The sequence below is a fragment of the Aotus nancymaae genome, unplaced genomic scaffold, assembly GCF_030222135.1.
Source record: "Aotus nancymaae isolate 86718 unplaced genomic scaffold, 86718_ANA_hifiasm-v0.15.2.pri h1tg000029l, whole genome shotgun sequence".
In the NCBI taxonomy this organism is placed as follows: Eukaryota; Metazoa; Chordata; class Mammalia; order Primates; family Aotidae; genus Aotus; species Aotus nancymaae.
Genome location: NW_026988442.1, coordinates 25,714,433 through 25,857,730, shown reverse-complemented (window position 1 = coordinate 25,857,730; position 143,298 = coordinate 25,714,433). Strand labels below are relative to the sequence as shown.

General features: G+C 44.2%; 3 protein-coding genes and 1 pseudogene across 7 annotated transcripts; all 4 read left to right on the top strand.

Annotated features, from left to right (window-relative positions):
• The first annotated feature begins 19,420 nt into the window (after positions 1-19,420).
• LOC105727370 (E3 ubiquitin-protein ligase makorin-1-like) lies at positions 19,421-21,213 on the top strand (annotated as a pseudogene).
• Positions 21,214-26,257: 5,044 nt separating this feature from the next.
• On the top strand, positions 26,258-37,844 carry LOC105727482 (zinc finger protein 248-like). The gene is made up of 5 exons (XM_012467348.3): positions 26,258-26,486; positions 28,015-28,073; positions 30,691-30,817; positions 31,103-31,198; positions 35,527-37,844. The coding sequence occupies exons 2-5, from the start codon at positions 28,059-28,061 to the stop codon at positions 37,317-37,319; spliced, it is 2,031 nt and encodes a 676-aa protein (XP_012322771.2). The 5' UTR covers positions 26,258-26,486; positions 28,015-28,058; the 3' UTR covers positions 37,320-37,844.
• A 46,448-nt stretch (positions 37,845-84,292) lies between these two features.
• Positions 84,293-125,075, top strand: ELMO2 (engulfment and cell motility 2). Of its 3 annotated transcripts, XM_012467347.2 has the most exons (22): positions 84,293-84,373; positions 96,796-96,923; positions 97,237-97,277; positions 97,740-97,812; positions 98,197-98,247; positions 101,918-102,099; positions 103,677-103,776; positions 104,836-104,987; positions 107,982-108,060; positions 109,227-109,262; positions 111,140-111,190; positions 115,344-115,466; positions 115,760-115,894; positions 116,465-116,569; positions 116,665-116,773; positions 117,540-117,676; positions 119,433-119,596; positions 119,710-119,822; positions 119,944-120,051; positions 120,881-120,963; positions 122,371-122,448; positions 123,563-123,857. In XM_012467347.2, the coding sequence occupies exons 2-22, from the start codon at positions 96,846-96,848 to the stop codon at positions 123,761-123,763; spliced, it is 2,199 nt and encodes a 732-aa protein (XP_012322770.1). In that variant the 5' UTR covers positions 84,293-84,373; positions 96,796-96,845; the 3' UTR covers positions 123,764-123,857. The 3 variants fall into 3 exon arrangements, with proteins under 3 accessions (XP_012322770.1, XP_012322769.1, XP_021524763.1); XM_012467346.2 differs by lacking the exon at positions 109,227-109,262 and having other exon boundaries at positions 123,563-125,075; XM_021669088.2 differs by lacking the exon at positions 109,227-109,262 and having other exon boundaries at positions 103,683-103,776.
• A 1,576-nt stretch (positions 125,076-126,651) lies between these two features.
• SLC35C2 (solute carrier family 35 member C2) lies at positions 126,652-141,130 on the top strand. 3 transcript variants are annotated; one of them, XM_012467340.3, is made up of 10 exons: positions 126,652-126,735; positions 132,281-132,651; positions 133,239-133,389; positions 134,366-134,429; positions 135,175-135,247; positions 135,762-135,930; positions 136,038-136,121; positions 138,871-139,046; positions 140,186-140,315; positions 140,554-141,130. In XM_012467340.3, exons 2-10 carry the CDS (start codon positions 132,532-132,534, stop codon positions 140,679-140,681), a joined length of 1,095 nt encoding a protein of 364 aa, XP_012322763.1. In that variant the 5' UTR covers positions 126,652-126,735; positions 132,281-132,531; the 3' UTR covers positions 140,682-141,130. The 3 variants fall into 3 exon arrangements, with proteins under 3 accessions (XP_012322763.1, XP_012322764.1, XP_012322766.1); XM_012467341.2 differs by lacking the exon at positions 126,652-126,735 and adding an exon at positions 127,125-130,420; XM_012467343.2 differs by lacking the exon at positions 126,652-126,735 and having other exon boundaries at positions 132,570-132,651; positions 133,310-133,389; positions 134,366-134,607.
• The last annotated feature ends 2,168 nt before the right edge of the window (positions 141,131-143,298 follow it).

The following is a 143,298-nucleotide window of genomic DNA, read 5'->3' as shown; positions in this document are numbered from 1 at the left end:
AAATATGTGTGAGTATATTATTATTACTTAAATCTCTTTAAAAGATTGACTGATTAAACACAAATAATAATGTATTATGGGGTTATAACATGTAAAAATGTATGACAGCAACACCATGAAGGCAGGTGAAGATGAATTACAGTATAATATATATGGTATATATAGTATAAGAATTATAATGAGAACGACAGTATAGGCTGGGCACGGTGGCTCAGGCCTGTAAACCCAGCACTTTGGGAGGCCGAGGCGGGCGGATCACCTGAGGTCAGAAGTTTGAGACCAGCCTGACCAACACAGAAAAACCCTGTCTCTACTAAAAATACAAAATTAGCCGGGCATGGTGGTGCATGCCTGTAATCCAAGCTAGTCGGGAGGGTGAGGCAGAAGAATCGCTTGAACCTGGGAGACAGAGGTTGTGGTAAGCCAAGATTGTGCCATTGTACTCCAGCCTGGGCAACAAGAGCAAAACTCTATCTCAAAAAGAAGAACTACAGTATAATTCTTATCCTCTACATGAAAGAGTCACTTGCAGGAGATTGTGATAAGTTAAAGACAGATACTATAAACTCAAATCCTAACACAACCACTAAAATAGAGTTACAGCTAATAGCCAATAAAGGTGATAAAATTGAATCCTAAGAAAGTAATTAATCCAAAATAAGGTAAGGAAAATAAAGCGGAATAAAAGAGAAACTGGAGAAGAACAGATATGACAAATAGAAATCTATTTGATTTATGTTCAAGCCTAACTATATCAATAATCACAGTAAACTTAAAATATAAACACAAGGTTTCACAACCTGAGCACTATTTACTTTTGTATCAGAGAATTCTTTGTTGTGGGGGCTATCGTGTGCATGTAGGATCTTGGGATCCCTGACTGTTTCACCCTAGATGCCAGTAGCATGCCTACACACCCAGTTATTACCACCAGAAAGGTCACAGACATTGCCAGATGCCCTTAGGGGGTAAGGTCTTCCCTTCTCCCCATTGAGACCCAGTGGTGTAAGCACCCCAATGAAAAGAGAGATTATCAAGCTTGTATGAGAAAGTAAAACCAATTTACTTGCTAACTACAATAAACTCACTTTAGAGACACGAATAAGTTAAAAAGCAGATGGATGGAAAATATATACCATGCTAACAGTTGAAAGAAAGCTAGAGTAGCTATATTAATATCAGACAAAATACATTTTAGAATAATAAGTATTTCTAGGGATAAAGAAGATTATTTCATAATAAGGAATTAACTGAGAGCATAATTCTAAGTGTTTATGCACCTACAGAGCTTCAAAATACTTGAAGCAAGAAAATTACCAGTGAAAGAATATGCTCCAATATAAAGAACTGATTTTAAATAAAAGAACCCACTATGATGGCTAACTAGAAAACCACACTACTATAATAAAGAATATTATACGGAACAGACAAATACACAAATGGAATAAAGAAATTTCAGAAGATGATTTCTGTAACTATAGTATCGATGCCTTATATGTAAGGATGGCATCACAAGTCAGTGAGGACAGGATGGATGCTTTGGTGGGTGGTATTGTAAAAACTAGCTCATTGTTCAGAAAAAATGGGGCTGGTTGTTTCATTATGCCATATACAAATATAGACAGATTAAAATGTGAATTTTAAACCCATAACGCTGATAGGAGAATGTCTTTATGACCTAAGATGCAGTGGGCTTCTTAAATGAAAATGACATCAAAAAGACAATAAGCAAAACCTGTAAGTCAAAAAATGAAGGATTTCTGATCAAGAAGCACCAGAGTCAACAGGCAAATGACAGATTGACAAAAGTAATCAAACATTTTAAACCAAAAAATACTTTATATATAACATAAAATTTTTCAATTCCACAAAGAAAAAGAGAAAAACATTAGAAAATGAGCAGACATGAAGAAGCAATCCATAAAGGCTAAATAGTGAGTGGATGACAAGAGTATCATGTGAGCTTCCTCTTACTATTAGAGAAATGAGAATTAAAGAGACAAAGCTTAACTATTAAAATGGAGCCAACTAAAATGCAAATGTTAGCAAGCAATGGTAAGATGCAAAAAAGAGAAGTTAAGTGGGCTAGAGTGTAAAATTCACAGATGTCCAGAAAGTAATCTGGGTATGTTTTGTCAAACTATTTATAATATGCCCTGTGAACCAGAGAAATTGTTATAGATTCTAAAGGAAAAAGATGAGATTTGGGTCAGAACGAATTGTAGAGACTTAAGATTTTTTTCCCCCTAAAACTGGTATGTGGTGGATGCATATTAAAGAATACTATATTGCACTAAAAAGTCAGATGTGTAGATATAGCATGTAAAGATTTTAGAAACAGCTAAATAGAAAGGTAAGTGAGATTTTTGCAGCATGCTGTTTAAATAAGAGTGCAGCCATATGTAAAATCATGCATATTTTACAACTAGTATAAGCAATTTTTTTTTGAGACAGTCTCACTCTGTTGCCCAAGCTGAAGTGCAGTTGACATGATCTAGGCTCACTGCAACCTCTGCCTCCTGGGTTCAAGTGACTCTCCTGCCTCAGCCTCCTGAATAGCTGGGACTACAGGCATGAGCCACCACACCTGGCTATTTAACAACATAGAAAAGATATTAGATCCACTTTCTAGCGCATGGAGAATGACATAATGAATTAGAAATGAAAGTTATACAAAATGACAATGGAGTCTTGACTAGAGCAACAGTGACAACTGATCGACTCAACTTTTGTATCCAGTTTCCAAACCTCCCACTACCACACGCCAGCCCTAAACAGGATACATGGTTTTATTGAAATATGTCACAAAACAAAACAAAGCAAACAGATTTGTGTTCTAAAACCACAAGGTGGCAGTGGAAAGATCAGAAAAACATTTTGTAGTAAATATGAAAGTGATTATAGCTTGGTAGAAAAATGTTCAGGGGTGCACTTAAAAATGAAAGTATAAGGGAGAGAAAAGAACTAGTTTGGGGGTAGGAGAGGAGTTTGGGCCAAGTTATTAAGTATGAATACTTAATTAATGAATAAACAGGGTTATTTGGAATTCTTGCAAACAAGTCTTATAAAATCTTTAATAAGTGGATTCCAGTCCACTTTCCAAAATGCTCATAGCTTAAATGCATTTGGTATTTTACACTTCAGATCTATGATACTCCAGACCAAAATTCATCATCATCATCTAACCAGCTTTTCATCCTTTGGCTTTCAGGAGCCTATTAATGAGCTACCTTACCTGATGTCAGGACTGAAACTTGAGAAACAAATTTCTCTGAAATCTCTGGATCATCTTATGTTCTGGCAGTTTCTACCTTCTGTTAATGAAGGACAAGTCATCTCTTTCCAACTAGATGGTAAATTTGTTTTTCTAATTTGTCATTCTCTAACCTAATAATCTAAAGAGAAAATAAGTGTCTCTCCAGAATTTAAAAAACAAACAAACTTTCTGGGCCACTTTTCTCAGCTAACCCATTCATCATTGTAATCACAGACACATTTTTTGACCAATTCAGCTATTCATCCTTTTATCCATTCAGGTGGTAGCCTACATTACAAATTTTTATCAGCACACCAATTATTGTCCCAAGCTATAGTTAGAACAAAAAGTACAGGGAGAGTGATAAATGTGGAGTAAAGATTCCTTTGGAAACTCATGGACAGAAGTCACCTCCACGTGGGGGTTGGAGGGGGAGTGTCCAGGTTACTCTGAGTTGAGATGTGAGTTATGATGACTTCCAATTGCTTCTTACCTGGGCAGGGAACACCTGTCACTTCTCTCTCTATCATCCAGGGCTCCTTCCCTTGCTTCAAAGAGGACATCACTTTTGCCCTATAAGTCCAGTTCCCTAAGAAAAATAAATGATCTTGATCATGTTGTGGCTATTACAGGATTTAGACCCACATTTTTGGTGATGAGGAATCTCATTAACACCCCAGTCTTTCCAGATCTTCTAAAGCAGTGTTTTTGTATAAAAGACCATCTACATTTTAAACCATTCCCCAGCTGTTTCTTAGGCATATGATAGCCTCAGACAATAGTTTCAGAGGATGGTGTGATGATTTTGAGGACGGTGTGGAATAGGAAGCTTGTATCATCCCAAGAGGAAAATGTCTTCCCTTAACACAGAGCTATAATGCTTTACTGCAGAATATGAAGTTATAAATTCAACCAAGCATTTTTAGGGAGTTTTGTACAGATATTTGTACAGAAGGAAAAAATCCTCCCATGGGCAGTTGTGAACTAACAAGACCTCCTTACCCAGAGACACAAGGTAATTACAGTTATCCAGCATCACATCTTTATATAGGTTTTTCTGTTCAGGGTTCAGATAATCCCACTCATCTGGCGAGAAGACCACAGCCACATCTCTAAATTTCACCGACTCCTGAAATAACAATTTATACTTTATATGTATACATGCCTCCATATGGCCCTTGATAGATATCTTTCAAATTGGGCCTGCTAAGGAGGCAGACAGGATATAAGGATACATTAGAATATGTGGCCAAACGCTGTAATAGAAAGAAAACAATAAAAGTGTGATTTACTCTTGCAGAGTTTAGGAAGTCAAAATTACTTGTCCTCATGATATAGTAACAGCTAAGGAAACATACATTTGGTGTACATGCTTGGCTGAGTCGATGGGGTAAAGCTACCATTTGTAAAGTAGCAAATGCCTCAAGTATGTGAACGTCTAAAGTGTATAATCTGTGGGATTATGACCAAAACCTCTGAGTCAGAATCCCACCTAGGAAGAATGATAAGGGAATTCATCCTGCCTGGCTGCCTAAGCTGGGACTTCGGTCTCTTTCTGCTTCAGATGGAAACCAGAGCTTCAGCGCTTCTTGAGTTTTGAACCTACTGGGTTTTGAACCAGTATTATAAATCAGTCAAAACTAAAGATACGACAGTCTCTCAATATGAGCAGTCAAAAGTTCTTTGCAAGTAATACTAGAACCATGTCAGTTCTCCCAAGTATATACATAAATTCAATAGTATCTCTGTTTTTAAAAAAATCCATTAAGATTATTTTTGTAAAATGTCATAAATGAATACATGATTTTCACACAAGGGAGAAATGTGACAGACTAGTTTTTTACATGAAAAGTTAATGAAGGTCTTGTTCTTGCCACAGTTCAGAGTAAAATTGTAGTAATTCAAGTGGAATTTAGGAATGTCATCAGCACAGATGAAGAGATCAAACAAAGAGAGCCCAGAAACATGCAAATATAGAAATGTTTACTACCTAAAAAAGATGACCAACAAGTCTGTTGGGAAACCATTCAATGAACCCTCAGACAATAACTGAATATCCCTTAGTAGGGGGAGAGCAGGATCCCTTCCTATGAGAATATGTTTCAGATAAAATAAAAAATAATTAGAACTATTAAAATGTGAGAAAATGAAGATTTTTAGACTTGCAACATAAAAATTTCTTAAAGACTAAAGTGCCAGATAAAAGGAAATAACAAAAATGACCTTATAAAGGAGAGAGAAATCTCTCGGAAAAAATTGAAATTAGTATATTGTATAACCAACAAGGAACGAATTCAGAATTTATACAGATCAATAAGGAAAACAGAAGCTGCAGACTAGACAAATGCTGAAAGTATGTGAATGAACAGTTCACTGAAGAAAGCATGCCAGTGATCAACAAGTGGACAAACTGTCCTCAATTCAGTGCACGTTATATTAGCAACGAAAGTCTTGTTTGTTTTCAACAAACAGTCACAACATTTAAAACATGACACTATCCAGTGTTTTTAAGGGATGGAAGCAAGCCATCAATCCCACCGATTAGTGGATTTCAAAGTCAGCGTGGTACTTCTGGAGCATGACTTGACAATATCTAACATGGTTAAAGGTGCATGTCCTTGACTCAGAAATTCTAAGTCCAGATGGCTTTCTTAAAGTTCAAGAACATGCAGAGACTTCACTGCAGCATTACTTCGGCCGTGGAAATACTGCACACATGGAGATCTATGAATAGGAGAAAGGTCCAAAAACAGGACAATTCACATTGCAGAACACGTTGCACGTGTTGAGAATAAGGGCCAGCTAGGTGTACTGCTATAGAAACATCTCCAAAATAAATTACAAAACTTAAAAAGTTACAGAATATAGACTTACATCAATAAAAAAAGAAGATCTATTGTACATAAAACTGAAGACTGTGGTGAGTAGGGTTAGCGATAAAAAAGGTCTATTTTTATTTATTTATTTGTTTTTGAGACGGATTCTTGCTCTGTTGCCAGGCTGGAGTGCAGTGGTGCTATCTCAGCTCACTGCAACCTCTGCCTCCTGGGTTCAAGCGATTCTTCCACCTCAGCCTCCCGAGTAGCTGGGACCACAGGCACGTGCCACCACGCCCGGCTAATTTTTGTATTTTTAGTAGAGACGGGGTTTCACCATGTTGGCCAGGATGGTCTCAATCTGTTGACCTCGTGATCCACCCACCTCAGCCTCCCAAAGTGCTGGGATTACAGGCATGAGCCACCATGCCAGGCCAAAAAAGGTCTTTTAAAAAATACTTCAGCCCAGGTGCTGTGGCTCACGCCTGTAGTCCCAGCACTTTGGGAGGCTGAAGCGGGTGGATCACGAGATCAAGAGATCGAGACCCTCCAGGCCAATGTGGTGAAACCCCATCTCTACTAAAAATACAAAAAAAATTAGCTGGGCATGGTGGCCTACGCCTATAGTCCCAGCTACTCGGGAGGCTGAAGCAGGAGAATCTCATGAATTCTCCTGTGAGGCGGCTGCAGTGAGCCAAGATGGTACCACTACACTTCAGCCTGGTGACAGAGCGAGACTCAGTCTCAAAAAAAAAAAATTCATCTGTCTTGTTTAAAATAACATAATACATTGATAGAGTTCTTATATAATTTGAAAAATTACAGAAGTAAAATTTAACTCAGGTCTGCCTGACTGAGGGATGAAAATGTCTTCACAGACTATTTTAAAAGATATTTTGGTAAATTAGTTTATGATTCAATGGAATTCTAGCTACTATATTCGGACATTGTTATTTAATGCCACGATTAAATCAGCCTGTCCTCTAATGTAAACATGATCTCCATCACTTACTCAGTTCTTCTAAATATGTGGCCCTAAATATGTGGATTAGTGGGAAACTAATATTTCTCACTGCTGCTAGAACAAATTACCACCGACTTCATGCCTTAAAACAACACAAATTTATAATCTTACGGTTCCGGAGTTCAGAAGTACAATATGGGTTAGCAGTGCTGTGTCCCTGCTGCAGGCTCTAGGAAGAATCTGATTCCTCAACTTTTCTAGCTTTCTAGAAACCACCTGCATTCCTTGGCGTGTGGCCAGCCCTTTCCTGTCTTCAAAGCCAGCAACATAGCATCCCCCTGCCTGTTTCTATAAAGACCCAGTGATTACATTTCAGGCCCACCCAGACAACCCAGGAGAAATCCCCCATCTGAAGATCCTCATCTTCATCACACCTGCAGAGTACCTTTTACCACAGCTTCCAGGAACTAGGATGGAGATATCTTGCAAAGGGTGGGGAGATTGTTCATCCTACCACAATGTGTATCTGGCCTTCTATTTTATTCTATTTACCCACCAACGTATTATTGTTTCTATGTTGCTTTAATTAGCATAGTTTATGTATTGGACTTTAAGTCTGTCAGGACCAGCGACCTCTTGCTACCCAGAAATATGGCGACATCCCTCCACCTGACCGCCTTCATCCCCTCCACCTGACCACCTGTGTGCTGCTCCAGCTCTCCTGTAGACTTGAGAGCAAGTTAATCCACTGCTCCCTGTGCCCACAACACATGCAAGCTGTCCAAGTTCAAACTAAACTCACTATCCCCAGGGACTCCTATTCTTCGGCCTTAAAGTTTTCAAACAAATCCATGCCTAGAAGACCTGCTCTGATGACTCCCCTTGGTCAGTCAGTCCTGAATAGTTTGTTGAATGAATCCTAAAACTTGGGTCAGAACTTGAGCAGTTTGTTGAATGAATACTAAATCTTGGGTCAGAACTTGAGCGGTTTGTTGAATGAATACTAAATCTTGGGTCAGACCTTGAGCGGTTTGTTGAATGAATACTAAATCTTGGGTCACTAAAGAAAGCTGCTGGGTTATTCAGGTCACCTCATCACCAGAATGGGAAACTGCACCCATGTGGAACAAATGCAAAATGTCTTTAGCCCTGTAAATTGGTACTTTAGGAAGGAAATCAGAAGTAAGCAATTCACCTGTGATATCACCGCTAGAAATGACAGAGCTGTTTTTCTTTTCATCCTTCACCTCCTGTTCTCAGGGGAACACAGACTCCGAGAAGTCACACCTTAAAACTGAGAACAGAAGTATGTGAGACCAGGTACCGCAACCCCCCACCTCCAACCACACACACAGAGGAAACCAGGAATGCACAGCAGCCTGCCAACCTTGGCCTTCAGGTTCTCTGTCCTCCTGGGCCTTAAGGAGAGCTCACGGGTGATGCTGCAGCAGCTGGAATTTTGGATATTGGGGCCTCTCCCTATGTGTCAAAGTGTGAGACTCTACTTCCCAGATATGCCCTGAACACAGCTTTCCCTGCCACCCAGTGAAACAGAGCTTGAACTCACCTTCTCAGAAAGACCAACTCCGATACAGCTAGCAGGCCCAGCACACATCGGAGCCTGCCTATATAGAACCTAGATCATCACACCCAGAACCTTCTCATTCTCCAATCAAGCTTAGCTCACTACCTGCAGGATTTAGCTCTTTGGGTCCTGATTATAGTGGGAAAAGGGAGGACTGGGGAATGCAGGATTGTCACATCAAGGCTTAGGCTGAAAATTCCTCGGTGCTCCTTATTCATGCCTACTATGTACCCCAGGCATGATGTCATATAACACACACCCCAGATAGGCTTGTGCCACTCTTTCCACTTGAATATCTGAGATAAGGGGCCTCACCTCGTGCCTGTCACCCCCATGATGCAGCTGCACGGAGGAGGAAGAGCAGTTTGGTGCTTTCATCAGTGGGACTGAGTATAGTAGCACCTCCTCTTTCCCGTGACCCGTCAGTGACATGGGGGAATCCAGTGTGTGCTGCTTGTCCCAGAAAGGGGCTGGGAATGATAGGAGGGTGTGAAAGGCAGAACAATCGCCCCCACCAAAGATATACACGTCCTAACCCCCAGAACCTGTGAATGTTACCTTACTTGGCAAACGTGTGATTAATAATTGTGAACAAAAAACCCAAAGTCTGTAAAATATTTAAAGGAGTTTGTTCTAAGCCAATATGAGTGACCATGGCTCCAGGAAGAGTCTCAGGGGTCCTGAGAAAGTGTGCCCAAGGAGGTCAGGTTACAGTTTGGTTTTATATATTTTAGGGAGACAGAAGTTTCACACAAAGACATAGATCAATACATGTAAGGAATATATTGATTCGGCTTGGAAAGGTGAGACATCTCAAAGAGTGGAGGAGCTTACAGGTCACAGGTGGGTTCAAAAATTGTCTGACTGGCAATTGGTTGAAAGAGTTAAACTAAAGACTTGAAGTCAGTAGGAAGAAATGCTTTAGTTGATAAGTGGGTGGGGGGAGTTGTGAAAGCCAAGGTTCTTATGTAGATGAAGCCTCCAGGTAGCAGGCTTCAGAGAGAATACATGGTGAATGTCACTTTTCAGACCTTAAAGTTGTCAGACTCTTAATCTCTCCTAGATCCTGGAAAGACCTGGCTGCCTTAATGGAGGTTCTCTACAGATGCAGAATTTTCCCCCACAAAAGACAGCTTTGCAGCACCATTTCAAAATGTCTAGGAAATGTATCTTGGGGTAAAATATTTTGATTTTCTTCAGGGTCTGATATCTGCCATGTGATGCTACACAAGAGTCAGTTTGGAATTTGATCTCTTATTGCCACAGAGCATTTTGTCAGTCTTGTGATCTCTATTTCCATGTTAATGCTGGTCAGTCGTGCTGAACTCCGAAAGGGCGAAGGTATAAGGAGGTGTGTCCAACCTCCCTTCCCATCATGATTCGGAATTCCATTTTTCAGGTTTCTCTTGGCTCTGTTCACTCTGCTGGGGGGCCTGGGCTTTTTGTTCTGGTTTACAAAATCCTGAGATGCAGAAATTATCCTGGATTATCCAGGTGGGTCTGATATAATCAAAAGGGTCCTTAAAAGAGGGAGACAGGAAAATCAGATGATGAAGGAGAGAGGTAGGAGCCTCCAGAAGCAGGAAAAGGCAAGGAGACAGGTTCCCCTAGAGCCTTCAGAAAGAGCACAGTCTTGCCAGCACCTTGATTTTAGCCCCATGAGACTTGCTTTGGACTTCTGACCTCCAGACCTCTAAGAAAAGTTTTTGTTATTTTGAGCCACTAAGTTTGTAGGCATTTGTTCCAGCAGCGATAGATAACTAATACAGAGGGTCAGAGACTGAGGGTGGCCAGGGATGGAGTGAGGTGGGCACAGGGTGAGGACATCTGGACCAGAGGCCATGAAGAAGGACAGTGGGTCCAGATGCTTGTGTCCTAAGGCCAGAGTGACCAAATGACCCCAGCAGGGGGTGCAGCAGGACTAAAGCCTAAACCAAAGACCCAAGGGGGTGAAATGCCCCTACAGAGGCCAGCAGGGCCCGCCACCAGCACCCAGACCTGACGCATATTCCTTTGCTCCTTCACTTTTTGTTAAGTGTTCCCCTGCACAAAGACTATGTAAACCGGCCGGGCTCGGCGGCTCACACCTGTAGTCCCAGCGCTTTGGGAGGCCGAGGCGGGCGAATCACGAGGTCAAGAAATCGAGACCATCCTGGTCAACATGGCAAAACCCTGTCTCTACTAAAAATACAAAACTTAGCTGGGCGTGGTGGCAGGCGCCTGTAGTCCCAGTAATCGGGAGGCTGAGGCAGGAGAATCGCTTAAACCTGGGGGGCGGAGGTTGCAGTGAGCCGAGATAGCGCCACTGCACTCCAGCCTGGAGACAGAGTGAGACTCCATCTCAAACAAACAAACAAAAAGACTATGTAAACCAAAAATAAAATTCTAAGCCCTCCAACCACTAGAATGGACTCCTCCTCTCAGCAAAGTGAATTCCAAAGTTAACCTGAAAAACTAGTTCAGGCTGTGACAGGAAGTGGGGTCAGACATGCCTCATTATACCCTTCTCCCTTTTGAAATGACTGAGAGAAGGACCCTTTAAGTCTGATAAGAAGCATTTCTAATGTATTCTCTCTGAAGCCAGCTACCTGGAGGCTTTGTCTGCATGATAAAATCTTGGTCTCCACAACCCCTTATCTTAGCCTAGACATTCCTTTCCATTGATTCTAAGTCTTTAGACAATAACTGAACTCTTTTAACAAATTGCCAATTAGAAAGTATTTGAATCTGCTTATGACCTGGAAGCCCCTGGCTTCCCGTTGTCCCACCTTTCCAGACTCAACCAACGTACATCTTATTTGTATTGATTAATGTCTTTTGTGTCCCTAAAATGTATAAAACCAAGTTGTAGCCTGACCACCTTGGGCACATGTTCTTGGGATCTCCGGAAGCCTGTGTTATGGGCCATTGGTCACTCATATTTGGCTCAGAATAAATCTCTTCAAATATTTTGCAGAGTTTGACTCATTTCATCGACAACTATTATTCTGAGGCAAAATCGGAGGAAAGGGAGAGGGAGTCCTTGAGAGGAGAGAATGTGCCAGGGAGCACAGGTGAGGGTTGAAATCAGAGAACTTAATTTCTCAATCAAGTGACTGTTTCAGAATAGTCTGTTTAAACATGAAGGTGTGAAATGACCTTGGAGTGGTATGATTATGTTTTCTACCATTGTTTTTGGCCCAGTTATACAGAAAGATATTTACATTTTTTTATACGCTGTGGCTATTTTAGCAAGCCGCAGGAAGATACTGAGTGCTAAGTTCATATTCGTGTCCGTACTCATGATCTCATTAACTGACACAGGCACCCTAGAGGGAATTATTCTATTGCAACCTTCTTATTTAGGAGATAAGAAAAGGAAGGATTAGAAAAATAAGCAATTTTGCCACAGTAACACAGCTGGTGAAGGATAGCACTGAGCTCCATCCTCAAAGCCATCTGACTCTGAAAGACCAGGCTCTAGGCCAGCCATAGTGGCTCACACCTATAATCCTAGCACTTTACAAGGCTGAGGCAGGAGGATTGCTTGAGGCCAGAAGTTTGAGACCAGCCTGAGCAACATAGCCCATTGTCTACAAGCAATTTTAAAATTCCAGGTATGGTGGCGTGTGCCTATAGTCCAAGCTACTTGTGAGGCTGAGGTGAGAAGATCGCTTGAGCCCAGGCATTCGAGGTAGCAGTGAGCTATGATTACATCAGTGCACTCCGGCCTGGGCAACAGAGCAACAGAGCGAGAGCCTGTCACTAAACAAATGAACAAACAAACAAAAAACCGGGCTGTTAGGCTCTTTTGCACTACCCTTGACAACATAAACCTACGCAAAGTACAGATTCCTAAAAAGGTGCCTTCCCCACCTGCCGAATTTACCTATCTAGCCTCATCAACCACCAATTCCCTGTGCCCTCCTATTTTTCACATTTTATTCTGTACAGTTATCTTTATATTATTTTATTCTCTCTCCTCGACTCTGTTTATTGAAGCAGAAACTGTACCTTTTATATCTTTGTATTCAAAGCCTTTAGCTCTAGTGTCCAGCACTTAATATGCCAGGAAACAGGCATTATTTTGAGTCTCCTATCACCCATCCACTGTACCAGCATGAATCATTTTATTTCAGCATCTTGAACTCCTGCCAGTGTTTGGGATTATTTTATTATCTCATGTTAATGAGTAGAAAATACAAGGAGATTGTTTTTCTGAGATCACATGGTGAGACCATTTGAGTACTGATAAGATGTATCCCAAAGTTGTCTGAATCTAGGACTGGACATCTTAACAGTTGCCATAAAATTCCCCATCGTTATAACTACAGAGAGGCATAAACTGATAACTGCTTAATACAAACAAACTGTATCAGCTTGAGTAGTCACCTAACCTTTTTGTGACTCATCTTTAAAACGAAGGCATTGGGTTCTTTTACATTTTTTTGTCAGCAGCATGACATAATACAAGTATATCTGAGGTTCTGCAGGTGTAATCTGAGACTGCACATATAAAAAAGAAAGACATTAAATCTAACTTTTATTTTGTATAATTGACATTTGTATTGAGATAATGTAGATTCACATACAGTTGCAAGAAAAAATAGAGACCTCATGTACCGTTTACCCAGCTTTTCCTAACGGTAACATCTTACAAAAGTGTAGTACAATATCAAAACCAAGATATTGAGGTTGATTATTCTCCAGTCTTATTCAGATTTCCCCAGCTTTACTTCATTTGTATGTGCATGTTAATTCTATACAAGTTTATCACATGTGTAGGTTCTAGTATTCACCACCATCGTCATGTTACAAAGCACTTTCATTACCTCCAGGATCTCTGGTGTTACCCACATTTACTTCTTCAATAACCACACCCTCTTCCCTCCCACCCTCTCCTGTCTCAAATAACTACTAATTCATCTCCATTTCTAAAATGTTATCATTTCAAGAATGTTATATAAGTATTATCATACTGTACATAACTTTTGGGATTGGCTTTTATCACTCAACATAATTCCCTGGAGATTTGTCTAAGTCACTATGTGTATTGATAATTTGCTTCTTTTTATTGCTGAGAAGTATTCTGTGGTATGGATGAATGCCATTTGTTTAATTATTTACCCTTAAAAGACATCTGAGCTGCTTCCTGTTTGGGGCTATTACAAATAAAGCTACTATGAAAATTAGTGTATAGGTTCTTGTGCTAACATATGTTTTTATTTTCTGGGATAAATGCCCAATAGTAAAATTGCCAGATTGTAGAGTAATTGCACGTAAGAAACTGCCAAACTGTTTTCCACGGTGGTTGTACCATTTTACATTCCCACCAGCAATGTGTGAGTGATCCAGTCTCATGGCATCCTTGCCAGCACTTAGTGGTGTTACTATTTTTTATTTTAGCCATTTTGATAGGCATGTAGTGATATCACACTGTGATTTTAATTTGCATTTCCTTACTGGCTAATGATGTTGAACATTTTCCATGTGCTTATTTTCCATCTGTATATTTTTGTCAGCGAAATGTCCTTTCATGTCTTTTTCCCACTTTCTAATTGGATTTTTTTTTTTTTTTTTTTTTTTTGCTGTTGCGTTTGGAGAGGACTTCATATGTGTTAGATACCAACCCTTCATCAAGTGTGTGGTTTGCAAATATGTTCTCCCTCTTTGTAGTGTGTCATTTCATTCTTTTCACTTGTCTTTCACAGAGCAAAAGTTTTTAATTTTGATGAGTTCTAATGGTGGCCATAAATCCTGGACAGAGGTGAGTATATACATATATATAATTGTTTACTGATGTTACAAGACATTATATTCAATGGCTTATATGTTCAAATTCTTTTCCCTGGTTAGCAATGTGTGGTTCAATGTGCTTTGACTCTTATTTTCACAAGATTCACCAGTACATTTACCATCCCTCAGAAGAAGTAATTGATGAGTTTAAAATCTGGAGAATGCACAGCCAATTCCAAGTGGCCATATCACCCAATCCATCTCTGAAAATCAAGCAATGAACCAGTCGCTCTGCATTCTGGCATAATGGGGTAACACAAAATCCCAATAGACTCACTTTAGGTGATCTTCCCCTACCCTGTTGAGTACAGATGTTAATTGATTATAAAACATGGTCACATAAAGTAAAATATTTACTCATGTTTCCCAACTTTATAGCCACCCTATACATTTGTAATTGGTTTGTCATCCTCACTAGAATGTACACTTCATGAGGGAGCAGAATGTGTCTATCTCGTTCATTGATTAATGTATCCTTAGCAGCTAGGAGCCTGTATTTTGATAATATGCTCTTCATCTTTAAATCCATGATTAAAATCTGGGAAAGTGAGGAAGGAAGGGGATGAAGAATAAATGATTTTGAATGGGATTGTTATCAAACTAAAGGAAATAAAAGGATAGTTTGAACTGAATCATAAGAAAGAAATGTCTATCAAGGTATAGTTAGAACAGTTCTTAGGGAGAAGTTTATCATCTTACATACATACAATTGAAAAGAATATAATAAAAAATTGATAATGGAGCACATATTTCAAGATGTTGGAACAGCAGAACAAAGTATAAACAAAGAAATACCAAATAACAATTTGAAATAGAAAACATACAACGCAAGGAAGCAACAAAGTCAAAACTGTTATTAAGAAGACTAATAAAATTAACACTAGTGAGACTTACTTAGAACAGAAAAGGTACAAATAATGAATATTGGAATACAAGGGCAGCCTAAGAAAAAGCAGAAATGAATATTTTTAAATAAAAATAAGTTTTATTTAGAAATGTTACATACATTTAAAATAAAAGAGAGGAATGAACAATTTATGCCAATAAAAGTGGACCAAATAGATAAACTTTTAGAAAATAAAAGTTACTAAAACTGACTAAGTGATCCAGAAAGAAACAGAAAATATGAATAGTTCTATAACTACTAGAAGGATTAAATCAGTTGCTTAGGCTGAGGTGTCAACCCCGACTTCTCTCTTACTGATATATCCACTCTAGTAATCAACAAATCCTGTCACATTTTGACCTCTTCCCATGATTTCGCTGACACGATTCTGGTCCAAGCTGCCATCGTCTCTCATCTGGATTACCGCTTCTACCCTTGCTCCCATGTAGTCAGGGTAATCCCTTTAAAACAGAATTCAGACAGAGTCACTCACTGCTCTAAGCCTTCCAGCGGCCCCCATGTGGCCCAGATTAAAAGCCTAAGTCTTCACTCTTCCTTATGAGGCCCTACTTGACCTAGTCTCCTGTTAACCCTTTAGCCCTCTTCTTTTTCGGCTTCAGTAGCTTTCTTACCAATCTTTGAACATAAGGAGCCATTTAGGCTGTCCTATAATCTGTACACTTTCTGATTTCTCTGCCTGGGAGACTCTTTCTCCTGGAATCCACATGACTATTTCTCTCGCTTTCTTAAAATATCAACTTAAAAGCCATCTTCTCAGGCCTTCCTTGGCCACTCAGTCCAAAATGTTAACCTCCTGCCATTTCATATTTCTTCGCTTTACTGTATATGTTTTTCTCTACTACACATCACCATTTAACTTACTATATAGGCAAAAAAAAGTATTGGCCAGGTGCAGTGGCTCACGCCCATAATCCCACCACTTTAGGAGGCTGAAGGCTCCCAAACACCACTTTGGGAGTCTGAGGCTCCCACCACTTTGGGAGGCTTGATCATGTGAGGTCAGGAGTTCAAGACCAGCCTGGACAACATGGTGAAACCCCGTCTCTACAAAAACACACACACAAAATTAGCTGGCATAATGGGTAATCTCAGCTACTCAGGAGGCTGAGGCAGGAGAATCGCTTGAACCCGGGAGGCGGAAGTTGCAGTGAGCTGAGATTGCGCCATTGCACTCCAGTCTGGGTGACAGGGTAAGACTCCATCTCAAAAAAAAAAAAAAAAAAAAGTGGGTTTAAACATGACTCCAGAAGTGCCCCTGAGCTACTACTCTGGGCACGCCACCTATAGAGGAGCCCTGCTCCACAAGTAGTATTTCTGCTGCTGTGGTGCAACTCCGCCTCAGTAAAAGTTGCTGTCCAACACCACCAGCTCACCAAAAACCGTCCAGGGCTAAGCCCTAATCTGAGGGCTTGCCTGCCCTACATCAACATTAGGTACAAATTTCAATATCATACAGATCTCCCAAAGTTTCCAAAATTTGTAAGGAGTCACATAACTTAGCAGTAAAGAACACTAATTGTGAACTTTGGTTATGTCAACGAGACTTGGCCATATCGCTTTAGCATATAAACTAAAACAGACCCATTTAACAATCAGATCCATGATTGCTAGTCTCCTGTGATGAACACATTGTTACTAATGCTTTCGAATATCCTAAATGATTTTGTATCATGGATAGTTATTTTAACATTTACTTTTATTAAAATGTTAAGTATTTTAATGACTACACCAGTCTCATCCAAATATTCATTAAATAGTAGAGCTTTTAGAAGATTTTTAAAAAGTTCATGAAGATCAATTACTTTGAAGTGGAAATTAGATGTTATACTACAAAGATGCTTAAACAAACACCACAATGCACTGTGCAGTTAATTTAGTGGAGAACACTCAATACAGCATCAGAGCAGAAGCTGAGAAAATTAAAAAGGCAGCATTAGCATAGATATATTCCACAAAGGATGTAAATTTATGCCCTGAGAATGCCTCCTCTCTATTCTCTGACTATTCCTAGGGGGATATTAGTGTTGAATGATGCAGGGTTTGAATTTTCCTAGGTCTTTGTAAACAAAATCCTTGTATAGACTGCACTATTGCTATGTGTGTGGGTGAAGCAAATTTTTAATTTTTCTTTTGGTTCATTTTATTCCCCCGTTATCTTTGAAACCCTTAAGAAATATGCATTATTTTTACCAAAGAAAAAAAAGTGCCTTATTTTTGTGTGTAAAGTACCTTTTATTTAAAAATGTTGTAAACTCTACCCATGCCACTTAGAATATCCCTGCATTATATATTTTTTCGTTTTTATCCTTGCCAGCAGGAGTCACTTGCATCATAATTTTTAGTGGGTATCTAACATCTCTCCTTATAGATTCCTACAAGTTATTTTATCTTTTTTTCACATTTAGATTTTTTACAATGTATTGCTATTAACATGAACTGTGAGAAATGTACCTACAGACATATCTTTGGGTAACTATTTCCTTAGGTCACATTAATAGAAATAGAACTGCTATATTAAAGCGCATGCTCCTTCTAAATCTTGGTGTGGCATGGTCTCCAACAAATATAATTTTAGAAATTATATTCCAAAATATTATGAAAATTAACATTTCCCCAAACTGATACCCATCCTGGATATCATTTTTCTTCATAATCTTTGCCAACTATAAAGGCCAAAATGTGTATTTAAACATTTGCATTTTTGGCCAGGTGTGGTGGCTCAGGCATCTAATCCCAACACTTTGTGAGGCTGGGGCAGACAGATCACCTGAGGTCAGGAGTTCAAGACCAGCCTGACCAAAATGGTGAAACTCCGTTTCTACTAAAAGTATAAAAATTAGCCAGGCATGGTGGCATGTGCCTGTAATCTCAGCTACTCAGGAGGCTAAGGCAGGAGAATCGCATGAACTCAGGAGGCGGAGTTTGCAATGAGCTTAGATCTTGCCACTGCACTCAAGCCTGGGCAACAGAGCGAGACTTTGTCTCGAAAAAATAAATAAGTGATAAACATTCGCATTTTTAATTTGTAGTTTATGGACTGTTTTCACATATTTATTCTTCATTTGCAATTCCCTTTTATTACTTGCCCTTCATTTTCATAGATCATTTTTATGGTAGTATAATCTTCTTATAAATGTGTAAGAGATAATTAAATGAAGTCAACAAACCGCTTCTTTCATATACTTAGCAAATGTATTTTCTAAGTGTGTTTTTACTTTTTTTTTCTAAAAGTAAGATTTTAAATTTGTCTAGAGTAAAATTCGGCAGTCATTTCTTTTGTGGCCACTGCCTTTGATGGCTTGCTATGCTTACCTAGAAATTAGATAAGAAAATTCTTTTATATTTTCCTCTAGGTTCCTTCTGATTTACTGTTAAAAATGTTAAGCCAAAGTCTACATAAAATTTATGTGTTGTAGGGTGCATGTGCTAGACAGATAATCTGGTTCTCCCCCACCGCCACCTCTAGTTTCCTAACATGATTTTCTCCTCTTCCCCAGAAATTCCGCCTTTATCAGATTTTATTCTTTTTTTTTTTTTGAGATGGGGTCTCACTGTCTTGTCCAGGCTGGAGTGAAGTGGCACGATCATAGCTTACTACAGCCTGGACCGCTCAGACTCAAGTGATTCTCCTACCTCAGCTTCCTGAGTAGCTGGGACTACAGGTGAGCACCACCATGCCCAGCTAAATTTTTTTATTTTTTGAGATGGGGTCATTCTGTGTTGCCCAGGATGATCTCAAACTCCTGGGCTTTCGTTATCCTCCTGCCTTGGCTTCCCAAAGCACTGGGATTATAAGCCTGAGGCACTATGCTTAACTGGAGCTTACCATTTTAAAGTTATTATTATCATATAATCATCGGCAGAAAAAACCAATTGATAAAAAAGTATATCGTCCTACACATCCTCTTAACTGTGGGATCAAAGTTAATTTTTACCGAAAATGGGTGTGTTAGATAAACAGTAACAGTGGAGGCTGCAGCCCCCAGAACAACAGTCACAATATCAGGAGCAGGACCTGCGGCATCAGCTATCCCACCCCTATCCCACAGTCACCACCCCATCCCCGTCCCTGGGGGTGGGAAGAAGGAGTGGCAGCAGTTGCAGCAAAGGCTGAACCAAACAGGTCACCTGCAGGTATTTTGTGCATGGGATTTGTAAGGAGGGAGACAACTGTTGCTACTTGCATTCCCTCTCTGGGCAAGTATTTTCAGCGAGGGTGCTGTGTTTATGGAGATCGCTGTCGATGTGAACACAGCAAGCCACTGAAACGGGAAGAAGCAACTGCTACAGATCTAACTACAAAACCATCCCTTGCTGCTTCCTCAAGTCTCTTCCATAGTTGGGCCATTTGTTGAAATGAATACAGGTGAAGCTGAGTCAAATTCAAACTTTGCAACTGTAGGAGCAGGTTCAGAGGACTGGGTGGATGCTGTTGAGTTTGTTCTTGGCCAACTCTACCGCAGCTGCACTGCCCCTTTCTGCAGTGACCAAAGGAAAATCAGAGAAAGAACAAACAGCTGTGATAAAGAAGCCGCTTTGCCCCTAGGTGCAATGGGAGAGGTAGAAATGGGTAGAGCTGCGTGTGTCTCCACAGTCATGTGACCATGTGAACTGCAGATCCGACATCCAATGGATGCTGCGCAGAGACCACAACATATAAAAATCTTCCCCTGAGGCCCATGAGAAGGAAACGGAGCTCTCACTTGCTGTGCAGTGCAGCAAGGATACGATGTGTGGGGTCTTCATCAAGGTGGTCTGTGAGAAAGGCAGGCCCAGCGAGCGTGGTTTTGGGATCCTCTCCAGCTGCAGCCACGCCTCTATCTCAAGTGTATTTACAAGTGGAAGGGCATTAAGCTATTTGAGAGCAAGATTATAGTGTCCTACCCAAAATGCTGGATCACACTTAACTTTGTCATTCCCAGTGAGTACCGGGTGGGAAAAAGAAGAGAAGCAGAAACACATCCAGAAAGACAAGGAGGCAGTGAGCAGCCAGGTGTGCAGGGATTTTGATGAAGGATGGGGGAGCTGCCCATCTAGAGGAAAGTGTTTTTACTACGCTGATGGCCATAGAAAGGATACACAAAAACAGGCAAGCAGATAACTGGGCCCAGTGAAAGAAACACTTCTGGAAGAAAGAGAGAACAATGACCCCTCTGACAACAATAAAGAAGAGGTTGTCACCTCTGAGCTGGGTGAGATGTTGCTTATGCTTCTGGCTGCAGATGAGGACGATGAACTGACAGACTTGGAAAATGAGTGGGACTTGTTCTATGATGATCTGGAGGATTTTTATGACTTGGCTCAATAACAACCTTGCCTGGCGTGTGAATTGGCCTGCTGACCTCAGACAGCAGCTGTCCCCTGTGGCGGTGTGACAGCGCCCGTGTTTCTCTCCTAGGCAGGTCTATCAGCTCCAGTGCTGTCTTAATAATTTTTACCCACGGCTTGTCTTCTCGATTTGTGACCTTTCCCCGAGGAGTGTGTTATTTTCTCTGTTGAAAAAAGTTTCAAAAAATAAATCCTAAAGTTAGTGTCTGTAACATGAATTTAGCAGTCAGACAGTTGGTGTAGGTGTGTGGTGTCATCTGTTTTCAACCAGATTGTGTTTATGGACTCTTCACACAGTCATTTTGAGGACCATAGTTTCGAAGGTAAAAGCTGTTGCCCTGCTTTGGGGTCCAAGGATAGGAGTGATGGGTGAAGGGACTTACGCTTGCCAAGAGCCTTCTGCCCCAATGCAGGATGTGGATCTCTGAGGTTTCTGCTGAAATCTGCACATCTGTGTTTTCATATCTGTCCCCTACCTTGTAACCCCCACCCTGTCCACTTGCTCTGTGTTTTTTGTCTCTTGCTTAATTGTACACGAGTGATACTACTGGGTAACCAGAATCAGGTGGGAATGTGTTGAGATTTCTGCTGTGTTTTTTTTTGTTGTTGTTGTTTGTTTGTTTGTTTTTGCTTTTATTTTTGTTTTGAGGTTGAATCTCACTCTGCCACCCAGGCTCCCAGGCTGGAGTGCAATGGCACGATCTCGGCTCACTGCAACCTCCACCTCCGGGTTCAAGCAATTCTCCTGCCTCAGCCTCCCGAGTAGCTGGGACTACAGGCATGCACCACAACACCTGGTTAATTTTTGTATTTTTAGTAGAGACGAGGTTTCACCACATTGGCCAGGCTGGTCTCGAACTCCTGACCTCAGGTGATCCGCCCACCTTGGCCTCCCAAATTGCTGGGATTTGGGCATGAGCCACCGCGCCCAGCCCTATCGTGTTTTGTGTGATAGGAAAATTGAGAAAGAATGCAAATAAAAGATAGAGGGGCATAAAATCAATGCAGAGTTGGAAGTTGACTCCCAAGAGCTTGGTGTGTGTGAATGTGAGTAAGTGATAAGCTTCTCATCCCTGCATAGATGCAGTATTCTTAGCCTTAGCAGAGAAACTTGGCTTAGTGGTTTAAGTCCTGTGTGGCAGATAGATCTTAAAGGACAAAGCAGTTGTTAATACATCAGTACTAGCTCTGTCTGTCTACATAAATAAAGAAATGGGGTTAGCCATAGAGTTAAAACTATCTGGTTATCCTACATATTAACACAAACTGGGGCTTGGATACAGAATTCTATTCACGGTTTTACAATCTAGGTTTTTTAGTCCAGGCACTTTTTGAAAAAACCTTTGTCCTCATTCGAGGTGTTTTGTTGTTGAGTTTTTTGTGTTTGTTTTTGTGGGTATTTGCCTGATTTTACCTCTGAGCTTTCAGGTAAACAGATGTGATTCAAAACTACATTCTAAGATGTTTACTGTAGTGGAGTAATTGGTCTACGGTAATAAGTCACACTTTTCTATGAAAGGGGGAGATGGTAATCCCTGAGACAAGCGAAGTTATTAAAAGAATTTCTGTTGGAAATTTTGCCTTTGTGCTTTGTTGCTCTGTTTCCTGAAAGTAACTTGGACACGCTCCTGGTCTACCACTTGATTCCTTGGATCCCACTCATTCTTTAACTTGAAGCAAAAACCAAGTAATTGTTGTTAGGTTTTGAAGGGAAAGTGAGGATTAAAGAAAGACACACAAGAGAGGGGGCGCTCAACAGCAACACAGATATATTGCAAAAACCTGCAGGGATGAGGGATCAGCTTGAAGCCAGAGCCCACCACCGCTTACAGGCTGGGGTACTTATGGGTATGGGCAGGAGGGGTCTGGGCCATCTGGCTTGCTGCCTGGCAGGATATTGATAAGATGTACCTATAGTCAAGCAGTTTGGCTCTTTTTCCATTGGGATGTGATAAGATGTTCCTTGGACCTTTGCCCAGCAGGATATGATGGGGATGTCTCTTCAGTTGAGCCTTTGCCTTGCAAGGTATGATAAGAATGTTTCTGAGGACCTGAACCCCTATAGAGTGTTTCACTTTGACCAAGTTCTGTGAAATGGCAGGGGGCTTACAAAACGGTGCAGTTTATACTAACAGTTGCCAACGTCTCTGTATTTTGCAGCCGCCCTTTTGTACGAAACACATTTCCCAAGTAAAACCAAAACAAATTTTTTACAGATGATAGTTTTCAGTATCTATTATGGAATATGACCACAAGTATCAATTATAATGTTGGAAAATACCTATTCTTCATGGGTATAGATAATTTCATAGCAGGTATTCAGAAGAGTATTTTGTTATTCTTCTAACAGTGTTTTATTAAATTCTTTATTTTTCTATTACCATTTTAGTTTTGCACTTCTTACTTTCAATTTATTTATCTTATTCATTAAGCTTTTAATTATTTACCATTACTTTGTATGTTGTCATGCTTTAGCAGTTATTCACATGAAGTAAAATTATGCAGTAAATATGCATTTGTATATTATCCATTTCTTAGTAAGAAGACATGCATCTGCCTACTGCCAATTGGTGCATGTTTTGGTTTGCTGGTGGAAAAATACTGTTTCAGAGTTCTTCCAAGGTTACATAATGCAGAGTGGCTTGTTCCTAGGGTGTTTGAAAGTATGCTTCCCCTTAAATAATTTGAAATGTAATAATCCTTTATTTAAAAGTTTTATTCATTTTGCATTTCTGTACGTGTATAAACTTTGAGAACTTTTTATCTCTTCAGTATGTGTTAATTTTAGTATAAAAGTTATCTTCCAACTTGAATCAATACAAAGTTTATGGTACTTTATATCTTTCTGCTATCTGTGCTAGATTTGTGATCAATAAATTGTTACCAAAAGGGTAGATTAATAAAGGAGAGTTGTGCCAAAAATTTGTTTTATCAAAAGTGGGATAAACTGACATTACCACATTGACCTAGCATGATATGGCAAGAAGAATATAACATTCCTTACATAGGATTCCTGCCAAGAAATGTATAACCTGAATCAAATTGTGAGGCAACAATCAGACAAACCCAAATGAAGGAACATTCTTCAAAACAACTGATGCGTCCTCTTCAAAATTAACAATGTCTTGAAAGACAGAGAGAGGCCAAGGAATTAGATTAAAGGAGTCTAAATAATATGACAACTCTATGTAAAAATGATCCTCAATTGAATCCTGAATCAGGAGAAAAAATTATGAAGGATATTATTATAACAATGGGTAAAATTTGAATATGGTCTAGATTTTAGATAATACTATTATATCTGTTTAAGTTCTTGGATTTGATCATTGTGTAGTGGTTATGTTTAAAACATGCCCTTGTTCTAGGAGATATATGCTAAAGTTTTAGGAGTGACAGTTCATATTTGTAACTTGCACAAATCCCTCTCAAATGGTGATGAGGATGAAGAGGCAAAAGGCAAGGAGGCAGATATTTGCTGCTGGTGAATCTGAGTAAATGGTTTACAGATGATCATTCAGAATGAATCATCCCTGAAAGTTTTCTGTAAGTTTAAAATATTTCAAAATAAAAAGTTTAAAAGAGCAAGAATATTATTAACAACATGTTCAATGAAAAGACCCAAATAACTCATTGAGATTGTGGAGTCCCATTTCAATAAAAATATCACCTAACAGTGACCATGGTCATCCCTGGAAGGGAGATTATGAGTGTGCTTCTTAGATTAAGTTTTCCTTTGCTTTATGTGTATTTGCCATTATGTGGGGTTTTTACTTTTGAGATTCAGTTTCAGTGGAGGAGGTATTTGCATTCTGGGGAAAAAACTTGCTGGTCGTGATCATCGATCTTTTACTTGCTGCTTGGCTTTATTTTCTATAAATATTCTATGTTGCTTGGCTTTCATTAATTTTGTTTTCAGATGTGCAGTTGAAGAACACCTTTCCTTCTTCTCACTGTAGCTTTGCGTCTGAAGTGACACTGATTGTAGGTGAAGAGCGTTCAAATCCCCTACCTGGTGGGTTATGAGGAATTAGGGCTCCAAACAAAAGTAGAGATGACTTTGGACCACAAATCCCCCAAATAAGCCAGAAACTCTTCAGACCTTCCCTAAGGAAGGGGGCGCGGAGACTTGTGGGAAACGGAGTCTGGAATTTGATGGATCGTCCCGGGAGCGCCCCGGGGACCGGTCCTTGGAGCCCCGTCTGCGCATGTGCAGTTCTTCCTCATTGTTCCTTACTCCAGTCTCCTATCAGCGTGGAGCCTCCGGTTCTACGCGTAACTCAGCGATCAGGTCCTTCACGAAAGATGTGCTCTGCAGGTGAGAGCCTAGCTTGGAGGGTTGCTTTGCGGGGCTTGGGGTAGGTTTGTGTTCACAGCCTGTGGAAGCAAAAACTTGCGCAAATCCCACGCGGGTTAAGACCCTATGGCGCTTGTTCCCGAGTCTGCCCTGCATCTGTCCGTCAAGAAAGCCAGAGACAGAGGAGGAGGTCCGCAGAGGATCTGCACGTTCCACAAAGAAGATAAGGGAGGGGGGCACAGGTTTCCCGTCAGAAAAGGGGGCTCCAGGAAAAGGCATTCACATGTTAAAAGAGCTGTTTCCAGAAGCTCCTCAAATTCGCAGGTGCCCTGGGCAACCATTCATCAGCTGGTCAGACCCACGACTCCAGAGGAGATGAGAACAATTCTTAAACCTTTACTTGATGCTATACTATCATTCCTACCTTGCAAGCTGATTGCAGAGCCTGAGTTTGAAAGTAAGACGAGTTCGCATCCTGGCTCTGTCACTGGATCTCTGTGAACACAGTGATGAACCTAACCTCTAAGACTCAGTTTCCCCATCTGTAAAATGAAATTATTTCTAAAACCTGCTACAGGGTCGTTCTGAGTGTTGAATAAGAGAGCATTGGAAAGCACTGCGCACAGGTCCTGGCGTTTTCTAAGCACTCTGGAAACGTGGCCTGCCTTTCCTGCTGTTCTTTTCACTCAGTGTATCATTTGATTATCAAAGACCCCCTGTAAAGTGGGTGTTACCCATTCCATTTTAAATGAGAAGAAAATCGAGACTCTGGAGGTGAAGGCACATGGCTTGCAAGTGAAGGATCTGAGATACAAGCCTCAGACGGTTTTTTTTCCCAAATCGAATGCTTCACAGCACTTAGCAGAGTGGCATGTCTTTACGTGCCAACCGGAGTGTGCAGGGACTGAGTCTTCCCTTAAGGCTCTTGGAGATTTCTTGGTTTCTCTGCAGAACCCTCGGGATACTGTATAACTGAGGCCTCTGGGGGCCTCAAAGTCCATCTCTCTGTGCCCTCCGCAGTTCTCAGGCTCCCAAGGGAGATTTGCAGGCAGTGGTTCTCAAACTCGTATAAGCGTCAGCATCACCTGGAGGCCCTGTTAACCCCACCCCACGACTGAGTCCCACCCCCAGGGCTTCTGATTCAGTGAGTCTGAGGAGAGGCCTAAGAATCTGCCTTTCTATTTAGTTCCCAGGTGATGCTGATGCTGCTGGTCTGGGGTCCACACTGAAAGCCGCTGTTGTAGGAGATGGTGAACTCCAAGAGAGAGCTGAAACCTGGCTGAAGGTCCAGTTATCTGAATTTATTCCCCTTTCCCCCCAGCCAGGGTCACCCTGCTTCTGTGAGGAGGGGACATCAGAAACAGGAATCCCACCTGGGAGGTCCCCACCCTCTCTGAAAAATGCACACAGCTGCACCAAGTATATCCAGGAAACAGGCAGGTCTCTAAGCGCTTACTCTTGAAGCAATTCCCGATTCTTCCGCCCTGAATAACTCAGCATCTCGGAGGTCGCCAAGAACCGTCGGTCAGCGAAGGTGTGGGCCAGCTGTCAAAGGACAGAGGTGAGCTGGGCCGAGGATGGTGAGCTGGGCTGAGGATGGTGAGCTGGATTGAGGATGGTGAGCTGGGCTGAGGATGGTGGGCAGGAGGCCGGCTGCGGAGGAGGAGGAACACCCAGGTGAGGATGGATGGGGAAAATATTATCACCACTCCTCTCGGAAACTCCTCCCATGCCCCTAAAGCTCCAGCCCTCTTCCTAGATTCTGCAGAGCCCTGAAACCCCGCCCATCTGCACATCTGGAGTTTAGGGACAGGCTACCCATTACCTACTCTTGACTTTATAGGAGTACCGGGAAGCTTTTCAGGGGTTATGTAAATGTGCCTCGTTTTAAACGTGAGAAGTATTAACAGTGCTTAAGTGCATAGCTTCTGGGGCCGGACTGCACAGGTTCAAAGCCTAGCTCCACCACATTGCTCAGTCTTCCCCTCGGTTTCCTTTTCTATGAAATGGAAGTCATAATAGTAGCTATGCTTGGCTTTATTTTAAAGATTAAATGAAAGAAGACCTACAACGTACTTAGAACAAGTCCTGTTATGTAGTAACTACAAGTATTGCCAGTATCTTAATATTATTATAACTAGATTATTGTAATCTAGGCTTGCATTATATGTTAGTGGCAGAACCAGAAAAAGAACCCAAGCCCCCTGACTCCTAGGCCATTGTCCACCTGTCTCAGTTAAGTCAAAACAAGTTTCTTAGTAAAAAATATATATATATATATTTGGAGACACTGAAACCAGAGGAGAACAAACCTTTTCCTTTTTTAAATAGACTCCCTTAAAGCACAAGTACTTTTGTTGTCACAGGTTCCTGTTAATTCTTTAACCTCAAGGAATTTAAAATATAAGTTGAAAAGTAAATGAGCACACCTTTGTAAGGTTTTTGCTCTATCATTTCTTATGCTTTTTATTATGGAAATATTCACAACATACAAAAGTCAAATGATGTAATGACTCCCAGGTACTTGTTACAGCTCCAGCATTGGACAATTTTATTTCACCTATATACCACCCCCAACACACACACACACACACACGCACACACACACAAACACACACGTGTGCACATGTGTACGCTTTCCCCATTACTACCTGCCTCTGCTGGATTATCGCAAAGTAAAATATCAATCAATCAGACATCAAAAAATTCAGTCCGTAATATGTGTGGTAATAGGACAGATGGCATGACATCCCATCCTTTGTTGTAACATGATTGTTTAACCAGGTCTCTTTAGTTGGATTTTGTGTGGTTGATATTTTTCTGCTACTATATCCAAGGAGGTTTGTAAGAAACAAATATTTGCTTTCCCCAGTGAAAACCCTGATTCTCTTAGCTTCCAGTGGTTATATCAGGGTTATGAGAGTCCCTTCTGGAAACTTCTACCTGCCACTTCTGAAGGGTCAAAAGAAATTTTCCCATGGTTCAGCAATTCGCCAGCAGATATATGTGAATTTCTAGGCACGTGCTAAGAAGACCTTCAAAGTAGAGCAGATTTCTCATGGTTTCTTTGCTCCTTCTCCCTCCTACAGCTCTGCCTTCACAGTTCTCTAAACTTTTCCAGGATCAGAAGAAAATGAACACATCCCAGGTGAATTATTTACTTATTATTCAATTTTTCCAGTGAAACTGAAGAGGTACTTTGCATTTTTAGTAATTATGCTTTTTTGGCCATTTTTTTCCTTCATTTTTTCACTTCCTGACTTTTTTCCTGCATTATTATTTTACCTTCTTTTTCTCTATTCCAGTGGTTTTGAAAGTCCACATTTTATCTCTATTCTGTTATTGATTATCATTGATTACTGTTGATATGTTTAACATGTTTTTCTGTCAACATCAGAATTTTTTTCATCAATAATATACCTAAACAAGATACACTCTTCTGTCATTTCAGGTTTTGTAGAAATCATCTAAATACCTTTCTTTTTCACTTTCTTTTTTTTATGTGATAAGTATTTTTTGAATCCTTTGCTAACTATTACACCATGCCTTCCAGCTACTGGAACAATAATAATTTGTATTAGAATATATATTTTTTTCGTCATTTTTATTGTTACAAGTTTGAAGATAAAGTGACAAAACTATCATAGTTGATCAGCTTTACTAGTATGTACAGTTTAGGTCTGCATATTATGTTCCAGTCACTGTTAAATTCCTTACTTGGATTAGCTCATTTAATTCTGACACCCACATTATGAATTAGGTAATTTTTACTGAGGGAAAAACAGATTTCAGTGACTTCTTTGGGTTTTTTCTTTCTTCTTTCTTTCTCTTTCTCTCTTTCTTTTTTTCTCTCTCTCTTTCTTCTTTCTCTCTTTCTTTCTTTCTTTTCTTCTTTTGAGATGGACTCTCACTCTGTCACCCAGGCAGGAGTGCAGTGGAGTGATCTCAGCTCACTGCAACCTCTGCCTCCCAGATTCAAGCAATTCTCCTGCCTCAGCCTCCCAAGTAGCTGGGATTACAGGCACCTGTCACCACACCTGGCTAATTTTTATATTTTTAGTAGAGAGAGGGTTTCACCATCTTGGCAGGCTGGTCTCAAACTCCTGGCCTCAAGTGATCCACCGGCCTCTGCCTCCCGAAGTGCTGGAATTACAGGCATGAGTCCCTGCACCTGGCCCAAAGATTTATCATTACACTGGCTCTCTCTCCTGAGCTCCAAGACCTTATATGCAACTGTTACCTGGCCATGTTCACCTGCATGTTTCACAGGTACCTTAAGTATAACATGACCCAGGTTTCTCTCTCTCTCTCTCTCTCTCTCTCTGTCTGTCTCTCTCTCCGCCCAATTCTTTCTTCTGTTTTGGCAATCCTAGTGCATGGCACCAGCATCAGCCCAGCTGCTCTCATGATAACCTGAGAACAATGCTCCATTTGCCCTTCACTGTATAACCAACATCTAGTTAATTCCGTGTAGAATCAGTTCAGGCTTCTCAATCCCCACTGCTGCTACGTGAAGACAGGTGGTCTCTCTCACACTAGTCTACTATCTTCCTCTCTAACTTCCCTTTAAAACTGAGTTTCCTGACCTTGACCATTGACACTTTGGGCCAGGTAATTTGTTGTCATAGGGGCTGCCCTGTACATTGTAGGATGTTTAGTGGTATCTCTGGCCTCTACTCACTAGATCCCAACCCCACCCCTCTCAATCATGGCAACAAAACATGCTTCCAGATAAAACTGCCACTAGTTGAGAACCACTGCCTCAAAGTATTGTCCACTCTGCCCCCGGAGCATTAATTTCAAAATATAAATTTGTTTACATTACTTATTTGTATGTCCCCAATGTCCACGGGAGTGATCTCCTAAGTAGAGGTGTGTACTCTGGAGAACTGCACAAGACAATCAGATGGTGCATGGAAAGAAAGTATTGGAATATCCATTTAACTTTGTTTTGCATCTAAAACAAAACTAAGAAAGTTGTTAAGCTTTACTTTTGGTGAGTGGCTGAGAGTGGTGTATATAAATAATTTATAAATACACCAAGGGATGCTCAGGGATTTTTACCGAGTGACTGAATATTTTGGAGGCCACTGGTCTATAGGAGAAAGTCTAAAATCCCTCTCTCTGACCACAGAGCACCTCTATTGTTCTTTATCTCCCAAGTCCCCAACCTGATTCTTCTATCCCCTGTACTACCTTGTTAATTCCTTTCATCTGAGGTGTGTGTTCATGATCCACACCTTGGCTTATGCCGTTGCCCCGTGTTCACACAAAACTCGCTGCTTGTGTGCAATTAAATCTTACCCTCCTTGGTGAAGAATAACCTGAGGATTAATTTTTCCCTCTTTGTGACCTCCTTCTGCCTTGACCACACATTGTTTTCACGGCTTCCATAATTTATTGTTGCATGTGTATGTTTGTATAGAAAGTCTCTTCAACAGTCTGAAGAGCCTTAAAAACAGGACCAGTGTCTTCTTTGCCTTAGTCTCCTCTGCAACTAGAACAGTTCCAGGCATGTAGAGGAAACTCCAGTTGTTTTATGAATTAATAAGTGGTTTTGTAAATAAGCATAAAGGCCTAATATTTCTATTATGATTTCTGTTTCCCCATAAAATGTACCTGAAGGAAGGTGCATGTCAGACAGCCTTTATAACATTTTCTGGTAAACTTTTAACAGAGAACATGGTAGGGATTAGTTCCCATATATATTTCTCATGCCATTGAGTCTTGAGCACTTCAGATGGAGCAGAATTGGACTGTTACAGGGCTCAGTGCTGTTCGAGGATGTATCTGTGTACTTCACCCAGAAGGAATGGCAGCTGCTGGACCCTGCCCAGAGGCTCCTGTACAGGGACGTGATGCTGGAGAACTACAGGCACCTGGTATCACTGGGTAAGCCCAGCTTCCCTTGCAACTCCCAACAGCATGCATTTCCTGTCTTAGGAACCAAATCATTGTAGAGAGTGATGAATGTCATGTTTGAGATTTGGAAGTCAAGACTCTTTGAGGGTACTTTGAAGATTATTGTATTCTTACTTCCCTGGTGAAACAACCTACTTTGATGAAGCACATTTGGACACCACTATTGTGTAGCTTTTAGAGCTTCTCCCTTCTTGTCCTTCAGAGAGCCCGAACCCTAAGCAACTTCTCCAAGTCTCATGTCATTTCCCATAACAGGGCACTGTGTTACCAAACCTGAGCTGATAGTCAAGTTGAAGCAAGGAGACGAACCATGGATATTAAAGAGACAACCACCAAGTCAGAGCCACTCAGGTGAGTTGAACTCAGGTATAAAGAAGCTGGGGAAAATTAGATCCCAAGTGGCCAGTCCAGGTGTTAGAATCTTTGAAATATATTTTAGAAATCTCTTTTAGAGGCTCCAGGCTTTTAGAAGTAATGGAAAAAGATGACCACCATACCTTCAATATCAAACCTACAAATATTCTCATATGTAAAGGTTTTTTGTTTTTCTATCTGACTTTTAGGAAGACTTTCTTGGTTCTTGTAGAATCCAGTTGCTATCTTCCTCATACTAGACCTTTATGTCTGTTTTTCTCCCTGTCCAACAATGACCATCATTCACTTTCTCTCTGGTATCTAACATGAATTTGTTCATGCATTCCTTTAATTGACAAATATTTATTCTGGACCTGCTATGTACCAGTCACATTCTAAGTACAGGGAATAGAGAAGCAACATCTCTACTCCTATCAGTAGAGTCAGTCAGCAAATAAATACATCATAAGCCATGTAGTAATCAACATGACGAAAAAAAACAGATGAAAGAGACAGGCACTCCTAGAGAGTATTGTTTTAGCAAGGGAAGTCAGAGGAGGCCTCTTTGTGGAGGTGAACATTTTAACAGGAGCAGTGGAACAGAGTTTTCAGTGAAGGGATGGAGTGAGCCATGGATTATCGGAGCGATTTCCAGACCAGGGGAATAGCGGGTGTAAAGATTCTGAGAGAAGAGTGTGTTTGGTGTAATTAGAGAGCAGCAAGGAAGTCAGTGGACCAGAAGACATCCAGTGAGGAGAAAGAAGCAGATAAGATTAGAGAGTTAGCTGGGGGAAAAGCTTTATAAGCCTGGTAAGACTTTCAGTTTCACTGAGTGAGATAATAAGTAAGAGAATATGGCAAAGCCTATACCTTTAAGCACTACATTTGGAAGTCAAGAAAACACAAATCTCTAGCAAGGGAGACCGAGAAGGACCATCCAGCATGGTAGAGGAAGAACCAGGAGAGCATGAACAAGGTGTTTCAAGAAGAAAGGAGTGAGATACAACATGCAGATGGAAGTGTAGAGTTCAGCATTGCCTCATCTTTTTCTGAAAAGTAACCAAAAACCACAAGGAAAATACAAAACAAAATGTCAATTCAATTTTCACTGGAAGTTGGAGACAGCTGAAATCCTTTAAATATATATATTATATATATATATTTTATATGTATTATATATTTTATATATATTATATATATTTATATATATAAAGGATTTATATATATATATATATATATATATATGTATATATTAAGGTGGAAAATCTGCCTAAAGCAATGAAAGTCAGGCTTGCTTATAGATGTTATTTATAGAGAAAATAACATCATGCAAACCAGTGCTGTCGAAACAGTGTTAGATATAGTGTACAGACAATATTTACTTGGAAAATTTTCCTTGAATAAAACTTTAAAGTGGTGAGGAGATTACTTTTTATACAATGGAACAGTAGTAGCATTGTTTTGAAGGATATCTAGGTTCTGAGGAGGGCTAAGGACAGAATGTGTACTAAATGAAAAACAGGAAAGGAGGTTTATAGTTGAAAATGAAGAATTTTAGAATTACATATCCTGATCTGATAGGAGCTAACAATACTGTAGATTTACGAGATGGTCACTTGAACATGTATTGTGAATTTAGGTGTAAGAATCTAGCATAATAGCTAAGCATTGAAATCTAATATAAAATGTTTTATTAGTATATTGACTTCTATTTATTTTATCTACTATAGAAAAATCCTAAGCTCTTAAGCATACAATTGATATTATTGCATACAATGTGAAAGCAGAGGATAATAGCACCGATAGTCAAAATTATTAAGAAAAAGTTCAACGAAGGTCCTTGGACTACGTTAGGTAGCCAGGTGTTTGTGTTCTCACAGAAAAGAAAAACCAAAGAAAAATAAAACATATGAAAGCTGAATTAAAAATTAAGTGTTGGCCAGGCACAGTGGCTTAACACTTTGGGAGGCCAAGGCTAGAGAATCATCTGAGGCCAAGAATTCGAGAGCAGCCTGGGCAATATAGTGAAACCCTGTCTCTGCAAAAAATAATAAAAATAAAAAAATAATTAGCTGGGTATCCTGGTGCAAACCTGTAGTCTTAGCTACTTGGGTACTTGGGAGGCTGAGTGGGAAGGTCACTGGAGCCCAGGAGATGGAGGCTGCAATGAGCTGTGATTGCGCCATTGCACTCTAGCCTGAGCAAGTGAGACCCTATCTCCAAATAAAATTAAGACTAGGCACAGTGACTCACTCCTGTAATCCTAGCATTTGGGATGCTACGGTGGGAGGATCACTTGAGGCCAAGAGTTTAAGACTAGCCTGGGCAACATAACAAGATCCTGTACCAAAACAAACAAACAAAAAAAATCAGCTGGATCTGGTGGCACACATCTGTACTCCCAGGTATTCAGGAGGCTGAAGTGGGAAGATTGCTTGAGCCCAGGAGTTCAAGGCTGCAGTGAGCTAACTTTAGTGCTGCATTATAGCCTGAGGGACAGAGCCATACCCTGTCTCAAATAAAAAATAAAATAAAAAGTTGAAAATTTACGTCCATATAAAAACCTGCAGATGGAGATATATAGCAGCTTTATTCATAATTGCCAAAACTGGAAGCAACTAAGATTTCTTTCAGTAGATAAATGGGTAAATAAACTATGTATTACATCTAGACAATGGAATTTCATTCAGCACTAAGTAGAAATGAATTATCAAGCCATGAAAAAAATGAAGCTAATCTGAAATGACATTTGGAAAAAGGCAAAACTATGGAGACTAAGTTAAGATTAGTGGTGCCAAGAGTTAAAGGGGAGGGAGGGATGACTAGGCAGAGTATAGATTTTTAGGGCAGTGAAACTATGCTTCCTGACATTATAATGGTAGATATATATATATATATATATATCTCCATTTGTCTCCATAAAATGTGCAACACCAAGAGTGAGTTCTAATGTAAACTATGAACTTTGAGTGACTATGATCTGTCAATGTAGGTTTGATCATTTTTAAAAAATACCACTCTTGTGGGGGATGTTGATAGTTGGGAACTTTGTACATATATGGGGGCAAGGGGCATATGGGAAGTCTATACTTTCCACTCAATTTTGTCATGTATGTAAAACTGATCTAAAAACAGTCTTTTGGCCGGGCATGGTGGCTCACGCCTGTAATCCCAGCACTTTGGGAGGCCAAGGCAGGCAGATCACAAGGTCAGGAGATCAGGACCATCCTGGCCAACATGGTGAAACCCCATCTCTACTAAAAATACAAAAATTAGCTGGGCGTGGTGGCACATGCCTGTAATCCCAGCTACTTGGGAGGCTGAAACAGGAGAATTGCTTGAACCAGGGAGTTGGAGGTTGCAGTGAGCCAAGATCACGCCACTGCACTCCAGCCTGGTGACAGAGTAAGACTCTGTATCAAAAAAAAAAAATAGTCTATTGACAAAACAGTATTATAACAGGGCACAAACCATTGGTAAAACAAATCAGCAGATTGAAAGAGGTAAAAGTAGGTTGGGCCAATAAGACAGATTACTATTGATTAACTCTAATAGAATCAGGTGGTAGCACCAACAATCAGAATATGGAGATGAAATGGATCCTGTTGCAAGGATGGCTTATCCTCTCATATATTTTAACATTCTCTTTGGACATTGTTTTCCCATATCAAAGCTGCATGGAGAGATGGGGCCTGAACTATAGGACTGACCTTTAGGCTTGAGGAAATGAATGATTTTGTAACTTTAATTTAGGGTTGATGTGCATAATGAAAAAGAAAAGATTAGAGGCATGTAGAGTAAAGTAAGGATTCTCCTGCAGCAATTAAGGTATAGGGGGGAGAGAGAGAGAGAAGGATCTAATCTTTCATTTGCCTCCAAACATAATCTGTGCTCTGACACTTCCTTTGATAACCCTTCAGTCTTTATTGTCTCCCTACTGTGTTCCCTATCTTTACCCCATGCTTTGATTATCCTCAATTGGATTAATCATTTTCCTGACATCCTTTGTTCTCAGTTCACTATTTATTGTTTTATTCCAAGATTTACCCATTTTAAGGGCATATTTGTAACATGCCAAAGCTACGTGTATTAATTTTTGACTTTGTCTCCTTTTTTTTTTTTTTTTGCTATAGTGCATGTTCTATCTTTGCTTTCATATCACCCATCCAAAGATTAGAATAAATATTTGTTTAGGACTTCTACTATCCCAGGATATTGTGCCTGAAACCCAAGGATCAACTCAGCATAGATCACTTGCATACAACCTCCTTCTTTAAGAAATGTGTTAAGATTTATAATGTATGGTTAATTTTTCATATTTCTAGAAGACCAGAAAGCCAATAACATAAAAGAGACAAGTCAAGAAAATAAAGACAAATATTTGAGGCAGGCTTTATTCATCAACAACAAAATACTAACAAAGGAGAGAAGTAAAACCTTAAGGGAAGCATTTAGCATGGCCACAAACACAGTGCCCTCAAGAAAAATATCCCATAAATGTGACTCATTTGGAACAAGCTTCAAAAGTGTTTCAGAACTCATTATCAATAATATAAACCATGTAAGAAAAAAGTGTTCAGTTGATTTTAGTAGGTGTGACTTCCTTGATATTAAGCATAATAAAACTCATTCAGAGAATAAACCCTGTGAAAATGATCAAAAGAAGAAATCCCACAGTCATAATGAGGATTTTGTTCAACATCAGAAGGATTCGTCTTTGGAGCAACTTCTTGAATATAATAATTGTGGGAAAGCCTTTCACAGAAAGACAGCCTTTGTTACACATAAGAGAGCTCACACAGTAGAGAAACCTTCAGAAAGAAATGAATATCGACAAGACTTTTTCCCAAAGTTAAAGCTCAATTCTTGTCCAAGAACTCTTAGGGAAAGAAAGCCACATGAGCCCTATAAAAATGGGAAATCTTCATGCATGAAGTCAAAACATGCACATCAAGAAATTCACACAGGGGAGAAACACTCTGAATGTAATAAATTTGGAAAATTTAGCAAGAAATCAAACTTTACCCAACATCAAAGAATGTACACAGGAGAAAAACCTGATGAGTGTAATGAAAATGAGAAAGACTTGAAGAATTTAGACCATACTCAAAATGAGAGAATTCATGCAGGAGAGAAAATCTATGATTCTAAGAAATGTGGGAAATTCTTTCATGAAAAATCATGCCTTACTCAACATCAGAGAACCCACACAACAGGAAAACCCAGCAAGTGTAATGACAGTGAAAGAGTCTTAAAGAAGGAATCTTGCCTCACACTCAATCAGAGAATTAAAATAAGAGAGAGAAACTGTAAAGATAATAAATGTGAGAAACCTTTCTTTGAGAAGTTGAAACACACTCAAAATCAGAGAAGGCACTCAGGGAAAAAAACCAATGGATGTAATGAAAGTAGGGGTGCCTCAAGTAGGAAGTCACAACTCACACAAAGCCAGAGAGCTAACAAAAAAGAGAAAACCTATGACTGTAATAAATGTGGAGAAAGCTTCCATAAGAAAACAGATCTCACACAGCATCAGAGCACACACACAGTGAAAAAACCCTATGAATGTAAAGAATGTGAAAAATCCTTCTTTGTGAAGTCCAACTACACTGAACATCAGAGAACTCACACAGGAGAAAAACCATATGAATGTAATGAATGTGGAAAGTCCTTCTGCCAGAAATCAGCCCTCACAGTACATCAGAGAACTCACACGGGAGAGAAACCATATAAATGTAATGAATGTGGGAAAACCTTCTGTGTGAAATCAAACCTTACTCAACATCAAAGGACTCACACAGGTGAGAAACCCTATAAATGTAATGAATGCTGGAGATCTTTCTGTGTGAAATCCAACCTTGTCGTGCATCAGAGAACTCATACAGGAGAAAAACCCTACAGATGTCCTGAGTGTGGGAAAACTTTCTATGAAAAGTCAGCCCTCACAAAACATGAGCGAATTCACACAGGGGAAAAACCCTATGAATGTAATGAATGTAGAAAAAAGTTCAGCCAGAGGTCAGCCCTCACCAAACATCAAAGGAAAACACACAAGAAGAAAATTTCCATCAACACCCTCCATGTGCAGAAACCTGCATCTTCAAGCCAAATTTGTTGAACATCAGCAAAATCATAAGGCAGAAACCCTAAGGTGTTAACACATGTAGGAAAGTATTTGTTCATAGGTTATAATGAATAGGAATTCGAAAATTAACATAGGAGTGAAACCACATGAATGCTTTGAACATGTAAAAGCTTTCAGCAAGGATTCAGAGCTGTTGAGGAAAAATTAATTTGAGATACATGAATAAAAAAAGTTCTTATGCATAAATTGTTTAAGTAGAAGTCATATTTCAGATGTAATATCAGACTAATTTTAAAAAGAACAGAAAATGTCCTGTTCTTAATAGAATGTGAAACATGATCTTTTTGTAAAACTATGAATTATTTAAGTCATTGACAATAGTGTTAAATATATGTGAAGATTTCCTGAAGTATATTGGGCTATACATATAGTTACATAGGATATGAGTGTGCTGTATAATATAAATTATGTGTATGTTGGATTTGTACATGGGAACCCATCATTGTCTCTGAATCACAACAATCCAATATATTTGTTTTTTTTGAAACGGAGTTTCGCTCTTGTTACCCAGGCTGGAGTGCAATGGAGTGATCTCGGCTCACCGCGACCTCTGCCTCCTGGGTTCAGGCAATTCTCCTGCCTCAGCCTCCTGAGTAACTGGGATACAGGCACGCGCCACCATGCCCAGCTAATTTTTTTTGTATTAGTAGAGACGGGGTTTCACCGTGTTGACCAGGATGGTCTCAATCTCTTGACCTCGTGATCCACCCGCCTCGGCCTCCCAAAGTGCTGGGATTACAGGCTTGAGCCACCGCGCCTGGCCCAATCCAATATATTTTATAAGTAAAAATTGAACAGTCACATAATCTGTGGCCCAACAATTCTAATTCTAGATGCATACCATAAAACAGTAGTTTTCAACTGGGCTTCTTAAAGTGTGTTTGGAAATAAGTTGTTTTGATTGCCAACATGACTGACATGCTATAGGCTCTTGGTAGCTGGGAGGCCAGAGGTGCCAAATTCCCTTCAATGTGTCAGTGGAAGGACAGGAAATAGTCTTATCCAGAATACCAGTAGCTCTACCACACACAAAAAAATTGCTCTAGAAACTCTTGCACATCTGCACCCACAAATTTGTACAAGATTAACTGCAACATTGCAATAGTTTTTGTTAAAAAAAATTTTTAAAGAAAATATCCAAATGTTGATTAACAATAAACTAAATTAATAAATGTGGGAATAGTCATACAGTAGCAATAATATACATCGGTGAAAATGAATGAAACTCTATAAAATACATTAACATGGTTACATCTTAAAGTGATGTTGAATGAAAAAAGGGAAACTATAGATATGATGGTATTTTATTTATATAAAGTTCAAAAACAAACCAAGAGTACACTGTTCAAGAATACATATGTAATCAGCAAAATTAGGAAGGAGAGCAAGTGGGTAATTAACACAAAATCTACAATATCAATTACTTTGTGGTGGAAGAATGTGGGCTTATATTTAGGGAGAGAAAATAGAGATGCATGTTTCTTAAATGGGTTATGGATACACAGATATTTCTTTTATTTTTATCTATATTATGTATATGCATACTTATATTTACATGTATATCTGTTAATAGAATATCTTATTTTCAAGAAAAGGCTTAAAATGATTGCATTAGGACATTAACAAAGGTGATGTTTTATAGTAAGAATTATAGTTAAGTTTTTTTTACATTCATCTATTTTTCTGTAGTTCAAATCTCTTTAATGACTTTTTTCAAATATCCATACCACTAGTCATTTAGGTCTGCCCTTGATTTTATTGATTGTCTTTTTCCGTTTGTATCCTAGTAGAATTTCTCCTAAATTTTTTTAAATGATAAAGTGAACACTGACCAAGATAGAAAAAGTAAGGAAAGTGGAAAAGAAAATCAAAGCACAGTAGACTATAAACAAGTAAAAATGAAAAAGAATCAATAAAAAAACCTATCACAACTAATATGAACAAATTGAATTCCTACATCAAAGACAGAGGTAGTTTAACAGTGACTTAGAAAACTAAATCCAACTATGTATGGCTTGTAAAAAAAAAAAATGTACCTAAAACCAGGGGACAAAGGGAGTTTGAAGTTTAAGGGATGACAAAAATAGATTCAGGGTTTTTTAACATTTATCCACTAAAGCATGACAACATAAGGGTAAGTCCTGTGATTACCTTGTTTAACCAAACGTTCATGGAGTTGTAGTCTAGGGGATAGGATGGATGTTAAAAGTTGTGGCAGGGTCTGCCAGTCACCCTGCAGTAGCCATGGTCCCCTTCTTCCTTTAATAGTAGAACTCTCTAGTGAATGTTGGCAGGGCATATGGCCACCCAACTATACATTTCCTATCCTACTTTGCTACCAGAAAAAAAAAAAGAAAAAAATGGCACCTACCTGCCCATTGTAACTCATACTTGGATTGTTGGGAGAGTGTAGACATTTATTGAGAATTCATCCTCCTTTGAATAACAACAAAAACCTGAAGGCCACCAAATAAACAATAATAAGGGATTGGCTAAAGAAATTATCACACATCCAAAGGACAGAATATCTTGCTATTCATTAATAATAGAAAACTCTGCTATAGCAGAGTAGTCTCAGATGGGGAGACCAAAGCACGGAGGTTAATTCGCTCAAGATCATACACCTAGTAAGACATAGAGCCAGGATTTGAGTCTAGGTAGTCTGACCCCAGAGTCCATGCTCCTAACCATTAGCTTCTTCACTGCTCATCAAAAATTATTGTGTAGGGGAAAATCCACCGACAGGAAAATATGTTCATGTTATGTTTCGTTTGTACTTCAGCTAACATTTCTAACCCTTCAAGGTCTGAGAATCCACAGGAAACTGGAAACAGCAGGGCAGGGAAGGGGCTTTCAGGCATGTCTGTCTTTTTTATTGATGGTGCTCTCTTCATTGTTATTTCTAGGGAGAAAGTTTTAAAGATACTTTGTCTTGGTTTTATTTGTAATGATGAACAGCTCACTGAGAATGGGGCAACTTCTAATCTTGACATTGCCTCTAACCAACTGGTGACCTAGTCTAGCCTAATTTTATTAATCTTTAAATTGAGGCATATTTAGATAATACTATAATGCTTTTCCATTTTTATTGTTCTGAACTTTGTATGTCAATCCATAGGGCAATCAGCACATCCTTAGAGGCCAAAGGTGATGATGGATACAGTGTGAGTATAAGGCCAGCTCAGATCTGGAAAGAATGAGTGGAGAGTAAAGAAAGCATGTGTGTTTAGAGGAGATTGAGATTGAATTTTCTCAGCTGGGCCTGCTGATTCCCTCCTGTCTTGAGTGTGCCCTCACAGAGATCCAATAAGCGTTTTCTTGTGGAGTCTGCCCCCTGCCAAGCCCCTCAGCTTAGCTCCCTGTTTCAAGAATTGCCCTGAAACTTTCATTGGCAAACAACCCAAGTGGTCTCTGCATGGGGTAACACCATGCTTTGCACACTCTGAACAGAAGGATCAAAAATTGCTTATAGCTCAGCTCCTTGCCTGGGGCTCTTCCACCCCTGCCTAGAGCTCTGGAAAGGGCAGGGCAGGGAAGGGGCTTTCAGGTATGTCTGTCTTTTCTGAATTTCTATAACTGAATTTCTATTCCTGGAGTCTTGTCCTCCTAACACACAAGACCCATTGCATTCACATGGAGTCAGTATCTGGGTCCAAAGCACAGCTTCGCTTTAGACAGGACCTCCCACCTGATGACCAGTATCTGTCTCTGATGGTACCCACTGGTCCCTGAATCTCACACTGGCTTCTGGTAAACTCAAACCAGGGGTGTAAGAACAAATACAGGCCAGAGAGTACATAAGCCATCCTGAAGCTGCAGAAATATAGTGTGCTCCCAAACACCAAAGAAACATCAAGAAATCCTGGGCCCAGGAGGCTGAAATTCATTTTAATTCAACATTTATTTATTGGAGTCACTAAGGTCATTTCATAGCGTTGAGTGCTGTGAAGAATTCAAAGACCATTAACATCCAAGTCTAGGTTTTAGGCAAAATGGCGTATTGGGGAAGCACAACATGGGATGGAAAGCAGTTCTGGGATGTAACCCCAGCACTTCCGCCACCTACCTGTTGATGTTGGATGACTGACTTCACTTCTCTGAGCATCCATTTTCTTATTAAAATAAAGATGACATAAAATAATAAGATATCAATACTAACTTCACAATAAATATGTTCATTGGTACACTTAATTAAAATAATCTAGCAAAGTATCTTGTATAATAGAAGTAATGGCTTTTATAGGGATCTTGTTATGCAGCAAGCAAGGTTATACATGCCATATCACATTTAATCTCCAGAACAGGCCTACAAGGTAAGTTCTCTTTCCATGCTCATCTTAAAGATGAGGAAAACAAGGCTGATAGATATTCCTTAAAAATTACTGGAGTTAGACCAGGCACAGTGTCTCATGCCTGTAATCCCAGCATTTTGGGACACCAAGGTAGATGGATCACCTAAGTCGGGAATTTGAGACCAGCCTGACCAACATGGTGAAACCCATCTCTACTAAAAATACAAAAATTATCCAGGCGTGATAATGTGTGCCTGTAATCCCACCTACTCTGGAGGCTGAGACAGGAGAATCGTTTGAACTCAGGAGGTGGAGGTCACAGTGAGCCAAGATCATACCACCGCACTCCAGCCTGGGCAACAGAGTGAGGCTTCATCTCAAGAAAAAAACAAAAATTACTGGAGTTACAGAGAATCCCAAATCCCATGGAGACCCTGATTGCACTCTCTGGCATCTACAGTACTGACCTTTGGTACATGAATTTGCATGCTCCTTACGTCTTCCAAATCAGCACAAAATATTCATGCTCTTCTTAGTTGCTCTCAAGGAACTTACCTCTTAGAGTACCAGGCTGCATGCTGGCCAGGCTACACTTGTCAAGAGCAGAGTTTCTAGAATCATCTCTTGTGCCCTTCGATGCACATTCCTAGCCTCCCATTCAGCACCCTGTTCCAGAGATAGAAGGAAATGCCCGCTCTCCAGCCCTGAAACCAGCAGATACGGAGCCAAGGCCTTCTCTTGCCCACCATTCCCTTGAGACCAAGTCCAGGACAGAGTGGGAACACTTCATAAGATTCCTCAATGTTTTGTTTCTACCTTACAAGAGCACAAGTCAATTCCACCTGACATTCTCCCCCTTCCACCCCAATCTCTCTGCAAAGGTCCTTTTCGAGGCACTTTCAGTTTGGTTCCTAGGACCAATACTTTGGATGAACAAAGATGTGGAGTCTCCCTCATAAGGCTGTAGACAGAGCAAGAGCAATCTGTTTCCCTAAAATGGAACTGCACATGTGCAGAAGAAGCTACTCAACATCTGTCCCTGGTGACTTCCTCTGGGTAATACAAGACCCCATTTCCCATAAATTTCTGTGGCACCTTTATTTGTGATTATGCAAGAGTTTCTGCTTCATTGAGTACACTAAATGCTTGCTCTCAAAGGTAATTTTTTTCTGCCCCATAAATGCATGATTCTTTCAGTACCCACAGAGATTATAATTAGAAATGGTTTAAACACAATCTCTGTGTGTGTGTGTGTGTGTGTGTGTCTGTGTGTGTGTATGTGTAAAATCAGGAAGTCATCACAAGATATAAATCAATTTCATCTATTAATATACATGAGACACTTAAATAAAACTCTAGGAAATAGAATCCAACAAGGTACTGAAAGAATAATAACCATAATCAGTAGCATTTCTTTTGGGAATGCAAAAAAACAACAAAAACAATCATTCAAAAGGAAAGCACTGGTCACCTTTGGAGGATGCTTTGAAAACTGGAAAATAAAGTGAAAGAACAATGAATTCTGCCTTTCCTTTGTGAACTGTTCCTCAGGGCAACCAAATAATTGTGAAGGGAATGTTTCTCTTGCCAGAAGTATTACAACTAGCAAATGAAGAAATCATGTTAAAATAAGTATATTACCATTTTGTAATCCCTAATGCATTAGTGGAGCTGGGCAATGATATCAACAGCTGCTAACATTAAAAAAAAAAAAAAAAAGTGAGAGGCCAGGCACAATGGCTTATAACTGTAATCCTAGCACTCTGGGAGGCCAAGACAGGTGAATCACTTGAGGCCAGGAGTTCGAGACAAGCCTGGGCAACATGGCAAAATACTGTCTCTACTAAAAATACAAAAAAAAAAAAAATAATAACTGGGTGTGGTGGTGCACGCCTGTGGTCTCAGCTGCTTGGGACGCTGAGATGGGAAAACCAGCTGAGCCCAGGAAGTCAAGTCTGCAGTGAGCCAAGGCCACTGTACTCCAGCCTTGGCTACAGATGTCTCATAAAAAGATGTTTCGACAAAAGTGGGGGAAGCAACAATAATTATGTACCTTCTGATGAAAGAATGCGCCACTTGCATCTAAATCTGATCGAGGCTGGGTGCGGTGGTTCTCACCTGTAATCTGAGCACTTTGGGAGGCTAAAGTGGGTGGATCGCCTGAGGTCAGGAGTTTTAGACCAGCCTGGCAGACACGGTGAAACCCTGTCTCTACCAAAAATACAAAAATTAGCTGGGTGTGGTGGTGAGTACCTGTAGTTCCAGCTACTCGGGAGGCTGAGGCTGAAGAACCCTTGAATCTGGGAGGCAGAGGTTGCAGTGAGCCAAGATCATACCACTGCAACTCCAGCCTGGATGACAGAGCAAGGCTCATTACAAATAAATAAATAAATAAATAAATAAACAAATAAATCTGATCAAGCGTCTGGTACCAATTTACATGAAATTGCAGGAACAAAGGAACATGTTACGTTGCATGACTTCTCAGAGATGCAATCAGCAAGCATAGGTTGTGGGAAAGTAGGACAAAGGATCTGGTTTCTTAACAAATAAAAAGGGGAATAGGAGAAGCAACTGAATAATATATAGATTTTAAAGCTGAAGAGATCTTGACACATTCTGATGCAAGGAGGAGCTTCACTCCATCCCCTTGAGTGAGGGCTGGACTTGGTGACTTACTTTTGGTGAATAGAGTATGGAAAGAGGAAAACGGTACCTTCATAGTGAAGAGACCTGGCAGACATTCCGTAACCAAGTGATAAGGTTAACAAATGCATCCATTCAAAAGAAGCAGCGACACTGCACTCCAGCCTGCGACAGACTAAGACTCCATCAGAAAAAGAAAAGAAAAGAAATGTCAGATAATCTCACCTCCCAGAAATAATAATGTTTAATGTGGTTGTTTTTTAAATCTGGAATTATTAAAGAACTATGTCTTATGATTATCTCTTCACTCGGCAATATACTTTTACAATGTAACTGTCTCACATGTCTGTAACACTCAGATAGGGAAATAAGCTTCCATTCAAAAGCATAACAAACATAAATATACCTAGGTGAAGCACCAGAGGATATAAACAGGTGATTTGCAGAATGAGAACTCTCAAAAGCTAGCAGTCATATGAGCGGTGCTCACAAATGTTAATAATCCAGGAAATGCAAATTGATGCAGCAAGGAGGTATAATTTTACACCTGTTAGATTGGCAAATATTAGGAAGCTCAGTAAAGCTGCATGTTGGGGGTGTGTGGGGGTACAGCAACCTCATGCACTGACCTCCTAATTGGACAAATTGAAGAATCCCCCAGTGTGTATGGCTTGATGGAAGGCAGGCTCCAGCTTCCACCAGGGATGCTGCAGGATGTGGTACATTTCCTTTCCACACCTGCTGACAGGCAGGGCCTGGGCACACTCTCTGCAACTGGCCACTCAGGTGAGCCTTTCCAAGACTTTGAATCAGGGTCTAAAGGTACAAAGACACCAGAAAAGTTAGCGATTCTTCCCAGAAGCAGCAGTGGACTCCAGAGCCCAGAAGAATGGCTTTGGTTGTCCAGTGGTGTTCATGCCTGTGGCAGAGTCCTCCCAGGACTGCTTCTGTGCCTGCCTTATCAGTGTTCTTCCCAGCTTGGGAGACCCTGGGTCCCCTTCCAGGACTGCTCGGTTCTTTAGCTTTCAGGAAGATGGAGCAGACACATTTCTCCCTCTTCCTCCCAGTAAGAACAACTAAAACTCTGGACATTTGGGAAACTTTCAGCCATTATTTCTTCAAATACCTTTTCAGCCTTGTCTTCTTTCTCTTCTCCTTCTGCAACTCCGATGACACAAACATTGGACTTTGTGATAGTCTCACAGGTCCCTGAAGCTCCGTTCATGTTTTTCAATTTATTTTCTCTCCGTTTTTCAGTCTGGGTAGTTTCTCTAGTTATAGCTCCCAGTTCAGTGATTTTTTTCCTCTGTCTCCTCCATTTGGCTATTGAGCCCATCCATTTATTTCGGTTATTGTATTTTTTCAGTAAATTTAGTTTGTATATAAGAATATTCTGAAAAGTGGAGAAAAGAAGTCAGACCAGCTAGAAACATTGGGACCGAGTAGGGTGTTCTTGGCTTTCATTTTGCTTCATATATCCCAGACTTAGAACTGAAGAAGCTGGCGACCTGGAAACTGTAGTGTTTGAGATGGGAGGAAAGTCCCCAACAAAAGTCTACTCCCTCTAGACAAAGCAAAAACAAAACAGAAAACAGAAAAGGGGCAGCCTTGCAAGATAGAAAACTTTAAGATAGCCTCTCTACTCCAGCCAAACACCACAGAAAAAGACTGTGGCCCTGCCCACACTCACACAAGCAAAGGCAGAGTGGAGACCCTAGAATTCCACCCACACCAGGCTGTAAAGAGGCACCCCAACTCTCCCCCATGGGCTCCCTGAAATATCAGTGAAGAAAATGGGGGAGCCTGGACTTCCACTCCCATCCAGCAATAATGAGGTGCCCCTCTCCACTCTGTTGGGGCAGTGTCCCAGAAAACCCACAGGAGGGTCAGTACCTTCACCACCAACTAGTGGTAATGAGGCCACCACCTCCTGTAGTGTCAGTGAAGGCCCCTTGGGGTGCAGTCACGAGGCACCCCACCCAACTGCCCCCCACATCAGGGAGGTCTTAGTAGAGGCCTAGGGAGAAGCTGGAATTCCCATTCCCACCACCAGTAACAAGGAGAGAAAAGAAAGAGGGTGAAATGAAATGAAATGTCAAGAATGAAATGGGATATCACTGCAGACTCTGTACACATCAGAAGGATAGTAGGGGAATACTACAAACAACTCTACCCACATAAATTTGACAGCTTAGGTTAAACAGGCCGATTCCCCAAAAACTACAACTCACCCAATATGAAATGGAATTTTAAAAACTGAATTTGTAATTTTAAAACTCAAATAAAAAAAAAATCTCCTAGACTAGGTAGGTTCACTGGAGAATTCTACCAAAGTTTAAAAAAGAAGCAACACTTATTCTACAAAATCCCTTCCAGAAAAATTGAAGATGAGGGTAGACTTTCCCATTTATTTTATGAAACTAGTACTAAATCTGATACTCAAACCAAAAACAAGATACTACAAAAAACAAAAGACTAATATCATGAATATAGAGGCAACTTTTTCAAGAAAATTAGCAAGTAGAATTCAATGATGTAAAGAAAAGTATACACAATTACCAAGTTGAAGGCGACTTGTGCTGGCCTGCAGGTGCCCCTTCCTGTGAGCAGCCTGGGTGCCGTGGATGGTGGCAGGAGGCAGACAGGCTCCTGGCAGAAGGGGATAGGTCCCCAGTGAGGCCCCACTTTCAGGCCAGGGAGGGCCTGAAGGCTGGGGGCCAGGCTGCCAGTCCTACAAACCAGAGTGGGAGCTTGCGGTGCCTTTTCTGGACCCGCCATTACTGCCCATGGACCATCTGGCATACACTTCCTCCCTTTTGAGGTCCATAATACCATTGGGCTCAGCCAGCTGAGCAGACATCGGGATGACCAGCAGTAGAAAGGAGCTACCCACTCTAGGGCCTCCTCTCTGCTGAGAGCTGCAGAGACAATGGGACCACCTGCATGCAAAGAGGAGCTTCCCACTCCTGCGTCTCCTATCTGCTAGGAGCAGAACCCTGGCTGTGGAAAGGAGCTACCCACTGCATGTTTCCTCTGAGCTGTTCTATCACTCAATAAAGCTCCTTTTCATCTTGCTCACCCTCCCCTTGTCTATGTCCCTCATTCTTCATGTTGGCAGGACAAGAACTTGGGACCCATTTAATGGCAAGGCTAAAAGAGCTGTAACACAAACAGGGTTGAAACATGCCTCTTGCTCACCACATTGAGGGTGAAGAGAAAGAAAGAACAGCAGCCCTTCAGGGACCCCAGACCTGGGAGCTCCCCAAGCCAGGGCTATGGCTTCTTTTTGGAAGCCCTGTGGTTCCTGGCATCTCCAAGCTTCCAGGCACCACCGTGTTTCCAGGTATCAGCTGTGGAAGCTGCGTGCAGTGCACCTGGCCCAGCCACAGCCTCACAGAGAGCTAGTGCCCATGCCAGCACCTGGAGCTGCCCACCCCACTGCAGCAGCTGGTACATCTGACTGCACAGTGGCTAGACCCCATGCACACTCACACACCCCTTGCCACTCCATGCCTGACTTGCCTTTGGCAGACATGGGATCCAGGCTAGTAGCATGAGCTGAGCACAGCCTGCCAGGCTGAGTGGGCAGAACGAGCCCAGCAGGCCCAAACAAAACTTGGGCAAAGGCGCCACTGGCCACAGAGGTGTCTGGTCAGAAAAGCGACACCCCAAAGATCCCATAACAAAGTGAGGCTTACTGCAGGAATGCAGGGCTATTTTACTATTCACAAATCAATGAGCATAATCCACCATATTAACAAGATACAAAAGAAAATTGATCTTACCAATCAATACAGGAAAAGCATTTGACAAAATACCCATTCATGGTTTTAAAAACTCTCAGGAAAATAGAAATAGAGGGAATTTATCATAACTTGGTAAAGAACATCTAAAACAACTCTACAGCCAGCTTCATACTTAACAGTGAAAGACTGAATAGTTGCACCCTGAGAACAGGAACAGGGCAAAGATGACTGCTCTTAACATTATTGTTAAACAGTGTTGGAAGTTCTAACCAATGCAATAAGGTAAGAAAAGGAAATAAAAGGCATAGAGATCAGAAAGGTAGTAACGAAACTGTCCCTATTTGCAGGTAACATGCTTACCTAAGTAGGAAATCTCAAAGATCTACCAAAAATAAAACAAAGAACAAAAACTCCTAGAACTGATAAGCAAGTTCAGCTAGACTGCAGGAATATGTTGTATTTCTTTACACTAGCAATGAACACATGGGCACTAAAATTTAAAATACAGTAGCATTTACAATTTATCAAAAAACAAAATACTTAAAGTTAAATCCAACAAGCATGCACAGGGCTTGTATGCTGAGAACTACAAAATGCTGATGAAAGAAATTTTAAAAATCTAAAAAACTGAAGGAATGTACCTATTTATGGCTTGGAAGACTTAACATGGTAAAGCTGTCAATTCTTCCCAAGTTGATATAAGGGTTTAATGCAATTCTTATTGTTACAGGGTAACTGAATTCTACTCTAACACCTAATTGGGAAAAAAGGCAAGCAGGTTTTATTCCTGGCCAGGAATGGAGGAAGGAGCTCTTTCTCTAAAGACTCCTTCTCTCTGAGATATGGGAAGCTGGGGGATTTTAAAGAGTCACATGTGGAGCAGGGAGGTATGTAAATGTGTGGGGAGGAACTCCAGATGTGCAGGTGCAGATCATGAACATGCTTCTTCATATAATGTATATTCAGAAAACAGCAGCAATTCTCTTCTGTGGATGAGGTTTTAGCATTATAATGATATGTTACTGATCTGAAGGTAACACAGGGTCACTGGTTCAGGTTTGCCCTGGTTTCACACAGGCCTTATCTTCCTCTGATCATTGGCAAAGGGTCCTGCAGCTCCTGGACCATCTGGAGTTCTTTTAAGCAAGATTAACTGTAGAGAAAAAAACTAGAGAAATCTGTTTAAGAAAAAAATAATGCGTTTTTTCAGTTATCTACTGTTTAAGAAAATAATGAGCTTTCTTGGCTGTATCTCCAGGGCTGCCCTGGTAACACTATCAAAATCCCAGCAGGGCTTTTTGTAGATATAGGCAACATTGTTTGAAACTTTGTATGGAAAAGCAAAGGCACTGGAATAGCTAACACAATTTTGAAAAAGAATAATAAAATGGGAGGAATCGGTTTGCAGTAATCAAGACTGTGTGGTATTGGAGGATGGATAGACACGTAGATCAATGGAATATAACAAAGAATCCAGAAATAGACCCACAAAAATATGTCCAACTGACATTTTACAAAAGTACAAAAGCAAATCACTGGACAAAGGATAGTCTTTCAACACAACAAAAAAAAATGATGCTGGAACAGTAAGACATCTATAAGCAAAAAAAAAAAAAGAAGAAGAAGAAAAGGAAAGAGAGAAAGAATATAACCTCACCCTAGGTCTCACATCTTGCATTAAAATTAACTTAAAATCAATCTCAGATTTAAATTGTAATAGATAATACTTTCAGAAAAAAAAATAGGAGAAAATATTTGGGATCTAGATAGTGAGGGAAAGAATTGACAACAAAAGCACAATCCATTAAAGGAAAAACTGGACTTCATCAAAATGAAACATTTTTGTTCTGCAGAAGACCTTGCTGCAAAGATGAAAAGACAAGCTACACACCAGGAGAAAATATTTGCAAACCATTCATACAACAAAGAGCTAGCACCTAAAATGTACCAGTACTTTGTTGTAAAAACAGTTTGCAAATATTATTATATATCCTCTTATATAAGGAATTCTCAAACCTTAACAGGAAAAAAAAAATCAAATTAGAAAATGGGCAAAAGACATTTCACCAAAAAATATATACAGACAGTAAGTAAGCACATGAAAACATGTTTAACATCCACTAGGGAAGTACAAATTAAAAACACAATGAGGTATCATTACATCCCCATCAGAATGATGAAAATAAAAAATAGTGATAACACCAAATGCTGGTGAGGATGTGGAGAAACAGGGCCACTTGTACATTGCTAGTGAAAATGTAAAATGGTACCACCACTCTGGAAAACAGTTTAACAGTTTCTTAAAAAACTAAATATGCAACTACCATAAGATCCAGCAATGACAATCATAGGCATTTATCCCAGAGAAATGAAAATTTGTCTTCACTCCAAAAAATAGACATGGATGTACATGGCAGCTTCATTTGTAATAACTAAAAACTGAAAACAGTCTAGACGTCCTTCACTGGTCAAATGGTTACATAAACTGTGGTGCATGCACACCATAGAATACCACTCAGTGATCAAAAGGAATGAGCTATTAATACATGCAACAGCCTGGATGAATCTCCAGAGAATCGTGCTGAGTCAAAAAAAGTTACATACTGTATTGGTGCTTGAGGGCTCAGGAGGGTCTCTACATGCCAGTAAACCCCCAGCTACAACTCGTGTCCAGATTCTTGGCACCATCACAAGAAAGAATTCAGGGATGAGTCAGAATAAAGCCAAAGGCAAGAGAAGCTTTTATTGCAAATTGAAAGTACACACTTAAGAGAGAAGTCTGAACCTGCTTGAGAGAACAGGTCACACATAGTGGAGTTTGGGTGTCTAATTTTGTGAGTGTTTCTTTAATTGGGGGTAGAGGGTAGAATATTCTGAAAAATGAAGGAATTTCAGGGACATCACCCCCTCCTGTTATTACCCCCTTTCTGCCTAATTTGGATTTGCTTGAAGAGTCATGGACATTATTACCCTGACCTGAGTTTTAACCATTTTCTTTCCCTTATTTTGGGTTTTCTGCTATGCCATGGTTTCTTTGCCTAGTTCTCATTTCTTTGGCTAATTCTTTTTTTTTTTTTTTTTTTGAAACAGAGTCTCACTCTGTTGCCCAGGCTGGAGTGCAGTGACATAATCTCAGCTCACTGCAACCTCCGCCTCCCAGGTTCAAGTGATTCTCCTGCCTCAGCCTCCCGAGTAGCTGGGACTATAGGTGCCCACCACCACACCCGGATGATTTTTGTATTTTTAGTAGATGTGGGGGTTTCACCGTGTTGGCCAGGCTGGTCTCAAACTCCTGACCTCAAGTGATCTGCCTGCTTCGGCCTCCCAAAGTGCTTGGATTACAGGCATGAGCCACTATGCCCAGCCTTTAGCTAGTTCTTATTTGAGTTTTTCCATCCTCCTGTGACCACCCAGTATCGTTCCCATCTCAGTATCATTGTTTGTATAGCATTCTTGTGACAAAATTTTACAAATAGAGAACAGATAAGCTGTCGCAGGAGTTAAAGAGGGAATGTGATCGGGAGGAAGGGAGGGTGGCTACAACAGGGCACCATGAGGGATGCTGGTGCTGATTGACGTGTTCTGCTCCTGACTGTATGATTGTCAATATCTTGGCGTGATATTGTTTTCCAGGGTGTTACCACTGGAGCATATTGAATTAAGTGTACCGATTCATACAAATGCACATGAATCTACAATTATCTAAACATGAAAGTTTAATTTATAAAGAAGGATCTTGGGAATGATCCACACACAATGTGGGCTAGCTGTTACTTCTGGGATGGGAAAGGGAAGAGGAAAAGAAACTAGATCACCTACAGCACTGAAGCGTCTACCTTACATTTGTAGTGAGTACAGATTTTCAAAATCATGCGAGTAACCCCCAAAAATGACTTTCACATCATGACTTTCCTTTGTCTTGCTGATGGTATTCCACGGTATGTGTGCACCACTGTTTAACCAGCCATTTGCCCAGCGAAGGACGGCTGGGTTGTTTTGGTTTGGGTTGTTATAAATAAAGCTGCTATGTACATTCATGTCCATCTTTTGGAGTGAACATAAATCTTCATTTCCCTGGATTACATGTCCAGGAGTGTGATTGCTGGGTCATATAGTATTTTCCATTATCCCTTTAAATCTGTACAACAGGGCTAGCCTTTGCCCTGCACCTGGATGGGACCTCAGGCAGGCAGTCCTCAGAACCTCTCTGATTGCTCTTAGGTAATAAACAACTAGTAGCTAGTTATACCAGGAGCTACATGTCTGACTCTGAGTCCCCATTCTGCTTGATGAAGATCTAATCTAGTCACATTCTGATAAACTAAATCAAACTGAGAGACTTCTGAGTCCTTTCAGACGGAGAACTCGGACACAGCCAGAATTTTTTTTTCCTTCTTTCACCTCCTCTTCTTTAGGATGAATGCTAAACTTGGGGGATGGAAGGGTGCACAGATGCACTGCTGAGGCAGAGGTGGGGAGAGGATGCTGTTTCTCCACCCCATCTTGGTAGAGATTGTCTCCATCTTTATCTGGCCTCCTGCTCCTGGGAGAAGCTGGTCCTTGGCCCTGGTGTTGCATGGAGTTCCATGGACAGTGCTTGCATGGACCCCAGGCACTGAGTCAGTGCATCTTAGCTCAGTAGGGTGCTCATCCATGGCGTGGGACCATATCATCCACTGCTTCCCAGCAGGGCTGCCCTGGCCATGTCCTGACCAAACATGACTCATGGTACAAAATTATCAAGCAGCTTTATTTTTATGTTCCACTATCCCTTTAAATCTGTGAAATAGGGCTAGTTCTTCTCTTGCCCCTGATGAGACCTCAGGCAGTCTTCATAACTTCTCTGGTTGCTTACAGGTAATAAACAACTAGCAGCTAGTGTGACCCTGAGTGAGGAGACCACGGTGTGATTCCTGTGTCACCGCTTGCTCCCTAGGGGAGAGGCTGGCTTATTTGCTACTTGCCACAGTGTTTGCTGCTTGCTCAAGGTATGCTGAGCCTTTGGCCTTGAGTTCCACAGCTTCACAGCAGCCCATGGAGTGGGTAGCATCCATCCGAGCCCATGGAGTCCCCCGTGGGACCTGAGGGCAGGGAAACCGGCACAGCTCTGCAGATGCACATGCTGCTTGCTGTGCTTGGAGTGAGAAACTGTCTTGCTCTCATCTGTTTCCTGCTTTGGGCACCTCCAGAGCCGTGGCAGGTTTACTCCTGGCCATCTTCAGTGAGGCTGGGGCTCTTTCCTAACACCCTGTCTACACTGCACCAAGGGTAAGGAGCAGCTCCCTAGGGGAACCGACCCTCTGGAGCCATGCGCGTTAGACTCACAAGACCCCAGTTCCAATTCCTTATATGTGGTTTAGCCTTACCTGAGTATCTCTTTCTTTCTTTTTTTTCTCTTTCTTTTCTTTCCAACTTTTAAGTTCTGGGGTACACGTGCAGGATGTGCAGGTTTGTTACACAGGAAACATGTGCTATGGTGGTTTGCTGCACAGATCATCCCATCACCAGGTATTAAGCCCAGCATCCTTTAGCTATTCTTCCTGACGCTCTCCTTCCTGCCACCCCACCCTCTGGCCCCCACCCCGTCTGTGTGTTGTTCCCCTCCATGCGTCCAGGTGTTCTCATCACTTAACTCCCACTTATAAGTGAGAACATGCAGTATCTGGTTTTCTGTTACTACATTAGGTTGCTAAGGATAATGGCCTCCAGCTCCATCCATGTTCCTGCAAAGGGCAGGATCTAGTTCCTTTTTATGGCTACATAATATTCCCTGGTGTATAGGTACCACATTTTGTTTAACGTCTATCATTGATGGGTATTTACAGGATTTTCTTCTGCCACTTCTGTCTCTTTTCTACAGAGGCTGAAGCCCTTTGCAGAAAGCCACCAACACAAGACTTAATCCAAGTCATCTTCACTCTTCTTCTGCTCCAATTTCTAGGAGAAAAAGGAAATCATCCAGTGATAATGCCCTAAATATCCCAAACTCCTTTGATAACGCTACCCCTACCTGCCTCTCATCTTCCTTTCCATCTCAGAGGCCAGGAAGGGGACTCCCCTCTAAAGCCAGAAAGAACCTGGCTTGGGAACTCCAGAGGAGGGGACTATGGGCTTTGGAGTCAGAAAAAAAAACCTGACTCTGAATGCCAGTGTGTCTCCTCACCACTGTGTGATTCTGACTCAGTTGTTAGCTCTCAGTGCATGATGGATGCTGGGCAAACAGCTGCTAAATGAACGGGCTGTGTTGAATTTGTTGGAGGATGTTCCTGAAATGCCCAGCAGAGGGCTCTGGTTGCACAGAAAAGGCTCCGCCACTTCTCCGCCTGGGTTGAACGCTCTCTGCCTGCCAAACCCCTTTGCCTCATTTCGGCCCCCATCTTGATGAACCTACATCAATGCGTAGCTCTGGGGAAACACTTTTTTACAGTTACGTGCGTCACTACGCTTCCATCAAAGAACCAAATCAGATAGTTTTACATTTTAATTACAATACTGCTTTTTCCCTGCCTAGTTGAATTTTTTTCTAATGGGAGTAAGTCATGATTTCTCAACTGGGCAATAGAGCCCCCAAAGGAGTGAATAATGGTTCTTAGGATGCCCCCCAAATCTTAGCTGTTACATCTATTTGTGGCCCTCCAGAAGACCACAGTACATGAACAGACACACAATATATCTGCAGTATTATGTTTTCATGGGGCGGTGGACAATTAGAAAAAAAAAGTAAAATGGTTCCTTGGAGAAGCTATACGTTTAAAAATAAGAGTTGAGCAACACAGGAATGAGGGAAGATGAATCAAAAGAAGATACCATCATCGTCACACACTTGGAGTGAGAGACACGTAAGAGTGTGTCCTGGAACGTGGGGTACGCATGAAACTTTCCAACTCAGCGGTTGTAACTGGAGATCTTGTCACTGTTTAGAACACCCCAAGCACTCCACCCCCACCCCCTGGAAAACTTAAGTTCCAGTGTTCTGCTCAGATCAACCCCAACGTTTCCTCTCGCTCCTTCCTACTCCCTCCCTCCCATCCCTCCATCCCCAAGCAACCACTGATCTGTTTTGTGTCATCTAGATTAGTGAGCATTTTCTAGAGAGTGTTAGATAAGTGGAATCATAGCCCAATTTGTTGTTTCATTCACTTGCTGGTGAATGGGTTGTGTCCAGTTTGGGGCTGTCGTGAATAAAGCTGCTATGACTATAAATGTACAAGTTTTTGTATGGACATATATGCTCTCTTCTCGTTTTTTATTATTGTTTTTTTAGAGACAGGATTTCACTCTGTTGCCCAGGCAGGAGCACAGTGATGGGGTCACAGCTCACTGTAGCCTCAACTTCCTGAGATCAAACGATTGTCCCACCTCAGCCTCCCAAGTAGCTGGAACTACAGGTGTACATCAACACACCTGATTAATATTTTTAAATTATTTCTCTTGAGTAAGTACCTAGAAGTAGGTACTTACTGGGTTCTATAGCAAGTATATGTTTGACTTTTTCACAAAGGGGCTGATTAAAGTCTCTTTCCCCAGGCAGCGGGGCCCCTTGGGGGAGGGAGCCACCTTCTGTAATTCAAAAGGATTCTTTCCTAGGAAGACTTCTTAAGAGATGCCAAATACCCACCTCCACCCTTCAGAGAGCAGGGAGTTGACAACCACATCCAGTTATGCCAAGATGATTTTCTGGAACCTCTCTCCAGAGGACAGAAAACACATATCACACATGTAATCTCTGGCATGACAGAATACATTTTCTATAATATAAAAATGTGAAAATACATTAAAGTATTTTAGGAGAGGCAAAATTTTACCTTACCCTTTTAGAGCTTTTTTTCCAACTAAGCCTGAGAATGAAATTGACATGAGGCAGATCAACAAGAGAAAAGCACACACAGTTATTTAACACTAGTTTTACCTCCACAGGAGCCTTCCTAAGGAAACAAAGGTTCAAAGACGCTGTTATAGATGAATGCTTATAAGCTGAAATGGGCAAAGTATCATCAGTCATGAAAATGGGACCAGGCAAAGGGGCTGGAGCTAGGGCCGTTGGTCAGTTGAAGTGACTAGGAAGATAGGAATTAGTTGAACCGGGTCTGTGTGTAAAGGTTTCCCCCAGCCTCACCTTCCTGTCCTTGATCATAAGAATGTTTCTTTCTGGTACAGGGAGGGCATCTTTCACATGGGAATTTTATCTCCTGCTTTTAAGAAACAGAAGGAAGATCAAGGCAGTCTTCTTGTACCTGCTGTTTTTCAAGTGCCTTTAACTCAAAATAGTCACTATGCCAGAGTGGCTTATTTTTAACTCCTTCAATATAAAGAATATAGTTAGGCTGGGTGTGGTGGCTCATGCCTGTAATCCCAGCACTTTGGGAGGCTGAGACTGGTAGATCCCTAAGGTCAGGAGTTTGAGACCAGCCTGGGCAACATGGCTAAATCCTGCTTCTACTAAGAATACAAAAATTAGCCAGGCATGGTGGTGTGTGCCTGTAGTCCAAGATACTTGGGAGGCTGAGGCAGGAGAATCGCTTGAACCCAGGAAGCAGAGGTTGCAGTGAGCCAAGATCGTGCCACTGCACTCCAGCCTGGGCAACAGAGTGAGACTCTGTCTGAAAAAAACAAGCAAATAAAAGGGATAAAGTTAAATGGCCCATAATACGGCCACAGAGAGGCAGGTATGGCTGACAGTCTGCTATATGCCTAGCCAGTCTTTTTCTTGTGCACATTGTACATAGAAATGTCTGACCATTACAATTTAACATTCCTGGTCAGGTAGTTGAGGGTGATCACTCCTCAAAAAAAAAGTCACAATCCTTCACTCAGTTTCCAGACCTGAACCAGTTTTAGGGTTTAAAACACATCAGCTGAAGGAGAGACTGGCTTCCTAGGAGGACCCTGCAATACCATGACAGATGGCCACACGCTGGGGAAAGAGGAACACTCAAACATCGAGAACTATTGGCACAGGGTCCACTTGACATTTACCCAGGAACCCAAAGCATCATCATATCCTCCCTATTAAATTGGGGGCATATGAGGGGCAGGAAAAAAATGGGATCCTGGCCCAAGTCTAGGTTACAGTGGATTCACTAGACCCATGGGCCAACCCTATGGCCATCTCCCTAGTCCTCAATTGGAATAGACATGTTGGCAACTGGCACAGCTCCCACACTGGTCCCTTGGCTCATGGGGTAAGAGCTATCAGAGTAAAGACCAGTGGAAGCCTCTGAAATAGCCCCCCAACACCAACCCAATCAGGAAAATAAAGTTTTTAAAATGTCACATCCATCCAAAGAGGAATATTAGAAACTGGAGCCATCCTTAAAAACCCAAATGATCCTAAGGTGAGAGTCCCCTCATTCACCAGTCTGGCCTCTGCAAAACCCAGATGTATTCTGGAGGACGACAGTGGACTGCTGCAAACTCTGCCAAACAGCAGCCCCAATGCAGCTGCTGTGCCAAGCGTGGTACCTTTGCTAGAACAGATGAGCACAGCCTTGGACACCTGCCATGCAGTTGTCAATGCGGCTAATGTGTTATTTTCCATCCCTGTCAAAAAACAGGATCAGAAGCAGTTCACATTTGGAGTGGACAACAGCATCCATGTACAGTCTTTCCCTGGGGTTATCTCAATTTTTTGGTGCTGTCATGACATAATATGAAGAGACCAGAACTGGCTGGACATCCACAGAACATCACACTGGTCCCCTATATCAATGACATATGCTAATTGGACTGGGGCCTTGGTAAGACACAAGCCCTTCAGAGGGTGCAAGACTAAACTCTTCAAAAGTGCAAGGACTTCCAGATAGATTTTAAAAAATGGGTCCCAGTGTTCTGAAGCATGCTGGAACATTCCCTCAAAAGTAAGGGCAAAGCTTTCTTATCTTTCATCTCCCACCACCACTGAGAAGAAAGCGCCGTGCCTATAGACTTCTTTGGGTTCTAGAGGCAGCATATTCCAAACGTAAGAATACTGCTCTGATCCAAGTACCAGATAAAAGGAAAGGCTGCTGCTTTTGAGAGGGACCAAGAGCAGAAAAGAGCTCTTCAGCAGGTCCAGGCTGCAAAGCAAGTATTCTTGAAGCTTTGGCCACACGACCTAGCAGGCCCTTTGATATTAGAGATATTGGCGGTCAGAAAAGACATTGAGTAAAGTATATGGCAAGTCTCACTGGGAAAATCACAACTCAGGTCCCCAGGGTTCTGAAGCAAGCCATGTCATCTGCATCAGAAAATTACACACTTTTTAATAAATAGTTCTGTATTAGAGTTCTCCAAAGAGACATAATCAATAGGATCAATAGGATTAATCTTTCTAGATCAATAAATCAATCTAGAAAGAGATAGATGTATTGGGGGAATTGGCTCACATGCTCATAGAGGCTGAGAAGTCCCACAACAGGCCTTCTGCTGGAAACGCTGGGATGCTGGTAGCACGGCTGCCCCAAAGCTTCAGAACCAAGAAGTTGCTGGTATAATTCTCAGTCTAAGGCCAAAGGCTTGAGAGTCCAGGAGGCTGCTGTTGTAAGTCCAGAGACTGACATAAGTCCAGAGGCTGGAGAGCCTGGAGTTCTGGAGTTCTCATATATAAAGGCAGGAGAAAAAGAGTATTCCAACTCCAGGAGAAAGAGGGAGAGAGAGAAGGGGAGAGAGAGAGAGAATTGGTTTCTTTTTTCTGCCTTTTTTTGATCTATCCGGGGGTACCAGCTGATTGAGTGGTGCCTGCCCACAATGAGGGCAGATGTCCTCCTCTTAGTTCACCAACTCCCAGGCCAATGTCCTCCGGAAACACCCTCACAGACATACCCAGAAGTGATGCTTTACAAGTTCTCTAGATATACCTTAATCCAGTCCAGCTGACACCTAAAATTAACCATCACAAGCTCCTGAGGGCTACTTGGCTCTGGAAGGGAAGGAACATCTGACCATGGGAGAGCCAACAGTCGTGCAGCCAGAACTATCCACAGTGAGTCAGATATTTGTCAGATCCACCAAGTTGTAAGATCAGGTGAGCCCAGCAGTCTGCCAGGATAGAAGTGGGACATGGAGGATTGAACAGAAGGAGGACCAGATGGCATAAGCGAGCTGCGTGAGCAGGTAACCAGACCCCCGTCTCATCCACCTGTTGCCTTGCTCTCAGTTCATACCGATGGCTGCATGGGGTGGAAGGAACGATCCTTTATGACCAGCCCACAGAGGAGGAAGAAGCCTGAGCTTGGTATATGGGTCAGGTGCCCAGTTTTGATGGTAAATGGACGTGCACATCCATCATGGCCTCACACATGAGAGGCATGGTGACCAAGAAGGGCTCAGATCACTTAGGAATGAAGGTTGGGGTCAGACGTCCAGGTAAGCTAGCAAGCCCAGCAGAGGTGCTGAGGATGAGGGAACCTGGAAGAGCTAGAGGTTTTCTGAGCAGCTGCCTATATCAGCAGCTCTTTGCTGCAAGGAAAATTAAATGTTTTACATATTTAAACCACTGTAAGTTGGGCTTCTGTTACATCAGTTCTGACTGATACAGTATTTCTAACAATAGCATATGGCTGGGTTTTGTTCTTCAATCCTCTTTAATGATCTTTGAGTTTTAATAGGAGAATTCGACCCATTTGAGGTTTGTGTAAACCTGGATATAACTTATTTTATTTCTTCCAGTTTAACTCAGGTTCACTATTTATTTTACTTTGTCCTTTCTCTCGTTCTTTTTCTTGTTTTTGATGGCTTGGTAACATGGCCACTTATTAGATTTTCATTTTCTTGTAGATTTGTTTCTTGTAGATTTTCTTATAGATTCTTACAGATTTCTTAGAAAAGCACTCTACATTTCCATGCCACACGTGGTTATCTTTTCTTTTTTCACATTCAGAATAAAATACATAATTGCAATTATATAATCCTCCATTATGTGAGGAAAGCATCTATTTCCCCACATTAAAGTGACCTATTTATTTATTTATTTATTTATTTATTTATTTATTTTGAGATGGAGTTTCACTTGTCACCCAGACTAGAGTGCAGTGGTGCGATCTCAGCTCACTGCAACCTCTGCCTCCCAGGTTCAAGTGATTCTCCCACCTTAGCCTCCCAAGTAGCTGGGATTACAGGGGCCCACGACCACGCCCGGCTACTTTTTGAATTTTTAGTAGAGACAAGGTTTCACCGTGTTAGTCAGACTGGTCTCAGACTCCTGACCTCATGATCCATCTGCTGTGGACTCCCAAAGTGCTGAGATTACAGATGTGAGCCACCGCGCCCAGCCAAAGTGACCCATTCATAATACTTTTATTGGCTCACGCCTGTAATCCCAGCACTTTGGGAGGCCAAGGCGGGTGGATCACGAGGTCAAGAGATCGAGACCATCCTGGTCAACATGGTGAAACCCCGTCTCTACTAAAAATACAAAAAAATTAGCTGGGCACGGTGGCGCGTGCCTGTAATCCCAGCTACTCAGGAGGCTGAGGCAGGAGAATTTCCTGAACCCAGGAGGCGGAGGTTGCTGTGAGCCGAGATCGCGCCATTGCACTCCAGCCTGGGTAACAAGAGCGAAACTCCGTCTCAAAATAATAATAATAATAATAATACTTTCATATCTCATCAATCCCCAAAGATATTGAAACACTTTTATTCTCCATCTTCTTCTGCCCCCTCCCAAAATACTAGGTCGAGATCCTTCAGGACTTACAGTCTGACATCACCACTAGTCTTTCTCTTAGGATTCCTCTTCTCTCAGAAGCCTGTAGATATACTTACAGCATAGTTTGCTTCCAGGGATGCAGATGAGCAGTCCAATGCCATCTCATTGTTTCTTTGTAAGTTATTTACTTTCCCTCTCTAGAAACTAGTACGCTTTTATATGAACACTTGAATTTCAGTCATTGTTTTTAGGACATGGCTAAAGATGAGTATTATTTTGTGTAAGTTCTGTTTGGAATTCAGTGGGTCCTTCAAATCAGCAGATCGAGTCTTTATTGGAAAATTTTCAGGGACTATTTCCTCTATTATTTGTTTAATTACTGCCTGTCTTCCATCTGCTTCATTTTACAAATTTCCATTATTCTAATAATAATAATTCCAACACAGAATAATCCAAATATGCAAGTATTCGGTTGCCTGCATCATTTCCTCAAAGTCTGTTTATTTCACATCGTAATTTTCCTCTCTTTGCTTTTTTGATTTGTGTTTTGTTTCATTTCTCCATTTGGTAATCTAGGTCAAGTTTCAACAGTGGCTCTGCAATACTTTGATTCATCTCCTGAAATTTTTAGTCTGAAAATGAGATTTTCTTTAGATCCAGAACATGTGTGTGTGTAGGGAGGTGTGTGCACGCACGAGTGCGTGTGTGTTTCTGCACCCTGCATTTGTGGTTCCTTACGTGTTGTTGTCATCGTTGTTTTTGGTTCAGACTATCCTCTCTCCCCTCCAGTAGGTCTGTAGCTGTTGTTCTCTGCAATATGCCAGTTCTTTCACTTTCTCCCTTCTGGGTCCCCTAGGATGCGTTGGTATTTTCCTTTGCTGACCCACCGGGGCCCATGTTCAGCTGCTGGAGATCTAGAGCAAAGCCAGTCTCTTGAGTAATAGATGGCCCAACAGTCTTTGACTTGCTGGGTCTACTGGCAAGTGTTGGTCTCAAAAGGTCTCCCTCTGCCGTCTAGTCTCTTCAGCTGCAAAGACTGGCATTTTCCCAGTGAGGAGAGGATTTAGCATTTTTGTTTTCCCCCACAGCTTTGTGTGAGCTGGAGCAATGAGCCCAAAGAATGCCCATGTGGTCAGCTTCGGCCTCTCCCTTGGGAGGTCCTTAGATTTCTGTAGGTCAAGTGTTCGCAGATTTCACTTTTCTTCTGACCATTACTCTGGGCTCTGCACCTCTGGTCCCTGGGCTGTCATGGAGCTCAGAAGCAGAAAGTTGCTTTGCCAGCTCTCTTCTTCTGGACCCCAGAGATGCACTAGATCTCTAAACCCCAGAAGCTACTTGGCTCACAAAAGGTTCAGCAACTAGTTTTAAATTGAAGGATGGAGGCAGTACAGATGTATTCAACAACCATCTCCACAGAATTCTCAGGAGAAATTTCACTATATTCTAAATGGCAGAAATATGTTCACAGACCACAGTGCAATAAAACTAGAAATCACCAAAGAATAGCCAAACAAACAAAAACCTCATTACCAACAAAACCCCTATAGACATGAATATTCAAAACCCACTCTTTTAACTATCTATTGGGTTCAAGAGAAAAATTAAAGTAGAAATTATAAATTATTTCTAATGAATAACAATGAGGGCACAAAAATATTAAAAAATCTATGAACAATGACCAAAGAAGAATTCAAAGGATATACAGGCATATCTCAGAGATAATGCAAGTTCAGTATCAGACCACCACAATAAAGCTAACATTGCAATAAACTGAGTCATATGAATTTTATGGTTTCCCAGTGCATATAAAAGTTATGTTTCCTCTATACTATTGTCTATTAGGTGTACAATAGCATTATGTCTATAAATATATATATCTTCATTTTTAAATACTTTATTGCTAAAAAATGTTGATGATCATCTGAGCTTTCGGTGAGTCGTAATCTTTTTGCCGGTGGAGGGTCTTACCGCAGCGTTGATGGCTACTGACTGATCAAAGTGGTAGTTGCTGAAGTTTGGGGTGGCTGTGGCAATTTCTTAAAATAAAACAACAATCAAGTTGGCTGCATCAATCAACTCTTCCTTTCATGAAAGCTTTCTTTGTAGCAAGTGATGCTGTTTGACAGCAGGTTTTTTTCCCACAGTAGAACTTTCAAAATTGGAGTCAATCCTCTCAAAACCTGCAGTTGCTTTACAACAAAATTTACATAATATTCTAAAGCCTTTGTTGCCATTTTAACAATGCTCATAGAATCTTCACCAGAAGTAGTTCCCATCTCAATAAATTGCTTTCTTTGAGCATTCATAAGAAGTAACTCTGCACTCATTAAAGTTTTATCATGAGATTGCAGCAATTCAGGCACACCTTCAGGCTCCACTTCTAATTCTAGTTTTCTTGCTATTTCTATCACATCTGCAGTTACTTCCCATTGAAGCCTTGAATCTCTCAAAGCTATCCATAAAAGTTGGAACCAACTTCTTCCAAAATCTTACTAATGTTGATATTTTGACCTCTTCTCCTGAATCACGAGCGTTCTTGAGGTAATCTAGAATAGTGAGTTCTTTCTAGAAGGTTTTCAATCTATTTTTCCCAGCCCCATCAGAGAAATTGTTATCTGTGGCATCTATAGCATTACAAAATGTATTTCTTAAATAATAAGACTTGAGGCCAGGTGCAGTGGCTCACGCCTGTAATCCTAACACTTTCGGGAGGCTGAGGAGGGCAGATCACAAGGTCAGGAGTTCAAGACCAGCCTGGCCAACATAGTGAAACCCCATCTCTACTAAAATATACCAAAAATTAGCTGGGCATGGTGGCAGATGCCTGTAATCCCAGCTACTCTGGAGGCTGAGGCAGGAGAATCACTTGAATCCAGGAGGCAAAGGTTGCAGTGAGCCAAGATCACGCCACTGCACTCCAGCCTGGGCAACAGAGTGAGACTCAGACTTTCTCTGTATCAGCAATAAGGCTCTTCTGTTTTCCTATCATTCATGTGTTATGAAGTAGCGCTTTTAATTTCCTTCAAGAAGTTTTTCTTTACATTCACCACTTGGCTGATTGGTGCAAGATGCCTAGCTTTTGACCTATCTTGGCTTTCAACATTCCTCGCTTACTAAACTTAATCACTTCTTTTTTCATTGCAATTTTTAATTTTTGTGGAGACATAGTAGTTGCATAAGATATTTCGATACAGGGATGCAATGTGTAATAATCACGTCATGGTAAACCAGGTATCCATCACCTCAATCATTTTTCCTTTGTGTTACAAATGATCTAATTACACCCTTTTAGTTACTTTTAAATGTACAATTAAATTATTATTGACTTTAGTCACCCTCTTGTGCTATCAAATATTCGATGTTACTCATTCTTTCTAACTCTTTTTTTGGACCCATTAACCATCCCCCCCACCCCCACCCCTCTCCCAATTACCCTTCCAGGCCTCTGGTAACCATCATTCGACTCTCTATCTCCCTGAGTTCAATTGTTTTCGTTTTTAACTCCTACAAATAAATGAGAACATGCCAAGTTTGTCTTTCCGTTCCTGGCTTATTTCACTTAACACACTGACTACCAGTTCCATCCACGTTGTTGCAAATTACAGAATCACATTCATTTTTATGACTGAATAGTACTCCACTGTATAAATCAACTACATTTTCTTTATCCATTCATCTGTTGATGGACACTTAGGTTGTTTCTAAATCTTGGCTACTGTGAATAGTGCTTCAATAAACATTGGAATGCAGATATCTCTTCAATATACTGATTTCCATTCTTTTGTGTATATACCTGGCAGTGGGATTGCTGGATCATATGGTAGCTCTATTTTTAGTTTTTTGAGGAACCTCCAAATAGTTCTCCATAGTGATTGTACTAATTTACATTCCCATCGACAGTGTATGAGGGTTCTCACTTTTCCACATCCTCACCAGCACCTGTTATTGTCTGTCTTTTGGATAAATGGCATTTTAACTGGAGTGAGATGATATCTCATTGTAGTTTTGATTTGCATTTCTCTGATGATCAGCGATGCTGAGTTCCTTTTCATACACCTGTTTCCCATTCGTATGTCCTCTTTTGAGAAATGTCTGTTCAGATCCTCTGCCCATTTTTAAATTGGATTATTAGATATTTTTCCTATAGAATTGTTTAAGCTCCTTATATATTCTGGTTATTGAACCCTTGTTAGATGGACAGTTTGCAAGTAGTTTCACCCGCTCTGTAGGTTGTCTCTTCATTTTGTTGTTTCTCTTGCTGTGCAGAAGCTTTTTAACTTGATGTGATCCCATTTGTCCATTTTTGCTTTAGTTACCTGTGCTTGTGGGGGTCATTTCTAGCTTTTGATTTAAAATGAGATGTGTGAAATGCTTCCTTTCACTTAAACACATAGAAGCCACTGTAGGGTCATTAATTGGCCTAGTTTCAATATTCTATGTCTCAGGGAATAGGGATGCCCAAGAAGAAGTAGAGAGATAAGGGGACAGCTGGTAAGTGGAGCATTCAGAATACATATAACATTTATGGATCAAGTTCACTGTCGTGTGTCCACAGGGGTACCCAAAACAATTAAAATAGTAACATCAGAGATTACTGATCACAAATCACCATAACAGATATAATTATAGTGAAAAAATTTGAAATATTGTGGGAATTACAAAAATGTGACAAAGACATGAAATGAGCACATGCTGTTGGAAAAAAAAATGGTGAAGTTGCTCCATACAGGTTGCCACGATTCTTCAATTTATAAAAAAACACAGTATCTAGAAAGTGCAGTAAAACAAGGTATCCTTGTACAGATTTAAATAATTGTATTAGAAAAACAAAACAAAGGTTTAAAAATAATTAAGAGGTCTCAGGTAAAGATACAGATTGAACATACAAGCCTAATTTTGTTTCCACTGAAACACCTATTAAAAATAGAGGAAAGGGATTTTGTTTTCACCTTGATATTTTGTAAATGTCAAATCCTCAGAAAAGGCAGAAGAATGCTACAATAAACATCCACATATGAATCATCCAGATTCATCAGTTGTTAAGATTTTGCCACACTCACCTTATCGCTTTGTCTCCTTTTTATACATATGCACATATACATTTTTCCTGAATAATTTGAAAATAAGTTACCAAGTTACAACACTTCACTCTTAAGTATATATCCGCTAAGAATAAGGACAATCTCCTATTGTCATAATTGGCTTCCCTAGAAGGGAGACTCAAACAGAGAGGTGTATGCAGGAACTTTATTAAGGAAAGCTCTTGGGATCAACATCTGCAAAAGGGAAGGAAGAAGCATCAGGCAAAGTGAGGAAGTGGGCTGTGATACAGATTCAATACAAGCAACAGCCATCTCCTTGAGGAGCTTTGAAACTCCTTCAGGGTTGTCCCAAGTTGGAATGAGGGGAGCTGGGACTTTATGCCTCCAGGTCCACCAGTAATAAGGCATAAGCTGCCTTTGGAGAGGGCATGACCTTGGTAGGCCAGGACTCTTCAACCCAGGCTTCCTGAAGAACGCTGACATCTGATGGCTATTTGCTGGCAATACTGCCAGCAGCTATGTTAATAAGTCCTTGACTCTTAAGGGGGAATCTGGGCAGCACATCAAGTGTCCACTACAGTCTACCCCTTTGCCACACAGAGCCACTTTTTCATTTAGGTTCCAGGAGCTACAACTCCAGGATTTCCATGGGCATTTTTCCAGGGAGAAACTTAAAAGGAAGGTTAGAGGACACACTACGAACCCTCACAATGCAGCTGGCCTCAAGGCTACAACTGATATTCTTGCTCAGCCAGTGTGTTCAGGATCCAAAAATTAGTTTTGACATGAAAACAAACAAAACGTATGAGTGGCAGTATCCACATCACATGGATTAGATTTTAAGAATAAAATTTCAAACTGAGTAAAGAGGGATATTATTACTACACAATTTATGAAGAGGATGTAATGAGCATAAAACCTTATGCACCAAACAACACAGCAGATATAGAAAGCAGAAAGTATTAGAAATATAAAGAGAGCCTCATAAAAATACAATTTCAGTGGGAGACTTCAACATGTCTATTTCAAAATCAGTAGCTCTGATAGGGAAAATGGATGCATAGAAGGATTAAAAATAGAATCAGCAAACTCAAATAAGTATTTCTTAGGACTTCCATGCAAAAGACAGTCCTAAATCCCTTGCAGCAACTACAGTTAAAGACCAAGGGCTCAGATTCCTTGAGGAGGAAGGTCTGAGTCACTCCACCAGAAAGTAACTCATTTTGGTTGAATGATAGCCAAGAGGGAGGGAAATCCAGAATGGGTAGCAGAGGAGGAAGACAATGAATTAGAATTACTATCCTGGAACAGGTTACGGCAGCGAAAACTGTACTTGGTTTGCTAACCCTCTAAAATTGCCAGGAACTGCAGTAAGTTACCACCTTGGAGGATTGACTTGCGTCTCTCCCCTAGGGGATGAAATGAAGGCATCATTCTTATATGTGCTCCAGATATTATAAGAGGGTGAAATTGGTCTGAATGGTGTAAAGTGGAATGTACCAGACTTGGTATGCACTGCCATAGATCTCTCTGTGGTATCTTCTCCCTAAGCCCCCTGCTCACCAATCTCAGCCTAAACGCCTTGCCTTTAATCCTAGATAGAAGAGCTCCACAGGGGACAGCGAGCTATTCCCTGGTCATGGATCCAGGTCAATGCCTCTGCCACTGACTACCCTATAGATGGAGGATCCCCACAATGGCACTGTCAGAAAAGGAGAGACAAGCTACTACCTGCAGCAGTTAGACTGGTCTGGAAGGCTCTGGCTTCCCCAGCTGCTGTCTGGAGAGACCAGGTAATACGGCCTGAACGTGCTGGAGGGTCAATGCCCTGTGGGCAGACTTTGAGCCATAGGGGATAAGACAAGAAACACGAAGGAGGAAGTGGCTAAATTCTACTCACTTCTCCTCCTGAGGATGTTCCAAGACAGAGTAGTTCATACACCCTCTCTGAAGATGTACTGTGAATCCGAGCGGTTAGCTTCATTAATTACAAAACTCGGGTCCTCTCAGTAATGCCTCTTATCTTTGTATGTCTCCTTCTTGCTTCATTTTTCCCTCTATGTGGTTTCTCCGAGGTTGCATTCCCCAGTGAGATGTTAGCATACAAATTTGCCAAAGGCTCTGTTTTATGGAGAATCCAGGCTAAAACAATATTCTTGAGAAATAGAAAAAGCATAAGAAAATAAGCTGGGGGAAGAGGAAACTCATTAAGATGGAAGATGATATTTTAGAAATAGTAGGGGAAAATAGCAGGAAAAAATAAATATAAAATCTATGTCTTTAAGCAAAAAAAAAAAAAAAAAAAAAAAAAAATCCCAGTATATCAGTCAGGATTCTATATTGCAAGCAACAAAGCTGATTTGGATTAAGCAGAAAGCAAGTTTATTAAAAAATATATTGAGTCTCACAGTATTTTTTTTTTTTTTTTTTTTTTTTTTTTTTTGAGAAGTAGTCTTGCTCTATTGCCCAGGCAATAGAGTGGCGTGATCTCAGCTCACTGCAGCCTCTGCCTCCCAGGTTCAAGTGATTCTCCTGCTTCAGCCACTCAAGTGGCTGGGACTACAGACACACCCCACCATACTTGGCTAATTTTTGTATTTTTAATAGAGATGGGGTTTCACCATGTTGGTCAGGCTGGTCTCGAACTCCTGACCTCAAGTGATACGCTCACCTCAGCCTCCTAAAATGCTGGGATTATAGGAGTGAGCCACCGCGCCTGGCTAAGTAGCTCACAGTATTACTGGGAGAGCTGAAAAGTCAGATTCAAGGTTAAGCAATGCCCCAAAGCATACCCAGTGCTGGCCTGATAAAGAAACTGCCACTGCCACCCCCCAAAGGCAGGACCTTGACCTTGCAACCTCTTCTGGAACTGCCACCATCAAAGCTGGGCGCATGTGCCACCCACCTGGACCTATGGAAATAAAAACTCCATGCAGAGCTTGATCCCTCATGTAACTGACTTCCAATTCATTCTAAAAAACATCAAATATGCACATGTTAACTGTGAGAGAGACTGGGAATTTGAGGTCTAACTCCTACCCTGGAGAGGTGGAACTCATGATTGTGAATTTCCCCCAACAGAAAAGGGCTATTCAAAGATGATGGGAAGTGATGAATAAGACAGATGTCTACTATGAGAAATAAAATAGATATGCCCCTCATGAGGCAGACAAAAGATAAGTGAAAGAGAGCAAAAATGTTTAAGAAATAGCTCTGGCACAACTGATCATCTAGAATAGAGCTGTCCAATAGAAATAAAATGTAAGCTCTGCATGTAATTAAAATTTCTTTTTTTTTTTTTTTTCTGAGACAGGGTCTTTTTCTGTCACCCAAGCTGGAGTGCTGTGTCTCTAACATGGCTTACTACAGCCTCAACCTCCTAGGATCAAGTGATCCTCCTGCCTCAGCCTCCCATGTAGCTAGGACCACAGGCATGCATCACCATGCCTGGCTAATTTAAAAAATATATATATTTTAGGAGATGGGGTCTCACTATGTTGCCCAGGCTTGTCTCAAACTTCTGAGCTCTAGAAATCCTCCCACCTCAGCCTCCCAAAGTGCTGAGATTACAGGCATGAGGCACTATGCCTGGCCTAAAATGTTTCCACTAGCCACATTAAGAAGTAAAAAGAAATATACAAAGTTAAATTACATAATATTTAATTTACTCTAATGTATCCAAAATATTAACATTTCAACATATGATCAATATAAAAGTAAAAGTTATAAATTAGACATTTTACATTCTTTGTTTTCCATACTGAGTCTTGGAAATTGGTGTACGTTTTAGGCTTACGGCCCATTCCAGTTCTGAAGATATTTCAAGTGCTCAATAGCCACAGGTGGCTTGTGGCTACTGCATTGAACATTGCAGAGACAGAAGAAATAAAATTGGGACTTTATTTTACATACATTAGACAGAAATGAACTCCAGATGAATTAAAGGCTTAAATCTAAAAAATGAAACCATTATAATTTTAGAAGAAACATATGGCATTACATCAACTTAGTACTTGATGAGATCTTTCCATCTATCTGCAAATCAGATGGCAGATAAAGGGTTAGTACCTATAGGTACAAAGAGCCCTTGCAAATTGGTATCCAAATGAAAATGATCAGAAGCTATCTTAGGCAATTCTCAGAAAAACAAGTCCAAATGTCGACTAAATGTAAAAAGATGTTCGATCTCCCTAAAAGTTAAGGAAATGTAAATCATACAACAATGAGTTATCACTTTCCTCACATCAGACTAGCAAATTAGGAACATGATAACACCTACTACAGGCTGGGAAGGGACGCTCTTCACCATATCGCCAGCAGCTGTGACCTTGTTGGAGAGCAATCTGGCAACGTATATCAAAAGAAAACAACTCCACACATTCTTTCACCCGGCAATCCCACGCATGGGAATTCATCCCATAGAAATAAAAACACCAGAATATATGTGTATGTGGATGTTCACATCAACAGTGATCATAATTGCAATGGGGAAAAAAAACCTGAAAACGATGTGAATGTCCATAGATAGAAGAATTATTGAGTAAATTGCAGTACATTTATATCATGGCATTATGCAACCATTTAACAAGACTAACATAAACCTCTGTCTACTGACTTGAGAGCACTTCCATCTTCCATTTCTGAAAGATGCAGAGAAATTGATAAACTATGGTTCTATTTTTGTAAGATATAGGAAGAGAAATCTACATACATGTATATATTTATATCGGATTTTATGAGCATGAAGAAAGATATAGATGGATACAGTCACTCTGTTACCTGGGAAAAGGAGAAGCAGGCAGTATCATTGGAGAGAAAAGAGGAAAGAAAAGTTTAAAAGGAAAAAACTATTATTTCAAGTCAGGACAATTTTTGTAAAGTTATCATGCGTGTTTGCAAAGGGCAAACATTTATCTCCATATAAATTTATTTGGTTAAACTTGGTGGCCTGGGTGCAGTGGCTCATGTCTGTAATTTCAGTACTTTGAGAGTCCGAGGTGAGTAAATCACCTGAGTTCAGGAATTTGAGACCAGCCTGGGCAACATGGTAAAACCCCATTTCTACCAAAAATATAAAAATTACCTAGGCATGGTGGTGTGCACTTGTGGTCCTAGCTACTTGGGAGGCTGAGATGGGAGGATCAATGGAGCCTGGGAAGTTGAGGCTGCAGTGAGCTGAGATCACACCACTGCACTCCAGCCTGGGTGATAGAACAATAGTAATGAATAAATAAATACTACTACTACTAATCAACTATCATTATTAATTAATCAACTAGGTCATGGTATAAACTTTTATGTTCCTTACTTGATTTTTGACTGCTTGTTCTGTAGATTTCTAAAGGTAAACTTTCCCACAAAGCCATGGATTTGTTTTCTCCTTATAAGTCTCAGTTTTTGTATTATATATTTCAGTCCTATGTTACTAGGCACACACAAGCATAAGGCTAAACTTATTAGTTGATTGAATATTTTATCACTATGAAATATTCTTTTTTGTCTTTTTGAGTAACAATGATTATTTTTGCCTTAAAATCCATCCTGTCGAGTGGTAAGATTGCTTCTACCACTTGTCTTCCTTCTGCTGGCATTTTCCCAGTTACCTTTTTCCATCTCTTTATTTTCAATTTTTCTGTATTACCCTGTTTTGCTGTCCCTCATACAAAAACACATGGCATGACTCTTTTTAAACTCAATTCAAAAGGCTCTGTCTTTTAGCAACAAATTTAATATAGTCATATTTATTATGGTTACTGATATAGTTGCACATTTCTACCAATTTACCTTGTGCCTTCTATTTTACATGCTGCTTTTGTGTTTCCTTTTCATCCCTGCTTTTTGGTTAGCTGCTAGCATTTTACTTGTTCCCAACTAATTTTTCTTCTAATGACTTGAAAAGTATATGTTTAGCTCCTGTATCTTTATATTTTTATACACATAGTTATGCATATTATTAACTGGCATCGAGAGCTAATTGGTGTATAGATAAAACGAGGCTCCTAGCATGCTTTTACTTCTCTCTCCTACCTCCTTTCCAGACTTCATAACTCTCCATCCTGAGTTATCTCAGATTTTAGTTTATTATTATAGGTTTATTGTTATAATTTATTTAGACTTAAAAGTAAACTTTACTGATTATCTTGCTCACCTGTGCTTCTTATATCCTTTTTTTCTTCCCAGATTTATTTTCTCTTTGAATATATTTTCTACACCAGTGGTTTCTCAACCAGAGATGATACAGCACCCCCTCCGACTGTGGGGTTGTTGTGTATTGTCACAGGAAGGAGAAATGCTACTGGCATTTAATGGATGATGGTCAAGGACACTAAGCAACCTGCAACGTGTGGATCAGTCTTACCCAATGAAGAATTGTTCCACCCTAAATGCCAATGGTACCCTGTTGAGAAAGGCTAGTCTATGTGGACAGTGAATTATAAAGTTTTTGAATCTGTTTTTGTGTCTTAAAATGTCTTTATGATGCCCTCACATTTGCTTGCAGTTTGGCTGGTTAAAGAATGTTTTAAAAAAAAAACTTCAAATTATACTTAATGGAGTTTAATGGAGCAATAAAAAACACAAGTCGGGCAGCCTCCGGAACCACAGCAGATTCAGAGAGACTTCAGGGGTGCCTCATGGTCAGAGCAAATTTATAGACAAAAAAAAAGAAAGCGACCCACAGAAATTGGAAGTGAGGTGAAGAAACAGCTGGATTGGTTATAGGTTGGCATTTGCCTTATTTGAACAGAGTTTGAACACTCAGCAGTGTATGAGTGATTGAAGTATGGCTGCTGGGATTGGCCAAGACTCAGCTACTGTTACAGATGCATACTCCTAAGTTAGGTTTTCAATCTTGTCTATCAAGTTAGGTTATGGTTAGTTCACAAGGACTCAAATACAGAAGTACAGAGTCCTTCTCAGGCCATATTTAGTTCATTTTAACAAGAATCATAAGTTCACAAGTATTTTCACCAGAAAACTTTAAAGATGTTATTCTGTTTTCTTACTTACCATGTTGCAGATGGAAAGTCTGGTATCAATCTTATTCCATCCTTCATAATTTTTTTCACTCCAAAAAGATTCAGAGTTTCCTCCTTATCCTTAGTGTCCTGAAATTTCATCATGGTTTACTTAGATGTCAGTCTTTTTACATTCCTCCTGTAAATATTCACTGGTTCCTCTCAATATGAGTATTTCTAATTTCTAAGAAATTGTCTTAAATCTTTGCCTTGTTTTAGGCACTCTTCTTCTTTAATTTTCTTCTCTCCTCTAATTCACATAAAGCAGATAGTGGAACTTTTACATCTGTCGTTCATGTCTCATGACACTTTGTTCATTCTTTCCATCTATTTATTGTTTGGTACTGCATTCTGAGAGAATTACTTAGCATTGATAGTCTGGTTCACTGATTTACTCTCCAATCCATTTTGCTATTCAACCCATCTGTTGAGATTTTTATTTCAAGAATAAAATTTTTAAATTTATAAAACCTCGATGCATTTTTAATTTTTTTTAAGTGAATGCAGTAGGCTCTGCCATTTGTCCAAGATATACAATAATACTTACTCCAGGTCTGGTTCTGTTTGCTCTCTTTACTTCCTCAAGGGTAAGTTCTTTGCTTTGTTGCTTTTGATGTTACTGTTTCATGTGTTGGGTTTCCCAAATATCTGGTGACTCTTGTCTATGTTTTTATTTTGAAGTTTAAAATTTCTTGTCAGCCTATCTGAAAGTGCTTTCTCTGTTCACCACAGTCTAACTCCAGGGATAGTAATATAAATTTATTTTCTGAACTTGGAGACCTCCGTTTCTCAACTCCCCCACCCAGGATACAGTATTTGCATTCAGACTTATTGCTGTCATCTGTGGGGAGACACTTATGTAACTTACTATTTAGCCAAAGCAGGGTGGATGGGGGGAGCTGGTCACCATGCCTGACTGCTTCTATTGCAGCACTCCACATCAATCCCCTATCTCCCCATCCTCTCGGCTGTAGGTATCTACCACCTACCCTTGGAATGACACCCATTATTTACTGCCTTGGTGTGTTTTAGGCTGTTTTCACTTCTCTTTAATTTCATTTTTTGTAGTTTCTAAACCACTGGAGGCATGTCTTCCTGATTTTCCTATGGTTTTGGAACACACACACACACACACACACACACACACACACATTTCTGTTATTTCTAGATATTTAGAGGTGGGGTGAGGCTGCTGTTAAGTGTTCCATCTGCCATCTTGACCCAATCACCTGTCTATCACTTTTATGAGAAAAAAATGGTAATAGTTACTACTGGGACCCTCCTCTGTTTCAAAACAGCTGTGTTTCTGCTGTGACTTGGTGTCCTCTGGCTGCTCCTCCTTTTCTTTCCAGGCCTGCCTTTGTGGGAAGGCAGCCACAGTAGAAAGACTGACTTAGCATAAAGAGCGAGGCAGAGGGGACAGAGCAGAGGCTGAGGAGTCAGATAGGCCAATTGCTAGCTCTGTGACCCTGAGCAGTGGTTGCATTAGCAGCAATAGTAGTGGTAATCTATTAAGTAATGAGCATGTACTGAGTATCTGCTTATGTCCCAGGCAATATGCTATATGAACTGTAATCCCTGATGCATCCTAGAGGTGGGATTATGATTATCCCTGTTGTACAGGTGAGAAAAGAGGCCAGAGGGGTGAGTCTCAACGTCATCATCTGTTAAACAGGAATGATAAGCCCTACCACTCAGTTTCATTATGGCAATTAGCGTTAACATAACGCCAGGCATGTACTGTACGCTAAATACCTATTTGCGAATAGGCAAAAGTGTAATATATGTAAAATACCTGGCACATACATAGTAGGTATTCATTAAGTGGAAGCATATTACTGTTATTATCATTATCCTTATTATTAGCATTCACTGAGATAATGACATTCAAGGATTTTATGTTCCTGGTTTCAACTATGTAAGAACACCACCACCCCTCCCACCTCCAGATCTATGACATGGACTGATTTATAACTTTGCTAAGGCACGAATTTGAACTACAAGTAGCAAGGCTGGTGAGTGGGAGTGGAAATGTGCCCAGCATCTGTCTTCCAAAATGGCTTTATGTTTGTAATATATGACGCCAGTTAACCCTTACCGCCACCCCAAAAGGCAAGTGTCATTATTCCAGTTTTATAGGATGATAAACCTGAAGAAATTGCAAGCTATGAGAGTCCTAAACAGGGCATTGGTTTAGGACTCCAGGCTAAGCAGTCGGATGGACAGACTTCGTTCTTTCTGACTCCAGAAACAAACTCTCTGGGCCTCAGTTTCTTCTTCTGTACAATGGGCCTTACAGTGACCCTTGTCAACTCAGTTGGAATTCTACTCATCACTCATCCTTCAATGCCTAGTACAAATGCATTGTGCCACTACCAAGGATTAGAATCATTCAGGCTGAACTGTCCCCACATGTCCCCACATTCCACCACCTCCCCTGGCCCTTCATTCATCAAAAGCATCACATATTGCTAAGAATCAGCTGATGGTACATGCATCTGCTCCCACAACCAAACGGAAAGCATGGCTTATAAACAACAAATATTATTAAGAGAAGCACATGAGATGACAATGAGGCGACTTCCCCAAATCTTAGAAATGAGGCTGACCTCTGATAATTAAATGCTTTGTAAAAATGTGATGGAAATAGAGAAATATGATGTCCCTTGTTCCAGTGATTAAGCTGCTGACTCTCAGCTCCAAACCCACCTTTCCACACCCTGCTCTGCGGTGCTGGAGCTGGAATTCGGAAAAGCTGCACTTCTGCTTCACCAGCAGCTCTCAGTCTCTGCTAATGGGAGTGCTCAAGGGGCTACAAGTCTAGAAGAGGAAAGGGACTTGCTCTTTTCTGTTTGCTTTTCGTGGAATTCTTTTGAGCATCTCTTATTCACCTTGGCAACAGCAGTGCAGTGTCTTCTTGCAACACCAGCTGAGTCCAGTTTGCAGGTTTCTTCAAAACTTGCAGACCAGTTTCTAAGTCTTCATAATTCCAATGTCTTTCCTTTGTTCCTTTCAGCTCTAGAGGTGGTAGATGCTTTCTGCAGTCGCTACCCCCATGAGACCTTAGAGTTCTTTTGATCCTTTCCAGGGACCTACTTAACAACTTTATACCCAGTTAACAATTCTTTATATTGACTTCTGTCTGTTAAAAGAACTGGTGTGGTTTCTCTCTCCTGACTCAGCCCCGGTTGACACATTCCCTTGAAGGAGCAGAACATCCCTTGAGACAAGAAACCTAAATAAAGACATAAAATCTTCAAAGAAAGATAAATGTCCTTCAGAAAAGGCTTTGTCAGCCATAGGTGCCTGGACCAGGGAGGGTCAGAGAATAAACCCCAGGATGACATCCTCAGCAGTGACAAGAGAACAGACCATCACTATTGATAGCCTGAATGACTGTAAAGACCTCTGCTATAGACTGAAGGGCTGCTCCCTGTGCCCCTGTCCCCCAATCCATTCATATGTTGAAAACTAATCCCCAGCGTGATTGTATTTTGAGTGGGGACTTTAGGAGGTGATTAGGTCATGAATGTGGAGTCTTCATGAATGGGATTGGTGCCCTTATAAAAGATACTCCAGGGAGCTCCTTTCCCCTTCTGCCATGTGAGGGGACAGTGAGAAGATGGGCATCTGTGAACCAATAAGGTAGCCCTCATTAGACGTTAAATCTGATGACGTTTTGATGTTGGACTTCCCAGCCCCCAGAACTGTGAGAAATAAATATGTGTTGTTTATAAGCCACCAGTCTAGGTATTTTGTTGTAGCAGCCTGATCAGCCTAAGGCACCCTCTACTGGAGGATAAAATCACCCATTAGCATCTGCAGCCGGCTGCATTTCTTGCTTCTTTGAACACAGGAGCCCTTTGATGGTCAGGCATAGCCTGGATGAGCGAAGCAAACTGTTCATCTTATACAGGTTTGGGGAAGAATTTGTTTTGGGATGAGATTGGTTTCCAAGCAGAGAGAGGGGTGATACCAGCCTGAGAAACATACTCACTGCAGTGAATCCGCGGCCACTTGGCTGATTTTCAAAGCACATACTATCACTGATGGGTTGGTTTCAGACGCAGATTCAGTGAGATGAGCTGCCATTAACCTATTAGGTTTAAGACCATTTCTGGTGGTGACTTATTACTAAGGCCATAGAACAACCAGTCTTTTCCTATGAGGGTGGGGGCTTTTTAATATTCATGTCCCACTTGGACTTCTTGCTTCCATCTTTGTATTCCATAAGCTAGTCTCAACACATTCTAGTCACAGCAACCAACTAGATCTTTTTCAAAACTTAAATCAGATTTTGTCATTCCCCTGTTTATAACCTTCCAATGGATTCCTGTTATACGTAGAATAAAACTAAACTTCACGCACGGCTAACAAGGCCCTTAGTAGCTGTCTTCTCCTTAACCCTTCTCTTCTCTTCTCTCTGTTTTTGTAATCCAACCACCCAGGTGAAGTCATTTTTTGTGCTGTTCCTTCTACCTGGAACACCCCACCCTTTACTCCTTGCCTGGAAAACTCCTATTCATCTATCAGGTCTCAATAGAATCATCACCTCCACAGAGATGAACTCCATGATGACACTCTCCTCCTGCTTTGATTGCTGGAATGTGGTGAGGTGAGCCTAATCATTTTCCTATAACATTTATCACAGTTTATAACTACATTGATAGATCTGTTCACTTGTTTATATGCTGCCTGTCTCCCCTGTGTCACTGTGAATGCCAGAAGGACAGGGACCACGTTTGTTTTGATCACCAACATACAGCCACTAGCTAGCAGACTCCGAGCACTCAACAAATGTTTGTGGAAAGCACAGACAGATGCTCATGTGTGAAGGTCTTCCTGGAGAAGCCAGAGCCTCGCCACATGGTCGCTTCCCGCAGCCAGCCCTCTGTAGCCGGGCCCTCACTTCCTCTATCATGGCTGCCTCAGTTTTTCAATGAATGGGCAACTGCTGTGGACAAAACAAGTCAGTTCTATAAAACTCAGCAAGGTATCTAGTGAAGCAAAGTGACCATAGACAAGTTAAGGGACCCTCAACCTGCCCCAGGCTCTGGGTTCCAGGACCCAGCTAGAATTGAAGAGGATGGAAGCAATGGATGGTGAGACGGGGCCTGGAGTCAGCAAGACTAGCTCATTCTCCGCACCCCAACAAGCCCCGCTACACACACACACACACACCTGTTCAGGCCATTAAGACCAATGCTCATTGACTGAATACCTGCTCTGAAGTAGAAGCAGGACCTTTACTTGCTTTTCCTCAGGTAACCCCTGCACCAGGCCCATGAGTTAGTTCCTACTGTTACCCCAGGACCCACAGGATGGATGGCAGTATTCAGCCAGCATAGCCACACTAACTGTTAGAATATCAAAATTCTTCCATATTTGTTGGTAAATAGTAGCTGCCTCAAACCAGTTCCCCAGCAGCCCTGACCTCATCTTCCACCTCCAATCCCCTCATCTGCCCACACTCCAGTAAGTAAAAGGGATAAAGCCTCGGCTATACTGTAGGGGAGGCAGAGGGACTGTCTCCTGGGACCCTGTGGGGTGGGGTGGGGGGTGCTGTCTGTTCTGAGCTGTCAGTACTGGTGCTTCCCTGGGTGCTAAATGTTTTGCATTGTTCATAAGGACCGTCTGCTTTGTCCTACCCAAACAAAATGTTGTACTATGGTAATGTCGTTACTGTTGGACAAGCAGATACTGGGGGCCAAGCTGAGCACTGGCTGGGGGCTTATCTCTGGTTCAGACAGATGCAGGGGATTCTAAGGCCAGCCACCCAGCCAGTCTACAGCCTCCCTGAGCTTGAATACAAAAAGCAGCAAACTCACCACCAACTCAGCCTGGTTACCATTCTCAGAAGCACTGACTCCTTTCTATGTGTCTGCTCTGAGTCAGGCCCTGTACAAGAAGACTTGCCCAGGGGCACTCCAGAAGCAAAGAAGGGGAATGTGATGGTTTCCAGGGCACAGACCTGGAAGGTCAGAGTCCATTTGTTCAAGCCCTGGATCTGCCACTTGATAGAGGTACAGCAAATGACCTAATCTCTCTGTCAGCTTCCTCGTGTGAGAAATAGAAGTCATAACAGTAATTCCTAATTCAGGGGGTCGGGGTAAAGGTTAAATTAAATGTAGTATGTAAAGTCCCTAGGAGTAAATTAATGTAAAATCCTTAAAAGAGCCCCTGCTCCCCACCCCAATAATGTATTGCTAAATGGCAGCTGTTATTTTTATTTACTGTGTGCATTAGAAATTTTGCAAATCTCAGCCAGCTGCAGTGGCTCATGCCTGTAATCCCAAAACTTTGGGAGGCCAAGGCAGGAGGATCACTTGAGTCCAGGAGCTCAAGACCAGCCTGGACAACATAATGAGACCCCATCTCTACAAAAAAACTTTAAAATTATCCAGGCATGGTGGCGTGCTCCTGAGTACTAGGGAGGCTGAGACAGGAGAATTGCTTGAGTCCAGGAGGTCAAGGCTCTAGTGAGCCATGATCGCGCCACTGCACTCCAGCCTGGGCCACAGAGCGAGACCCTGTCTCAAAAAAAAGAAAAGAAAAGAAAATCTTCAAATCTCATTGCTTTGCCAATGCCCCCCCGCCACATACACACACACACACCCCCCCACATCCTGGCTTGATGTTGGAAGGTGGCTTCCGATGCCAGGAGAGGGCGCTGTTCTCCCGCAGGTAGCTTGAGCACGCCCTCCCAGGGCTGACAGCCTCTGCTCGCCAAGAAAGTCCGGCCCCTTCCTGGGCTCCACTCACACGAATACACCAAAACTCCCCCAGTTCCTGGAAGAACGATCTTCGCAAATTAAGTTATCATGAGTTATGTGAACCCCTAGCCTGCAAGCACTGGTGCTAGACTGGCTGGCTGCCTCCTGCCCTTTTGCTTCCCGTTTCAAGAACCAAGTCACCATGCATTTTCTTAATGATACTTTATTCGCCTGTTTTAGCCATTTTTCTCCTCTTTCTATCTGAGGCAGGGAGTGGTCTTGAGGGAGACAGCACGCTATTGCAGAAAAGACAGAGGTCTTGAAATTAAATAGAGCCGGGTTTAATTACTGGCGCTACCACTCAACAAGGTAACTGAGGGCATATGTCTAAAGACGCTGTGCCTGTTTCCTCGTTTGTAAAATAACGGTGATAGCAGTATGTGCTTCATAGAAACATGAGGATCAAATGAGATAAATCATGTAAAGACCTTAGTACATTGTCTCGTCTATATCCAGGATTAATAAGTGTGAAAAAAGAATGAAGAATGAAATGGCCAGTGAAATCTTGTTTCCACTGAGTAGTATAAAGAGAAAGACGTGCACTTTGAAGTCAGACTGACTGGGTACCAGCCAGGCTGTGGTGCCTTAGCAAGCTTTTCACATCTCTAATCCTCAGTCTTTCTCATCTGCAAAATGGGCACACTAATATGCCATAGAAAGTTGACAGTTTTAAGTGTGACAGTGTGTATAACAGCCTCCAGTGTAACTTTCGGCACATAGTAAAACCATGATAAATGCTAGTTCTAGGCCGGGGGCGGTGGCTCAAACCTGTAATCCCAGCACTTTGGGAGGCCGAGGTGGGTGGATCACGAAGTCAAGAGATCGAGACCATCCTGGTCAACATGGTGAAACCCTATCTCTACTAAAAATACAAAAAATTAGCTGGGCGTGGTGGCACATGCCTGTAATCCCAGCTACTCAGGAGGCTGAGGCAGGAGAATTTCCTGAACCCAGGAGGCGGAGGTTGTGGTGAGCCGAGATCGCGCCATTGCACTCCAGCCTGGGTAACAAGAGCGAAACTCCGTCTCAAAAAAAAAAAAATGCTAGTTCTAATTTCTTTTAGCAGATAAATGAAGGTTTTGAGATTTATGAACTACCATGTGAAAATCCTCTTGGGATGGGTATGGTGGTTCACGCCTGTAATCCCAGCACTTTGCGAGGCTGAGGTGGGCAGATCAGTTGAGGTCAGGAGTTTGAGACCTGTCTGGCCAACATGGTGAAGCCCTGTCTCTAATAAAAATAAAAAATTAGCTGGGCATGGCAGCAGATGTCTGTAAACCCAGCTACTCAGGAGGCTGCGGTGGGAGAATTGCTTGAACCCAGGGGGTAGAAGTTGCAGTGAGCCGAGATTGCGCCACTGCACTTTACCATAGGCAACAGAGCAAGACTCCATCTCAAAAAAAAAAGCCTCTTGGTGTGATGGCAGGGATTGTATTTGACAATAATTCTATGTGAGAAGGGTCATGATTAATCTGTGTTTAACATTTAAGTATAAATGAAGTTCATAGAGACCTTCCATTTACCCATAGATCATTTTTGTTTATTCAGTGATGCAACCATTATTTTACATGGTCAAAATAAGATATTGACCCATATTATGCACTGAAATAGATATGTTCTAGGTAGCAGAGATACGGCTACGAACAAGACGTAAATCTTTGCCATCATGGAGGTTACAACTGTTGTGCAAGTCATAAAACAAAACAAAACAAAATATTACGATGACATGCAGTGCTAGGGAGAAGATTAGAGCAGATTAAGGGAAGAGAGGGATGGAGGGGCTGGATGACAGGAGATAGAGTTGTCAGGGAAGACTTGGAGGAGGAGATAACAGAGCGTAGCCTGAATAAAGTGAAGACGGAAGCCACGTGATGAGGAGGGGAAGAGCATTCCAAGAGAGGAAAGCACAAGTGCAAAGGCACAGAGGTGAAAAGAATGGTGTTCACAGAACGGGAAATTAGCATGTGAGACACAAACAGTAAGTTACGGGGAGAGCAGGAATAGATTGAATCTAAGAAGTAAAGTGCCAGATCATCTAGGATCTGGTAGACCATTGTAAAGATTTTGTTTCTAAGCTGCCCACCACTCTAAAGATGGGCCACGTTGGCTGGGCATGGTAGCTCAAGCCTGTAATCCCAGCACTTTGGGAGGCTGAGGGAAGCAGATCACTTGAGGTCAGGAGTTGGAGACCAGCCTGGCCAATATGGTGAAACCCCATCTCTACTAAAAATACAAAAATGAGCCAAGCGTGGTGGTGCACACCTGTAGTCCCAGCTACTTGGGAGTCTGAGGCAGGAGAATCACTTGAACCTGGGAGGCGGAGGTTGCAGTGAACCAATATCGTGCCACTGCACTCCAGCCTGGATGACAGAGAGACTCTGTCTCAAAAAAGAAAAAAAAAAAGTCAAATGGTTTAGAGAACTAAGAGGGGTAGATAATTCATTCACACAGTAAGTACTTAGGGAAGGCCTCCTATAATTTTACAATTTTGTAATTTGCAATTTATTGAGCACTTACATGCAGACATTCTGCTAAGTGTTATACATTTATAGTGATCTCACTTCTCACAACAATCCATTAAGACTGGTATTGTTCTTCTCCCCATTGTACACATGAGGAGACAGGCTCAGAGAGATCTAGTAACCTACCCAGGGACACACAGCTGGTAAATAGCACAAAGGTCTATAAGGTTACAAAGCTCAGAATCTCTACTTTGCTGTCCCATGTGCCAGACACAATTGCATCTGTGTAATCATGACATTCAGCTGCAGGTACTCCTCCTATTTGATCCCAGCCTGAAAACAGGGCACCTGAACTTAGTTGCCCAGTGGGAGCAGCTAAGGTGGAGAAGAGGAATCTGGAACTCTGTGCTCTTGTGCAGTCTTGGTGGAACTGTCAATCAAGGTGCCTGACCTTCTTTTCTAAAGTGTGGATGTGTTACCAGAGCTCAGCCAATCGAACCCTTGCTCCAGGCACTTTGACTCATCAAAGAAAGCTCTGGTCAAGAAAGGGGAGAAAAATATGGATTTGATTCACTTGCCTGCCTAAACTCTCAAAGCATCTCCGCTTTCTGTTCTTTTCTAAGCCTGATTCTCCAGCTTCCTGTTACCTCTGTGAGTTAGACACTAGCCTGCCAATAACATCCTTTTTGAGTAAAGTTAGCCAGAATTGATTCCTAAGACTTGCAATCAAAGAACCTGCACTGGCAATATCAGGAAAAAAAAAAATGACACAATCTTGTAAAGCTAAAGTGAGTGATTCATGCTTTGGATAAATGTGTATTAAGGAGGGCCAGGACTAGGGTGAAGCAAAGTGAGGCATCCAGGGTACAAAACTGAAGGCTTTCATCCTCAGTGTTGTTTGAGTGCAGGGTTTGCTCTAACAGCCCTCCCTGCTATCAAAGTTAGTAAAAAAAAAGGAATGGAAAAATATCATTTCTCTTTCACATAAGAGTATGAAATGAGTGTCCCAAGTCGGCAGGTAGCATTTGGCAACTTCTGTGCTGTGGCTCTGCCTCCTAACACATCACCATCATCACAAGGCTGGGGCCAGCCAGTGAAAAGGAGAAAAAGTTACCCCTGCCAGGGCTTTAGCAATGTCAGCTCTTTTTTCTTTTTTTTTTTTTGAGACAGAGTGTTGCTCTCTCGCCCAGGCTAGAGTGCAGTGGCATGATCTCAGCTCACTGCAGCCTCCCCCTTCCAGTTTCAAGCGATTCTCCTGCCTCAGTCTCCTGAGTAGCTGGGATTACAGGCACGCGCCACCACGCTGGCTAATTTTGGTACTTTTAGTAGAGACGGGGTTTCACTATGTTGGTCAGGCTGGTCTCAAATTCCTGACCTCGTGATTCGCCCACCTTGGCCTCCCAAAGTACTGGGATTACTGGTGTGAGCCACCATGCCTGGCTGAGTATCAGTTTCTTTATCTGCAAACCGACAGCTGAATACACAGTCCAGGATTGTAAGAATCTGCTAGACGAATGATTAAAGTATAAACTTTGGAATCCAACAGGCAGAGGTTGACGTCTTGCTCTGCCCCTCACCAGCTGTAATATCTCGGACCCTCTCTGAGTCTCAGTTTCCTCATCTGCAACGAAGGGATCAGGATGCTCCCTCCATTGCAGGGCTGCTGTGAGCATGAAGGAAGACAGCAGGAGTGAGTCCTTGGCGCGGTGCCCGGCCTTGTTCCGATCCGCAGGTGCAGTGACGAATGCCACCTCCCACGGATCCCTTCCAACAGCACAGCTGAGTTGTACCCTTCTGCCTCTGCTCAGCGCCCACGGTCAGCCCTGGGTGCCGGTATAATTAGCTCCAACTCGGTGGTGAGCAGCGCGGCTGCTCACAGCCTCTGACACGACTGTCACCTCCCACTCGGTTCCCCAAACCACAGCGATCCCCACTGTTGAGTGTGTGGTAAGTGCCCTCTGGGCACAGGGCGGAGTGCCACCAGAGGACCGCTTACAACTCACAACCTATGATTTGACACAGGGAACCAAAGCCTTTTCTTTCACTCTAGGACTGCATACCAAAAAGAAAAAAAAGTTTCGGGGGGAAAAAGAAAGCTGCTTCTTGGGTTTGCTGGAAAATCACATTCCTCCAGATCCTGTAGCCGGCGGGGGAAAGGAGTCCTGTTTCTTTTAGAGGCCTCTGCTAGAGGGGCGGGGACGGCCGGCGTTTTTCCTCTCTACCGGTAGCTGCTCCCGCCCCTTCTAGAGTGACAGACAAGCAACCCAATTAAAGAAAGAGAGTTCAGCGTGACGGCGAGATGGAGCAATAGGAGCCCGGCCCGGCCTGCGCGGGGCGGGGTCCCAAGAAGGTGGGGCGGGCGGAGGCTGCTGGAGCAGCAGAGGCGAGACCCGGGAGCGGGAGCTGGGCCTAGGTCGACGAGCTGGTGAGTGAGGGGAGCGCCGGGGACCGGGGCGCGGCAGGCGGTGGAGAGGGTCCCGGCCCGAGAGACGCAGGGAAGACAGGCCGGACCGAGCGCGGCGGCCTGCATCTGCCCCGGAGGCTGAGGGGCTGAGAGGGCGGGCCTGGGCTGGACCGAGCCGGTTCGTCAGGCCCCTGAGGGGTCGCGGCCCAGCAGGGGCCTCCGGACCGGAGGAGAGACAGGGTCCTGGACCCAGAAGGGGCGTCGCGTGGCGGAAGAGGGCGGGCCAGGCCGTCCGGCGCGGGGGCTGGCTGAGCTGGGCAGCGGTCGGAGGGAGAAGGAGGGAGACGTTGGGTGGGAGGATCGGGGAGGGAGGGCACAGAGAGGGCTGGGAAGGAGCCGGAGAGCGCTCGGGGCGGGCCCGCACGAGTCCGAAGCCCGGGGTCCCTCTCGACGGGGACCCCGCTGCCCGGGTCCACCAGCCCGCCCCGTGGATCCTGCCGGCTCAGTAGCCCCCCGGTGCTTGTACTTTCCATCCCCAGCGCTCACCCTTCAGTTCAGGCCCCTCTCGCTTCCTTCCTGGGCAGTCACAGTGTCCTAAGTGGTCTGCCCTCAGGCACAGGAGCCGCTGTCCTGTCGGCCTTGCACCGTGCCCGGAGAAACCTTTTCTTTCGAAACCTTTTTGAGACGGAGTCTTGCTCTGCCGCCCAGGCTGGAGGGCAGTGGCACGATCTCGGCTCACTGCAAACTCTGCCTCCCAGGTTCCAGCGATTCTCCTGCCTCAGCCTCCCAAGTAGCTGGGACTACAGGTGCGTGCCACCACGCCCACGCACCCAAAGATGTTTGTATTTTTAGTAGAGACAGGGTTTCACCGTGTTCTGCTGGTCTCGACTTCCTGACCTCAGGTGATCCGCTTGCCTCGGCCTTCCAAAGTGCTGGAATTACAGGCGTGAGCTACCGCACCCGGCCGAGAAATCTTTTCAAAATCCAGAGCAGATCTGGATATTTCGGGCATGAAACTGGCCGGCTTCCCACCCCTTTGTAGGGTCAGACCCAGAACCTGACCCAGGCCCTGGAGATCTGCTCCTGCGGACCTCTCCCAAGTCTGACTGTTCCTCCCACTTGCTCAGTGCTCTCCCTACACTGGCCTCTTTCTGTTCCTTTTACATCCCAAGCTCCTGCCTTCCTGGAGTCCTTTTATTTAGTGTTCTTCCTCCCTGGGCTGCCCTTCCTTCCCCGGCTTAGTCTTTAAACTCTTCTTCAGCCCTTCAAATCTCCACTTAAGCATAGCTTCTGCAGGGCAGGCATCCCTGTCCCTGACTCTTCGACCAATACCCCACTTTATCAGCCTGGGTACTTGTCCTTCACAACACTTTCACAACTGCAGTTTTACATTTATTTACAAAAGTTTTGGTATTTCTCTGTCCATGCCACCAGATTGTAAGGTCCACGAAGAAGACAGTGTCTGGTTTTGCTTCATATTGTATCTCTAGCATCTCACACAGGGCCAAGCACTGTTAATATTTACTAAATAAATAAATGCAGAGTTTGAATTTGGTAAGAGGAAGGGGATGCAAATCGTGGTCACTGATATCTACCTGTAGGGGAAGGAAACTGATGTTTGGAATGCTTTTAGTGTGACAGGCTCTATGTTAGAATGATGCTGCTGTCTGATAGAAGTGTAATGTGAGTTTTATATATAATTTCAAATTTTATAGTAGCCACATTAAAAAAATGAAAGAAACAGTTGCAAATAATTTTAGTAATATATTTAACACAATATATTCCAAAATTATAACATAATATAAAAACATTATTAATGGGATATTTTACATTCTTGTTTTTTGTCCTAAGTTTTTGAAACGTGGTTAGTATTTTACATGAGGGCAGCCCGTGCCACTATTCAAGTGCCTGGTAGCCACATGTGGCTAGGGATTGCGGTATTGGCTGTACAGCATTACATACTTTACATTCCCTCTAGAGTCTTTTGAGATAACTATTGTTATCTGCACTTTACTGATAACAAATAGTGAAGCTCCTCAAAGAGGTTATCTGCCAGGGATAATTCTAGAGTTTGTAAATGGAGGAGGCGGGATTAGGACCTCTATCTGTTAATCTTCAGTCTGGTCTGTCTTTTCTTTCTTTTTTTTTTCCTTTGAGACAAAATTTTGCTCTGTTGCCCAGGCTAGAGTGCAAATGGCGCAATCTCAGCTCTGCCTCCTGGGTTAAAGCGATTCTCCTGCCTCAGCCTCCAGAATAACTAGGATTACAGGCATGTGCCACCACGCCCAACCAATTTTGTATTTTTAGTAAAGATGATTTCTCCATGTTGGTCAGGCTGGTCTCAAACTCTGGACCTCAGGTGATCTTTCCACCTTGGCCTCCCAAAGTGCTGGGATTACAGGCGTGAGCCACCACACCTGGCCCAGTCTGGTCTATCTGTATACCTCATGCTGACTCTAGGAGGTGCAAAGGAAGTTAGAGGGTACAGGAATTAGGGACCAAACTTCTTTAAAAACTTCAGTGTACAGCATATTCTAGCTTGTTCTGTGCTGAGATGTGTCCAGATGTAGCAGTACCACCTGCCAAGGTGGCTCAGCAGCAAGCATATTTGATGCAGTTGAAAGAAACCCTGCAAGGCAAGTTCTTTGACCCAGTCACCATACCTCAGCCCAGCCTGGACTAAGTCTGGTCCCAGGACCTGGGTAGAAAAACATACATACCATGCAGCATCTCAGAGGTGCTGGGAATACTAGGCTTCAGTTTACAGCCTGGCCTTCCTCTTTTTTTTTTTTTTTTTTTTTGAGACGGAGTCTTGCTCTGGTGCCCTGGCTGGAGTGCAGTGGTGCGATCTCTGCTCATTGCAACTTCCACCTCCTGGGTTCAAGTGATTCTTGTGCCTCAGCCTCTCGAGTAGCTGAGATTACAAGTGCATGCCACCGTGCCTGGTTAATTTTTGTATTTTTAGTAGAGATGGGGTTTCACCATGTTGGCCAGGCTGGTATTGAACTCTTGACCTCAAGGGATCTGCCTGCCTCGGCCTCCCAAAGTGCTGGGATTACAGGCTTGAGTCACGGCACCCGGCCTACAGCCCTAGTCCAGCAGTTGCTCACTGAGTAGCTACCATGTGACGAGCACTGTTCTAGGCCATTTGTGGTGATTGGGCAGTGTATGTCATAGCCTTCATCTTCAGGACGCTTCAGGTATACTTGCAAAGACAAGACTGGATCACATAAAATGACTAGGAGGTATAATGTGGTGTGAGGCATCATATGGTGTAATGAAGAACCAGAATCAGTATGGGCCAGAGGCTGCAAAGTGGCTGTCTTGGCCAAGCTGCGTGATGTGTTTTTAAAATGTTGTATTTAAACTCCTCTAGGCAAGATGGTACTTCACAGTGTTACAGACCCTACATGGAGGCTGCTTGGTTTATTTACTAACCTGCTTGGCTGCTTAAGACATTTGAATTTATAACCCTATTGGGCATGTTGGTTTAATGTGAGTCACTAGAAAAGATTTGTTGAGCACTTATTATATGCCAGGCATTGTATTGGCTGCTGCTTTGGAACTGATCATAACATTTTCCAAAGTTCTTCCACTAGGAAATAGTAGTAACGATAATAGTGGAACACCAACAAATGCTTTGCCTTTTATATTGACTTTCCTCCTGGACTGCCTTCACATATGTGCTCTCATTTTGTCAACAATACACAATATGCTGCCTAGCAGGTAGGGCTGGGGAAACGTGGTCACAGAGCTTTTGCAATTTCTTCGAAGTTCACATAGTTAGAATTCTGCTATTATGCTTACTGCTTTATTATCCCACTTAATGTTCACAACAGCTTTACAGGGTAGGTTGATGATAATCCCCATTTTACAGGTAAGGAAATTGTTAGTGCCAGGAGCCAAGTTCAGGCCTTTCCCACTCCAGATCACAGCTCCTGTTAAGCTATACTGCCTCACTAGAAGGCCAAAGTCGGAAGAGACCTCAAAAACATCTAGTCCAGCCCTCCATGTAGATCAGGACCCGAGGTCCAGAAAGGCTTGTGCTTGTGGTAGAGCTGTGCTGCAGGAAGAGAGTAAATCAGAAGTGGGGGCCTAGGCCTTCTTTTGTCCCTAACTGGTGGCATGGCCTTGCCAGCTTCTCCGGACTTAAGTTCCCTTATTTATATAAGAAAGGGTTTGGCCTGATTTTACGCTGAGAACAATGCTGTGCTGTTCTGGTTGATATTGAAGGAGTTCACAGCCCAAGATTTTAGTCATAACCAAGGACTCCTCTCAGCACACCACACTCCCTCCCTACCCAAGCTCCATCTCCTTATGCAGCCACAGTTTTCTAAAGTTTCATTCTGAAGTTCATCTGTATTTTCCATCTCAGTTTCTGTTTCCTCTCATTTCCAAAAACTGAGGCAAGTGGTTTGTAAACACTTGACTTTTTGTAAATTCATCTCCTCAGTTATTGTAGTTAGGGATTTGGAAAGTTCTAGGCAATTAATAATCCTGAGTCAGTAGTGTTTTCACTCTCTTTTAACGGCAGTTAGGTCTGGAGGCACCCTGGAGGGAATTTTGCTGTGGAATTCTAGGGACACAGCTGTGTGCCAGACAGTGTGCTGCAAACTGCGGGGAAGAGTAGGTGGGGGAATAGACTCAGGCTTCATGAGTCTTTGCCCTCAGGTTGTCAACTCTCCTGGAGTGTGAGTCCACCCTGGCCACCTGTTAAAATCATCTGGGAGTTTCTAAATGCCCTGGGGTGTGCATTGATGGTGCACAACCAGAGTTGAGAACCACTGTTTCTCGGACTGTATCTGAACTTGAACCTACATCCCAGACTTTAACATGCACTTGAACCACTCCAGGATATTGTTTGAAGGCAGATTCTGATTGGGTGGGTCTGGGCTGGAGAGGCAGTTCCACATTACTACAGGCTCCCGGGGATAGTGCTGCTGCTGGTGTGCAGATCACACCTATAGTAGTCAGGGAAGAGACTGCACATAGAGAATTGTAAATCAGTAGGATCGTGAAAGTATGTGTAAAAGACTGGGATTACAGGTGAGAATGCAGTAAATTTTACCTGAGGTAAGAGGGTTAGGAAAGCCACATAGAAGAGAGATTATCTTAGTTGGGCCTTGCAGGTTGAGTAGAAGTTTGGCAGCTGGACAAAGAGGAGGAAATAATAGCACAAGCAAACATACAGACTCAGAAGAGCATGGTTTTTCAGGGAGCAGGTGGTCTGGCGAGAACATGGCATCTGCAAAAGCGAGTTTGAAAGCCAGTCCTACTGCAGAGCAACGGTGGACCTGGAGTAAGTTGAATGCTCTGCTAAGGAGTTTACTTAAGCACTATTCTTTAAGTATAGGAACACTATAGAAGTTGTCTATGCTGGGTAAGAGAGGACCCAGGCAGTTCTTATAGCAGAAATCAAGATGAAGAAACCCAAACACTTCTCCTGCCCCCACACCCTTTCTCACCACACTTTTGCCTCTATGTAAGTTTGTGGCTTTTAACCATGCTTGAATGAGTCCTGTGTATAACACAGTTCAACAAAAAGGGAAAACCTCAGCTGCTGTTGGTATGGTGGTCCTTCCCAGGGTTTCTAGCAGTAAACGTGAGAACCGTAATCTCTGCCAGTCAAATCCTCCCTTTTCTGGACCTCAGAGTCTCATCCTCATTCAGTGGACTGAACTAAGGGAAGTTGAGTCACTTCTCAGATGAGAAGATTTCAGAAGGAGAAGTCTCTTTGAGATTGTGTTCTCGATTAGAAAGTGGGTGTGACCCCAACTTGCCTTCCTGATGAGGTTGCATTCTGTTGCAGGAAACATAAACCAAACTTACCCATGCCTCCTCCACCAAATCAAAAGCAAAATAACTGAACAAAAAGCACACATCCATTCTTATCCCTAAAGGAACAGGAGAAAGGAGGGGAGCTGGAAACCTGGCATTCTTCATCCCAAATTCCTTACTAATAGGAAGGGATCATCTTTCACTTCCTTCCTTGGATGGGTTTTCCAACTCTGCTGTCAGAATCCAGCTCCTTGAAGCAGCAGTCACTGCATGGGTGATTGATAAAGCTCCATGGGGCCTTCTGTAACAGTGATGATTTTATAAGCACACCTTCTAGAAGCCACTTAGAGACTGCTCCATTGGAGACAGTAATGTTCTTATTTTTTCTACTTTTCCCAGCTCTATATTTGAAAAACTGGCCTTTCATTCTTATGACTTATAGTAAAATTAACTTCAGGTCAGTGTGTGCCTCTCTCTTATTTTTTGGCATTTAGACTTTTCCAAATCATCCTTTTATCTGTAATGCTTAAAGAGGGGTGGGAGGGAGAAAGGTGGAGAGTTGTTTAATCCGGAAGAGGCCCTCTGAGCCTGGATGTGGAACTACAGCTCCCTTATTCTGATGGTTTGCAATTGAGCTACAGTACTGCTGAGTGGTGGAGCAAGAGGCTATTTATAACCCTGAGAATTTTGCAGTGTTATTGAATTCCTTCGACCTAATTTCCACTTCCTTTCTAGAATGAAAATGAAGGGAGTAAGCAAACACGTGCTGGATGGGTTCCCTACAAGGAGATCCTTTATACTGGGAATGTTATCTGAAGAATAGAATTACTTCTAGTCTCCTATCTCCTGATGTTTCTTTTCCATAGGGAGAAAAGCAGAGGGATGTTTTCCTCTTTCTTTCAACTAGAGTTAGGAGTACTAACTCTGATTTTTCAGTAAGACTTATTCTAATGTTTGATATGAAAACAAAGTTTTTTATTTTATTTTTATTTTTTAATAGGGACAGGATCTCACTCTGTCACCCAGGCTAGAGTTCAGTGGCATGATCGTAGTTCACTACAGCCTCAAATTCCTGGACTCAAGTGACCCTCCTGCCTCAGCCTCCTGAGTAGCTAGGGACTACAAGCACATGCCACCATTCCCAGCTAATTTATTTTTTGTAGAGATGGGTCTCGAACTCTTGGCCTGAAGTGATCCTCCTGCCTTGACCTCCCAAAGCATTGGGATTACAAGTGTGAGCCACTGTGCCCAGCCAAAACAAACTTAAACAATGGAAATACTTCGTAGTTAGAGGGTATTGGGACATAGAGGGAACACCTGACAGCCTGTACAATTCATGCCAGTCCCTGTCCATTTGGAGCCAACCTGGTTCACAGGAGTGGAAGAAGTCAGAGAAATCGGGTTTAAGCAGACACAAGTGCTTACTGAACCTTAATTGGACACCAAGTGCTATGCTAGGTTATGAGACTGCAGAGTTGTACCTGTCCTGGAGGAGGAGCTAGTGGAGATGTGTAAATAAGTGACTGTGATAGAGTATGATGAGATCATATGTTAATGGAAGTATGAACGGGATGCTGTGAGAACACAGAGGCTCTTATCCTGTTTAGTTTTGCCAGGGAAAGGTAGAGAAAGCTAAGACTAGTACGGGGAGGAGGTAACATCTGAACTATGCTTTGATGCTTGAATAGGAGCTCTTCTGACAGTCAGTAGAGGAAGAGAATGTGCAAAAGTACAGAAGAATTGAAAGAACATGGCCTGACTTATAGAAATAGCAGTTAATCCAGGGAAGAGCCTGGCTAGATTGTGAAGGACCAAATAGCACACGAGGGAGTGTGGCCCACTTTATAGACAATGGACTGTCTTCCATTACAGTAGTGAGTTCTTATGAAGGTTTCTTAGCCTCAGTGTGCTTTGGTTTCAGATACACAAACCAGAAATCTCCACAAGACACCTGCTGTGGGTCAGGTACAGTGCCACCTGCTTTCTCGTGGTTTTCCAGCAACACCGGACAACCTGGGATCAAATTCTGGCTGTGCCACTTGCTAGCTGTATGACACTGAGCCTGCTACTTTACTCTTCTGTGCCTCCATTTTCTTATCTCTAAAGTGGGGATAATATACCACACAGCACTGCTGTGTGGATTAAATGAATTAATATATGTAAAACCCTTAAAATAGTGCCTTAGCATTATGTAATTGTTAGCTAATGTCTTCATCTAGGGAAGTATTATGTAGACGGATGAGAACTAGCTTTGGAGTCCTAAGAGCTAGGCTTGAGACCCAGTTCTGATGTTATGGGTTGATTTATTTTATTTTTTTTCCCTCCCTCCCTCCTCCCTTCCTTTTTTTTTCTTCCTTCTGTCTTTTGAGAGGGAGGTGTAGAAAGAGGTACATGGAGAATAAGTTTGTCAATCCATCCGAACTTCAGTTGCCTTACCTGTAAAGTAGGAATGTTCTTCAGAAGAACTCTGAAGAACTCATAAGAATATGAGCATCAATTATAATAATGCTATAGAAGTGAACAATCAACTATAAAGAGTCTACCTGGTCTGGGCGCAGTGGCTCACACCTGTAATCCCAGCACTTTGGGAGGCTGAGGCAGGTGGATCACCTGAGGTAAGAAGTTCGAGACCAGCCTTACATGGTGAAACCCCATCTCTACTAAAAATACAAAAATTAGCTGGGTGTTTGGGGGGGGTTGGCACCTGTAATCCCAGCTACTTGGGAGGCTGAGACAGAAGAATTGCTTGAACCCAGGAGGCGGAGGTTGCAGTGAGTCGAAATTGTGCCATTGCATTCCAGCCTGGGTGACAAGAGCAAGACTCTGTCGTTAAAAATAAATAAATAAATAAAAACAAAGAGGCTGCCTATACATTACTATTATATGATTACTATGAAGTTACTATACAACTGATCTGTTTCAAACAAATCAGACTTATCTAGTGAGTAAGAGCAAAGCAGAGCAAACCCGTGGGTTTTGCTCTTATTAATTTAGCCATTGTTAATGGCTTACTCAGTACCATCATCTTATGCCGGTGATGCTGCTGTCTGCTTAGACCTCCATTTTAGAGTTCCTGCAGAGCTTGGGGGCAATTTTGGTCTTAGGTGCAATGAGTAGAAACATAGGCTAGCTTAATTTATAGGAGTTTTATTGGCAGGATACAGTGGACTTTCCAGTACCCTAAGCATAGGAAGTGTAGCCACATAATCTGGAAATTTATCAGGTAGTGGCTTTTCCCATCTCTTTTTGATTTCTGGCTTCAGCTCATTTATATATTTCTGGATTCTTCCTGCAGAATCACTTCCTCTGAAAGGCTCTTGGTTTTTATTCTCCGTATCTTTGGCTCGTGTGAATCTTTGGCTTGTGTAACTCTTTGGCTTGCCGTGGTACCTGCTCTGAAGCTTACTATGATCTTACTTCTACAGGGCCCATTATCACCCAGCTCCCTTCATGTCTTTTATTTTTATTTATTTGTTTACTTCGGATGGAGTCTCACTCTGTTGCCCTGGCTGGAGTGCAATGGTGCGATCCAGGCTCACTGCAACCTCCGTCTCCTGGGTTCAAGCAATTCTCCCTGCCTCAGCCTCCCGAGTAGCTGGGATTACAGGCGCCTGCCACCATGCCCAGCTAATTTTTGTATTTTTATTAGAGACAGGGTTTCACCATGTTGGCCAAGTTGGTCTCAAACTCCCAACCTCAAGCAATCCATCCGCCTCAGCCTCCAAAAATGATGGAATTATAGGTTTGAGCCACCACAACTGGCCAGTCTGTCTTTTAAATTCAAGAGAAAGAATTGGGATAGTTCAGCTAAAATTGGATGTTCACTTTGGTCCCATCAGCTATGACAGGGTTATGGAGAGTGTCATTCAGGCTGCCTGGGTTTTATGGGAAGGACAGAGTCACTGAGAATGGGGGCTTGTTAATATCTTTCAAATAGTTTGGTGGTTGCAAATCTCCATGTTTTAAAATGTGTATGAATATTTGAACAGCCAAGAATCATTCAGGACTAACTTTAATAAAGAGAGACTCAACCTAGGATATCTCATATGGGGTCAAGAGAAAATAATAGCTATAACATAATGAGCTTTAGTTTATTTATCTCCAAAGATGGTGTTCAGAAAGGAGTTATAAATAATACGGCTTGTTTCTTAGCAGCACCATCAAAATTAAGGAAGGGTGTAGCTTCATTTGGTGAGAACTTTAAAATGGGTATCCTCACTTAGATTTTTTAAATTCCACTTAAGAACCATGGACTTTTAGACTTAGAAGGCGTCTAAGATGTCCTTTTCTAAATTAAATCTCAGTTTTCTTCTATTAAAAGATGTGAGTATAGAAATAAAGCTGAGACATGCTTTAGTTCTATACTCACATCTTTTAATAGAATAAAACAGATTTGGTTAAAGGGACGTGTATACATTGTGAAAGACCTAGGACTGGGCCCTGAGGCCTTTGGCTCTAAATCCAGTCACTTTCTTCAGCAGGGACAATTATCCCAGCCCACTGCTCTTTCTGTTGTACCTTCTGTGCCTGCTTATTTTAAAAAATAAGGCAAAACTCATGGATGATGATAAGAAGTCAGAAATTTCCCTTTAAAGGACTGGAAGGATTGACTGGAAGAGGAAGTATGAAGTAATTTTCTAGGGTGATGAAAATGAAATGTTCAGTGTCTCGTTTTGAGTGGTGGTTGCAGGGAGATGCATGTGTATATTTCTATTATATATATTTATATATACAAACATATGTACCCTTAAGCCCTCTGCATTATATTGCATGTAAATTATATCTCTCCAGTTTTTAAAATTGACCTTACAACTGTGCAGTCCTATCTACTAATTACAACAGCTTTGCTGATAAGGATAAGGATGCATCTCTAGGCATCCAGAGATTGATGGTGCCACCCCTGGAACGAGAACTCCCTGCCTTGCTATAACTGGAGCAGAGCATTTTCCCCAGAAATTATGCTGATAGGGCCAGTTTCTTTTCTAAGGTTTGTTATGTGTCTAGGCACATAAAAATTACATGTGAACAATTCTGCCATGAGCTACAGAAGTTATGGAAGCTTTGTGGGCCATAAGGCCAACCCACTTCAATCCCTTTAGGTTGCGTTTAATTGCAGTGGACAGAAGTTGAGGCTGGCTCAGAGGAAAATGGGAAAGCACTGGCCAAAGCCAGTCCAAGTTCTGTCCCGCCATTATAACTTACTGGCTGGGTGACCTTGGGCACTTAACAAAACACTGAGCTTTAGTTGTGCCATCCTCAAATGGAGGTGATAACCCTCTTCTGCCTAATTCATGGGGCTGCTGGGACGACACAATAAAACAAGTGAAAGCACTTTGAAAACTAGTTCTTTTACACTGTCAAGTTCTGGAAATGCTGGGGGTTTTTTTGTGTTTTTTTTTTTGTTGTTGTTTGTTTGTTTTTTAATGACAGTAGACTTCTGAACATCCCATCCTGACTAGGAAATGGTCATGAAAGCATCCCTCTTTCTGAGGCCTGTGGGCTTGTGGGGACAAGACTTTTACTCCTTTTCATCAAAGAGGTTTATATTTACCAGGCATCAGGCTGTGAGAACTGACATCTGTGTTTGGGCTGAAAAATTGATAGCATACCTGCATAATGGCCTCACAACAGCTATGCTTTGTATGCCAGGAGAGGCAGGTGGTCCCCATTAGTGAGGCATGAATTGTGGGTGAATGGCTAAACCTCAAGGATGCAGAAAGGTCTTTTTCATTAAGAGAGAGGCCTTTCCTGAACCTATAGGCGAGGAGTGTAAATATACATTGAAATAATCCATCAGCCAAGTGACTTCCCTTCGTCAGACCTTGGAGAGAGAATGCTTTAGTTACTGCTTGGAATACCAGTAAGCTATCAGAGTTGCCTAGGATACCAGTCACATGGGCCCATCTTCCAGACTTGCTCAAGATGATTTATTTTCCTTTATTTTGGAAAGAAGTGGAGGAGGGGGTCAGAGGTACTTGCAGAGCCCTATCCTTAAATAGAGGGGCCCTTGTGTGAGGATATCCTTACCTCCCTCCACTTGAGTTGTCAGCAGCCCCTGCCCTTGGCAGTAGGGACAAAAATAGCATTTCCTGTCCCAGTTCTCTTCCCCATTTTCTGATGTCGTCCCACACAGAGGAGGCTTTGCATTGTGTCCTTTGAGGGGAAAGGAGTGGCATCGAGGAGTGCGGAGGAAGCAGGAGAGCATGTAGCTGGGCCCTGCTGACGCTGGGATCTTCCTAGGATGACTGCAGAACAGAAGTAGCCTGGCTCCTCCAGCTTACGACTCACCCAAGAAAAGGCTGTCTATTCTTATCTGTCTCAGAGCATATGCTTCTCTCCTCCCAAGGTCTCAAGACAGGAATTTACAATAAATACATTCTTCTACCACCGAGTCCTCTTGACTCTTAAACTGAAGCACCACATTGGCATATCTTGCTACTGGCTGATCTACGAATGATAGACAGTTTTTCCCATTTATTTTTGCTGCTTTAATCTCAAGAAACAAAAGCCCAAGAAGAGGTTGTGGTATGATCTAGGAAAATTCAAACCAAGTAGTTTCATGTGTTACTTTATGCAGTGTCTGTCTTCAGACTCTTACATGTAACAAGAGTGAAAAATGAAGATGTACTCTGACTTTTTCCACCTTTCCAATTCTTTCTCCCCAGGCAGCTGCGTCTGTGTTTTTGTCTTGGGGAATTAGAGCCCATTGGGAACGATGCCACCACCATCAGACATTGTCAAAGTGGCCATTGAGTGGCCAGGTGCTAACGCCCAGCTTCTTGAAATCGACCAGGTACACTCCTGAAATGAGAAGCAGTGATGCAAGGAAAAGGACCTGGGGAGTGAATGCAGAGGGTATCTTGAGGGATGGGGATCACTGGCAGCAAGAGGAAGAACCAGCAACAGAAAGGCCAAGATTTGGGCCTGGCCCACCCTAGGGAAGGTCGGCCACCATGGCTTAGGAGAGGCTTCCTCTTCAACAAAAGCTGTTAGAAAAGAAGTTCATTCTCATGCCCCAGCTTGACCCTGCTTGGCAGCCCCTCTTGTCTAAACCTTGGTGTGAGTAGGATGTTGCTGCTGTTGAAGGCTCTCTTTTTCTCTTTCAGAAACGGCCCCTGGCATCCATTATCAAGGAAGTTTGTGATGGGTAGGTTGAAACAGACCTTGTTTTCAACAGTGGCAGCTCCAACTGAAGGAGCACTGCCACACCTTGAGGGGAGTTCTGGGAAGGATCTCTAGTTGGGCATATCCCAACATGGGGCTCTCGGGACTCACTGTCTTGGGAAGGAAGTACAGTTGACAGCAATGCCCCTAAGACGTTTATACTTCTTCATTTTTTCCTTTAAGTCTAGCATTGCCCTACTTGAGGTCCTGGTAGGATCTGAGACCCCTCCTCAGTTCTTCACGCCCCCTTTTGTGGTGTCATCTTTACAAAAGGCCGAGTCCATGATTTTTTTCAACATGACAACGTAAAGCTTTGATTTTTTTTTTTCCACTGTATTCCATATAGGCCACCCAGTCCTTTGAGCAACTCTATTGAAAATTACTTACGAGCAGCTTCTGGACAAAAGCGTGGCCAAGTGGGATATACTGTTTTTCTCTTCCATAGGTGGTCATTGCCAAACCCAGAGTATTACACCCTCCGTTACGCAGATGGTCCTCAGCTGTACATCACCGAACAGGTTAGTACAGGGAAATGCAAAATCAATATGGGCCTTGCTTGGAAGCAAATGACCCAAGGAGACAGCACTATTTATGTTCACTCAGCATCCAGGTAGCTTCCATGTGTTGGGTAAAGAGTTGCTCCCTGGACAGACTGGGAAGTGCCCGCCCTTGTTCCTCCCTAGTGGCTGGAAAAAGGTAGCTTTTACTTCCTGAGGGTCCAGGGTGCCAGAAGAGAATCTTAGAAGCTCTTTGCCAAGGAACAAGCAGGAGAAGAGGGCCCAACTGAAGAGCCTCAGTTACATCTACTGTAAAAAAGACACATCTGTGGATTCAACTTGCTTGTACCACTTTAACATTTTATCTTAGTTACTCTTCTTGTTTGTTTGTTTTTCACTACCTAGACTCGCAGTGACATTAAGAATGGGACAATCTTACAACTGGCTATCTCTCCGGTAAGTATTCTTCCTTCCTGAGGAGTTTATTTGTGTCACAAACAAATATGAGCACCTACCATGGGCCAGGCTCTGTTCTAGAAACAAGGACTCTGGAGATTAAAAAGTCGGTCTTTTTGTATCAGGAAATAATACAGGAAAATAAGTCTGTCTTGGTTGTCACCACCTAGTGAGGAGTAAACAAATGCAATATAAGGCCTTTCTCAAGGGTCTTGAGAGAAAGTTGCTTAGGGAGCTGTGGGAACTCACGAAGGGGACCACCTAACCCAACCTGGAGATTTCCAGAAAGCCTTGCCAGAGAAGGGATCACTTAGCTCAGATGTTAAAGGATGAGCAAGAACTAGCAGGACAAAGAAAAGGAAACGTATTCCAAGCAGAGAAATCAGCATATGCCAAGGCACGGAGGTGTGCTGTGTTTGGGAAAAGCAGGAGTGCTGGATGGCTGAAGGCTTGCAGCAGTCATTGAGAAGCCAGATATTCAAGGTTCCTTGATGGCCTGCTCATGGGTTTGAAATCTCTCCAGAAGGAAACTAGGGATATAACAGCCCAGTGAAGGCAGATGATAATGGAGATGAAAGGATGGATATGAAGAATGTCTAGGAGGTAACCTTTAATGAATATGGTGATATGCTGTATGTGGAAGGAAAGGGGAGAATGGAGGATGACCCCTAGTTTCTGCAAAAGCAGTCCTTAAAGGTCACTAAGGAAGCAATCAGAAGTGGAGAAAGAACACCAGGAAGGTGAAGTGACTGAGGAGCTTTGGGCAGGGAGAGTGTCAGGAATGAGGAAAGTATGGTCTGCAATTTTTAATGAACAGAAACTGAGAACAGAAAAGCTGTCTAATGACTTGGGAGGTGAAGAGAACACTGGTGATCTTCACAAAAAAGTTATGGTGGCGAGGCCAGGTGGCCAGATTGAAGTGGGTCAAGTAAAAGAAAGGTAAAGTAAGGACTTTGAGTCTACTGCTGTATCAAGAAGATTGGTTTTAAAAGAAAACAGACAGAGAAGGCCATAACTTGAAGGGGGCATGGAGTCAAAAGATATGCTTTGTAAAGCATTCATGGGTTTCACAAATGAAAAATTTTCACAGAGATGTAGCAAAAGGTCTCCCCGCAACTCCTGTCCCCATCTGCCCAGTTCCCCACCTTTCTGACCCTTCACGGTTGTTGTTTCTGTTGCAGTTTTTTATGTGCCCTTAAGAATGTGTTAAGATGGAAGAGAGGAAGGTTGAAGGTGCAGGAAAGCAGGTAACCAATAGAACAGGACCTTATTGGACCAGGAGAGGAAGGACTCAAAGCCCAGGTAGAGGGAATCACCTTGACTGCTAGGCCTATGAGGAAGACAGTCAATGTGGTTGCACTTTTGGTTATGTTTGTAGAGGGCAGCCAGAAAATTAAGGGCATGATGGTGCGGAGAGAGACTGGTTCATCTGAGAGGAGGGGAGGTATGAAGTGATATCAGCTAACATTTACTGAATGCCTGTATTTTGCTACTTTATGTAATTATCTAATCTTTACAAACATCCCATGAGATAGGTACTCGTGATAGCTCCATTCTGTAGACAAGGAAACCGAGGCTTAGAGAGGTTAGTCACACAGCTAATAAAGTAGCCAAGCCCGCTCTCAGACCCAGGTCTGTCTGACTCTAGGCCCATATTTCTTCCATTAAGTTCTGCCTTCCTCTCTTGTCCTGAACTCGTCTCATCTTAAGGACTTCATTCTTCCCTCCTAAGCTCTGGTAATTTAATATGACAGCCTGGGAGTTACTTTTATGGAAGTGCTGACACATTTCACAGACCTCTTGCACAGTGTAGTTGATTTTCCCAGAAGTACATCTCTCTGGAACAGGAGGCAGCAGCCAGAAATGCTGTCTCAGGAGGAAAGTTGATATTTGGAGTTGGAAGTTTCGAAGTGGGATGCAGACCAGTGCTCTTCAGATTGTTCTATGCTGTGACCTTTTCCTGTGCTGCACATTTTCTCCACTGCAGAGATAGTGAGGGCTTCTGTATCATAGAGAGCATTGTGCTGTGAAGGGCCAGCTTTGTAATAGTAAAAGAGGAGAGGCAAAGGGGAGAGGGACAGCAGGGCTGACTCCTTGGTGGCAGCAGGAATTGGGCTCCAGTCGCTTGCGACTGAGAAAAAGGAAAGAAGATCAGGAGTGTTTCCCCAGAACTACCACTTTGATGAACAATCATACGGACTTCGAGAGAAAGTTTAAAAAAAATTGTCAGACATTTCACATTTTAGGATTAAAAGGGACCTTAGAGGACATCAGATTAAATTCTTCACCCAATGCAAGAATCCCTTCTACAGCATCTTTGACAGATGGTTATCCAGATTCTCCTTGATTGCTTCTGGTGACAGGGAGCTTAATACCTCAAGAGAAACCTCTTCTGCTGTCTAACAGTTTTATAAATTTTATTATTTCTTTTGAGATAGAGTCTCGCTCTGTTGCCCAGGCTGGAGTGCAGTGGCACAATCTTAGCTCACTGCAATCTTCGCCTTCTGGGTTCAAGTGATTCTCCTGCCTCAGCTTCCTGAGTAGCTGGGATTACGTGTGTGTGCCACCATGCCTGGCTAATTTTTGTATTTTTAGTAGAGACGGGGTTTCACCATGTTGGTCAGGCTGGTCTTGAACTCCTGACCTTTTGATCCACCTGCCTTGGCTTCTCAAAGTGTTGGGATTACAGGCATGAGCCACCATGCCTGGCTAGTTTTATTTTATTTCTCAAGACTCTTGAGAAAGAGTCTTGCTTATCACCCAGGCTGCAGTGCAGTGGCACAGTCCTAGCTCCCTGCAAACTTGAACTCCTGGGCTCAAGCAGTTTTCCCACCTCAGCCTCCTGAGTAGCTAGGACTACAGGTGTGTGCGACTACACCTGGCTCATTTAAAAAAATTTTTTGTAGAGACAGGATCTCACTCTGTTGCCCAGACTGGTGTCCAACTCCTGGTCTCAAGCAGTCCTCCTGCCTTGGCCTTCCAAAGCCTTGCGATTACAGCCATGAGCCACTGCACCCAGCCAGACAGCTTTTTTTTTTTGAGATAGCGTTTCACTGTTGTTACCCAGGCTGGAGTGCAATGGCACGATCTCGGCTCACCGCAACCTCCGCCTCCTGGGTTCAAGCAATTCTCCTGCCTCAGCCTCCCGAGTAGCTGGGACTACAGGTGTGCGCCACCATGCCCAGCTAATTTTTTTTGTTTTTTCAGTAGAGACGGGGTTTCACCATGTTGACCAGATGGCCTCGATCTCTTGACCTTGTGATCCACTCGCCTCGGCCTCCCAAAGTGCTGGGATTATAGGCATGAGCCACCGCGCCCAGCCCAGACAGCTTTAATTAAAGAAAACCTTCCTCTATTAAACTAATATCTGTTTCTCTGTGACTTGTCATTGTTAGTGGGTCTCCCAGATGTCTCCGGTATTCCCTTAGTAGGAATTTTTTTAATCCATAGACCACAGTGGTACAGAAAAGATACAGATAACTACAGATTTGTTTTGGCATACTAGTAACTCCCTGCTTGATACCATAAACATTGATTTAGCAACTCCTAAGCAGTGTGAAAAAACTAGTTCTGCCTCAGGTTTGGATGTCCACAGAAGGACATCTGTGAGCTATCCAGAGTAACCTGCTCCAAGGGGCAGATGGCACGTATCTTTTCCCTGGTCTCCTAGTCCCGGGCTGCACGCCAGCTGATGGAGAGGACCCAGTCATCCAACATGGAGACCCGGCTGGATGCCATGAAGGAGCTGGCCAAGCTCTCTGCCGATGTGACTTTTGCTACTGAGTTCATCAACATGGATGGCATCATTGTGCTGACGAGGCTTGTGGAAAGTGGAACCAAGCTCTTGTCCCAGTGAGTATAACTAAGGTCTCGTTCCAAGGACTTCTGTTTACTACATCTCACAGGGCATCCTAGTCTCATGTCCATTGAGTCAAATAAGAAGTTTATTAACTACCACCTGTGTATAGAGCAGTGTGCCAAGCACTAGAGTTTATACTGAGAGATATAATTCCATATTGTGGTTCTAAATCTTGTAGTCTAGTTGGGCTCTTACAAATTAAATAGTAGTACAAAACAGTACTGTGCCAAGTAAGCAGTAAAAATAGGAGCTAGAGAAGTCAGGAGGAGAGTGGTCAGGTCGTGACAGACCTGTTAATTGCTGGAAATGCTTGGTCTGATGTGGGTTAGTGAGCAGATGGTCCAGTATCTCCCAGGTGTCTATCTGTTTGTAATCATCCCCTGCTCCCTCCCTCTCCATTCACCTCCCACCCCTCACCCCCACCACACACATAGGCCTTCCCTTGTGTTTACCAAAGGTTACAACCTACCCATTTGCCATCTCCCTGCCACACTTTTGCATAGGGAGGAGGAGACCAGAACTTTGTGATACCCACAAGCATCTTCACCATACCCCAGAGTTGACAGACATGTGGTGGGCAGCGATGCCTTGTGGGCGGCAGTCAATAAACAGGTGCTTGGAGCCTAAGTTGCTGAAGAGGGAGTCAGAAATCTCAGCCCATAGGTCAGCTATTGAAATTTTCAGCCAAATCTACTAATGATAGATATTTGTTTTACGTCTTGGATCTTCCAGCTGTACTGAAGTCCTGAAGCCTTCAGTTGCCGTCAGCACTGACATAGTTCTAGTTTCCCGAGAGTTCAGGGTTAGAGGAGCCTTAGTTTCCCTCTCTTTAGCCTGAGGATGGTAATACCTACCTTGCAGTATTATTGTGAGAAGTATTGTTAATGAGAATGTGTCTGAATATGCTTTATAAATAGGAATATTGTCTGTTAATTTTAGAGCACTGTACAGATATATAAAGGATTAAATGTATAAGCAGGAGAGAAAAAAAGAGAAAACATTTTAATCCTTATTCTCTACCAGCACTAGAATAAGAGCTTTGCATACATCATCATCTTGCCCTCTCCACAACCCTGTGAGGTTAACACTGTGAGACTAACTCGATTTTACAGAGGAAGAAATTGAATTTTGAAAAGATAATATTTGCTTGGTTAGTAAGGTGGACAGGAACTGAACCTATCCCCTGCACTCTGCTACCTCTTGGCCTAAAGGTTAACATGGCACTTCGCTTCGTTAGGTTCCCCCGACAGGCGTTGGAGTTTGACAGAGGTCCGATGTCATCTTTGACACTGGGAAATAGATAAGTGATTCTGTGTCCCTAGGATGAAGCTTATGGAGAAGGAAGGTCTAATCACCCAGCAGCATTTTTTTTTTTTTTGCAATGGTAGATACCTGGGCTAAATCTGCTCTACATCTGGCTAGGTGTGCACACAGGCACTTACAGTTACAGTTGCACCGACTGATTTCCCATGGGGGTGTTAAAATTCATCTTTTTTTGTGGCTGCCCTCACACCTGTGTTTCCCAATCTGAATCTTCGTCTATTTTGTGTGTGTGTTGCACGTGTCTCAGCTACAGTGAGATGCTGGCATTCACCCTGACTGCCTTCCTAGAGCTCATGGACCATGGCATTGTCTCCTGGGACATGGTTTCAATCACCTTTATTAAGCAGGTGAGGCCTCCAACATTCTGTCTTTTTCTCCTCCCTCAGCTGCCAGTTCACAGGGTTTAAGGGGAGATATAGGCAATGTAGCCATTCTGGTGAGATCAGCTTTATATTCCCTGGGGCCAGATTTTTCATCCTCAAGCTCTGGTCTTCTGTGGCTTCTGAAAGATTTGCATTTTGTTATACTCTCAGAGCCTGCACTGAGATGGAACTGGACCGTCAGAACTAAATATGATCAAAGTAGAATTAGATTGTCAGGGAGACTGGGGATAAAGCCAGCCAGTCAACCAGTACTATCCCTGAGTCTTTTGACCGACTTCCTGAGCTCTCCTTTCTCTTTGGATAAAAAACAAAACAAAACAAAACAAAAAATGTGCACTTCATTTGCAAATCTGCCTTCTATTTACAAATCTGCAAGATAGCCTGTTTGGATTGTCAGACTAAGCTCAGTGGGTAGGAGGGGGTACTGCTGGTTTTACCCTCTACAAAGGACCAGTATCAATTCAGAAAACTGATCTAAAACCAATGAATAATATTCTATCTGCTGCCCTAGAACTTCACCTAATATTGGCTTAGGACATTGAGACTCCCCAACACTGGACAAAAGTGAAATGACCATGTGTCAAGGATACTATCATGGGGATTGAAAAGAAGGATTCGAGTAAAAGGCTTCAAGGTCCTTTTTACCTTTCAAAATTTAAGTGTGTTTAGGGAGAATGTGTATCGGGGAGGAATACATGGAGATAAAATGAGATCCCAATATCAGTAAAATCCTTTGCTTTTTTATACCCCACTTTCTCATGCTGGAACCCTTATTTTGATAACAAGAATTAAGCTTTTAGATTTTAAGGAAACATGATTAAGTGGATACTATAATCCGAGATTGAGGCATCCATGCCAAGGGAATCCCTGGCCAATGTGCCGCAAACCAGATACCTCTATCTAGCTAGCAACAGCTGCCCAGATGTGAAGCAGAAAGAACTTCAAGGGCTATCATCAGATGCTAAACTTCTATCTTTCTTGGGCCCAGAACTTCTCAATTAGATGTGCCATCTCTGGGTCTAGATTGCAGGGTACGTGAGTCAGCCCATGGTGGATGTGTCAATCCTTCAGCGGTCCCTGGCCATACTGGAGAGCATGGTCTTGAACAGCCAGAGTCTGTACCAGAAGATAGCTGAAGAAATCACCGTGGGACAGCTCATCTCACACCTCCAGGTGTGAGTAAAAGACCCTACACCTCCCTCCCTTCACTTATCTGTCCTCTTCTCTCCTATTTTAAGTCTCCTAATCCTACTCTGCTTTGCTTATATTCCAAGCTGCTGGTTGGCTTGTTCATTCATTCATCACCTCTTCCACATTCCTGCCAGAATTTCTCCCATCATTCAGACCTGATCATGTCATGCTCCTGCCTAAAATCCTCTGTAACTCTCTCTGCCCTTTAGGTTAAAATGAAGATTTTCCCAGTCTTCCCATACTACCCTGGTACTAGACAAAATTAGATGCTTTCTCCCATATGGGCCCAGTAGTCTTTCTTTGTACCTATGATAGTTATGTAAAATATTGTGTGTTTATTATCTGTTGCCCATTTTGAACATAGAGCCCCCTGGAAATAGAGACCAATCATTGTCATATCCCCTGTTTTGATTTAAGTAGAGGCTCAATTAGTACTTGTTGAATGAACACTTACTGAACTGATGATGTGCTGTGGGTGACTGTAAGAAGTATCACACCAGGCATGAGTTTGGAATATCAGTTCAAATCCAGGCTCTGCTGCATACCAGGTCTCTGCCATTAGCAAGTAACCTAGTCTCTTCTGGCCTCAGTTTCTTCCTCTCTAGACTAGGGTAATCATCTTCACCTCACACACTGTGAGGATCAGAGGAGATTTTAAAAAGGTTTAGCATAGTGGCCAGCATGGGTTAGGTATTCAGTAAATTCACAGGCTTTTTTGCTTTTGCTTATTAAGACTCTTATCACATCCTAAAACACTTTACCAGATAATAAAACCATATGACAAATGAACCCACTGGAGTGCTGTTTCTCCCATCTCCATTGTTTTTACTTCACTTCCAACCAACCTACACAATGTAAAGAAGCTGGACTTTGCAAAACAGGGATGGCACTCCTGCTGATTCTCTTCTGACCCTGCCTCACTTCTGTCTTTTTGGACATTGTCAGAATGTTGCCAGAATCTCCCACTAGTTGGGAAGTCATAGCTCCCAGATTTGGGTGCTTATAATGGCCCTGTCTTCACTCAGCTATGCTACCAACTTGTTTTTCGCCACTAATCCAAGCAAAAAGAAAGCACAATGATTTCTTTGCAGCTCTGATTTCTCCTTGTCACTTTTAAGAACTTTTCAGCCTCAGCTTTCTTTTCTTTTCTCTTCCCCTCCTCCTTCCCCTCCTCCTTTTCTTTTCTTTTCTTCTTTTTTGTTTGAGACAGGGTCTCACTCTGTCACCCAGGCTGGAGTGCAGTGGCATGATCATAGCTCACTGCAGGCTCAAGCAGTCCTTCCCATCTCAGCCTCCTGAGTAGTTGGAATCATAGGCACACTCCACCACTCCTGGCTAGTTTTTTTTTATTATTACTATTTTTGTAGAGAGAGGGTCTCACTGTGTTGTCCAGGCTGGTCTCAAACTGTTGAACTCAAGCAGTCCTCCCACCCCAGCCTCCTAAGTAGCTGGGACTACAGGTGTGAGCCACCATGCCTGGTCTAGTCTCAGCTTTCATGTCCAGTGAGCCACCAAAGTTGATTAAGGTGAGAGGGACATAATAAGCTCCAGATAGAGAATTCTGATTTTTCTCTAACCTCACATCTACTTCTCTTTTTTTTGTCTCTGAATTCGGAGTGGTGCCAGTTGCCTCCCTAGGGATGATAGGGGAACACGGCATTTCTTAGGGGCCAATCATGAATACTTTCAGCCCACAGCTGTCACCAGAACTTATATGCTTTCCTATTGGGGCTGAGGGACACTTAGTGCCCTCTGTTAGACTCCCTGGGTACCGTGTGACTAACCAGGAAGCCCATCAGCCCCTCTGGAAAGAGAGCCACAGAATGCACCCAAAACATGGCAAGTGGAGATGTCAAGGACCAGGATTGTAAGATTCCAGAGCATGATTGTAGTTATTTTGTTTGTTCATAATAAAATACGTTTATAGTCAAAGACTTTAAAAATACAGAAAAACCCAAAAAGTAAATTATTTGCCCATTATCTCACCTCCAGACATACCCACTGTTAAACATTAAATTGACTGTCCCTTCAGTATTTTTTCTATGTGTATTTTTAACAAAATTGGGATCTCATTATATATGCTGTATACCTTGTTTTTTTAACTGAATAATATATCTTGAACATTTCTTCATATCAAAGGTTTCTCTAAAAGGGTAGTTCTAAGTCTTTTTTGCAACCTAGACACCTTTGAAGATCTGGTAACAAGCATACTCTCATCAGTTTGGAAAAATGGTCACTTAGTCAACAAACTACATAGAATAGTTTCTGTATCATTCCTCGGGTTCACAGATACTCTGAGCCCATCCCTGAATCCCAGGTTAAGAATCTTTACCCTAGGCCAGGTGCAATGGCTCATGCCTGTAATCCCAGCACTTTGGGAGGCCACGGTGGGCGGATCACCTGAGATCAGCAGTTCGTGATCAGCCTGGCCAACATGGTGAAACTCTGGCTCTACAGAAAATACAAAAATTAGCTGAGTATGGTGGTGGGCTCCTGTAATTCCAGCTTCTCAGGAGGCTGAGGCAGGAGAATCACTTGAACCCAGGAGGTGGAGGTTGCATTGAGCTGAGATTGTGCCATTGCACTTCAGCTGGGCAACAAGAGTGAAACTCCATCTCAAAAAAAAAAAAAGAATCTTTACCCTAAAACATGAGTTTTAATAACTACTTAAGATTCTCATATATATAAACAGTTGGCTAATGTAATCATTTGGATTACTTTCCATTCTTTTTTAAGCAGTACTTTAGTGAAACACCTTGTCAGTAAATCTTGCATAGCTCTCTGATTACTGTCTTAGGATAAATTCCTATTAGTGAAATTGCTGGGTCAAGAGCATGCCCACTTTGAATGCTTTTGAGACGTAGCTCCAGATCATTAATTGTGTATAATCTTTGAGTAATTGTTTTAAACCACCTCTAAGCATCGTCTTGCTGTTCAGTCTTCTAATCTCCCTCTGCCTTCTTTCTCCACTGACACAGCTCCAACCAGGAGATTCAGACCTACGCCATTGCACTGATTAATGCACTTTTTCTGAAGGCTCCTGAGGACAAGCGACAGGTCTGTGGCTGCCTTTTCACATTTTCCATCTGGGCTCTTCTGAGAGAAGAATTCTCACACCACGCACTCTTTGCTGTGCAGAGAGCACAAACCCAGCCATTTTCCCAAGAGTCCTTCCTCCTGGCCCACTGGTCCAATGCCCAGAAGGGCAGCTTTGCTAAGGAAGACACAGGGAAGAACTGAGGGGAAACCAGCTGGGTCTTGGATGAGAGTAGGGCCCTTCAAACTTTTTCCTCCAAAGGGCCAGAGAACAAATATGTTTGACTTTATGGGCCATGTAGTCTAGGTGATAGCTACTCAACCTAGCCATGATAGCCAAAAGCAGCCTCAGACAATAAGTAAATGAATGGGTATGGCTGTCTTCCAATAAAACTTTATTTAAAAAAACAGGCAACAAGCCCAATATGGTCATAGTTTGCCAACTCTTGGGTTAGAGGATCAAGAATAAGGAAGAGGAGACCCTGTTGGTACCATGAGTCCAAGGAGTCCAATATGAAACGGACTTCTAAGTTTTATGTTTAAAGGTTCTCTGATGCAGATGCTAAACATCTTCCTTCCCCTGTTCATTAACTGTGTGACATTATGCAAATAGCTCTGCCTTTGTGAACCTTAGTTTTCTCACCTGTCATGTGGGAGCAACAACATCTGCCTTGTTTACCTCACAAGGATGTCTGAGGAGAAACAATATCCCTGCTTCACAGATGAGGAAACTAAGAATCAGCTGGGGGTTGGAACAAGCACTGACCTGAGAGCCAAGGGGCCTGGGACTAAGTACTCTCCCTGCTGCTGGCTGGGCAAGTGTTTCTAACCTCTCTGGGTCTCAGTTTCTCTTCTGTAAAATGAAAAGGCCAGTTTAAATGATCTCTGACAGCCCTTCCACCATTAACATTCTAGATTTCTCTGAGAAAAGCCCAAGTGGTGTTAAAAGTAAGATGTTTTAGTTCTCTGACAATCTCATGGGCTCAGTAGGATGAAATCCAAGTGGGATGATGTATGTACTCAGCTCTTGGTAGATTCTAGAGGGAAGACCAGAAGCATCTGTGGTTCTGTCTGTCCTTGTCTTTCTTGGATGGCTTGGCTCTGTTAATCTTCCCAGTCCTTGTTTGAATGTAAGCTGAAAGCTCATTCCATCTGCTTCTCTTTGTGCTTTTGCTTTCTGCCGGCAGGACAAGCACCTTAATCCTCTAGACCTGCCTGTCACTGTAAGTAGCACTGCCATGTGGAAAGGGCCTCGGCTCTTCCAGAAGTCAAAGCTGGGCAAGAATCTCATGATCCGATCTAGATATTCAGGGCATGCCAAGACCCAGGGAAAGGTTGTGTGCTGTGAATCTCATTTGTCGGGATACTTAGGGAAGTACTGCAGATTAGAGTCACAGAAAGGATTAAGGGGGTACCTGCCCCAGGGAGTGTGGCCCCAGCTTTCCTTTGTCCCTTGCCTTTGCATGGGTCTGTGGTTCAACTAGAGAAGATCAGACTCAGAAACAGCTTGTGACTTTGACCCAGGCAATACCATGGATGTGTCACCTTCTTACTTGCTTTAGTGGAAAAGAAAAGGTATTCCATGCCCTTTTTGGACTCTTACTACATAGGAATCTGAACAAGTTTTGACAGTCAACAAAAGGGTATTTGGCTGCTCATTTTTTCGTTATAGGAAGCTTTAGAGACGTCAGCTTTGTGACAAGATGAAAGATGATAAGTGCCTCCCCCGACACCACAGAGAAGCTTTTGGTCTAAGACCTTTATATTCTAGCTTCAGACCACTGTCAATTACCCATTTTGTGAGTTGTCCACAGCAAGATTTAATCTCAGGCATCCTCCTATAGTTACCATAGAAGTTTCTAGGCCACTATCCTCTGCCAGCCAGTATGTATTCAGCGAATGCAAAGTAAAATTTAATGTTCCATTTGGAATATGGCTAGAAATCCAGAAGTGAGACGGGTGTCTTTCAGCTCCGAGGAAAATGACACAGAGCTCACAGATACTATTCCACAGGAGAGGTGTGACAGCTCCCTCAGGCCCATTGATTTAGGATTCTCTATAAAATTAAATGAAGGCAGCAGTTTAGAAAATGAAGTCATAGTAATTAACATTAGTAAGAAGTGGCGGCCGACACTGGAAGGAAGAGACAGAAGAATTATGAAAAGCTGTCAGAAAAATTAAAGCCATTGTAATCTGGGACCATTTTGTTTATGGGAAAATAGCTTCACATCTCAATAGCTCCTCAGGGTATCACAGTGTCACAAGACAGAATAATCACTGATGTTCTTTTTGATGAAGTCGACTCCTTAGCAGTGATTAAATTATAATCACTGTAGTCACTTTAGAAATAAAGAAATGTATATATCTAAAAGATTTGCATAAGAATGGTCAAAATAATGGTTCTGAGAGAACCCTTAAAGCTTTGCTCCCTGGAAGATTAATTTAGGTAGGACACTTTATTTCCTGGGTATGCTAAATAAATAAAGCATAACTGACAAAATCTGGATCAAATATTATTAAAAAGCTGAGCCTGTTATTAAAAATTACCCAAAGCACCTGACCCATCATTCTCTAAGCCAGTTAGAACTGAATCCTAGCCTACTTACTATTGTAGAACGTCCACGCCCCAGCCTGTCTGCTGTAGGGTGGGGGGAGGGTTGCTGGGCCAAAGCCTTTCCTTGTTTGGAGTTAGTGCTTCACTAGAGTTCCTTCCAGCCTTAGCAGTGGGGTCTGCCTGGCATGATGCATATGGCTTGGAAACCATCATGTTGCTCTGTGTCCACGTGCAATGTCCTTGTGACACAAGCGTCTCATCTTCAAGCAGTCTATATCTCTCTATGAAGACAGTGCAGTTGATTGTGCCATTAGGAAGGGAAATCCTATTTGAATTAATTTGCATGACAAAAATAGGGAATGTTTCAGAGTGTAAAATACATTGGATGGTCAGTGGATATTCGTTCATTCACCCCCTTTTCATTTGGGAGGAAAAAAATTTAAAAGAGTGAAAAAGGCCCAGAATTAAGACATCACCTTCCTCTCGATAGTAGTAACAGGTGTGTGCCCGCCACCTTGCCTAATATTCGCTTATTTTTCTCCATAGGATATGGCCAATGCATTTGCACAGAAGCATCTCCGGTCTATAATCCTGAATGTGAGTTCCCAGAACATGCTGTATTTTGTTACTATTAATAGCAATTATTACGGTTCTTGTTATATTATTATTGAAATTAATGAGTGAGGAGGACACACAGAGGAACCTTATCAATAGGTAAATACTTCTCAAACTGAAGAGCTTTTTCCTGTGATCCTCTGTGAGCAGAGTGGCCTCTAGGCGTCCATCTCACCAGCAATTGCAGTGCCTCCAGAGAGGGACCAAGGCCAGCTCTACTGTTTGTTGCCCTGCAACTCTAGAATTCTTATCCAGAAGGACTATGTTAAAATAGGCACAAAAGGGGATAGTAATTCATCCAGCTAACACTAATTAAAAACCTGAACTGTGTAGGGCACTGACAGAAATAAGTAAGCACGTATATATGCTCTCAAAGACCTTCTGGCTCGGTAGGAAAGACTAGTGATCATAGTGTGGTGTGATCCAGGTTTGTGGTCTGGGAGAGGATGGGAGCAGGAGCAGTGAGTTCTGCCTTAAAGGAGAGTGTTTCTGGAAACCTTTAGAGGAATGTCTTCAGGTGAGCCTTGGAGGATGAGTAGGCAGACCAGGAATAATAGGAATTTCAGCCAGAAGGTGGCTGGAACTCAGAAGGAGTATGTGATTAGGCACAGGGCAAGGAGCAAATGAGTGAGGAAGCAGGAGAGGTAGTGAGGACCAGATCAGGAAAGGCCTTAGTCTTATTCCTAAGGACAGCTGAGATCATTTAATTAAGTTGGTGAAATAACCAGATTTGCATTTTAGAAAGAGCACATGAAAGATGTGTTTGCTGAGGGTTGCCTGAGGAAGGAGAGCAGAGCAGGAGTTGTCAGGGAAGAGGTATAAATCCCTGTACCACCTGTGGGGTAGAGTAGGCCTATGTTGAGAGGTGGGGCTGGTGGGAGTGGAGGAGGAGAGACAAGGATCTGAATGAAAAGGAGGCAACTTTATCAGTTGTCAGAAACAAGGGAAACCTGGAAGACCACAATGAAGGGAATAACATGAAAAATTAGAAGTCAAGTATAAGACTTAAGCTAAACATGGACTTTAGAGTCAGTGAGCCCCTTCTCTGCCATTTTCCAATCTTCGACCTTGAGCAATTCACATAACTTCTCTGGACTTCAGTTGACTCATCTGGATATGAGGACTAAGTGAGCTGATGTACATACCATGCTAAGCAGGGTATCTGGCACTCAGTAAGCACTCTGCTCCTATTGGCAGAACAGGATGCAGAGGTGATAGGATTGAAGAAGTGAGCTCTGAGCACTTGTGAAGCTGAGCAGTCAGCTGCTCTAAACATGCAGAGTCTGCCAGACTTCACCTTGGAGAACCAGAGTCTCCCTGCTGGCTGCTTCTTTGGTCACACCAAGCTCCCAGCCTGGCAGGAGGGGCCCCAAGCCCACATGTGACAGGAGTACACAGGTTCCCACGCATTCCTATCTCCACTCCTGAGCAGCTGTCCTAGTCACCCTCTTCTGCATGTGTGGGGATGAGAGTGCTCTTCTGAGCGAAATTTAATTATATTTGAGACTTACTGTTTGCTTTAATCAGGTTAGAAGTTCAGCACATTTCTGGACAAACCTTGAGAACAAGTAAAGATTCCACTATAGAAGGCAGTTCAGCATCAGGACTCAGGACTTAAGTGGTCTGGCAGGAAATGGCTAATGCATGGTCACTGAAGTCTAGAGATTTCACTGAGTCAAGCCAGAGAGCTAAGGCCCTGAGATACTTGACAAGTCAAGTGAGACTTCAGGTAAAACCTTAAACTGTCACTCATCACACTGGAGTTGTACTTCTTTAAGCCACTGATGCTAGCATAATTAATTACCTTCCTGCCCTGATGTTTCTTAAGTTTGAGAAAGAGGATTAAAGTGAATGAAAACCAGGATCACATTAACTTCCACCTCTATTCAAAGCTGTTTTATAGATTAGGGAGAAAAATGAGGAGAGAGGAATAGGATAGACAGGGAGAAATCAGGGAGGTAGAGAGAGGGAACAGTAGAGAAGAGAGGCAGAGGAAGAGGTGTGGAGGGGAAAAGAAGTGGCAGTGGCAGGGAGGAGCCCTGGGCCATGAGAGAGACTGGGGGGAGTGGGAAGGAAGGGAAGTTACGGGGCGGGGGCACAGAGCAGAGAACAAGAAAGTAAGACTGGAGAGATGAAATAAACAGTGAGACCGAGATAAGAAGAGCAGTCTCATGCTTGAGAGACAGAGGGCGTGCCTGTGACAGGGCGAGAGCTAAAGGACTGGACATGGTCACCGATTCAGAGGGAGGGAGGGGTGCAGGCAGAGGCCGAGCTCCAGCACGTCAGCACATGCTATGGAAGTGCTGTCCACAATGGTGGCCATTAGTCACGTGTGGCACTTTTAATGAATCTGTTGTGGCTGAGGGTCTAATTTGTAATTTTAATTTCATTTTTAACTTAAATATCCATGTGTGGCTTGTGGCTGCTGTATTAGGAAGTGTAGATCTAGAGAGAGGAAGAAAAAAAGGAGAGAGCACTAGAGTCACACAGCAGGGGAAGAGGTCCAGAGCAGGGCCGTCCAGCGGACATAGAACCAAACCATGCACACGCTTTTAAACGTTCTAGTAGCAGCATGAAAAAGGAATAGGGAAATAAGTTCAGTAATATATTTTATTGACACACGACATCTAAAACATTACCATTTTCCAACAAGTAATAAATATGAAATTCTATTAATAAGACATTTTACATTTTCTTTTTCCTACTAAGGCTTCAAGATCCAATGTGCATTTAGACTCACAGCACCTCTCAGTTTGGCCTAACCACATTTTATGGGCCTGGTGGCTACCAAACTGGACCTCACAGATCTAAAGAGATTGGTCTAGAGCCAGAGCAAGCTCTGGGGAGACCTGATCTAAAGTTAGAGGGAACTTTAAAAAGATACTGAGTCAGAGACCTATCTAGAGTCAGAGCACTCTAGAGCATTGCTCTTTAGTAGAAGTCTCTGTTAATGGAAGTGTTCCTTATCTGCATTGCTGCAGCACTAGCCATGGTGCATTGCTGAGCACTTAAAATGTGGCTGATGCAACTAAGGAACCAAATTTTCAACTTAAATTCATTGTAACTGATTTAAATGCAAATAGCCGCATATGGCTAGTGGCTGTATACTGGACAGCACAACCCTAGAGACACAGAGCTACTGAGTAGAGAAATTGAAGGACACAGTGGCGGTGCATGTGGGAAATGGGGCGAGAGTCTCATTTGGGCAAGAAAGAACCAAAAGGGACAGGATTCATGATGGTGGGTGAGACAGGGGGAGTGAAAAATACAAGGGAGCAAGAAGGGAAGCAGGATATTGTGGGAGTGAGAACAGGATAGTGAGAGACAAGAACATCATCAAGGGTGGATCAGCTAGGACAGACAGAGGGAGACACAGCATGCAAGAGAAAGACAGAGACAGAACATGAGACAGGATGAGGGGACCTAAAGTGGTGGGGTGGGCATCAGAGGGACAAAGGAGGAGGCGATGAACCAACAGAGAGACAGTGGGGAGGGAGAGTCAGGAGGGAGAGGGACATGGTGTGGGTGGCACAGGGAGCAGGGACACAGTGATAGGAGAGAGGAGAGGACAAGTGAGAGAGAGGAAGGAGAGAGGGCCGTGGGAGGGAGCTGGTGGGAGAGTGAGCTGTTCCTCCTTTGTGTAGCTATCTCAGTATCATTGAAAGAAAATGGCCTTTCCCAAAGCCTCTCTGCTGGGTGAAGCCATCCAAAACATTTCATTTTTCTAAAGGAAAAACAACTCTGCCTCCATGCACATCATCTATTGTTTTGCATTTAGTAGGCCTGTGACGTGCCCAGTCGGAGGAAGGTCCAGCCACCAATGTTTCGTATCATAGCCTTGATGGAGTAGCCTCCCCCATGTCTGGTGTGGTTAGGTACAGCCCCTGCCTTCACTGTACTTCCCCTGCCCAGGGAGTGCAGAGGAAGGGATGGCACCTTTTAGGCCTGCAGTGAGTCATCTCTGCCTGAACCAAGCCCATTCATGCTCCATCACCTTCTAGAATATGAAGTCCTCGTGCGTGGGAGGATAGCTCTGTTCCTTTCCTGGTATACATTCCTTTTCTTTAGCATGGATTTGGCTCTTCATTAAAAGAGATCAGTTCAGTGCCCCGCTCCCTGCCTGTGCTTTTTCTAGCATGTGATCCGAGGGAACCGCCCCATCAAAACTGAGATGGCCCATCAGCTGTATGTCCTTCAAGTCCTAACCTTTAACCTTCTGGAAGAAAGGATGATGACCAAGATGGACCCCAATGACCAGGTAGGTGCTAAATGGGGCAGCTGTTTTCTCATGGCTGTGGTGCAGTCCAGCCTTAGTCTGTGTGCCAGGCACTGTGCTTGGTCTTTGTCTGTAGAAGTAGTTTGTATCTGCCCTGGAAAATCTAGCATGATCTGCACTATGAGCCAAGCCCATTTCTGTCCTGCTGTGGTAGAGGTGATGCCTCCTAATTAATTGGGGCCAGAGTTTGGCCCAGAGAAGCCTGACCCACTGTTTCTTTTCCTGGCTCCCTTGGCTAGCCGATTCACCTACTGACTGTCTGTTTCACCTAACAGGCTCAAAGAGACATCATATTTGAACTGAGGAGGATTGCATTTGATGCAGAGTCTGACCCTAGCAACGTCCCTGGAAGTGGGACCGAAAAACGCAAAGCCATGTACACCAAGGACTACAAAATGCTGGGATTTACCGTATGTACCTTAGAGCACAGATGGTGGGAGGCCCTCTCCCCTGACGGGAAGTCAGTGGTCCCATGCAGACAGAACCCTGACAACCCCATGGTGGCCCTGAAATAGATGACAGTCAGGAAGCTGGTGCTTTAACACGTGCTTTGCTTTGTTGATGGTGAGTCTGTGAGTTTATGTGCAAAGTTTGGCCTTGTGAAACAAATCCATCTGTAGCGGGGCAGCTAGAGTGGGTAGAGAGGGGACCTGTCCTCTTACCCAAACTGCTGGGTTCTTTGCAAAGCTGGTGTGAATATTTTGCGATAGAGTAGGCCTTGAGGATGGGGTTAACTGGAAGAAGTATTTTTTGCATACTTACTTGGTGTCCAGCAGCATGCAAGGTAGGTTCTGGGATGCATGGGGAGGCAGCCACCATCCAGCACTCAGGACCTCGCAGTTCGTGATGGGTGTGAAAAGAGCTAGGACGGAGGTGGGTTCTGAGTGGTAGCAGCAAGAGGAGAGGCGAGAGGGCATCCCCTCAGGTCCCTGCACACTGGGAGACTACGCATCTCAAATTGGGTGTCTTTATTTCTCTAGAACCATATCAATCCGGCCATGGACTTTACCCAGACTCCTCCTGGAATGCTGGCCTTGGACAACATGCTGTACTTGGCTAAAGTCCACCAGGACACCTACATCCGGGTAAAGGCAGGGGAGCTGGCCTTCTCAGTCCTGGTGCCACGTTTCCTGCCTTCCTCTCTCATCTCCCTAATCCTCACTTTCTCTTTCCCCCACAGATTGTCTTGGAGAACAGCAGCCGGGAAGACAAACATGAATGCCCCTTTGGCCGCAGTGCCATTGAGCTCACCAAAATGCTCTGTGAAATCCTGCAGGTTGGGGAACTACGTAAGTCTCTGCAGCTCCCTCTTCTTCAGCCATTCCTTGTCATCAAGAGCTCAGTGAGACTCGAAATTATAAACAGATGTCAGTGGGGTTGGGTGTGGTGGTTCACACCTGTACTCTCAGCACTTTGGGAGGCCAAGGCAGGAGGATCACTTGAGCCTAGAAGTCCAAAACCAGCCTGGGCAACATAGTGAGACCCTGTCTCTACAAAAAAAAATCAAAAAATTAGCCAGGTGGTCGTGCACGCCTCTGGTCCCAACTACTCGGGAAGCTGAGGCAGGAGGATCGCTTTTGTCAGGAGGTCAAAGCTATAGTGAGCGTAGTTGTGCCACTGTATTCCAGCCTGGGCGATTGAATGAGACTCTGTCTTAAAAATAAAAAGATGACATCAGTGAGACTGGACAACCTTAGGTGGGTTTTAATTTTGTTTTTTGTTTTAAATCACTGCATCAGCTGGTAATTCCATCTTATCTTTGTTTATGGGAATCATGGTTGTTGCTTTGAGCTGACAATTTGAGCCATATTCCAAAGCTACCCCATGCCTGTGGGTAAGGGCTGGCTGAGTCTGTAACAGGGTAGAGGCAGAGGAAGAAAACGCACCCTGTAGAAGAAAGCTAAGGAGTAAGAAACGCCCATCCCATACTCCTTGTTAGCTGCAGTCCTTGGTCTGCTGTTGTTCCTCGGGACGTTGGTGCAAAGTTTCTGGACATGAGCTCCCAGGCTCTTGTGGACAGAGGTTTCATCTTCTCCCGGGGTTTTACTTCCACAGCAAATGAAGGACGCAATGACTACCACCCGATGTTCTTTACCCATGACCGAGCCTTTGAAGAGCTCTTTGGAATCTGCATCCAGCTGTTGAACAAGACCTGGAAGGAGATGAGGGCAACAGCAGAGGACTTCAACAAGGTCAGTGTCTCTGGACTGCTCTGAGGCCCATGGGAGGAGACCATCACATGACAGCCTCTGACAGCTGGCTGGCACCTGGAGAATCCCTGAGCTGGAAAAGCAGCTTGGTCTGCAGAGCTGAGTCACAAGACTGAGGACTGGGGAGCCTCAGCTCCATCTGGTTGTTGCTCCCTCTGTGACCTTGAGCTTATCTTCCACTTGGTGCCGTAGGCCCTCATTTGTCCATTGAAGTTAGCACCTGTCCCTCCCGTCCTCCGTAGAGGTCAGGAGGATAAGCATAGAAGACTCACTGTGGTTTGTTGAGTGCTTACTGTGCAAGCACTGCTGTAGTTTTGTGAACTGGGAATGTCAGGAAAGGGAAGAGTGGACTGGCATGACATGCACACCCTGGGTACTTAATCGACAGTGGTCCCTTGGTGCTGTCAGTCCCCACGCTATGCAGAGGACTGTTGTGCCAGGCCCTCAAAGCTTGATCATCTAGGGGTTGAGCATTTTGAAGTTGATCATCTCATCATAAAAAATTTAGAAAGTATAAAGAAGAAAAAGTTACCTGTAATTACACCATCCAGTGACAAACATTTTTGTGTTTTCCTCTAGTCTTTTTTTTCCCTGTAGGTTTTTCCTTCCTTAGTGAGATCATACTGCACACGTAGTGTGGTATCCTGTTGTTTTCTTTAACAGTTGTTTTAGGGGGACTAATGCATTTTTTTAAAACACCACATGTGCCAGGCAGTGTGTTTGCCTTTCATATGTTGTCTCATATTCTTTTTATGAAGACAGTTCCGTTCTCATCGCCAAGGCTGGAGTGCAATGGCGCTATCGCAGCTCACTGCAACCCCCACCTCTGAGGTTCAAGTGATCCTCCTACCTCAGCCTCCTGAGTAGCTGGGAGTACAGGCGTGAGCCACCACACCTGGCTAATTTTTGTATTTTTAGTAGAAACAGGGTTTCACCATGTTGGCCAGGCTGGTCTCGAACTGCTGACCTCAGGTGATCTGCCTGCCTCAGCCTCCCAAAGTGCTGATATTACAGGCATGAGCTACTGCAACCGGCTGGTATCTCACATTCTTTTTTTTTTTTTGTGAGACGGAGTTTCGCTCGTGTTACCCAGGCTGGAGTGCAATGGCGCTATCTCAGCTCACCGCAACCTCCGCCTCCTGGGTTCAGGCAATTCTCTTGCCTCAGCCTCCTGAGTAGCTGGGATTACAGGCATGCGCCACCATGCCCAGGTAATTTTTTGTATTTTTAGTAGAGACGGGGTTTCACCGTGTTGACCAAGATGGTCTCGATCTCTTGACCTCGTGATCCACTCACCTGGGCTTCCCAAAGTGCTGGGATTACAGGTGTGAGCCACCGCGCCCGGCCTATCTCACATTCTTTATGGCAACATCTATCAGGAGATGTGTCTCCCTTTCTCTCGGTTTAGAGATGAGTAGATGCATACCTAAGGATGTTAAGTGACTTGCTGAAGGGACAGAGTCAAGATGTGAACCCATTTCTTTGTGACTACAAAAATTTATGCTCATTTCCCCACACCACTGACCAATTGAAATATACGAGAAATAAAGCATCTATCAGTGTCAGTCATGTGACCTCAATAGCCATCTAAGAAGGCATACCTTCCTCACCCAGCAGATGTCTGTAGTGCCTACCCTGCTGAAGGCACTGGGGTAGGAAAGAGCCTTGGTGTTCCATAATAGGCCTGTCCATTTCTCAAGAGTAGTGGTGCCAGTTGGCTGGGTTTTACTCCTCTTAGGTTATGCAAGTCGTCCGAGAGCAAATCACTCGAGCTTTGCCCTCCAAACCCAACTCTTTGGATCAGTTCAAGAGCAAACTGCGTAGCCTGAGTTACTCTGAGATTCTGCGACTACGCCAGTCTGAGAGGATGAGTCAGGATGACTTCCAGTCCCCGCCAATTGTGTAAGTGCCATCTCAGGGGAGGCTGGTTGGGGGGTGGCCACCAGCTCTGCTTTCCTGCCAGAGCTCTACTGTCCCCTTGACCTTCCGCTCACTCCAGTGTGTGTCCACCCCAGGGAGCTGAGAGAGAAGATCCAGCCCGAGATCCTTGAGCTGATCAAGCAGCAGCGCCTGAACCGGCTCTGTGAGGGCAGCAGCTTCCGAAAGATTGGGAACCGCCGAAGGCAAGGTGAGGGGAGACATGGGGCACTCCTTAGTGCCGGGAGGAGCCTGCCTGGATGGCCCCTTTTGTGCCCAGGCCTTTCCCAGTACTGTCCTTGCTCACCTGTTTGGCTTCCATTGTGTTCCAGAACGGTTCTGGTACTGCCGGTTGGCACTGAACCACAAGGTCCTTCACTATGGTGACTTGGATGACAACCCACAAGGGGAGGTGACATTTGAATCCCTGCAAGAGAAAAGTAGGTTCATTTCTCGGTTGATGTGTCATGGCCGCTGAACTTGTCAGGAGACAGGAGTTCTAGTCCTGGCTGTTTCTGGCTGATCATCTGGGCTTGTACCTGTTAACCTCTCTGGACCTGTTTCCTTATCTATCAGTGATCGCCTCTACCTGGCCTACTGGTGGGGTGGTTTGGAGAATTAATGAGTTCACAGGTGTGAATGTGTTGTGTAGATTGTAAAGGATGGTACAAGACTAATTCAAAAGGCAGTAGTTAAGAGCAGAAGCTCTGAAGCCAGATTGGCCAAATTCAAATCTTGGCTTTGCTCCTAATTAACTTGAATTCTAATTAATTGCAAGTTAGTTCTCCCCTCTGCCTTGGTTTCTTCTCCTGTAAAGTGGGAATAATAGCCACACTTTCCTCCTAAGAGGATCGCATGAGTAATATATACAAAGCACTTAGAAGAGTGATTGGCAGGTTGTCAGCATAACTGTTAGCAACTGCCACTGCTGTTGGCAATGATGGCTTCATCATTGCCATTATGATGAAGGGGAGGGGAGGGGAGTCACCAAGGTCCTGTTCCTTGGGGATATAAATCCAAGAGCCCTGAAGTGACCCTCAATGCTTTGACACAGCCTTACTGGGCCATGGTCTACAGGAAGTGACCAAGAAGGTGGGAGCAGTACAAGGCCACCCTCCCCACCACCCTCACTGAGCTCAGACAGCAGCCCTTGAAGTTTGAGGCTTAGGCTTCCTGAGCATCTGCCCCAGTGCCTCCCTTCCAGCACTGATGCAGGCACTGACAGCTTGCAGCATGAGCTTCCAGAGACTAATTTCCATCATTTATCAGTTCCTGTTGCAGACATTAAGGCCATTGTCACTGGGAAGGATTGTCCCCACATGAAAGAGAAAAGTGCTCTGAAACAGAACAAGGTGAGTGGAGAGGCCAGTTTGAGTAGCTGGCCCAGTGATACTTGGAGAGTGCCATTGGTGGTGGGTTTTTCCAGGTGAATTCTGCCATCTTTCCCTCTCTATTCCTGAATGTTTTCAGAATTTTGAACATACAAAAAAATATATGGAACCTCTATATACGCATCACTCAGACTCAGCAACCATGGCCAATTCTACCCATCCACTTGTTTCTCTCCTTTATCACTTTGAAGAAAATCCCAAGTATCACATTGTTTCATCTGTAAATATTCAGTGTACATCATATAGCATATAACATAACCACCAGTCCATTAGCACACATAACAGGAAATGAAAGTAGTTAGATCAGATATTCCACTGATGTTGACTTTCTACCAATTGTCTTATATCATAATTTCTCTACAGATATATAAATGTTTATGCACACACACACCTTGTTTAAACCAGAATCTAAGTAAGACTGGTCTTTTAAGTTTCTTAATTCATAAGTTCCCCCCCATCTTTTCCTTTGCAGTTTATTAGCTGAAGAAACCAGATTGCTTGTGTGGTAGTTTCCCAGCATCTGAATGTTGCTGATTGTTTCCCCATGGTACAGTTTAACTTGTTCCTCTGCCCCAGATCTGTAAATTGGCAGAGGGATCTAGAGGTCTGATCCAGTTTAGGTTGGACTTTTTTCTGGCCAGATGACGTCATCAGTGGTATTATGTTCTACCAAGAGGCACATAATGTCTAGTTGTCTCTTCTTTTGTGACATGAGCAGACTGTTGAAGCTCAGTGCCTCATTCCATTAGTCAACTAAAGTTTGCAGACTCATGATATTTTGATGCAGTCATTCCTTTTCATTTATGAGCTGAACCGTGAAACTTGCCCTTATCTACTGTTGGTTTCCCAGTAGTACAGTCTGTATAGGAAATAAGAATAAATGCTGATTCTTCTTTTATGTACCTACTTTCAAAACAATGAGTTAGTTCCCTGGTATCATGCAATAGTGACCAATTTTGTGTGTGTGTGTGTGTGTGTGTGTGTGTGTGTTTTAATTGTTAAGGCATTCCTATGCCAATTATAGCATGATAGAAGTTATCAGTCATCTTGGTAATACAAAAACTTTTAGGATAACTTACAGTCATGGACTCTGACCTTCCAGGTTTCTGAGTGTTGAAAATGATTTTTTTTCCAATCATAAATATCACATCATCTGTGGTGTGACTTGGGCAGGGAATGGGTAAGTTAAGGTTGATTTATGCTGGGCTTCATCTCCAGCCACACTTGTGGCTGCCTAAGAGCACTGATGACATTCATCTGAATCAACATGTTTGGTGATGATGCCAAGTCACCAGGACTTTGGCCAAGACCTTGATGTGCAGACCCCAGGCTGTTCCATTGCTCTAATTTAAACCCTTTCTCCTTCAGGAGGTGTTGGAATTGGCCTTCTCCATCCTGTATGACCCTGATGAGACCTTAAACTTCATTGCACCTAATAAATATGAGGTAAGCAGTGTGGCGCTGCCTTGGACAACAAAGCCATTTCTGTAACTCTTCAGTTGGTGGCAGGAATGAGCAGAACAGGAACGTCCCCTGTGGTGGGTGGCTGCAGTGTATCATGAAGGCTGTAGAATGCTAGGGATCTGCCACACTCTGGGTTGTTTATCGGTGAGCTGGGCTCTCCACATTACTCTTGAGCAGCAGCCATAGGTTGTCATTACAGAGATAAGGTCAGCTAGGAATGATTCATTTACCTGGGACCAGGAAAATGCTCCCCTTTTCAGTTTCTCTGTGGTCAACTACCCAAGAGAACTTGACAGATTTCCTCCTAGGTGCTGCTGGTCACATGTTGTAGTGAATCCAGTGTGGACTTTAAACCCAGATGGAACTGGTCCTTCTGACAAGGGGCTTGTAGTTCCATCTGCAGCACTGGAAGATACTAGCTATTAAATGAGTGATTGCATTTGAGACCCTGTGTGTCTGGTGAGCTCTGAGACCCATCAGTTGGAACTAGAGGTGGGGCTTCTGGAAGAGGAGACACCTGGGCAGGGCCTGAGCTGCTGCTAGTGGAATTTTGTTGGGAGGAAATGAAGAACAAGCAGGTAGGGAACCAAGTGAGCAACAGCATGGAACAAGGAAAATGGCAGCAGAGGAAGCAGGAAGAGTTAGGGAGAAGTAGGACCAGAAGACTTCCTGGTTATACCCTCTTAGCATGAGACCCTCCAGTTCCACTTCTTTGGTACTTTCTCTTTAATATGTACTGACTGGATTGTTTTTAATTTACTTTTTTGGGGTGGGGGGAACAAAATTGAGATCCCACGATGACTCTTGTGTCTTGCTTCTTTTCACCTAATACACATTTCCCTTCTCTCGCTTCTGATTTTGGGGTAACTTCAGGTAGATGATGCCCTGGTACTCAGATCTCATTTTGCTGTATTCATTCGTTGCATTTTTAGGTTCTATTTCATATTTGCAATGATTGCTATCATTCCAAATCAGTTTTGCCTATACTGATCAGTTCCAAAGGAACTGTTGTGAGTCCCATCACAAAAGAGACCTTGGCAGGATCTCCTGCTGACCAGGGGTCACCATGTGACATTTTGCAATTTGTTCCCCACAGTACTGCATCTGGATTGATGGCCTCAGTGCCCTTCTGGGGAAGGACATGTCCAGCGAACTGACCAAGAGTGACCTGGACACCCTGCTGAGCATGGAGATGAAGCTGCGGCTCCTGGACCTGGAGAACATCCAAATTCCCGAAGCCCCACCCCCCATCCCCAAGGAGCCCAGCAGCTATGACTTTGTCTATCACTACGGCTGAACCTGGAGCCAGAAATGACGGTACCCAGGAGAAGGGATTTTGGGCCCAGGAGAAACACTTACAGTCTGGTGCCTTGTCTTTTGCTTGTACAGAATCTGTAGTGATTTTGGTGGCCAGTAAATGCCAGCCATTTCTCAAACCCACCTCGGACCACCCAGAGTTTCTTCTTGGTCCCTGTCTACTAAGAGTCATGAAGACAGGGTGCTCTGCCCCCTCCATCACCATGAAGCCTGGGATTGGGCCATGAGGAGCAAACAGCAGATGCCCTTGCCTTCCAGTCCAAGAAACTGCTTCCTGAAATGGATTTAACAACAGCCACTCACCTTTTCCTCCTGAGCCTGCTCTCTGATCAGCTGGATCCTCTCGTGAGCAAGAGCTGGCCCAGGAAAGGCTGCCTGCAGAGGACAGGTGTGCTGGGCGTGTCGAGAGCCTTGGAGTGACTACCTGTATCTCAGATCTGAGTACAGGCCTGGCGCCTTTGCTTTTGTCTTTTTTGGTGAGGGCTCACTCCAGCTTCATATGGTGCCAAGACGTTGCTGCTTCTGAGGCTGGCTCTAACATCTCTGGTCTTTAGAGCCACCAGATCTCTCTGGCCCATACAGATATCAGAGCAGATGGAAATTTCTCCATGCCAGCTCTCAGACTCATCCTGGCAAGTCAAAGACCTCCAGGCCAAGTCCTGCCCTCTTAAGTCTCCATGAACGCTGCAGGGAAAACCCAGCTGAGGCCTGGGCCTAGACAGTGGTGAGGTCATTAGATTCTGTCCCTCTCCCCCCACATTTATACCTTTTCCTTCCTCAGAGAGAAATCTCCCACCTAACCTGAATTGCAGCCCCTTCCAGTTTGCTTTCCTTTGGCCTTCCAGACCCCAGGAAGTTTGCCTTCCCTTTCTAGCGCTATGGTTTCTGCCATTGGCCATGATTTCAGGGAGCTAGCCGAGGCCGGCTGAGGCCACATCTGTACCAGTGGGGCTTCCCTGGTGCTGCAGCACTTGTAAACCACACACACAGCCTCTCTCCCTGGACATACGTTAGCACATTGGCATTCAGTATTGGTGGCCTGGCATGGTAGGTACTACCCAATGAAGAGTGTACTATATATTTTCTTTACTATAGGCCATACTTATACAGACGTGTATATATATTTATATAAGATCTACCTATCTTACAGTGGAACCTTGGAGGAAAATAAAATTGAGGGGAAGTAAAAAGTACAAAACACTTCCAGTTGTGAGCCAAGATTGCAACCAGAGAGCAGCCAGGAGCTTCCTGTCAGTAACCATGTTTTCAATAAATACTCTTTCATGTACAAACTGTGGTTCCTACTAACAGCTGTTTGTCTGTACTTGCTCCCTGCCCAAGGGTGAAGATTTCACCTTGACAAGACTTCATCGCAGTGTGTCTGGGAGACTCTGGAGAGCTCCAGCTGGAGCCCTTAGTCACTTTCCAAGAGTCCCTTTCTCCTCCTCATTCGCTCCTCCCACACATACACACACACAGACACATACCTGCTGGCGAAGGATGCTCACAGATTGTTGTACTGGGACAAAGCGTTTCTGCTCAACCCTGCTGGGTACAGCAGGGTAAGGCATACTGTACACCCCCATGAACACATCCTGCCTCTTCTCCCTGCCAGGGACACAGCCAGGCAACAGCTCGAGTACTTGTGCCTTACAAAGAAGACATGCTCTTTACCCTGTGTGTTGCCTATGCTTAGTGCCCAGCCTTCCAGCTGGTGTTTTAGGCTGTTGCTCCAAACCTTGGCCTTGGTAGCTGGGAGGCTTGAATGAGGGTGGTGATGAAAATAGATACTTTCTCTTGCCTCTTGAGAGAAGGGTGTGAGGAAAAGCTCTTTCAAAAGGTATAGAAAGTGCATGCAATACAAGCCTTGAGGGCTGAATAAAGCCAAGACCTTGGGCAGTGATGGGTACCATTGTAGGTGCTTGGTAAGCATTGAATGACCTAATGCCTGCATGATGCCAGCTGGCGGGAGTGACGGCAGCGACGGCAGCAGTTTGCACAAAGCACTGCTTACACTCTGGCCTTGAGCCTTCTGTTCAGAGGGGCCAGGAAGCCCAGCTGAGTCACTTGCAAGGATCCATGTTTGCAGCTGGTCTTTCTGCCAGAGAGCCCAGGAGGAGGCTGGAGGAGGGCAAAAAGCACAAAACTGGTTCTGAATGTGCAACCCTAGCTTGCCCTGCCCTAATGATCTTGGCTGCAAATGCTGCCCTTTTCATCCATCCTGCAAGATGAAGAAAATCTGAACTCCTTAGGCTGGCATTTTGGGGCCACTGCAACCTGCCCCTTGGCTACTTTTGAACCACCACAGTTATAAACCTGTGTACCCCAGGCACGGCTAGAGCCTTCTCGCCCTCCTTTAGGATTCTGCCATCTCCTTTATTTGGGATGCTCTCCCCCTACTCAACCTATTGAAATTGAGATAATTCTTAGAAAGTTTCATATAGAAAATATTTCACAAATGTTTCTTACTACTTCTGGATCGCCTAAGTTGTAATGTCCGCAGCTGGCTTGAGCTCCCAGAAGATAAAGCCCATGAGATACTTCGTGGTTCATTCCATGGTTGCCCAGCACTGGACTGGACATAAGAAAAACAATTTGTTCACTAAAAGTAAACAAGTGACCATTTTTGGATGCCCACTGTGTGCAGAACACTAGCATTTACCGGGGTTCCAAAGCAAGCCCTTGCTTGAGCGCAGGAGAGGTGCAAACAATACACGGCTGTGCTCTGCGCCGGAGGGACTTCGCGGAGGACGAAACCGCGCTGTACTTCGAAAGGCCCCGACCACCAAAGACGCCCCGCCCCCGTGCAGCCCCGCCCCCACCTTTTCGCCCCGGCTCCGCCCAGCCCTTGCAGCTTCCGGCGGAAGTTACCGACCTTGCCGCGGTTCGGCCGCGTCATCCGGCCTCGCACTTCCGGTGGGAAGATTACGGCCGGGAGATCCCCAGGCCGAGGTGAGTGGCCGCCGCGCTCTCAGGGGCTAGGGGGCCGGGGTTGGAGCCGGGAAGCGGGCTCCCCGCCCGGGCTTTGCGCGCGTTGGCATGGGGCACGTCACGCCCCTGTCCCTCCCCGGACCTCAGTTTCGCCGTCTGAGGAGGGGTCAGAGGTCTCCAAGCGCCCTCCTGTAGGGTACCTGCCTCACACCAGTTCATCTGGTATTTCCTGAGCACCTGTGACGTGCTGGGCGCGGGACCGAGGCCGGAATCGGACATGGCACTGCCCTCGGAGAGGCTGCTTCCCGCGCTGGGGTTGGGGCGGGCAGTAAACACGTGAGCAAACAAGGAAACGTCAGAAGTGGGAAGTGCCACGCGGATTGGGAGGGGTGGGGCATTGGGGAAAGTATTCAGCCAGGCGGAGGTCTGCGAAAGGGTGCTGAAGGCAGAAAGAGCTGCAAGTAAAGAAAGACACAGGCTTAATGTGTTTGACACATGGCAGGGGGCGGCTGTGGCGGGCGCTGGGGCCAGTGGCAGAAGTATGCGGTTGCAGAGGCACGATCATGAGAGGCCTTCCTTGTGGACCTGGCTGAGGAGTTGGGCTTAGCCTTAGGGCATGATCTGTTTTGTGTGCCTACAGCATCTCTCTGGCTGCATTATAGATTCCAGGCCTTAGGGGCGAAAGAGGAAGCAAGTAGACCAGTTAGACCAGTAGTAGTTAGCAGGTGAAAGATCATTGTGGCTTAGACTGTGGTAGTGGGAATGGAGGGGAAGAGAAGTAGATGGGTCAAGAAGTGTATTGAAAGGTGGAACTGGCAGGGCAGGATTTGAGAAATGATGGAAATAAGTGGTCAAAGATTAGTTCATCATAGATTTTTGGTTGTGGCTTAAGTAACCAAGTGTATTATGCTGGCATGTACTAAATCACTCTGAGTTAGATTGGGGGCATGAGAAATAATTATGAAATCGTCTTAAAACAACTTAAGTTTTAGATATTTGAAGTGCAACTTCCAAACAGGCAGTTAGATATACCAGTCTGATACTTACAGAAAAGGTCAGAGCTGATCTAAAGAATTTAGAAATCATTGGTAAGTGGATTGGGTAGGATGAGATGATGTAGCGTAAGATTTAAGAGAGAAGAGAAGCCAGGTTCCACGCTTTAGGCACCCAATTTTTGTAGATTGAGTTGACAAGAAGGTGCCGGCAAAAAAGACCAAGAAAAAGTCCAGAAAAGCAGAAGAAAAACCAGGTGGGTGTGGTATCGTGGCACCCAAGAGAAGGTTTTTTTTCTAGGAGGAGGAAGTGATCCATTGTGTAAGATAAGAACAGAGACTAGGCCTTTGCCTGGGCAGCAGGGAGGAGGTGTGGTAGGTAACCCATTGGAGCAGTGGAGATGGGCTGAAGTGAGGACAGGAGGTGAAGGAGTGGAGCTGGCAGTGCGGGACCCTCTGAGGAAGTTTCACCGCAAGGGGACCAAGAGGGAAGTAAGCCTCTACCCTGAGCCAGCATTTAATGCTGCACCTGATGCCACTTTACTGAGTCCAGAGGTCTCTCCCTTTATAGTTGGAGAAACTTGAGTCCAAAAGTCAAGTAACAGCGTCACACAGTAGTGAGTAGGGACAGTTAAGAATTGATTCTTGGTCTCTAACTCCAAAGCCCACACTCTTAAGCGCTAAACCATGCTGCCCAAGTTACAGTTAGGAAGACTGAAGGAAGCAGGTGCCACAGTGATGCACCAGCCAGCCTTACCTTGATGTGACTGCTGCCCCCAGCTAAGCTGCTATCTGTGGAAAGTGGGGCAGAATATGGACTTTCCTTCCTGAGCATTTACCCCTTGAAATCTTGTTTCCCTTATAAAATAAGGGTGGGCATCTTTTCAGTTTCATGTCTGTGTCTCCAATGGTGGACCTACAGGAGTGCTTCATAAATGCCCATTAAGTGCCTAGATATCTCCAGGGACACTTCTAGCTGAGATTTGCCTTTGTGGTTGTGGATAGGTGACTGTCTGAATCCTAATAAGAAAATGAGTTAACTTTGAGACACTGCTCCATAGGTGGGGTAGCCATGGGGACTTCTTGGAGGCAGAGGACCTGGGCCAGCTGTGTGAAGGAAGGTCAGCATTTGAACAGTGGAGGGAGGGCGTTGCAGTGCTGCAGCAGGAAATGCAGCAAAAGCAGGAATTGCAAGAAGTTGATTAACAGAAGAGTGAACAGACTTTCCTGCCTTGGAAGCCACAGGAGGACCCATGAGGGGAGAGTGCCAGGAAGAAAGCTCTCTTAGTGCCAGCATGTCCTGTGATTGCCTGTCACAGGACAGGGTCAGCAGTGGTTCTCCACAGGGACCAGGTTTGGTCCCCATGTGACATATGGCTGTGTTTATTTATTCATTTTTTGTTTGTTTGTTTGTAGAAAGTGATTTATTTAGAGACAGAGAAACAGGAAGAGGAGAGAGAAACAGCTAACTCTCACACTGAGTGAGAGAATCCAGAAAGATGGAACCCAGGAGAGGAAAGCAGCTTCCACACTGAGTGGAAATGAATAGAGAGAGATGGAGTTTAGGAGGGGAAGACAGGCTTCCATGAGAGAGTGTGGAAGGGGACCCCAGAGGAGAAATCTGGGAGAGAGGAAGATGGCTCCCACGAAGGGAGTGTTCGTGGAAGGGGATCCAAACATGGAGTCCATGGCTGTGTTTAGAGACATTCTTAGGTATCACAATTTGGGATGGGGGGAAGGATACGACAGGTGTCTGGTAGGTAGGGGCCAGGGATGTTGCTAACCACCCTACTATGTAGAGGATGGGTCTTCTCCCAAAGAATTATCTGTCCCCAGACAAGCGGTATTGCCAAGGTTGAGAAACCCTGCTATAGAGGAAAGAGTTTGGGTTTTGTGGGTTTTTTTGGTTTTGTTTTGGTTTTGAGATAGAGTTTCACTCTTGTTGCCCAGGCTGGAGTGCAATGGCACGATCTCGGCTCACTGCAACCTCCGTAAGCTCTGTAAGCTGGGATTACAGGCATGCACCACCATGCCTAGCTAATTTTTGTGTTTTTAGTAGAGATGGGGTTTCACCATATTGGCCAGGATGGCTCGATCTCCTGACCTTGCGACCCACCCACTTTGACCTCTCAAAGTGCTGGGATTACAGGCGTGAGCCACTGCACCCAGCCGAGAGTGTGGGTTTTGAGATCCGTAGATATGTTTGAGGGCCATGCACCCCCTGTGTTGGAGGAGCTTATGGTGGCGGTCGCAGGAGAAGTAGAGTGAACTGTGTAGGAAACTGCCACAGTCATTTGGGGAGAGGATGGTGGCTGAGACGGTAGTGGTGGAGTTCAAGAGATGTGCTCATATTTGGGATATTTCTGAAGATAGAGCTGACGGTTATTGATTGAATGTGGGCTGAGGGAAAGAGAGGGGTCGAGAATGACCCTAAGGCTTTTGGCCTGAGCAGCTAGGAGAGTAGTGGAGGCATCTGCTGGGATGGGAAGTAGGGAGAGGAGCAGGCTTGGATGAAGCAGGGTGTGGAAAACAGGAGTCAGTTCCGAACACTGTAGATGTGAGTGAGTTGCCTGATATTACACATCCAGGGGAAGAAGAGGTTCGGTAGGCATTGGATATTCTTCCGGAGTTCACAGGAATCAGAGCTGGAGTATACATTGGGAAGACGTCAGCTTACAGAAGGCATTAGAAGGAATGAGACTGCATTAGGTCAGGTAGGAGTCTCAACTCATTGGGTCTAACACCTCCTTTTTATTACAAATATTTTGTAACAGTCCCTTTTATTACCCTAAAATGAAACAAATGATTAATAAAAACTGCCTACATATAATTTTAAAAAATCAACAATGCCCTATAACATAAGAGGAAAGTAATTGACAGTACAACAAAATATGTTTCAATATGTAAGTTCCTGAGCACAGCAGTGTTGGAGGTCGCAGGGAAGCAAGAGTCGCTGTCCCTTCTGTGTGGACCGTCTGGGAGTGTGATGGCCACAGGCACAGACTGGCACAGCCATGTTGTGTTGCACCTCAAAAACCACTAGCGCCATTGCCATAGCTGATGTGGTTTTTCCAGAATGGGAACTTTTGGTACCATTTTGACCATTTTGAGATAATTTTGACCATTCTTAAGTCTCCCTTCATTGTACACAGGCATCGTATTCTTGGAAATGTTAGTTCACAGTAGAACCGTTGAAAAACTGCCCTGTGTTTACATATAAACAGTTACATTCTAGGTTCAGATAATTGTAAGCTAATCTTTCACCTATATGAATGTCAGAGTCGTGCAGGATGCAGAGCAATATTTGGCTGTGTGGACTGCCCCTTCCTCCCCGCTCACCAGACGCCAGGAGCAACCCCCAAAACACCAGCACAGGTTTCCAAAGCTCCTCAAAACAGTTGTAGCCCCAGAGATTCCTTTGGACACAGCCAGCTCCCTGTTTGTCCTGGGGAGGGGAAATGGTAACACAGGTTCCAGAGTGCAGAACGGAACGGAACAGCTCCCTTCAGAAAGGGTGGGAAGGGAGGTGGAAAGAGTGATCTCGAAGCCTAGGAAGGCTTCAAGAAGAAGGTGGCGTTTCAGCAAGATGGGAATGCCTCAAAGGAGGAGCTGTGGTTGGGGGGACACACAGATAAAGCAGCAGGTGACGTAACACTGAACCTGAGGCTCCTCTGGGCACAGACAGGTCTACCCGGCATGCTCAGGGCGCTCATCAGAGTTGGCTGGATTCACAGGGAGGCTGGGAGTGGTTTCATTTGGCAAGACCGGTAGTCAGTAGTTGATAGAGTATTCCAGTTGTTAGAGTGTTGGTTTCCTGCTCCATTTCTAACCCTAAAGACCAGACCAGTCCCCTAAAAATCACATGCCTGCTCTCTGTCAGTCATCAAACCAAACGGAGAACTTAAAGCATGCCAGGTGTGTGTAAGGCGGATGTGGACACACTGGTCCCTATGTGCCGCTCGTAGCCTCTCAGTGGACACAGACATTCATTACTCAAATCACACCCTGCACGAGTGCTGTGAAGTAGGGGAGTCATGAAAGCCACTTGTATCTCAGGGGACTGATTAAGGGGATGGGGCGGGGTCCCTGAAGAAGTGGCCTCTGAGCTGAAGATAGGTAGGATCGATGAGGAAGGACGGAAGGGTGGGCGCGGTGTTCGTTCATTTCCTTCAGACGACAGGAAGGAAGCTGGTGTTTGGGGAGCTGAAAGGTTCCCAGTGGGGCCAGGTTCTGGAGAGCCTCTGGCTGAGACCGAGAAGACCAGCAGGGCCAGATCAGGCCATGGTAGCCCAAGGAAGTCTCCTGGTCTTTATCAGAAAAGTCCTGGAAGCTCCTGAAGGGTTTTAAGCAGTAGCCTGACATGATCAGATTTGTGTTTTAAAAGGTCACTTTGGTGGCAGTTCATGGAGAGTAGCTTGAGGTGTCAAGAGAGCGGACATGGGTCTCTGGGAGGGCCTGTGCCTGTTTGGGCAGCCCCTCTGGAGCCCCGAGTCATGCAGCCTTCAGCGGCACCCGTGGCTGTGAGAAGCGCAGTCTCTGCCTACAACTCCAGAGCTGCCCTTTGTCCCCAGCAGCAGACCTAGGGACTGGTGAGAGCTGCATCCAGTTTACCATGGGAAGGCTCAGCACCAGCCACCAGCCCCTTAGGTGAGGACTCCGCCTGGGGCCCCGCTGACGGTTCCAAGTCATGGAGCTGCAGAGAGTTCCTCCAGCCAGGAGACATTCTTGGTGAAAGCTGTGGTCCAGCTCCGCCGGCTCTTCCCGCACGTTGTCTTCAAGAGGGGTGCCTGCCCCCGCTGACTCAGGAGCTCTGCAGCCACCACGAATGGGGAGGTGGGCCCTCGATGTGGCCTTTGTGTGGAAGGCGGTGTTGACCCTGGGGCTGGTGCTTCTCTACTACTGCTTCTCCATCGGCATCACCTTCTACAACAAATGGCTGACAAAGGTACCGGGAGGCCTTGCCGGGCAGGGCGCTGGGGTGGAGGTGGCCAGAGCTGTGGTTATGGTGCCCCTTCATGCTTAACAGGAAGGCACAGGCTTCCACCAGTCTAACTGGAAGCCAGTCACAGCTGGGGTGGAACAGGGCCTTCCAAGACCACCGCACCAGGGTTCCCTGTAAATGTTTGGATCCAGGAGAAAGTAAGGAGAGCAGGCGGTGTGAAGGGATGAGCTGGGGAAACTGGGGGCTCAAGCAGCAGCTGTGACCCCGCAAGAGAAGGATTTCAATATTTTAATCAGTGATACAACACAGTGGCCTGCAGCGGCTCTGCAGTGGGCAGGTAGCTTGAAGGTGTGTGGAAGTGGTGGAGACAGCCCCAGGCTAGAATTGAGTCTCTAGGCTGCTGCCTGTCTTTGTGACCCAAGAATCTGTCATTCTAAGCGATGATACTGTAACTAAAGGCCCTACATACACAGCAAGGTCCTCATGAACCACCGAATGAGCCCCACTCCAGCAGAGGGGCAAGAAAGAGGGAGCTGGTGGGGGCAGGCTGTCTAAACCGAGCCGGGGTGTCTGCTTTGGGCTCCATACAGAGCTTCCATTTCCCCCTCTTCATGACGATGCTGCACCTGGCCGTGATCTTCCTCTTCTCCGCCCTGTCCAGGGCACTGGTTCAGTGTTCCAGCCACAGGGCCCGCGTGGTGCTGAGCTGGGCCGACTACCTCAGAAGAGTGGCTCCCACAGGTAGGTGGGGGGACCCCGGGGAGGGCAGGGCGGGAAGAGGGACTGGAGAACTAGGACAAGGACAAGAGAGACACTCGCATGCTGGAAGCCGAGTCCCTCCCCTCTTCCTGCACTGTTCCTCGCCTGCCTTCTTGGTCTGGCCTCCCTCCACCCGCGCTGCTGCCTCTTGCGCAGTGTGTCTTCCCGCTGCCCCACCACGCACCCACAAACCCCTGCTCCACCCGAGGCCCCGAAGCTCCCTCGCCCCACAGCAGACACCAAGCCTGGAGTGCAGCCCTGAGGCCTGGAGGTAAGTGGTGAGCAGGCAGGGTCCCTGCCCTCGCAGGGCTGTGACATGGACATGGAGGGCACCGTGGAGACCAGGGAGGGGACCGACCCAAGGCCAGGGCCCGCGGCTGGTGGAGGAAGATTTCCTCGGTCAGGTGCTGAGTAGGCCGAGGCCTGAGGGATGCGTGGGACTGGCTGGCCCTGGGAGGAGGGGCCTTAGTGGCTCCAGGGAGGTTTAGTGTCAGCTCTGGGGTCTGGAAGGGAACTTAGTGTTTCAGGATGCTCAGAACCTGGTGCTGGCCAGAGGAAGTGGTAGAAATGAGAACCGAGAGGGTGGGCAGGGATCACATCCTGGAGGCCGGATTCCCCATGGAGCAGTTGTGTTCCATCCTGAGGGAAAAGGGTTTCCAGTAAGGAATTGACTGGATCGGGTTAATACTTCGCTCAGGGGATAGCCGGAATGTTTGTGGAAAGCACACCGGGCCCAGCCAGTCGGAATGGGCCCAGCCTTAATGCTGGAGCATCCCCCTACTCCTTTGGTGCCAGATATTAACCCTTCAGTTGCTGGTGGAAAAAAAGGCCAGAGGGCCCCACAGGAGGAGCCAGGATGGTTCAGAAGTGGGGGGCGCTCAGGTGCCTCAGGGTGGCAACCTACCCCAGCAGAATGAGGACCTCCCACACTGTCCTGTGAGTGCCCTTGTCTCCACAGCTCTAGCGACGGCACTTGATGTGGGCTTGTCCAACTGGAGCTTCCTCTATGTCACCGTCTCGCTGTGAGTACCGGCCATGCCCTGCCGCCTCCCTTCAGGCTCAAGCTCTCTGTCTGTCCAGCGGGCTGTCTGCACTCCTGGCCACCAGGCCAGCCACTCCACCACTCTCTGGGACCAGCCCCTGCTCTCTCAGCTTCTCCCTGGCACCCAGCAGCTCTCCGGGAAGTCGCCAACCTTTTCCGTAAGCCCAGCGCAGAGGGGATGCTGTGCCCACCTGCCAGGCAGCGTGGGGAAGCCAGGGAGCTCACCCAGAACCCCCACCGCCAGAGCAGGGGAGGGCAGGCTGCAAGCCCACAGACAGGCGGCCGCTGGTGGGTGGTACACGCAGCCGCAGCAGAGCCCTGTGTGGCCTGGGGGCCATGCAGGAGTTTCTTCCCTCTGATGTTTTGCTTCAGAGAGCACAGTTCCTGCCTTCTCATCCTCCCACTTGTCATCCTTCCTCCCCTCTCCTGGGCTCCGCTGAGGGTTAAAGAACAGGACTCAGGGAGCTCAACATCAGGCTGCAGCCTCTTCTCCCTGGCGATAACCAGAGGCCTCTTAGTCAGAGATTCCTTGTGATTAAAGGTCGCTTATCAGCCCAGATGACAGCCCAGCTTTGTTCGGTCATTTGGACCCAGGTTACCCCCAGGGAAGTCAGGGAGTCCACACCTGCCTTTCTAGCTCAGTGATTTGTGCTCAGCCCCTTTCTTGGTGACGGGGTCTGAGCCCTGGACTCCAGCAGTGCATTGTGGGTAATTTTTGCTTCCAGGTACACAATGACCAAATCCTCAGCTGTCCTCTTCATCTTGATCTTCTCTCTGATCTTCAAGCTGGAGGAGCTGGTGAGGCCCAGCTTCTCTTTTGTCCTTCCTGCCCCCACAGATGCTAAGAATAAAAGGGGAATCTGAGCAGTGGCTTGTCCCGCTGTGTGACAGAGGAGACAAGCCCAGCCCAGGTGGCAGTAGCTCGCTTCCTGAGAAGGGACCTAGACACGGGCAATAGTGACCGAAGGAGAAAGCACTCCAGGATGAGGGTCCCAGCAGAGCTGGGTCTGGGAAGCTCCCTGCTATGGGAGGCAGTAGCCATGTGTGTTAGGCCCAGGGGAGGAGGTGGGGCCGCTTGGGGGCCTAGGACAGCTGTCAGTGTGGCAGAGTGAGCAGGGCTGTTGGCATACCAGCTGACCGTCAGCCCTGCATGGATGAGTGGGCAAGGACTGTCCAGGACCCCCTGGGGTAGAGCTGGAGGGTAGAAGGATTTCCTGCCCCAGGGGCAGCCAAGATGGCTGCTGACCCCAGACTCCAAACCCTTGACCCTGAAGACCCCTAAGTTAGCTGCCACTGCTCCCCATCCTTCCAGCGCGCTGCACTGGTCCTGGTGGTCCTCCTCATCGCCGGGGGTCTCTTCATGTTCACCTACAAGTCCACACAGTTCAACGTGGAGGGCTTTGCCTTGGTGCTGGGGGCCTCGTTCATCGGTGGCATTCGCTGGACCCTCACCCAGATGCTCCTGCAGAAGGCTGAACTTGGTGAGCACGTGCCACTCACCCTCCAGAGAGAGGAACCCTGGCACAGGCAGGGTGGAGGCAGGGCAGGGCCGGGCCAGACCTGATGGTGCCCGTCCCCTGCCCTGCAGGCCTCCAGAATCCCATCGACACTATGTTCCACCTGCAGCCACTCATGTTCCTGGGGCTCTTCCCTCTCTTTGCTGTATTTGAAGGTACGTTGGGCCATCCCTCTCAGGGTCACCTCAGTGCAGCAGACCACAGATACCTGCCCTGAGCCCCACACAGTGGGAGCTGCAGAGGTTATTGAGATCAAAGATGCAGTCTCTCCCCTGGAAGCACATGGTTCCAGAGAGACATGTAAAAAAATGGCTAGAGTCCAGCATGATAAATGCTGTGGAGAGAGCACATGTAAAACCCAGGGAACATTAACAACAGTAAGTGTGCATGGAGCCCTGAAAGTGCAGCAGGGCTGTTCTGATCTCTAAACATACAAACTCATTTCATCCTTCCAAAAACCCTGTGTGGCAGTACTATTATTATCCCATTTTGCAGGTGGAACAAAGTGAGGCACAGAGAAGTAAAGGTAACTTGCCCAGGGTCCCATAGCTCATAAATGAGCCAGAATATGAAGCCAGCAGCCTGGCTCCAAGTGGTCCAGCCCTACTCTTAAGCACCCTACCCTGCCTCTAAGGAGTGGGGAATCAGGGATTGTTCCAAGATGCTGGAGTAATGAGGCAGGTCAGAAAGGCTTCCCTGGCTGTGGTTTTAGAGGGTGAGTGGGATTCTGGCAGGCTGCAGGGGCCAGGGCGTCTGGAAAGTGGGAATAGGAGGCTCAGCCATGTCCGGGCATGGCACAGCAGGCTGTGTGTTCAGGGAGTGTAGGCCACTCAGGGTCAGCAGAGGGTGGGCTTCCAGAGTAGGGGCCAAAGGCCAGGAGTCAGCACACAGGAGCCTGGGGACATGGTCAGGTGTTCCTCCGCCGTCTTCAGGGAAGAGGAGAAGCCTGGAGAATTGCGTAGGCTGGGAGGGGCAGCGCCACTTTCCTTCCTTTGATGTTTTGGGATTAGCCTTTGTCCCCTTTCTGTTTATCCTTCCTCCCAGAGTCCCATCTGCCCTCAGGGTCATTACAGAAAATTCTGTCCCACATCCATTTAAATTTCAAGCGGTGAAGCATCTTGAACCTCCCTGAGAAAATTATTCTGAAGCCCCATTGTCCAGGAAACTTCTGTTCAGGGCCTCATTTTTTTTCTCTTTGTAAAATCTCTCCCCGTTCCTTCATTATGCCCCTTTGTACCAAACACCACACTCTCCCTCCCCTCCTGGGTGTTTACACCATGCCTCATCTCTGCAAAACCTCATCTGAAAGCCCCTGGTAGTCATCACTTAGCAAAGCTGCATGGATTTAGCTCCTTTAATCTCTTCTGGTAAATTAATCCCCCAAGCGCCTTCATTACTTATGTTGCTCTTCCCCGAATTCCTTCAATTTGTGGAGGACTTTGCAGTACTGCTGAGCCCAGCACCAAACAGGATATCCTGCATTGTGAGGCTGTTTGGCCTAGGGGGACTGTCACTTGGCATTTCTTTGGTGTTTCTCTCCAAAAATCTCAAAATACTCCTCCAGCTTCCAGCTACCACAGGTGTCTCTTGGGCCCAGGCTCGGGCCCCCCTTCACCCTGTGCTAATGCACCATGAGGGCTTTCCTGTGGGAGGACACTAGGAGTCCTTCTCCCGGATGGACAGTGTTGGAGGGACCATGACTCCTCTGAAAGTCTAAGCAGAATTTGGGGGCTGGGGCGTGTGCATGCCAGTGTTTCTGGAGCAAGGGGCCATGGCTTTTGTCATACGTGTTTGTGTTTTCTTTTTGGGAAATGTTTGTCAAGTGATACCATGGGTTGGAGGAATACCAGTCTGGTCCCAGGCCTCTCATTTTATCAATACGGCCTAGAAAGGGGACACATCTCAGCCCGAATCCCACAGCTCTGTACTAGCAAGACCTAGATTAAAATGAACATTTGTAGGGATGGGATTTGGTCCCTGTTTGTAGGCTGACGTGTAGACCAGGGAGCTTCCCCAGTGGGCCAGGGCACTGTTGGTCCTTCCTCACTTGTGGCTGCCCTACCTTTTTTGGCTCATTAGTTACCACAAGTCCAATGATCACATGAGGTCAGCAGCCACGCGCCCTTCCTGCCAGACCAGTCAGTGAATACTGTCCAAAGGCGCAGGGCGCTTCCATCCGTCTTCTGTGCAGTGCTACCCTCCTCTACTTTAGCCTGGAGCCTTGGACGAGCCCTCCCCATCATCTTACTAGGATCCCTGTCATCCCACTAGGATCCTCCTCATACCCCTAGGATCCCCATCATCCCCCTAGGATCCCCATCATCCCCCTAGGATCTCCGTCATCCCACTAGGATCCTCGTCATCCCGCTAGGATCCTCCTCATCCCGCTAGGATCCCCCTCATCCCCCTAGGATCCCCCTCATCTCCCTAGGATCCCCGTCATCCCGCTAGGATTCTCGTCATCCCGCTAGGATCTCCGTCATCCCGCTAGGATCCCCCTCATCCCCCTAGGATCCCCGTCATCCCGCTAGGATCCCTGTCATCCCACTAGGATCCTCATCCCACTAGGATCCTCGTCATCCCACTAGGATTCCTGTCATCCCACTAAGATCCTCCTCATCCCACTAGGATCCCCATCATCCCGCTAGGATCCCCATCATTCCGCTAGGATCTGGCTTATGTTGCCCCTGGGCTCTGGCAGCCATCATGGCTTCCCTGGTTTCCCCAGGTCTCAGGCTATCCGCGTGGGATCACTTTATACCTCCCATGCTTTTTCTCAGCCACAGACAGTCAGCAGGTTTCAGTCAGGACTCGCTGCCACAGTGGAAGATCTCATGTGGCTGGCATTGGGCTGCTGAGGCTGTCCAGGACCTGGCTCCCACTCTCTCTCCCCATTGCTTTCAGGTCTCCATTTGTCCACATCTGAGAAAATCTTCCGTTTCCAGGACACAGGGCTGCTCCTGCGGGTACTTGGGAGCCTCTTCCTTGGCGGGATTCTCGCCTTTGGTTTGGGCTTCTCTGAGTTCCTCCTGGTCTCCAGAACCTCCAGCCTCACTCTCTCCATTGCTGGCATTTTTAAGGTATAGACTTGGGGGTGATGCCAGTCCTGTCTTAGAGGGGGAGCCCCCAGGGATTTCTCACCAGCAGCTTCGGTCCCAGCTCCTGCACCCCAGGGCCCTGCAGAGAAGAGCCGGAAATGCCCCATTAGGTGCCAGGCACTTTGCTGAGTGCTGCGCTGGCCCCTCCTTCCACCTTGACCGCAGTCTTGTGAGTGGGCATGATCACCCCCACCCCACAGACAGGGACACAGATGGAGAACCGCCCTTCCCCAAGGGCACAGCAGGGGCCTCAAAGCCAGCTCTGACCCCACTAGGCCTGGAACGCATTCACATTTTACCTTGACTGCCAACTCGCATTGGGCAATGGCCTGGAGCCACAGGTTGAACAGCCCCTATCCAGACTCATCAGGAAAGAGTTCCATGATTGATAGGCAGTGTTCGTCGGGGCCACGGCCAGGGCTAGTGAGACCCTGAGCAAGCCCCTCTGTGGCCAGCCTCACTGTACTGCCGCCTTGCAGCCCTGTCCTTCGCTCTCACACCTTCTCACTTTTCCCTCTCCCTCACACACATTTCAACAGCCCTCCCTGTTCAGGAACAGGGAGGGAGTTTTCTCTTTGGCCAGGCACACACCGATACCAGAGCAGTGTTGCCTAAACCCAGACATGCAGGCCTGCCCGAGGGTCTTCTGGCGGCCAGCCACATGCTGAGGCTTGGCTGTGGTCTGTGATGAACAGCCTCGCCAGTCCCGATGGCAGTCTCCGTTTATGGAGAGCCCTGGGACCAGTGTGTGTCCTCAGAGCCTGGAGTAATGCAGCAGTCTCGTGCACAGGCTGAGAGCTCCCTTCTGTACCTGCCTTCTGGGGCAGCGTCCTTTATCCTTGTGGATACGGTTCGAGCTGAACATCCTGGTCCCCAGCTTGGGATCTGGTTTGCCTCTTTTATTCCTGACAGATTTCTGTGACAAGCACCTCCTTTGTCACATCTCACGGAGGCTGGTGGGGCAGCACCACAAGCCAGCCGGGTCCCCTGACCTCTCTGCCTGCCTGGGTCCGGGATTTCAGATGGATCTTCATCTGCCCACCTGAGTGTACAGTGCCCCTGCCTTCCACCCTCCTGATCACTCCCTGCTGACCAGCCCCCTCCTGCTTCTCTGCCCCCAGGAAGTCTGCACTTTGCTGTTGGCAGCTCATCTGCTGGGCGATCAGATCAGCCTCCTGAACTGGCTGGGTTTTGCCCTCTGCCTCTCGGGAATATCCCTCCATGTTGCCCTCAAAGCCCTGCATTCCAGAGGTAACCCGGAGCCCCTTCCAGAAGCCTCTGTTTTCAGTCCTCCTCCCTGTGACTCTTAGTGACTTCTGGTGCAGGAATTGTGCCCAGGGGCTCTGCTGCCATCACTCCTCTAGGAAGATGTGGGGGTCATCTCCAAAGTGGGGGAGTGGGGGCCTGGGTGACTCAGCACACCTGCAAATCAGGGCAAACCAAGAAAACCATGACTGGGCCTGTAACTATAATCTCTCTCTATCCCAAGGTGATGGTGGCCCCAAGCCCTTGAAGGGGCTGGGCTCCAGCCCCGACCTGGAGCTGCTGCTCCGCAACAGCCAGCAAGAGGAAGGTGACAATGAGGAGGAGTACTTTGTGGCCCAGGGGCAGCAGTGACCAGCCAGGGCGAGTGGCTTAGAAGCAGGCCACTCCCCAACCTGCTGCCAGCACTTACTGTGCTCAAGCCTGGGGGGTTCTTCACGGTATCTGGGAGCTGCGGACAGGGAGTCACCATGTGGTGGGGCCCGGCCAGACACTCGTGACTCCTGCCCCTCCCTTCAGAGCTTGGTCACACGAGGGGCAAGCACCAGGCCAGCATGGGTCTTGGCCAGAGCTGGGCCTAAGCTGTGCTGGAATCACAGCAGGAGAAGGGAGTGGGCTGGTTGTTCCCAAGCTCTGACAGCCAAGGCTCATTTCCAAGGCACAGCAGCTTTCTAAGGGGTCGAGGTTTGAACTGTGGAGCAATTGGGAACAGGACCTGGAGGGGCTAGGGCCTCATCACCTGGGCAGCGTCTTCTCAGAGAGCAGATTTATTTATAGTTTGGAAATAAATCGTTCACGGTCCACTGATCGCCTGGTGTTGCTGGAGGCATGGGGGCAGGGAGGGGACAGTGTGGGCCTGGCCTCTCCTTTCCTTTCCCTGCCTGGGGCCTTGTTCAAATGACTGGTCATAAGCCAGGCCTGCTTCGTTTTTCGTTCCTGTTTGAGCACCAGTGCCCTTCCCGTGGAGCCCCACTGCCCTCACCGTGGAGCCCCACTGCACCAGCTGGCAGGAAATAACTGAATATTTACTGAGTACTGCATTCTGGAGACATTACATGCTTTCACAGCCTAGTTTGAATCCTGGCTCTGTCACTAGCTGTGTGACCCCAAGCAAATGACCTAACCTGTCTGTGCCATAGTTTTTTAATCTGTGAAATGGGGATAAGAATATCTAAGAGTTCTTTTGAAGATTGAGTCAATATTAGCAACAGATTAAATGTTATATAAGCGTTTCTTTTAATCCTTTTAACAACTAAGAGACTAAATCCTGGAAAAGATAAAGAGCTGCTTAAGCGGCCAGGCTGGGATTCATGTCCGGGTCTGTGTACCTCTGTGTGCACGTGCGGCACGTGACTGATCCACACCGCCCCCTGGAGGGGTTTATGGGCCCCTGGGTCCTGGGCCTTTTACTCCTCCTTGGCCAAGTCCCACCTCTTCTCTAGACTGCATTCCTCTCCCAAATGAGGAAGGGAGGGGGCAAGACCCCAGCTCTGATGTGCCGTGGACTGAGTCTACTCCTGTAAGCTGGTTCCCCTGCCTTGGGAGACCCCGCCAGCCCTTGTCGACAAATCTTTCCAGGTGAAGTGCTTTTAGGCACTCACAGCAGGTGGCGCCATTGCACCACACTGGCTCCCAGAGCCCAGCCGCCCTGCCACCGCTATCCAGACAAGGCAGAAGAGGGGTGCTTGGAAGGGGACAGTGGGTGTCCATGGGTGGGGACCAGTATGGGGCTTGTTCTAAAATCGTTTCCATCAGGTTGGAGTCACTTAAGCTCAGGAGAACTTGAATACTTTAGAAATGGGTCTGCAGACTTCTTGTAAAGGGCCAGATGGTAAATATTTGGGTTTTGGGGACCATATGGCATCTGTCGCAACTACTCTGCCATTGTAGCACTAAAGCAGCCATAGATGACATAGACACAGGGTGTGGCTGTCCCAGTGAAACCTCATTTGCAAAAGTAGGATCCCGCTTGCCGGCTGAAGTTTGCCAGCCGGGGAGGAACCCTCAAGAATTACCAAGTCCAACTTCCACTTCCACAGCCAGGGAGACTGAAGCCAGGAGGGGGCGGTGACTAGCCCGAGGGCCCTCAGAGCCTCCGTGCTCTGGAGGAGTCAGACGGAGATCTGCCTCTAATTCAGATTCCCAGCACAGACTCAGCCGGCGGGGTGGAGCACCAAGGGCCCTCGGAAGCGGTGCCTTATCTGGCTCCTGCACCTCTGCCCCCCTTGGATTCTGCAAGCTCAGAGGCCAGGATTAAAGGAGGTTCGTGCTCCAGCTGGATGACAAGGGGAGAGTCAGCCAAGGAGGGGCCAGGGCCTCCTCTGTTTGAGAGGCTGCTTGGGTGCAGGGGGAGCCTGCTTTCCCCTGCCAGAGGCCTGCTGGCTCAGGTGGATGAGAGCTTCCTGTCTGCTTTCCCACTGCCCGCCTCCCGGCACTGGGAGCAAGCGCTGCTGTCTGGTGCAGTAATTACAAGGTGCAGAGCGGGGGCCCTTACCTCACACATGTTGGGTTCAATGACAGCCCTTCATTTAGCAGCAATTACCAGCCGAGCCTAGAGGAGGGCTCCCTCTCCTCCCCCACCCGGCCCACCCAATCGCCTGGCCTCCCAGGCCAGACTGTCCACCTCGGCTTTGAGCCCTAGAACCACCCATGCTGTCTGCAGCCATTGCATCTCGGCTGCAGCATCACCATGGCAACTCAGTGCTTGCACAGGTTGAGGGAAGCTGAGGATGTGACTTGTCTCTCCAAGGCTGTGGTGTCTGTCCCCACACAGCCCCCAGCTCCGAGGCTTCTGCGGAAGGGGGAGGAGATAGGCGGGCTGACCTGCAGGTTCGAGTTTTAAGTGCTTACATGCCCACCACCTCTCCCAGGAGCCCATGGTGGAAGGAAGGTGAATGCCCCCAATATGTGAGGACGTCTGCAGTTGGTGCTGTGGCGGCGATGAGAACAGGCTGCAGTTTGCCTGTGGGAG

Bases quoted from the DNA above. Each gene is read 5' to 3' on its own strand.
- LOC105727482 (XM_012467348.3), top strand. The intron at 30,818-31,102 runs GTAAGCCCAGCT...TTCCCATAACAG, and splicing joins CAGGCACCTGGTATCACTGG to GGCACTGTGTTACCAAACCT. The intron at 31,199-35,526 runs GTGAGTTGAACT...TCATATTTCTAG, and splicing joins ACCAAGTCAGAGCCACTCAG to AAGACCAGAAAGCCAATAAC.
- ELMO2 (XM_012467347.2), top strand. From the start codon at position 96,846: ATGCCACCACCATCAGACATTGTCAAAGTGGCCATTGAGTGGCCAGGT. The intron at 98,248-101,917 runs GTAAGTATTCTT...CTGGTCTCCTAG, and splicing joins TACAACTGGCTATCTCTCCG to TCCCGGGCTGCACGCCAGCT. The intron at 116,570-116,664 runs GTAAAGGCAGGG...TTTCCCCCACAG, and splicing joins ACCAGGACACCTACATCCGG to ATTGTCTTGGAGAACAGCAG.
- SLC35C2 (XM_012467340.3), top strand. From the start codon at position 132,532: ATGGGGAGGTGGGCCCTCGATGTGGCCTTTGTGTGGAAGGCGGTGTTG. The intron at 135,931-136,037 runs GTGAGCACGTGC...CCTGCCCTGCAG, and splicing joins CCTGCAGAAGGCTGAACTTG to GCCTCCAGAATCCCATCGAC. The intron at 140,316-140,553 runs GTAACCCGGAGC...CTCTATCCCAAG, and splicing joins CAAAGCCCTGCATTCCAGAG to GTGATGGTGGCCCCAAGCCC.